The 144,179-nt window shown below is 37.9% G+C and overlaps 1 protein-coding gene across 2 annotated transcripts; it reads left to right on the top strand.

The window, feature by feature from the left end:
* The first annotated feature begins 26,952 nt into the window (after nt 1–26,952).
* On the top strand, nt 26,953–105,325 carry LOC149184632 (phytolongin Phyl1.1-like). 2 transcript variants are annotated; one of them, XM_089417634.1, is made up of 3 exons: nt 26,953–27,327; nt 27,428–29,242; nt 104,595–105,325. In XM_089417634.1, exon 2 carries the CDS (start codon nt 27,751–27,753, stop codon nt 28,579–28,581), a length of 831 nt encoding a protein of 276 aa, XP_089273760.1. In that variant the 5' UTR covers nt 26,953–27,327; nt 27,428–27,750; the 3' UTR covers nt 28,582–29,242; nt 104,595–105,325. The 2 variants fall into 2 exon arrangements, with proteins under 2 accessions (XP_089273760.1, XP_089273759.1); XM_089417633.1 differs by having other exon boundaries at nt 26,953–29,137.
* The last annotated feature ends 38,854 nt before the right edge of the window (nt 105,326–144,179 follow it).

Raw genomic sequence — 144,179 nt, 5'->3', positions numbered from 1 at the left:
ACACACTGCTGACTTAAGAAGGGAAAGGACCTCAAAATCGGCCTTAGCAGAACATGTTCACTCCTCCTCTCATTACATCTGCTTGGAGGAAGCCAAACTAGTTAGAAAAGAAGACCACTATCTTAAAAAGAAAATCAAAGAAGCCATTGAAATAGAAAAAAGGAAAAACAACTTGAACCAAGATGATGGATTAAAACTAAGCAACACCTGGAAACCTTTATTTGAGATCTTAAAGAACCAATAATTAACTCATATTCTTTTAATAATTTAATCCCTCATCTATCATTAAAAGATTAATAAAATATAAATCAACTCAACAAGAAAACATTACATAACATCCTCCTCAAACAATAAAACAAAAACATAATAAACATATAAATCGAATAATTGGTTATTTCATAACTAATCATTTGATAATATTAAAATAAATTAAAATCATAACTTATTAATTATAATAGTAACACATGTATTTAAATTAAACATATAGTCGTTTTAACTCATATTAAAACAGTTAGAAAATAAATAATAGGAACCACATAGAAAATTATAAGGAATTAATTAAACAAGTTAGTTAATTAAGTAAACAAATTAATTAGTTAATTTGTTCAATTAATTTATTACACAAACATATTAGTTAATTAATTAGAGAATTAATTAGGGCATTGATTAAAACAAATTAATAAATTAAACATATAAATCAAATAATGGGTTATTTCATAACTAAGCCTTTGATAATATTAAAATAAATTTAAAATCATAACTTATTAATTATGATAGCATGGTAACACGTGTATTAAAATAAACATATAGTTCTTATAACTCACATTAAACAGTTAGAAAATAAACAATAGGAATCATATATAAAATTATAGGGAATTAATTAAACAAGTTAGTTAATTAATTAAACAAATTAATTAATTAGCAAATTAATTAATTAGTTAAACAAATTAATTGGTTATTTTGTTTAATTAATTAATTACTTAAACAAATTAATTGATTAATTAAACATATTAATTAATTTAAGTAAACAAATTAATTAAAAAATAAATAAATAAATAAATCTGAATATTAACAACTAAGTGGAGATTGACCGACCTAATTTCTTAGATTAACTCCTTCATAACCTGTTAGGCCCCTATACTACTAGTGTAACCCCTTATTGTTATTAGTACAACCCACTTATTATATTGATGTACCCATGTAGTGCCCATATTGTTACTATTGTGCCCCATAGAAGCCCACTATTGTTATTATTGTGCCCTTACATTATTATTGTTATGTCGGCTCTGATTATGTTATGACCCCTTAGACTCCTATATATAGAAAGGAAGTCTTTTCATTTGTATCATCCAAGAATTACTCATTTGTGTAATGTAAAGGAGGTTGCCCCCTCGAAGAGGCTGAATTCTAAGGCATTGATCTCTCTTTTCTATCTTTTTGTGAGCTGGTTTCATAACATTTGGTATCAGAGCTTTGGATTCTAGGGTTTCGCTGCTCCAAATAGGTCATCGTGGCATTTCTGCTATAAGTTTTTTTCTGTGACGTTTCAGAAGCTAACAAAAAAACCCATTTGAGAAGAAATCGCACTGAACCTCGGATCCGAATTTCAGAGCTTTTCGCGCTATATTTTGCGGAGATATGATCTGAGGAAGTTGGTCTTTTTGCAAACTCCTGAATTACTTTCCAAACAGGTGACCTGGGGAAAATCGTCATAACTTTCTCTCTGAGCATCGGATTGAAATTTTGTAAGAAGGTAGAAAAAGAGGACGAACTATAATTTCTTGTATATATTTTTCAGAGCCAAAGGTTGAAACAGTGACTCGTGGCACATCATACAAGTTCGCTCTACTGAACTAGTCTATAATTAGGTCATCTTGGGAGATTGTGCATAACTATTTCTTGGAGAATCCAATTTGGATCAGACTGGTGGCATTGGAAAGAGGACACAGAGGGCTACTACAGATCGCAAGTTCAGAACTGAATGATCCGAAATCGCAGAGATACATTAGATTCAATATCAAGCTTCTACAAAGTGAAAAAATGTGTGTAGTTTTTTTTAAATTTTTGCATAAGCTTGGTTTGAAAAATTAGTTTGAATCGGTAATTGATGCCCCGAGGAAAGAAAATGCAAACACCTAGTAAGCAACCTGAAAGCTCTAGCATGACTCATGAAGAAGAGGAAGAAATGCAACATGATATATCAAAATTACGAGACCAAGTGCAACAAGTGTCACTTGCACAAAAAGCAACAGAATCTAAGATGGATGGTTTAAGGAAAGATGTAGAAGCTAAGATGGATGGTTTAAAGAAAAGTGTAGAAGCTAAGATGGATTGTTTAAAAAAAGGCGTAGAAGCTAAGATGGATGGCATGGAAGCTAAGATGAATGGAATGGATGCTAAAATTGATGGCATGGATGATAAGATGGAAGAATTGAAGAATTGTTCATTTATGTAATGTAAAGGAGGTTGCCCCCTCGAAGAGGCTGAATTATAAGGCGTTGATCTATCTTTTCTATATTTTCTTGAGCTAGTTTCATAACATTTCGAAGCAAGGGATGAATGGAAGAAGGACGAAGAAGCATGGCCACTTATTCAAAAGTTGCAAAAGATCCCAATTCAAACAATATTGCCAGAAATTGAAGAGGAAGGAAAAATCATATTGGAACTTGGAGCAGTCACAGAAACAAGAACCCGACAGCTACGAAATCGATCAATTTCAGAGTATCTCATCAAGTGGAAGAACTTACCCGCTGAAGATTCCACACGGGAGGACAATAATTTTATACAGAAACATCAAGAATTATTCAAGCGTTGAGGACAACTCTTTTTGAAGGAGAGGGGCATGTTAGGCCCCTATACTACTAGTGTAACCCCTTATTGTTATTAGTACAACCCACTTATTATATTGATGTACCCATGTAATGCCCATATTGTTACTATTGTGCCCCATAGAAGCCCATTATTGTTATTATTGTGCCCTTACATTATTATTGTTATGTCGACTCTGATTATGTTATGACCCCTTAGACTCCTATATATAGAAAGGAGGTCTTTTCATTTGTATCATCCAAGAATTGCTCATTTGTGTAATGTAAAGGAGGTTTCCCCCTCGAAGAGGCTGAATTCTAAGGCATTGATCTCTCTTTTCTATCTTTTTGTGAGCTGGTTTCATAACATAACCTATATATATAACTTAAAATATAGCTCATGGGTACATCATGAATATCTCTAGAATATCTAATGGACTCACTTGGTAGTCCGAAACGTTGGGTTCATAAAACTGTATAACAGGTCATTCCTCCTCTATTTAGAACTATCTTCACCTGTATGGATTCATTATTTAACAACCTCCCTTTGTATCTGTTGGGACGCTTGATTCCCATTCATTCTTTCGGAGTTCACATGCAAAATCCAAACTCTCGTTTAGTTCTCGCCCTTCACCTTTCGCCAAACTGTAGAGCCCTCCTCTTAGATATAATGTTGGCGTAATTTCCAGTTAGATTGGTCCTTAACTCTTATATATTCAATGCAAAGAACAATTTCTTCCACAACGTGTCGTAAGCCTTCTTCCCTAAATCGATGTTCCCGCACCTTGGGTCACTGTTGTAGGGTCTACCTAAATGAGGTTGGGAGGTTGATCTTTCTTTACCTCTGACCTTTCTCTTACAGCCTGACCTTCACTTGAAGTCGGGTCGGGGTTTATTTTTCCCTTCAGCGCAGTCAACAGAGCTAGAGGCCCGACCTCCAACTAGTCGAGGTCGGGTTTCTTACGTCTTCGCTTAATAATGGACACGACTTTATTGAGCCCGACTTGTCCAATCAAGTCGACATCTTGCAACTTCTCTGGAACACATGAAGTATACATATAATATCAATCATGTTTTTACAATAATAAAGAACGTGGATCCACCTTGAGCATTGTAGCCAAATACTATTTTTATTTTTTTTATGTAAGTCTGGCCTATATGTATCTGACTTACCATCACTAAATTTAAAAAAATAAAAAATAAACGTTCTCCATTTATAAATAAAGTGGTATGATATTTTTTTTAGATTTAGTTAAGATCATTTTATTAAAGAGTTCCTCAAAATCCATGAGTTTTGTTATTTTCAATTCAATGAAGGAGTGTGATAAAGTACAATTGAAGTTTTATTAGCAAAAATAGTTTTGAAAATAATAAATTATTTAGTTTCTAATGAATACAAAGTCTACTTCTCATGAATAATGATATTTTATAAATATGTTTTATTAAGTGTTAAATGAATTATATTCTAATTTTTATATTTTCCAATTTAATTATATTATAAATGGTTTAATTTATTATTATTATTATTATTAGCTAATTAATATATAAAGTATATATATATATTTTAATAAATAAATAAAGAATAAAATAATAATTAGACTTTGGTACAAACTATGGGACAATACCATAATTTTTTAATAGCACATGCTCCAAAATCCTTAGCTCATGTTCATATGAGATATGTTTTTTTAATTAACCAATTTAATTAAAAGAAGAAAGGGCTTAACTACTTTTAAAATAGATCTCTCTCTTTCATTTGGCATCTAGCACTTTGAATGTTCTAGAATATTTTGTGACACCATCTACCTAATAATTATTGATAATTAAATTCAGATTATGGACGCTCTATGTTACTACTATAATCATATAAACAAAACGGTTGGTAAATGCCTATAGCCATCAATTTATGATAAACATCAAAATATTTACTTCATGATTCTTAACCATGGAGATTCATGCCCACTTTACCATATTTACATATAGGCTTTGTTACAATACCATTAATTAATATTATGACTTGTCAATACCACATGCTTAAGAAACCTATAACTCATTTCATATGACATTTGTTCAAATGACATTTCTTTAATTAATTAAATTAAAAGGGAAAAAAATGTTATAACTATTTGGAGATAAACCTTAAATATCTTAATTTTTTTATTTTACATGTTAAATATCTAAAACATTTAATTGTTAAATTTTTCTACAGTATTTCCCACAAAATATGTGTGGAATGATACCATAAAATGACAATTTCGTTGATTAGTTAAATAAAGCCAAATTTGTTGCCACCGACTCGCTGAATTTTGGTAGCATGTATTCTATAAAGTGAATCGACCATATACCATCTATAACATCAATAACCCTTGTTCGAAGGTAAGAACCAATTCATACCTTTCAAAGCTCAATAATTAAACTACGCGGCATGGAACACTAGCTATTCGGCCTTGTTTTGGCGTAGCAACCTCGAACCTAAATGATATTCATGCATATATTAAAGCAAAACCTAAGATCAAATTGTATGTCAATTTCATGATTTCGTACAAAGGAAGTACGACCTCACATGAATTTAAATTTATTAGACTAACTCTTGGTTCAAGCAGTACTCAAAGAAAGTACAAACTTCAAAACTTTTATTTAACTGAAATAGAAAATGTTTTTTTTAATAATTTAAATAAAAATTTGGTATTTAATTAGAATAGAAAATGAAAATAATTTAAATAGAAATTTAGAAATTTTGACATGGAGAGGGAATTGATTTATTATATAATTTCTTTTTATAAACAAGAATCAAGACTAATGAAATGAAATGATACAGATACAAGTCATCCACAACATGTCATATTCAAATCTAGGATCTCGTGGTATCAAAGATAGTAGAGTCAGATGTGAAATGCATGGGCTAGCAAAGTTCACTCAAAATGAAATTCCAAGATGTGAAATGCGTGGAGTAGCAAAGTCCACTCAAAATGAAATTCCATAATTTATAAAAGACTACAATAACATGAAACTCATAATTCCTGGATGCGGATGTACACAACGAATGACATGACAGCAAAAGAACGGGCTGGCAAGTGGCATCGCCACATAGCCACCCGTAGGCTCGCACACAGAGTATTAAACTCGTCTTACAGCAATAGTAAAGGCCATTCAATGCGGCACTCGAACCAATTCACCAGCGCCATCCCGCCTCGGCTCTGCATCATGGAAACCTCAGGTAATATTCGGCCCACCTCCTCTGTTTTTGCCCCTCTGCCTGTGAATTGCAATTGCCCTCTGGCCGTAGTGGAGCCAAGCACACGCACTGCAACAGGCAGGTGTTGCCATATTCTCTGCTGCATAGAATTTGGAATAGGCAACCATTACTCTCAGAGTCTGATATGCAACCTGACTCTCGCTTTTGAGCCCTCTGAGCCTTCTGCCTCTCACTTCCGCTCAGTACCGACTTCTCACAGGCAGTCCCTTCCACCCCACACCAATATGCCTTGACTGCGCCAGCGAATGCGTAGCAGGAGGGGCAGCAGCAGAGGCAGATTGCTCTGTCCTCCACCATCAACGGTCTCTGACTCCTCTTCCCCCTCGTCTAACTACATCTCAGCTCGTTATCCTGGTACACGCAGCGGCAGAGGCCGCACTCGCGTTGTTCGCACCCAGCCCACACAAACCGGTCCATCAGCTTCAGCTCCCCCTCCCAGCTCTCAGCATTCCAACCATTCGGCCCAATTCACTTACCATTGCTCTCTGAATCGACCTACTATCACGGCCACCATTACAGTCATGTTTCAGGAGGAGCCTTCCAGCGATGAAGGACGTCCCACCTACGCTTCGGAGAAGAGTGACACTGCTTAGGGTGAGCCACTTGCAGCAGAGCCAAATCGTGACACTCTGGTGAAGGAAAACACGGGTGAGCAGCCAAAAGACGAGGAGGACCTCGACGCCTACAGATGTCTGATTATTGAAGAACACCCGTCAGCTTCAAATGACACCTAAAACAACACGCGTCTTCAGGATTCAGGTTCCCGGATACCAAGTCTATGGATTTACTTTTGCATTTTTGAGCAAAATAGCTAGTTTTGCAATTGAATTCAATAGAATATCACTTTCTGTTCATATGCTGGTTTCCCCTGCGAGGGCAGCGAATTTATTTTGGATTGGACTGGTTTCCCACTTCTGGGCAGTCTTCATTTTGTTTCTGTTGCAATATGCCATGAACCTTGGCTAAGTACTGCAGAGGCCTAAGCCTCCTTGTATCATTTTGTTACAGTAATAGATTTTAGACTTAAAAAAAAAAAAACAAAAAAAAACAAAAACAAAAACAAAAAAAACAAAAACAAAAACAAAACAAAACAAAAAAACAAAAAAAAAACATGATACTCATAATGATAAAATGAAAGTGTGAAACTCAATTGTTAAGTTCAATTTGAAAAAAATAGAAACAAAATATAAAGATAATAATGAGTATGAAGCACTATATACAAGGGGTAATCCTAGAATTAAAATAGAAATTAGAAATATGTTGCAAAAATTTGCAATTTATCTCAATTTTTTTTTTTTGAATAATTTTAATAATGTTCAATAAATGAGTAATAAGAAAAATAAGTACAATCAATTATACCAATTAGTGGGGGCTAGACTGTAGTTATAATTAATCTCTTTTTCTATTTTCTTGAAAACTTGATTTTTATTTTTCAGTGTTGTTATAAAAACTTTTTCAGTTTAATTTTCTTTAATTAAATATTTTTATCCAGTAAACGTAAAAATACAAATACTTATTTAATATTCACTTTTAAGGAAAATTAAAATTAGTATGTTTTTTTATAACAATTTTCACATAAGCCCCAGGGGATAGCTTAGTTGGTCAAGTCCCTGTTGCTAAGTACCTTGCCAATTGGGAGGTCATGTGGTCAAATCTCTTTGATGCCATTGGGGTTAAAGCCGACATATTAGGTTGACAAATCTATCCAGATTGTTGCTTGTGGATGTAGCACAATTTGCACATGCATTATAAATAAACAATACATTTATTGATTCAACTTGAGTTTTTTAACAAAATATTTCAAAATTATGTTTCTTATTGTTTTTGCTCCTTTAGCAGGGCGTATACACTATTGGTTTTTAAGCATGTGTTGCAAAGTATAATGGAAATACGAACATCATGTGAACATGTATTTGTAAAAGATGGTATATTAAAAAATAATAGTCATATTTAAATATATATATATATATATGATTAAATTTAAGAGATAATATTTTATTATGAAAAAAAAACTTTAATTTCATCCTATCTTATTTTATTTTATGAATCAACATGTTATTCTAAATATTTATTAATGCAATTTTCAATTTATTTATATATTTTTATTTCAAAAATGTTTATATATTATATTGTTGAAAAGCAACATAAATATTTTCAATATTATTTTTAAAGATTAATAACAAAACTATATGATGATGATGATGATGATGGTTAACATCCACTGAGACCAAACTTTGGTCTATCAGACCTAAAGAAACGAATTATTTAGTTTGATTTAAGATTTTATTCCTATGCTCAAAAAGCTTGGAGAGAAGCCTACCGAGCTCACTGTAGTTTTGACAACGTAAAATGCTAGGAAGGTCAGTGTTGCAACAAAGATTTTGAAATTGAGATCTAATGTGGTTGCACACGGAGCACTCTAAGAGGAAGTGATTTTCATCCTCGATGTTTGTATTCTCACAGAGATGGTAGAACCTTTCCATCCATGGTGTTTTAGGAACTGCCCAACAACCCGATTCACTATGGAGCTCATGAGAGTTCGTTCTAATCTTGGCTATATTAATTTTCTTCTTTGAGCTAGTTAAAACAGAGAGATACTTTTGATCTTCTAGGGTGGGGTTGATGACCTACTTATAATATCTTAAGTTTCTTTTAGCTGCTAAATCTTTCTCACACCACATTTTTTCTTTGAACTTAGAAGTAACAATATTTTTAATGTTATTAATGTTTTGCAATGCAACATTCTCGTCGATCTCCCAATGGTTTAACCAAGCTCCTGTGTCTTTATACCAACCTCATTTGAGTCTTAGGTGGTTTTCGCTGGAATTTAAAGCTAGCTTAGGAAGTCTATGGTCTCCTATGTTATTGAGTTTGTGCTTGTACAACAGAAGCCTAGTCATAGCTAGGCTCTCCATAGGCCTATATATATATATATATATATATATATATATATATATATATATAACTTAAAAATCAATTAATATATATGAATTCCAAATTAATTTTGTAGTTATGTAAAGTAAATTATATCTTTTTTATTGGGGGATTTGAATCGGTGACCTATTGCAAGGAGTGCCTTAACAATGCACTCATTCACTGTCAATCCAAAGTCCCGTAGGCTATTCATTTCAAGTTAAATAAAAATGTAATTTAAATTTGAAATATAAAAATATTCTAATAAATTTTTTTTTTATTTAAATAAAGATGTAATCTTAATTTTAAATATAAAATATTTAGTTAACAATATAGTTAACTAGTCAAATTATATAAATTTAATTACTTAGTCATTTAAAATCATTTTCAAATATCAACATTTCTAACTCAATTATAGCTAAAAACTTGTTTGAATTATATCAATTCATTTTAATATAAAAATATAACTGAAATTTTAAATATATAAGTTTTTAATAAAGTTTTTTTTCAAATTATTTTATTTTCACACATATCATTTTACCTAAATAAACTAAAAACTATATTCAAAAAGTTCATGTATACAAATGACCAGTGACATGTCACCACGTGGCTCTTGTTTTAAACCAATTTAGATTTATTTTAACTCTGGATCTACTAGTGTGGAGAGGGATCAAATCTCTTTTCAATCTAAAAGAAGTTTGCATCTCAAGAGATTTGATCCCTCTTGGCCCTTGATAGATTTGAAGTGAAAATAGATCTAGGCTGATTTAATTCCCCCCTTTAAATAGGCTATATTCAACTTGAATACCATGAGTCATTCTATTTTTATAGGGTTATTTTTCTTTTATTTTTTATTTGATTTTGATTGAGTTAAAATGTTTACATTACATTACATTAATTATTATTATTATTATTATTATTATGTAATTTGACTTGGTCAAAATGTTAAACAAGACAATAGATTATAACATCTCTACTGTACTAGGTTAGAGAACGCTCTCAGCATATGATCCAGGTGGATGTTGGTGGCCACCCACCTATCCCATTTGGACCCCCACAACTGTCTCTTTCAATTTTTCACTTTCCTTAATTATAGCGCAGTTTACTATTTTTAGCAGTTTTTCGGGTCCTAAACTTCCGGAGCCGTTTTGAGGCCCTAAACGACATTTTTTGAGAAATCTACCGCCAGTGATTTTTCTGATTAAAATCGTCTTTTCCGTCGTAGTCCTCAGAGAGATCTTTCCAACGGGCTATCATGCGCGTCAAACGGAGATAATACGACCAATTCGCGACCCCAGGAAGTTGGCTGTCCAACTCACCCCAAAACGGGGCCCACAATTTGGCGTTTCATCTTCTAGGGTTAGGTTTTGGAATGTGAAGGGTTTTCCATTGTTTCTCAATAATAAATAGGCCTTCGAGCCTCATTGTAAAGACAATTCGAAACAGTTCAGAGGCATGTAGCCAACACATCTCTTCTCAGAGATAAGCTACCATCGCCCTAGCTGGGTTATTTCTATTTGTAAGCATATTTCAGTATTCTCCATTAATGAAATGAAGTATTATTTCCGCTGCATCTCTGTTTTTATGGTTATCGTGTCTCTGTATTTATGGTTATCTCTGTAATCTATTGTGTTCCTGCTTAAATCCGGATCAGCATATTAATGTTAATTGTAACATATAAATATTTTCTTATGACTAAAAGATATTTTTTAATTTTAAATATTAAAAAAACTATGCTTTTCGTATTTATTTGTAAATTTATGATTGAATTTAATGTTATGTATTTTGTGTGTGTGTGTGTGTATTAAAAGAAGCGATTATGAGGTTTATATTAATGCAACATGGTTTGAAGGCCAATTTTTTTTACATAGTGGACTTTATCTTCTACATCTGCATTCTAGATAATCTAAAAAAGACAGACTCTCATACTCCTTTCTATACATGCCATTGTTCTAAACAAACTATCCTTATATGTTCTCCAAAAAACTCCTAAAGCTATTATGAATTTACAAAGCATAGTTTATAACAACAAAAGGAACTACTCGTCAGGGTTCACCCCTAAATCAGGTGTGTCTTCAGGTCCATGAATTGCAAGTCCTGACAGTGAGGAAGAGCACCCTTCTCCAAATATCATCATCTACAAGTCCAAGTTCAACTCCTGTTACACCCCAAAGTCTTCAAATTCTTCATTGCTTTGCCTAGATGATTATAAATTAGATAGAAGGGCCAAATTACCCATCTCGGCGTTCAACAAGTCAGTTGCCACTTGCAACCTTGCCATTTAACCCTCCAACAAATTAAGCTTCTCATTGAGCAAGTCAAAATGTGTGTAACAACCTTGGTTAAAAATCTATGTAAAAATATTTAAGACCATGGTCATGGGACATGTATTCCAAGTTGAATGGTGGGAAAAAAATCCTAGTGGGTCTTCATTTTGGTTATTATGGCTAAAGGAAATTGGAAAAGGCAATGGCAAAGGCTTTGGAGAGGCATTAGGCATTTATCGACATTTTATTTATGAAAATAAAGGAAATTGGGAGAAAGAAAGGTGAAAGGTCACAGATTGCATGTGAGGAGGAAATTGAAGGAAAAGAATGGAAAATGAAGAAAATAGATGCCTCATCAATAAAAAGGCTTCCAAAGATTAGTTGGCAAGCTTTTTGACAGGTTTTGGTGGAGATCTCTTCTATTCTCTCTCTCTCTCATACTCTTGGACACTTAGAGTTTCTTGGAGCACTCTTGGAGGAGTGTGGCATACTTGGAATTCAGAACAAGAAGGCAAAGGAAAAGCAGGAATGTGCAAGAGGACATCGGTATCAGAAACTACAACAGGTTTTTCTTGCAGGTACCGAGTTGCATGTATGTTTTCCTCACTAGTTTTGGCATGCATGGCATATACATGTGGTTTATTGGTCATGATCTGTCATTGGCATGGAGGATTTCCTAGATTGACAGTGGATTTGCCTATCCTTTCCATTTCTTGGATAGCCATGGTGTTGTGGGTTCATTTCCTTATGTTTTCTTGTTGGTTTTCATGCTCCTTTAGATGTGGGTTGAATTACTAGTTCCTAGATCCTTGGTTGGACAAACACTTTGGAGCCCTGTAACAACTTGGGTTGAGTTACTAGTTCTGGAGCCTTGGTTGGACAAACGCTCTGGAGCCCTTGGTGGGTTGAGGTATTAGTCCTATTGGTTGGACAAACACTCTAGAGCCCGATGGGAGTTGTGGGTTGAGTTACTAGTCTTGGAAGCCTTGGTTGGAACAAATGCTCTAGAGCCCTGGAAGGCTTGGGAAGAGACAAATCTGGTGATGGTTTGTGATGTCCGACTGTGAGATGGAATCACTGTTTGATGGGTTGAGGTGGTTTGGCCTATGGAAGCCTTGGTTTGGTTTTGATGGATTGTTCCATGAGATCCCATATTCATTCTTGGAATATGGCACGGGGATGACTAGCTGAAGAGAGATTTGGCTCAGCCATGTCTATGGTAAGGTGGTACGTGGAATTCCCAAACCTGGTTGGCCATTGCATTCATTAATATGAGGTTATTTTTCCTTGTTAATTCATGAGTATTATATTGGTTTATATATGGATTATATGGTTGTTGTTTCCTTAGTATTTCTGTTGTGATTATGCTAGTTATGAACATGTATTATGAAAATGGCTATGTATGGATCTCAACATGTTTTTACTTGTAAATGAATGAACAATATATCTATGGCCTAATAAATGAAATAACAACTAATGTGATAAGGAAACAATGTCTCATGGGGAATCTCAGATAAGTATGAGACCCCTATGCTCAGCTCTGCTGTTAAGACCTGTAGATTTAAAATTTGTGATATGTTTTACGAAATGTCTGTCATGGATAGTAGGGGTCCAACCTAGTCCTTATCAATGTTTTTGCAAATGTATCTTTGCTCCACTGTGAAATTTTACTTCTGAAGGTGCCATTAAGTTTTGGACAGTGACCTAGGCTCTGGGCCTGAAAAGTGGCACAAATCCCGGAGTCACGGGCACAACACTGGGGAAAAAAATCCCTGGAAGCTCCCTTGTCCTTGCTGTGGAAGATTCTAGAGCCTCACAGACACACCCTTATCCATATCAAGGGAGCGTCCAGGGGTTTGATGCACTAAAACTTCATTTGGTCTCAAGGGTTGGTTACCTGAGTGTTTGGGATGGCTCTTGGGAGTTTTGTTGCTGATGTGGAAGGTCTGTGTGATGTGTTCCTCCAGTTACACTTCCTTAACTAATACATAGGGATTCAAATCATATCATAGTAACTTCTCGTCACATGTTTACCCCAGTTGGTCAGTTACTTGGGTAGATGTGGGAGGAGGGTGTTACAGAGTAGTATAAGAGCGGGTTGCACTCTCTTTTGGTCATATCTGATACTACAGAGTGATATCAGAGTGGGTTGCGCTCTCTTTGGGTCATATTTGATACCACAAAGTGGGTGGTATCAAAGCGGGTTCCATTATCTTTGGGGAATGTCTGGTTTATGTTCTCTTTGGGTGTTATCTGATACCACAAAGTGGTATCAAAGCATGTTTCAACCCTTGGACTGGATGGGCAGAATGTGTTTGTCATGCATGCATGTCAGTTGCATACATGTTCTTTATGTTTGTGGACTATGTACTTGTTGCATTGCATGGTGTTGATCATGGTTGTAGTGATGTCGCCATGTAGGAGTTGATGATGTTGTTGGGATGCGTTAGTCATGAATGCATGTTGGTTGTATATGCATTTGTTATGCATGTCAGTGTCTATATATTATTATGCATGCATTGTCATGGTTATGGTTATGCATGTATGGTAGGTTAGACATGCATTGTGAGGTCATTGTATGCAATTAGGTCATCATGATGATATTGGTATGTTATGATGCTAATGTGTTGGCTAAGATAGAGCAGGAGATGCAGATCATTAAAGTGAAGCTGCAACAATGGACTTCAGGGTAAGAGTAGATCATCATACAAGTTTGTATGGTGGACATGCAGGTATGTATGTTAATGTTTGTTATAAGCATTAGGGTAATTGATACGTTTGTCATTCTATTATTATTATGGTTACATGTATGGTAAATGCTAGTTGATTAGTGTAGTCATATGCATATGTGTCGAATAGTCATGAGTGATAGTTTCCCGTGGTTGCATGCATTGCTATTGTTGTTTTATGGTAGTTAACTTGATGAGCATGTTATATGTTAACTTCTTCTTGTTATATGTTAGTTAATGATTAGGGTTATTGCATTAAGATCTTGATGTTATATGTATCATGTTAAATTGGATTGGCCTATGCAGATGGTTAGGGTTATGACATTAAGGTACGAGTTTAACTATGTCATCTATTTGATGTTTGAGTGTTCGATGATGTCATCTAGTTGATTTATTCAACATGGTATGTTTGCAAATTGGTTGAATTTTTGATGAATTGCATAATATGACTATGTGTAAGTAAGATTTCTCTAAGGAATGATATTGTTTTAAGATGGTTTTACTCACACATATATGTTGAGATGGTTGATATGTACTTGAGTGTAAGTAGGTGATAGTTGTATTATTATGTCTAATGACTACGAGTTGATTATGAATTATGACATGATTGTTAGTCTTGGTAAAGGTTGATTTCAAATTAGTATATGTGTTGTATTGATCTTTGGAACATGTGGCTTACATGTGTGTTTAGTTACAAGGCATCGTTCGTGATTAGCACAACAAGGTAATATAATTGGTATATTGTTACATTTATTTATGCACTGACAGTTATGTGTTATGGCAGTATGATACAAAGAATTGCATGGCAAAGAAATTGCCATGGAATCTTGAAGAAGGCTCAGGTTGAGCTTTCCCTTGGAAGCACTGGGAACCCATGGGGATTGAGTCATGGTGTCTGTTGAGAGTCTTGTGCTTTCGGTACCTTGTCATTTTCTTGCGCTTGATTTGTAGTTTTGTTATGTCTAGTGCATGATCATGCCACTTTGTTTGCGGTGTCGTATTGTTATTGGTTTTCATGATTTTCTTCTTGTTTGTTTCTTGTTCTTGCCTTTTATGTTTTGAGGGTCTTGGGAATTGGTTGGGAAAGAAGAAAGTTGATGGAACTCTAGGAGAGTTGTGTGGAACCCAAACATGTAATGAAAGACTTAGATGAAGCTGGTGCATGTGTAAGGCCAGCTAAAGGTAAGAGTATGATAGTCGGCTAAGTTGGATGGGTCTGTTAGTGTAAATGGATGGTGGTAAGACAATCATGAGAAAACTAACATGAAAGGTAAAGTGAATGGATGTGAGGCATCTGATTCCTTGGCTATGTTGGGAACGACTGTTCTCAATGTTGTGCATGGATAAAAGATATTTGGTAATTATGTTGTGATCATGATTGTGCTAATGTCTATATATGTATATATGTATGTATGTATGTATGTATGTCATGTCTCGCAGGGTCATCATGGATCGTGATTGTTTTTATGCTAATGTTTATATGTATATATATATATGTATGTATGCATACCATTGTCTGACACAGTCATGATTGTTATATATATATATATATATATATATACATATACCATTATCTAGTAGGGTCATCACGAATTGTTCTTGTGGAGGAATGATTGCTTATGCATGTGAATGGCATGAAGAGATTCTTGGTTCATAAGGAATCAAGTGGGAAGAGAAGTCTGCCAGATCTCTGAGGTATGTATCATGTGGATATGAATTGATATTATGTGATTATACTATGTCTATGTTTATTTTATGGACATGCTAATGCTGAGAGAGACATTAGTAGAATGTAAACAACGTGATACTAGAAGCAAGATTGCTTGGTATAGGTAGCGTGGTCTTGGATGTGCAGTGCTATTGTTGTGCATATTTTATATTCAATGATTTTACCTATGGTGTTGTGTGCATGTTGCATATGCAATGCTGGGTATAGATGGTGCTATGTACATGTTGGATATGCGGTGTTGTGTACATATTGTACTGTGCACATGATGGATATGCAACGTTGTGTGCATATGGTGTTGTGTGCATGTTGGATATGTAGTGTTGTGTATATATGATGTTATGTACATGTTGTATATGCAGTGTTATGTACATATGGTACAAGTAGTACTATGTACATATGGTGTTGTGTGCATGATTGTACATGTGGTGTTGTGTGCATGATTGTACATGTGGTCTTGTGTGCACGTGGTGATGTGTACATGTGGTGTTGTGTGCAGAGGGTGTTGTGTACATGTCGTGCATGTGATGTTGTGTACATGTGGTGTTGTGTACATGTCGTGTATGTGGTAATGTGTACATGTGGTATTGTGTACACATTGTATAGGTGGTGTAGTGTACATGTGGTGTTGTGTACGTGTTGTGCAGGTTGTGTCACGTACATGTGATGTTGTGCACATGTTGTTTAGGTGGCGCTATGTACAGGTGGTACTGTGTACATGTTGTACATATTGTATTGGTGTACATGTGGTATTGTGCGCGTGTCGTACATGTTGTGCTGCGGGCATGCAATATTATGTATGTGCTTTGTGTAGTCGTGGTGTTGTGACATATGTATTCATTGTTGTTGTACTCTGTGTACATATTTGTGTTGTGTTGTACACCAGATGTAGGTGTATGTTATTTGTTGTGGTTTACACCGAATGTAGGAGTCTATATTATGTTGTGTTGTACATTGAGTGTAGGTGTATGTGTGGTATGTCAGGTGTAGGTGCATGTATTGCATGGTGTTGTATGTCGTGTGTGGTTGAATGTGTGTGATGCACACTATGTGTACGTGCACATGGTTTAGGAGAAGGAACTAGGTGTTTTTCGGGTGTCGCAACCAATCCGGTGCGCATACGAAATAAGGACAAAGGTAGAAGTTAAGGATTAATTAAAGGATGGGTATCAGTATTTTGTTTCAGTTTTATTATGCATGTGATTTATGATTCTAACCTATGATGATTACATCTGATCTATGATTCTGGTTTATGATGGTTACATGTGGTTTATGATTTTGATCTATGATGGTTGTATTTTGAGCTAACATGATGTGATATGTTTATACATGATGATTTGGTCAAAGATGCTAGTTTGACTTGTTGTGACAAGAAGCGAACAGAATTGCAGTGTACCTTGTTGACGGGCCACCAATGAAATATGATTTGAAGTTATTTCAATTTATTTTGAATCTAATGGAATTATGTGCTTGGTACAGGAAAGCATGAAATGCCCAGTTGGGTGGTCAAAACTGACGGTAAGCATTAGCAGCAACAACAAAAAGGCATTAGAACATGCAGCAGTATGCTCGTAAGCACTTCAAGAGCAGGGAAATTGTGGGACAATGATACCCAATAGTGTCCATTGATTTCCATGAGCATGCTATGATCAATATGATGGTTTGAGGCAGAGATATGCCTTGGTTTTTGGACCTCCCGATGTGAGGAATCCTTGTTGAGGGTTGGACTACCTGCGATGAGGGTGCCAACGAAACTTGCAAGGTGTGTGACTACACGAAAGGGGGTGACCAGATTGCCCGAGGGACTATGTAGCAGAGAAGGGAAGGCTGAGGATATATTTTTTTTGGTCATTAGCACTGCCAGATGGAATCAAATGCACATTGGGAGTGTGCCCTGGAACAATGAGCCAATAACTATTCACTGAGAGGACAAGTGGAGCAGGATTATAGCGTTGGACATTGGAACAGGATAATAGCATTGAAACTGACGGTAAGCATTAGCAGCAACAACAAAAAGGTATTAGAACATGCAGCAATATGCTCGTAAGCACTTCAGGAGCAGGGAAATTGTGGGACAATGATACCCAATAGTGTCCATTGATTTCCATGAGCATGCTATGATCGATATGATGGTTTGAGGCAGAGATATGCCTTGGTTTTTGGACCTCCTGATGCGAGGAATCCTTGCCGAGGGTTGGACTACCCGCGATGGGGGTGCCAACGAAACTTGGAAGGTGTGTAAATACACGAAAGGGGGTGACCAGATTGCCCGAGGGATTATGTAGCAGAGAAGGGAAGGTCAAGGATATATTTGTTTTGGTTATTAGCTGCCAAATGGAATCAAATGCACATTGGGAGTTTGCCCTGGAACAATGAGCCAATAACTATTCACTGAGAGGACAAGTGGAGCAGGATTATAATGTTGGACCTTGCAGTGGATTCTGGACTTCCTAGGAAGGAGGTGAATCCTGGTATTACTTTGAGGGTGGAGGTGTGAGCCTCTAGATTCCCTTGTTGCGGATGTAAGCATCATATCCTTTTATTTGTTGGTTGAGAAAATGTGTATATGTGTGTATTATTATAAATACTGTATCAAGCTGGATTTATAAAGCTCCATAGACAATATGGTTATTTGTTGGTTGAAGCAAATGTGTATAACCATATGTGGTTGTTGTTGTAAATATTGTAATGAGTTGTGTTATAAAGCTCTAATAAACGGCATGATTGTTATATCTTCATTAGTGATCATTGTAAATATTATAACGAGATGTGTTATAAAGCTTCATGGCCAGTATGTTTTGTTTTCAACGGTCTTGCTAGTTATATGTGTCATTGAACACCGAGGACGGTGTTCCCCCAAGGGGGAGGGTTTTGTAATAGCCTTGGTTAAAAATCCATGTAAAAATATATAAAACCACGGTCATGGGAAACATATTCCAAGCTGAATGGTGGGAAAAACATCCTAGTGGGTGTTCATTTAGGTTATTATGGATAAAGGAAATTGGCAAAGGCAATGGAAAAGGATTTGGAAAGGCATGAGGCATTTATTGGCATTTTATTTATCAAAATAAAGGAAATTAGGAGAAAAGGAAGGTGAAAGGTCACAAGTTGCACGTGAGGAGGAAATTGAAGGAAAATAATGGAAAATGAAGAAAATAGAGGCCTCTTTAATAAAAAGGATCATGAGGATCAATTGGAAAACTTTTTGACAGGTTTTGGTGGAGCTCTCTTCTATTGTCTCTCTCTCTCATACTCTTGAACACTTACAGTTTCTTGGATCACTATTGGAGGAGTATGAAATACTTGGAATTTGGAGCAAGAAGGTGAAGGAAAAGCAGGAATGTGCAAGAGGACATCAGGATCAACAACTACAGTGGATTTTTCTTGCAGCGACCGAGTTGCATGTATGTTTTCCTCACTAGTTTTGGCATGCATGGAAAATGCATGTGGTTTATTGGTCATGATCTGTCATTGACATGGAGGATTGTCTGGATTGACAATGGATTTGCCTAGCCTTTCCATTTCTTGGATAACCATGGTGTTGTGGGTTCATTTCCTTTTGTTTTCTAGTTGGTTCTCATGTTCCTTTAGTTGTGGGTTGAGTTACTAGTTCCTGGAGCCTTGGTTGGACAAATGATTCGGAGCCCTGTAACAACTTGGCTCGAGTTACTAGTCTTGGAGCCTTGATTGGACAAATGCTTTGGAGCCTGATGGGAGTTGTGGGTTAAGTTACTAGTCTTTGAAGCCTTGGTTGGAACAAACGCTCTAGAGCCCTGGAAGGCTTGGGTAGAGACCAATTTGGTGATGGTTTGTGATGTCCGACTGTGAGATGGAACCATTGTTTTATGGGTTGAGGTGGTTTGGCCTATGGAAGCCTTGGTTCAGTTTTGATGGATTGTTCCATGAGATCCCACATTCATGCTTGGAATATGGCATAGGGGTGACTAGATGAAGAGAGGTTTGGCTCAGCCATGTTTATGGTCGAGTGGTACGTGGAAGTCTCAAACCTGGTTGGCTGTTACATTCATTAATATGAGGTTATTTCTCGTTGTTAATTCATGAGTATTATATTAGTTTATATGTGGATTATACAGTTGCTGTTTGCTTGGCATTTCTGTTGTTATTATGCTAGTTATGAACATGTATTATGACAGTGGCTATGTATGACTCTCATCATGTTTTTACTTGTAAATGAATGAAAATTGTATCTATGGCCTAATAGATGAAATCACAACTAATGTGATAAGGAAACAATGCCTCATGGGGAATCTCAGATAAGTATGAGACCCCTATGCTCAGCTCTGCTGTTAAGACATGTAGATTTCATATTTGTGATATGTTTGAAGAAATGTCTGTCATGGCTAGTAGGGGTCCAATGTAGTCCTTGTCAATGATTTTGCAAATGTATATTCTTTCTGCTGTGAAATTTCACTTCTGAAGGTGTCTTTGAGTTCTGGGTAGTGACCTGGGCTCTAGGCCTAAAAGGTGGCACAAATCCCAGAGTCGCAAGCACAACACTGGGGGAAAAAGTCCCTGGAAGCTCCATTTCTCTTGATGTGGGAGCTTCTGGAGCCTCCCAAATGCACCCTTGTCCATATCAAGGGAGCATCAAGGGGTTTGATGCACTAAAACTTCAGTGGGTCTCAGGGACTGGTTACTTGAGTGGTTGGGATGGCTCTTGGGAGTTATGTTCCTGATGTGGAAGGTCTGTGTGACGTGTTTTGCCAGTTCCACTTCCTTAACTGACACATAGGGAGTCAAATCATATCATAGCAACTCTTTGTCACATGTTTATCCCGGTTGGCTGGTTACTTGGGTAGATGTGGGAGGAGGGCGTTACAATGTGCTCACGATTCGGTCAAAATCATTTCTCCCTACATGGAAATTAAACTGATAATAAATCCCTTGGAAGCCAACCATTGGGTTAAATAGTAATTATTGTTCTTGCTCTCGGAACTGTGGTGATTCTCCATTAGAAAGGCCACGACACTGTCTTTCGAATCACCTAGATGGAATGAAAACCAAACATGCCACTTTGCTATAGTGATATCATGCCCCCTCCCCTTATAACCATGCAATGTTTTCTTTCCCAAATCAATTGTCCTCCATTCGCCTTCAATGTTGTATTGGTTACATGCAAAGTCAAGCATAGAAATCCAAAACCATAATTTTCTTCTTGCAAATTGTGCTTGGATTCATTAATGTCTACAAGTGTCCTGAATATCAATTACAAAGTTGCTAATTCTACACCTCCACTCAAATTTATTACCATTTAGAATCGTCATACATTTGTCCACTGAAATATCTTGAAACACTTGGGCACTCCAGATGAGAACAGAGATCCAATTCTCTGCATATAAGATGGGATGCTAAAACATTACGGATGTGAGGGTATATATCACTACATCTGCGTATGCTCTGACATTGGGAGAACATACTTCCCATCACTTAATTCGATTTGTGACTTCAACGATGAACTCCGATCATGCTTATCATGACAAGGTTTTATGAATGGGAGTTCCCTCGTCCAAGACCATCTCTCCTTGATCTAATGTGACACCTTTGTTTGCTAACAAATCTGCCACTCAATTAAGGTTTCTTTTAATATGATAAAATTCCACACTATTAAATTTAGCAATTTCTCCCGATCGGGATGCGGAAAAAGGTAAGTGAGGGTGGCAGGCGAGATTATGAACATGGCAGGACAGAGGGATGAAACCATAGGTACGACGCAACCCTTCCAGCTAAAACAATGAGGAGCATGTTAGAGCAATTCTCAAAAAATCAGAGTGGGGGAGGTGGAATGAAGGAGAGTAGAAGTAGTGGCGACGGTAGTGGAAGAATGAGAAGGACGGTGAAGATGCATTATATGAAGGTGGCGAAGTGTAGAAGAAAGGGTAAACTAAGCGGGGTGAAAGAGGAGCAGAGCGCAGCGCAACAAGAAGGAGCTATCAAGGAGGTTAGCGATTCCGAGTATGTTAAACCTGAGACCCCTTCACTCCTTTTCTCAGTCATAATAGGTAGAATGGACAAATTTAATACATGTGAAGCCCCTGAGGAAGAAAAGGGCTGGTGTGAGTTCGCCCTCCACTCAGCAATACATTGTGAGGGTCAATCGGGCCAGAATGGGAGGGGGGGATTCTTGATGAATGGAGGAATTGTGGCCATGAGCACAGTCCGGGAAGAAACTTGGGAGACTGTATCAATCAATCCACTGCAAAAGCAGAGGGGAAGTCTGAAAGAGGGGATACGAAAATCCTGCCCCTAGCCCAACAATTGATTTGCATGACAGAGGGTCTTCTTCGCTTCTTGTATCCTGAAAATGACGAGCAGCGTAACACCCAAATAAATGGTGGGGATTGTAGCAGGAGTAGAGGAATAACCACAGAGAAAATTGTGGTGGCAGATAGTGATGAGAAACTTCAAAAACTGACCCCTGTGAATGATAATTGTCAACAGGATAAGGTAGAAAGCAGGATGGCGCGCCCGGGTCGTGGCAGAGGACGTGGAAGCCGAGGACGACCGAGGCAGGGGAATCAAGAGGGTCAGCCAACAAATGCTCCAAGTAACCAGGGCAGAGGGAGAAGATCGACTGTGACAGCAGTCCAGGAAGCTGCCAGAGCTTATAGGGAAGGCACGAGTGAAGACATTCGCCGAATCATTCAAGACATGGAAGCCAACGTGAGGGAGGAACAATCTGACTCCGAGACGGAAGAATGGGCTGAAATGATTAGAGATCCGGGGAATACGCGGGGAAGGTTGACTCTGTATAGGCAGTCTCTACATATCTACTGGGTACTAAAACGCCTCCTTGCAAAGGCTCTGGAGCAGGTGGCGAAGGAAATGGCGGAAATTGCAAATGGCATGCCAAATTTGCAAAAAGAAATGAAAAATTTCCAGGTTATCATGATCAGGCAGAACAACAAACTGGAGGAGATGTATCAGCTGCTGTCTCGGATGGATCGTACAGCCCCAAGTCAGGATGAACCAATGGATACTCCCATGGACATGGACCAGAATACCGGCATCAGAAAGGAATGATCCTCTTGAGTCTCTTATGTGTTTCAGTGAACCTTTTTATTTTCACAGTTTTATGCATGTTAGTAGATTAATAGGTAGTTTCAGTTGTATAGTGCATATAGCCAGAATGGAAAGACTCGTTAAATTTTGTTTTTGGAATGCTTATAGCAAACTAAGGTGGCCAACAGACCTGGTTTCCCTTCGGGGCAGGTTGAGGCCACCACAACGATGTACCTGGTTTCTTTGGTTGTTATAAATAGAAAAGAAAGGCACTACCTATACTTACAAAAAAAAAAGAAAAAAAAATTAGCAATTTGAAGGTTTGTCTTATGCAAAATGGGGACTTGAATCTGCTCTTGGTTCTTGTTTAGCTTGACCACTTGCTAGATTACAATCATCGATTCATCGAATATAGAAAGATGACAAATTTCCCTTGAAATTGCCAAGTCTAATCCTTGCCATAATTCTAAATATTTAACCTGGTTATTGGTTGAAGTTCCTATACCTCAAGCATACTAGATCTCTCTTTCTTCGTCGAGACAAAAATAACCCCTCCCGCTCCAGCCTCCCCAATATATATATATATATATATATAATTGCATTCACGAATTTTGAGCATTCATGAACATTTTTGTGTGTTTAGAGGAATGGGAAACCAGACTGGACTCATACTCATGTAATATAATGTCGATTCTCACTATAACAACTATAGCCTCTAGGTGCACCACACACCCCCTAAGCATGGCATATATGCTAGGCGAGGTTTGAATCAACAATGTCGTAAGCAATGCCTTAACAATACGCTCTATCACGAATTGGTTTACACCCATAAGGATAAGCACTCATTTTTTAGTTGAACAAGTTGATAAATAATAAAATGGATGTTAGCCCACAGGGCATAGAATAGTCGGTGAATGGGTGTATTGTTTAGACATTCCTTGCATAATGATCACTAATTCAAAACCCTGTGGGTGTCCCACCTACCCAACCCTCATCTAGAAGTTATAGGGATGTTTGAAGGAATCAATCCCATGTCATGCAAGTACAAGATCCATGTATTATTTGTTCACAAATTTTAATTATTTGAATCTTAATACCATTGTTAAAAATGAATGGAAAAAGGTAAAAAACCCATTAATTTAAGAATAGAAGGCAAACCTTAACACAACACAAATCGTCCATTCTATATCCTTTGAATATTTAAATATAGTAACACAATTTTCTATGTAATTTGAAAATGCACTCAATCTAGATCTATGTTAATTCTAAATGAAAGGGATCCAAATGTTTTTCTACTTTAAAATATTCAAATTATATATATGAAGTTTATTTTTCATATATGATACATTTTTTTATTTTGTTGTTACTCATTTGTAACATGTCTATCTTACTTGTGGAATGGGCTTTTTGATAAATCAATGAAATATTAGTTTTTATTGACTTATTTATATGGTAAAATATTTTTTTCATTGTTGAAATGGTTGTAAGTAGTGTTTTAGTCTTGTTATCAAAAAATCAAAATCATTGTTTATATCTCATTCTACAAGTCTATAAAATATGTTCTTCTCTTACTAGTTAATAATATTTGGAGATATCCTTTAATAAAATAAATAAATTAAAAATTAAAAATTTCCTTTACATTTTTTAGGTATGATTAAATACATTAAACTTATTTTCAATCATTATATATTTATTCATAAATTTTTTAATAACAATTTTAATTATTTGAATTTTTTTTTCAAATTACCCTTTTTCCAAATAAACTTAATAAGATTGAAATTTCAAATTACCTTTTTGCCAGAAAAAAAAAAAAAACATACTTAATAAATTTGTTAAAAATAAAAAAGGAAAAAATAAAAACTTTATTAATCTATCATCACTTGCATAGAATAGAAGGTGAACCTTAACATAACACACATCAATGCACTAGTCCATTCTATGGTTAATATTTAAATATAATAACACAATTTTCTATGTATTTTGAAAATGTATTCAATTTATATATAAATGTTTTTCTATTTTAAAATATTCAAATTATATATATGAATTTTATTTTTTATATATAACATATTTTCATTTTGTTGTTATTTATTTGCAAAGCATCTACCTTATTTGTGTAAATAGTTTTGGATAAATCAAGGAAATATTAGTCTTTATTCTCTTGTTTATATGATAAAATATATTTTTCCATTATCAAAATAGTTGTAAGTTATAAGAAGTGTTTTAGTTTTATTCTCAAGAAATCAAGATTACTATTTATATTTTTTTCTAGAAACTTATGAAATATGTTCTTCTCTTACTCGTCAATAATATTTGGAGATATCTTATTATGATATTGTTGATTTACACATTTGAGTCCTTTGAGGTAATAATCTAGAGGAGGGATGCAACGATTATTGACCATACTTTTTATTAAGAGATATTTTAATTAACATTTATCCTTATTTTTTTTGGATTGGAGTGGAATCAATGTTGTCTTGTTACTTGGGGGATTCTCCAATAGAATTCAAATAAGGCGTATTAAGAATCAAATATGAACTACTTGTAGTAAACCTCCACTAATTTGTCCTTAGCCACAACCCAACTAACCAAAGTTTTGATGGGCCTTAAGGAGAACATGTGGTGGAATTTGGTCCATAATATGTACATGTGAGTCAACATCTCTCAATGTCATAAGTTTCAGTGTTACATGCCCTATCATTATGAAAATCATGGAAATGGAATAGGGTTAATTTGTTCTACCTTAACAGGAATGTGGAGGTAAGCCTAAGTTTTTGATATCTACACAAAGGATTTCACCTCTCGGGGAAAAAATTCAAGCCCTACATCTACCATAGTTACCTCAAGGTATTAAGGAATGTTAGTGCGAAGGGAACTTGGTCCATGGTGTCTGCCTTAAGGAGGATGTGAGTATGGCTATGGCTTTGTGATTTATACACACAAATCACCATGCTCGACATTATCAGTTCAATGCCTACCTTCTAGTGTCTTAATGATTATTGCAAGTTACTTGACAAAACTTATGTGAATATAAACTTACTAATGGTGTCAAAACTCCTCACTCCTCACTATATATATATATATATATATATATATATATATTTTGTCCGCGTAACGCCTTTAGATGGGCCTAACACCCACCCAATAGACTCTATGCTTGAACGTGATGGACCCAAGGAGAATTGAACTTGTGCCTACCCATTTGAGCTTCCTCACTCCTCACTATTAGTTTAAAAACCCATTTATTTGAGAGAAGATTAAAATTTAACAAGTTACCAAAATATAAGAATTGACTATTAATTATTGTAGAATCGACTAATATTTGACCATTCTATCATACTCCTCTATATGTTTCCCATGGTGCATCCCTTCACTTCTTTAACCTAAGTTTTCTAACTATGAATTTCTCCCATAACACCATTCATTCATTGTAGTTTAAATTTTCTTAAAATACATTTCTCATAATGCTATCTTTTCACTTATACCTTCTACAATTTGAAATTCATGTTCCCATTTTAAATATATTGAGTGATTGAGTTTCTCCTACGTCACCACTATTTCACAACCCTTTTACCATTGCTCTCTATCACAACCATCAGTGTTAGAGTAACTGCTATGAATTTCTCCCATAACACCATTCATTCATTGTAATTTAAATTTTCTTAAAATACATTTCTCATAATACTATCTTTTCACTTATACCTTCTACAATTTGAAATTCATGTTCCCATTTTAAATATATTGAGTGACTGAGTTTCTCCTAAGTCACTACTTTTTCACAACCTTTTACCATTGCTCTCTATCACAACCATCAGTTTTAGAGTAACTGAATTTCTCTCCTATCACCACCCTTTCGCAGTCTTTTCGCCAATGCTCTCTATCACGACCATCATTTTACTCCGTTTCTCCATGTCACCACCCTTTCACTAGTGATCTCTCTCACGACCATAATTTTTTCTCCCATCTCACCACCCTTTCACTAGTGCTCTCTATCACGACCATAAGTTTTTCTCACATGACACTATCGTTATCCTCTCAATTGTGGTTTTAGTGCAATCTCTTTACTCTCGTGCATCAAATTTCCTCACATGGCACTATCACTATCCCTTTCATTGTGGATTTCAGTTCAATCCCTTCGTTTCTCCTTTCCACGAGATAACCTTCCCCTCCGTGGCATTAATTTCTCTGCTAAAACTTGGGCCACTTACGACAGGACCTTCCCTATATATGGACATGGTATTTATCATCATTTCTGCTATTTCTTCGTTTTTGTGAGATCCACAATGCCGCGTTGACTACATCAGAGCTTCTAAAATAAGAGAATAAAATTGCCTTGGTGAGGCACACGTTTTCAAGGATAATTTAGAAACCTGACAATCATGCAAGGCCTTTATAGGATGTATTGATCCGTGATCACCAGTTATGCATTTAAACTTTCCAAGGCCCAACCAACCTGCAAATTGGGGAGGATGGCGCCTTGGGAGGATTGTGATGGGATGGCTAAAGTTTAGCAGATCTCGCAATTATCAAAGCTGTGTCAATTTTTCGGAGAAGGCCCCGCATAGTGTTCCAAAAACTGAAGAGCTTTCAAAAATTTACAGTTTCCACGGTACCTCGTCAAAATAAATCCCAGTAAAATATTATATATCGTTTTTGCCACTGATTTTTTTTTTCGAATTTAATGGATGGATCCCCCATATCGCCGACAGGAAATGTCAGAAAATGGATATTTTAATTGCACGAAATAGAAGGGCAGCTCTGAAGGCCTTATAATGTTGGCAGCCCACTTCGTATGGATGGAGATCATACGTTATTTCGTCGAATTTATTCATCAAAATTTCAGATATACATCGACTGCAGAGCCCATGAGTTTGAATTCAAATGACATTTTCAGATTCGTGGTGGTGATGTAACAAACCCCAAACTTCAAAATCTTCAGTGCTGAATACAACTTTTTTCAGGATCGAGCAGAACACCCATTTCAGATCCACCAGCCTGCAATCGTCCAAGGCTTTGGATCCTGCTAAATCTGATGGCGTCCCAGTCTGTGCTAAATTTGGTGTACTTTTCATGCGTTTCGAAGGCCGCCATGATTCTGGCAGAGCACAGCGAAGGCGATGCAGAGCTGGAGGAAGTAGCAGCGGAATGTTTAGAGAGGGTTCCGCCTTTACACAGCCGATTCACGCATACCACAAAAAGAAAAATGTACAGTTTTCTAATGGACGGCCCATTTATTTACTGTGCCATAGTGGATGAAGCGCTCGGGAAACCGCAGGTCTTTGTATTTCTCGAGCATGTCAGAGATGAGTTCAAGAAGTTGTTGAAGAACAGAGGTTGTGAAGGGCTCAGTTCGTGCTGTTTTGATAAAGAATTCGGTCCTGTTTACAAGCGCCTTGTGGCTCCTCTTGTGGGTGTTCCTCAAATAGAAAAGGATCGCTTGACGGAGGAAGAATCGAAATCCCAACCTGCTAAAACGCATCCAGTCCAGGTAAATAATTCTCCCAAAGATTCTCTACCTGTGTATGATAATACCCAAATTCAGGATTTGAATCACGAGCCCCTGTTGGGCCATGGAAAGAAGAAAAAGAAGGATCAGGCCACTGAGGTCATGGATATTATCCGGGAGAATGGCAGCAAAGCATTGGATACGAGTAATGGGCTCGAGGTAATTGTCGATGGTAACTGCCCAGGTGGGTTGTCATTGCAGAAGAGTGCTAGCTTCAGGAATAAAGGGCAGCAGCTTGCTCAGAGAATGTGGTGGCGTAATGTGAGGCTGGTGTTGATTATAGATGTGGTAGTTTGCACAATTCTATTTGGGGTTTGGCTAGGCGTCTGCAGTGGATTTCAATGCATTTCCCGATGAGGGGTTATTGAAGTTGAGCCGAGGAAATCAGAATGGTGAAGGCTTGCTTATGAAGAACCAAGAGCTTGAAGATGAGAGAAAAATGCCCCTTCCCCCACCTTCTCAAATTTAGCCCGCTTTAGCCAAACTCTTTTTGAAATACCTATGATGGAGTTTGATGTCCTAAGATTATAGGGCTGCTTTGATTCTCTTTCAAGCTCTGAGGCCTTCTGGTGCTGTCTTCATACAAAATTAGACGGGCTTCTATTCAAATTTTCTTTCTAGTTTACTACAGGAGCATTTTATGTATACATAGACATGTTGTGGTATAACGCCAATGCAATGCGTTCTGTGTGATTTTTATTGGAGAAAGCAATGTATCTGACAATTTAGATCGCTTCTAAGACATAAGTTTCAACCATAGTAAAATAATACAGTGGAAATCGCTGGCTTTAGAGGGAGTGCCGATGAACTTATCAGATAATTCGACGGGGATTGACGTCTTTGGATATTTTAAAAAGCAAGTTTCAAAGAGAAAAGGATCCCTCCTCTTCTATTGGCTGGTTCAGCATTTCAGGTGCATGAAATATAATGTATTTCCAGTTTCTGTGAGTTACAGTACTCTGGGGTTGTACATCCTTTCTTTGTGCTCAAATGCTGGACTTTTTCCTGTAGTGAAAAGGTATTTTGTTTTCTTGTACATTGCTTGGCATGGCTAATTCAATGCTTGGTTATTAGAGACATTTCATAGTTTAGATGGAACTAACAATTCTTTTGGCACTAATTCCCATGTTGCTGTTTCGGGGAAATTGTAATTTGGTTTGATACTGAGGCTAACGCCAATGTTAATTCTTTGAGATTCCATTCACTCCCTTTGATAAAAGGTAATTGTTCGTTTGCCCACATATCCTAACTTCATGGCTTTTGCATTTTTATGCTTTATTAATTAAGCTTCTTTTCACCCGATCAAGTACCTTGAATTTGGTTATTGTTTAAATTGCATCTATTATATGACACAGTTTTTCAATTCCTGAGTGTCTTGAAATGGTGATGATCTTATCCAGTGACCAGTCTCTGCAAAGTGAAACACTTGGCAGTTTCCTTACTGTAAAAGATGATTTATATCTCAGTCAATAACGACTAAGGCAAGACCATGTCGATCCTTTTGTTACGCCATGGAAGTGAAAATCACTTTAATAAAAAGGTACAACTTTATATAAATGCCCTTCTTTCTCAACTACAAAAAATTGAAGGGTTTTATCTCTTTTAGTTGAGCTCCAAATTAGCACCGCATGAACATGAAAAACTTTCACATGAAGATATAATTTATTTGCGATCAGCAAGAGTATAAAATAACAGTTAAAAATCGCTTAAATTACTAGCTTCTCAAAATTCAAAAATAAATCCCCAGAGCCTGTTGGCTACTGTAAATTATTTATATCTCACTTTAGCATCCATCTTGAATTCTTACAAGTGGAACACTGCCAATTGGTCTGTGTGCCACATCAAAGAGATACATGAATCTGCCACATCAAAGATATACATGAATCAACTAAACAAGACATTGTGGTCATGTCATTGTCGAAAACTTTGGACACCTTGTTGAAAGTTTATGATTTTTTATTTTGAGTTGATGATGCTCAAAGCTCGAGCATAACTCCATGGCATCCACATTCTCAATGTGGCTAGAAAGATCGACACTTGGCCACTCACAAATTTTGAATATTCATGGTCTATCCACTCATGATTTCACTCAGAATTTATCTTTGCATCCCTTGAAGAGAGGGTGGGCCCTAACCCTACAAGTGTGAGCTCATTGGTCCATTCCTGTTGAGATGAATCCATAAAATGCTAATGCAGATCTAGATATGATTTTCAAGTGTAGTGAAAGGGAACTTGTGTCCTCTGTTTACTTGCTGACATGCTGATATATAATAAGTCATCTTTTAATCTTGTTAGCTAGGAATCAAGTATAATACCTTCAATTTCTGCAAGCACATGAAATATTTTCCTCGCCATTAAGACAAGTTTAGATAACTAGATGTGATGCTGTTGATTTGTGTGTCTGAGTTTCTTAAATAATAATCTATAGAAGGGAAACATAGATTATTGACCTTTTACAGGGAGATGTTTTTTTATTTTTAATGATAACCTTATCTTTTGGTTGAAGTGGGGTCGAGAACCCTTGGAGTTTCACTTCATAGGTTATTAGGTAGAGCTTCAAGAGGTCGCATTAAGAATTGAACATAGGCTAGTTGTGGTAAACCTCCACTAATTTACTGCTAAAGCACAACACAATTGACAAAAAAATTGGTGGGCCTTAAAGAAAAACACAAAGTGGGCTTGGGTCTATAATATCTACTTGTGGGTCATCACCTACCAATGTCATAAGTTCATGTTGTGCCTCCCCTATGCCTATCTCAAGGTGCATGGTAAAGCTTGTGGGAGTCGAATCTAATTGATTATGTTCACCTTAAGGATCTTAAGGCAAGCATGGGGGTGGGCTTGAGTTTGTAATATTTACAAGCAAGGCAACACTTGCTTGTATCATAAGTTGAAGCCCTAACCCCTCTGCCCCCCTCTCCCATAACTACCTCAAGATGTTAGGTAAAATTTGTGATAAGGGAACCTATTCAATGGTGTTTTCCTTAAGGAGAATGCAAGGATGGGCTTGCATCTATATACATACATAGTCATTATCTCCTGGTGTCATAAATTCAATACCTACCTCCAAGTGCCTCCACTGTTATCGTAAGATATTGGGAAAAGCTTATGTAAATAAAACCATAACCAATGGGGTGAAACTCCTTGTTCCTCATCCCTAGTCCTAGACCCTTGATCCAAAATTGGATTCCAAAAAGGTCAAGTCCCATGGTACACTGAGTTAGAGATAGATAGAAGTGAAAGATTCATCTAAGTTTAGTTTTGCTAAGCATAAGACAAGTGTGTTAGATTTCGTTAAACCTAGCACCCGCTAAATCATTAACCTAGTAGATTGCAGATCTACTAAATAACTTACACAAATAGGTTCTTAATTGAATTAGCAGAAGAAAAAATAAAATAACCAATTTTGTAAAAAAACGACACATAGATTCTACCCAATCAAAGTTTTTAATTAATAATCCAAACTTACTTGAGATCCTGTCTTGGGATAATGGTCCAATTGAGGAATTATTTACAACCCTAGATCTAATTCAGTGATCAACTCCCCTTGGCTGGTCCGAATCTACTTGCTACCCTTCCTCAGAGCTAACACTCACTGAGAAGCCTCTCTCAATCTTGTGCTGTTGTAGTGTGTCTTTCCCATCTCCCTAGCCTTGCTTTAATAACTTTACATTGAGCTAAATCTTAACCCTAATCTCCAATGCGATTGATAGTTGAGATTAAATATCACCTCACTTGAGATCAATGATTGAGGTTAAAACATTTCCACTAAAGTCATTTACTCTACTTTTCCTAAGTTTTTTTAGCTCAATAAGCCAACATAATAATATGTGTTTTTCCTAAGTTAGACTTATGCTAAGTTACATTAGCAACTTGCTCACAATTGAGTAGGTGTTCTGACTTCTACATGCTTAGACACTTAGTCCGTGCAACATTACTTGCCCGAGCTACAAACATCACGCTCCTTCTTAGCAAAGGAGGTACTTCTACCACCTAGAATTAGCTCTGATCTTGGACTTGCATCCACTACCATGGCTACACTTCCTTGCCATCATCCTCGAATACCCGCTCCCTGTGAACTTGTTCCTAGAGGCCTCTTGATCCTGAACATCCTGTAAGGTCATCTCATACGAAGAGACCTTCTTGACTAATTTGGAGGAATCTGTTGACTGCTCCTTCTCACTTTAACCTGAATGCTAACTCCCTATTAACTGTTCAACTGTCGAAGCTACTTGCTTCTTATTGTTTGTCTCTACTTTGCTTCTTGTTGTGGCTTGAATAGGTTGGCTGTTCATTTAGCCTATAAATGTTACTCTCTCTACCTCCAAAATATGGCCACTGGTTGAGCTAGATCCTCTGGGCTTGATAAGTGTCTGTCCATCCTGGAATGTTACACCAAACCCCTTCTTCTCGATCATCGAGACTGAGAGCAAACTTCACTTGAGTTTCAACACCCATAACACGTCCTTCACTTTTGTCCTGCCTCCTGACTCAAGTTGGAATACCACTGTTCCAACCCCCTTTACTGCATGCTTTGTATCAACTTTACATCCAATTCTGAGTCCCACTCGGTTAGGGTGGGGGTCTGCTTTCGTGCTCGTGTCATACATCTTGTGGCTCTACTATTTAGCCGCCATGTGCTCACTGGTAATGTGCTTGAGGTAAGGTAGGAAACATGTGTGAATTCCGCCTTGAACTTCCTGACAAACTCCTCCTAAGCTTTTGCCGATGTAGCTATAGCTAGCTGCATGCCCTTCCCCCTTTCTTCCTATTTGGACACTGTGAAGCATAATGTCCCATATTATGATGGGAGAAACACTTGACCTTAGTCAAGTCCTTCTTCTTCCTTGGCTATGAGGTTGACTCCTCACTGCTACTCGAGCTCTTTCCGTTTCCTTTTGCATTCAGAGCCATGTTCTCATCATTTCCTTGTTTGATGATTTTGCCCTTTGATTGTAACTTGATTTCCTCTAGTATGCAGTCATCCCCAAGCCTATCAAATGTGGGTTGTTAATTTTAGTTAACAATGGTATGTTTATGCTTAGCACAATTACTTCAATGTTCCTTTAGCAACCCAATGACAATTTCCAATTTAGTTTTCCAATAGCAATCACATTAACCATAAATCACATTGACAGTAACTATAGATAGAACATGAATAACAAAAATGCAGAAGACAAGCCAAGACAAGAGGACACCAAATTTGGCGGATGCCAGGGAAAACCCCAATGTGGGGAAAACCCTTTGATCAATTCTTCTTATTATTATATCAAATGTTCAGTAGAGAGAAAGTACAAAAAGTAAAATTAGACTTGCCAAATCAAAGTCAAAACAACCTTGTCAATCTGCAGTCAACTGCAGTCAAACTCAGCCCTAACCAAAAAGTCAAAGATGGTCAATGCAACAGTCAAACTTGCCTCCTTGAGCTCGGTCAACTTTTGTCAAACTCGACCTTCCTTGTTGGTCAAAGTCAACCCAAAATAGTCCTTCAAAGTCCAATCAAATTCAGTCAAAAGAGAGAGAAAGTCTACTCTAATTTTTTGCGATCAAAGTTGCAGTCAACCCTGGTCAAAGTGCCCAAATTTTCTCGATTTCTTTGCCCAACAACTCGGCCTTCCAAGATCGAGCTTCTGACCCAAAAATCAATGCACCCCTGGTCAATGCTGGTCAAACCTGCAACAAAATTATGAAATTTCGACTTGCAATTTGTACTCCTTCTTGCCACACATGTGAGAGAAAATAGCTGCCCAATGGCTGTACGACCCAATCAAATGAGGAGAGAGAAGAATGTGTGAATGATGATGATAAATGAGGTGAGAGGTCACTTATATTTATACAAGTTGTTGAGGGTGAAGTGACATGTCTCTTGGGCTTCATGAGCTTATATGATGATGTGGCCGACCTGAACAAATTACACATGTGTGGGCATAAATTCAAAAAAATTTTTTTGGTTGTCCAAATTAGATGATCTTTAGATCAATTTTGGTCCTCTCGAAAAGAGGAATTCAATGCAATCATCATTTCCATCAAATGAGCTATCTAAAGTGGAGTTTGGCCCTAGTTGCCAATTTTAACATGGGTAGTTTATCTTGAGCACAGACTCCTCTGGTGAACAGATCCCATGCCTCCGAGAACCTGTTCAACGCCACATTTACTAGTTTTGAGTCTTCTACCTTTTCTCCCACTACCGCAAGTTGATCATTAATTTGTGTGATCTTCACTGAAAACTCATCATTGAGTCAGATTTGGTCATTTGCGCAGTCCAAAGCATATCTTTCAATATCATCTTCCTATTTATTGTCTTGCTTTGCTATAATCCTACTAAGGCTTTGAACATATCCTTGGCTGTTTTCTTCTGGTTAAGTGAGGGATCAAATGTTCCTATATGGCATCCATAAGTACCCTTAGTGCCTTTATCTCCTTCTTTGCTAGGAGGGCTTTTCCTAAGGATTTGACAACTCTGTGATTCGGTCTTAACAATCTCCCAAAGATTGTTTTCCTTGAGTACCAAGGTGATGCTAGCCTTCCAAGGTAGGAAGTTTGACTCTCTGTCTAATATGTCTTCATCAGTGTTTTTAAAACCGGAACCGGTGACCGGACCGGTCCACCTAATGAACTGGTTTACCGACCGGAACCGGTCTAATCGGGACTGGTTTGGTCTAAACGAACCGGTTTTAAAAAAATACATTAAATAATTAATTTTTAATGAAACAAAACTATTTTTAAGATGTAAAACCATGATTCCAAGCCAATAGAGACAAAATATGCAAAGTTTGCTCATTTATATACCATGCAAAGGTGATTATATCAAAATGGCACCGAGTGCAATACATATCATCGACAAAATAACAAAATACATAAGAAATGAGGCTCTAAATGGCCTATAAAGTCCAAAAACAATGCTGCAAGCTATGAGGCCATTGGCCTACTACAAGTCTACAGTGTACACATGATCAATCATCAAGTCCATCACCACTACTAGACACAGGGTCATCATCAGGAGCTACATAGACATCATCTGGTTCAGAGTCTGAGGATGCCTCAGCCTGATCTGCAACCTCAGTATCAATGCCACCAATGACATCAAGGAGAGTACACAAGAATTTGCTCAACAATAAGCTCAGTTATGTATGATGTACATCCAACATTTAGCAGGTAAACTTGGAAGGTAGTACAAGACTCCCCAAGTCTAAAGATATGCAGACTAAGTCTGCAGGGGTCTTCAGTTTCCTTTACAATCAATCAATTCACACATTCATTGCTGCTCTATGACTGTTGCCTACTGCTATTCTCACTGCATCTTCCTTTTGCACTTCCTGCTCCCTCTATGCAACTTTTCACTGCTCCCACTGATCCAACTGTCCACTAACACTGCTGTCACTTGCTTACTCGTAATACCAGGTTACTGCCATCAAGAGGATTACTGTGTCATTGCCACTTTCACTGTCCATAGATCATAGCCATACCTCTTTGTCATGCTGCAGTCATCACTGTTGCACTGTTTGTGAAGTCACTGTCATGAGTCAAGCCATACAATCCTGTCATGACTCACTTGTGCTCATCACATTTTGTAATATTATAATATTTCTTTGTGACTTTGTCTTGTTGTGACATTGTAAGTTGTAACTTCTAGTACAATTTGTCGTCTAGTATAGTGTTTATCATTTAGATTCTCCAGCTGTATGCATGACTCCTATTTATATATTAAATTGGTATGTTGGGGAGTTACATAAGGTGTCAAATTTATGATAGGGTTCCTTTTCTATCTAAGGACCCTCGCTTCACTTTTAATGGATAAGCTATGTTCTCCAAGTTAATAAAATTGAAGTGCTTTTGCTTCCCATCTTGCTCCCACCTTTAGCTTATACCTATTTTGGCATCAGAGCCTAAAGATTAGGTCTCTTTCACTCCAGTTGGTCTATGTTTAGAATCTAGATAAGTGCTACAGTTTACTATATCCACATTTCTCATCCTGTCACTTGTTTTGTAGAACTTGGGTATTTGTTGGTGCCACATATCTGTGTATTTATCTACCATATTTGTAAATTTTCATCATGGGCATGAGCACACTGAATGTAGTACCGACTCTGATCACAGGTCACAAGTTGTGCCTAAAACCGGCCGGTTTAGGACAAAACCGGCCGGTTTGTTACAAACCGGCCGGTTTGTTACAAACCGGCCGGTTTTGTCCTAAACCGCCGGTTTTTACCGGTTAGGTCAAAAAATCGGGCAAGTGATGGGTTAAACCGGGTTTTTAGGCCGGTTCCGACCGGCCAGCTAGCTAACCGGCCGGTTTGACCGGTTACCGGTTTTTCAAAACGGTTTTTAAAACTATGGTCTTCATACTGACGACCCATTATAGCCATTCCGCCAAATCTTGTTGACTTTGCTTAGCCGTTGACTACGCTAACTTGTCATGCGTGTCATCACCTTCCTTGACAAACTCAACACTGGGGTATGTACCTGCTGTTTCAGTTGCCTCTCAACCTATGATGGCGGCTTTGTCTTTGACTGCTTGTAGCCGCCCCTACTGACACTTTGTCAAGCAACTCGACTGTACTCAACCTTTGTTGGACTAGTTAGCTCGCAACTTTGTTTATCCCTAAGGTTTCCCTTGCAGTGCCACGCCTTTGCTACTTGCTGTGATTCTCCTTCCCCGTGCTAACGTGCTCTACCATCGCTGCCTGCTGAACTTTCTCTCCGCCATGTGCAACTTTTTTTCCAACGAATCGACCCCATAGTTGGCGGCTAGTGTTATGCACTTGACCTGCGAGAAAACCAAAATACTAGAAATACGGAACAATATAGCCAGAAACACAGAAATATCGCATCAAATGAGACAAGTTGCAAAGATATTTTTATTATTCAGAAGCAAAATACAATGTTCACTTGCTTCTTCAAGGGGGCAACCTCCAACAAGGCAAAGCTCAATTACAATAAGACTCGATCATTTGTCCCTTACTATCTAAGACTATTTATAACTTAATAACTTCCAAAACCCTAACTACTAGTGGTCCCTTGCATGACATGGGTTAACCACTTTATTTATTAACTATGGCCTATTTATAACTAATTGTGGTCCCTTTTCTATAATGTGAGTCAACCACTTACAATTATTATTAATGCGGATAACTGCTTATGGGCTTTATTGACTCAACTAACTAACTATGACTCTGACTAGGCCTCTTGGGCTTATTACATAAATAAGGTGTTAGGGTTGGACCCTAACATGCTCTCCCCCATCAAAAGCAGCCTTGTCCTGCCTTGTCCTCAAGGCTGAAGCTGCGGAAACTGTTGAAGAATAATGGCTGGTTTGCATGTCACATCTTCTGGAAAGGTGTCTTTCCACTTGATGAGAACTTCGTTGATCTTGCGGCCGTGAAGATGTCTTTCACGAGTATTGAGGACCTGTTCTGGTCGGAGCCAAAGTGAACCTTCCTCATCCAATTCTGGCATACTTGTTTGAACCCTGCAATTGTTCCCCACAACTTTCTTGAGGCACAATACATGGAAGACCGGGTGAATTTTTGAAGTAGTTGGCAAGGCTAGTTTGTAAGCGAATGCTCCTATACGTTGAAATACCTAATAAGGCCCATAGAATTTTGGTGCTAGTTTCTGGCAGTCCTTTTCTTTGAGATACGTCTTCTTATATGGTTGGAGTCGTAGGGACACTTGGTCACCTACTTGAAATGACTGCCTGGAACGATGTTAGTTGGCCTGTTGCTTCATTATGTTCTGAGCTTGATGTAGATTATCTTTGAGATGAGCGATCATGGTGACATGGTTCTGTAGGAGCTGATCAACTGCTTGTACTTTGGAACATTCGGGGATATAAGAAGCTGGTGAAGGTGGGAGTTGGCCATACACTGCCTCATATGGCATCATCTTGGTGGCTTCATGATAGTTAGTATTATACCACCATTCAACTAAAGGCAACCATTGTACCCATTGATGTTGCTTGTCTGAAGTGAAGCATCGCAAATAGGTCTCCAAACATTTGTTGATTGCTTCTATTTGGGGATGATAACCTGTATTCAGTTGGAGCTGCATGCCCTGGAGCTTGAAAAGTTCTTGCCAAAATTTGCTGGTGAAAGTGGGGTCTCGATCAGACACAATGGAAGTCGGCATGCCATGCAGTTTGAAGATTTGGTCCATGAAAACTTGAGCCATAATGTTGGGGTAAATGGTTGAGGTAGAGCGCAGAAATGAGCGTATTTGGAAAGTTTGTCAACAACCACCATGATGACTGATTTGTTGTCGGACTTTGGGAGACCTGTAATGAAATCCATGGAAATATCCGTCCAGACGGAAGCAGGGAGTGGCAATGGTTGTAAGATTCCTAGTAGCTTGATTGTTTCCCCTTTGTTGTGCTGGCATACATCGCATTCAGCTACAAAAGTAAGAATGTCGTTCTTTGTGCCGGTCCAAAAGAAAGAGCGATGTGCTTGTGCATAAGTCTTCTGTAAGCCTGAATGTCCTGTAATCAGAGGGGAGTGCAGCTCTTCCAAGATGCGGTTTTTGAGGGTGGAGGTCGGGGATAGCACTACTCGATCCTTGTAGCGAAGAACCTCATCCTTCCAAGAGTAGTCTTTTGAGGCATTAGGATCTGCTCTTAAGTTATTAATGAGCTGGGACAAAGAGGGGTGGAAGAACCATTCATGACGAGCTTCTTCAATCCAACATGGTATGGGTAGAGAGAGTGATAAAAGGGTGCCCTCATCCTCAAATTGGTGCGACAAGGCATCAATCATTACATTGTCACACCCCTTCTTGTAAATTATCTTATAATCATATCGCAACATTTTTGCAAGCCATTTTTTTTGCTGTGGCGACGATAAATGCTGCTGTAGAAAATATTTTAGGCTATGATGGTCAGTGCGGATTTGGAAACGTTGCCCCAATAAGTATGGTTGCCAAGTGTCTACTACATGTAAGATGGCCATCATTTATTTCTCATATGTAGATTGACCTAGATGTTTGCCACTGAGTTGTTGACTGGTGAAAGCCAATGGTCTACCTTCTTGCATTAATACTGCGCCAATGCCCGTACCTGAAGCATCACATTCAATCACAAAAGATTTGGTGAAGTCTGGTAAGGCCAATACTGGAGTGGAGCACATGGCTTGTTTGAGAGCCAAGAAGGTTTGTTGAGCTGCGCCAGTGCAGAGAAATGAATTTTTCTTGAGAAGATTAGTGAGGGGTCTAGCAATGCGTCCATAATTGCGGACAAATTTGCGATAGTAGCTCGTGAGACCCAAGAATCCCTGCAAACTCTTCAAGATTTTTGGTTGGGGCCAATCTTGCATTGCCTGAATCTTTTTCGGATCAACCCTCACTCCGTCACGACCCACAATGTGTCCCAAATACTCTACTTCTTCCATGCCAAAGGAGCACTTGGATAATTTGACAAATAATTTGTGATCTTGGAGCAATTGCAATATCTGGTCAACATGCTGAAGGTGTTTGTCCCATGTTATGTTGTAGATGAGAATGTCATCAAAAAATACTAGGACAAATTTTCTGAGATATGGTTTCAAAAGGTGGTTCATGAGGCTCTGAAAAGTGGATGGAGCATTACAGAGACCAAATGGCATGACTAGGAATTCATAATGGCCTTCATGAGTTCGAAAGACTGCCTTGGGAATGTCAACTTCCTTCATGCGTATTTGGTGATAGCCCGAGCGGAGGTCTAGCTTGGTAAAAAATTTAGCACCCTGCAATTCATCAAACAGATCATCAACTACTGGAATAGGAAATTTGTCCTTGATAGTGAGCTTGTTAAGGGCCCTAAAGTTGGGACATATGCGCTATTCTCCATCTTTCTTTAAAACCATGACCACTGGAGATGAATAAGGGTTGGTGTTGGGACGAATAACATTGGTTTTGAGGAGTTCCTTGATGATTTTTTCAATTTCATTCTTTTGTGCAAAAGGATATCGATATCGGTGAACATTTGGCGGCTGGGCACTCGAGATCAAAGGCATGCTATGATCATGTTTGACCCTTAGAGGGTGGGAGCTCCTTAGGTCTGTCAAAGACCCGCTAGTAGTGATCTAATACCTGTTGCATATCAGGATGAATATGAGGAGTAGTGGATGGCCTGGATGGCATTAAATTGGGCTACTACCCCATGGTTGCCCTTTCTTAAAAGCTTCTCCATTTGATGTGGGTTGATGATACTAGAGCACTTGCTTGGAGTCCCCTCAAGGTATGGTTGTTCCGCTTAAAGCTCATATATAACTCCTGGAAATCCATTGTGACAGGGCCCAATGTGCGGAGCCATTCAACACCAAGGACAATGTCGCAACCACCCATTTCAATGGCAAACATGTGGGTTTTGAGGTGATAATCCCCTATCTGAACTTTAATATTTTCACAACGTCCTTCACATTTCATGGTCACCCCATCAATGATAAGGATTTGGAAATTAGATATGGCATGTACAAAACAACAAACAACTTCTGCTACTCTCTTATGGATAAAGTTATGAGTGTTGCCACTATCAATCAACACCACAACCGAGCAATGCTTAATAAAACCTCAGTTTTTGAGAGTTTGGGGCGAAGAAATTCCATCCAAGGCATAGAGTGATATAATCGGCTCATCTGGCATCCCTGTGAGATCATCGACTGAGCTGTTTTCAGTAGCATCAATTTGAAAGAATTTTGGTTCCTTGCATTTATGTCTTGGGGAGTACTTGTCATCACAATAGTAGCAGAGTCCTTGTTTCCTTCTTTCGGCCATTTTTGTCGGCGACACCTTTTGAACCTTAAGTGTTTGGGTGGGGCCCATAGCCTGGGTGGGACGTGCCTTTGTGACGAAATTTGGACGATTGGACTGGGCATTTAAGGTGACTTCTACATCTAAGGTCTTATGACATGCGTTCAACCAAATAGTTGGGTGATGCATTTAGACATGGGCTTGAATGGCTTCCTTTAGGCCACTGATGAAACATTCCAAGTAAAAGTCCTAAAGTTGCATGAAATTCAATTGTTTTTTTGTATAATGGATTGATTCCTCCTTCCACTCACCAGCTAGATATTTTGAAAGTCTAAAGTGGACATTGTCTTATGCCTTCGATCCCTATATAACTTGCCACCAATTTTCGGAAATTTCATTGAGATCAACCTTATGACTCCATGCCCAATGGTCCAATTTCCCATTCTCCAATCAATTTGTTATTAATCATACTTGATTTGGCCACTGAGGATATTTAAGACCTGTTACCGTTGTGACCTAGAGTAGCAGAGTCAAAGAGAGATCCCTCTCTAGATTGGAAGGGCCAACTTCCTATCCTAAAGTGGTTAGAGGTTAACTTAGGGGTTTTCTCCCATAACCAGGAAATTTTTAAGTGATAACAATAATGATGAGCATGATGGAAAGAGGGAGCTTCAGAAACCATGATAATATTGAAGCTTTCATCTAATGAGCATATTGATGATTGAAGGATGAAGTTGAATATGTTGGTGCTTGTGAGATTAGAAAGGAAGTTGTTTGGTTCAGGAAGCTTCTATTTGATTTATTTGGAGGACTGATGGATCCCACTGTTATATATTGTGATAACCAAAGCAGCATAAGGTTGACAGAGGACCCCGTGTTTCATGCTAGGACTAAGCATATTAATAATAAGTACCATTATATTAGAAGTTTGGTACAAGATGGGGTCGTGAAGCTATAGTATATTCTGACAGATGAACAGGTAGTTGATATTTTGACTAAATCTCTCCCCAATAAGAAGCTTGAGTATTTGAGAAGCATGCTTGGATTGGTTGATATCTCCTATTTGATTGAGAGGGAGAAATGATGAGTTGTTGTACCTTAGGCTGATTAGCCCGTATGATGGTACTTTGAGTTGGTATCTTGGCAGGTAGCCTAGATGATACCTAGAACCCTGTTAGGGTTGGTGTCTTGGCAGGTAGCCTAGATGACACCTGGATCCTTGTTGGGATGGTACCTTGGCAGGTAGCCTAGATGGTACCTAGATGGGTTGATACCTTGGCAGTTAGCCTAGATGGTATCTAGATCCCTAGCATTGTGCATGTTGTTTATGATACTCTTCTTATGAGAACTCTTTAGAGAATCCTTGTACCGGTTGTACAATTATGAATACCTCTCTAGTTAAGAGGGAGTGTTGAAAATGTAACTATGTTCGGTCTTCATAATTGTCATTGTACTCATGTCATTATGTATATCTTATGTATCTATCAAAAGAAGAAAGAATTTTTTTTTTTTTTTCAAGCATGGGTTTCATGCTCCATTTAAGTGGTCATCTAGGTCAAGCATGCATTTCATGCTCTTGTTACTGCTCAAACTAGCGGGGGTCCTAGAAGGGGATCCTATACAGCGACTACTAGGTCAAGGGGGAACAATGGAGCAATAGACCACTGTCACCCTAGCTAAGGCTCCCTACTCTTTATGGACTTTCACCGATGGGAGGAGACCCGGTATAAGAGGAATCACACGGATGAGTAGATCAATGAATGGATAAAGGGTGATTCCTAAAGCCTATTCGCAAGAGAGACTCAATGATGTGGTTTACTTGCTTAAGAAGCAAGGTGATGGGCTCTCTAAGAAGGGCTAAGAGGATACTTAAGGCTAGGGTTTGAGAATCTCTTGACAAAAGGCTTCCTAGGTCTAAGGATCCTTGTGGAGAAATGGATTCTATGTAATCCTTGTAGAATATGAGTTACAAAGTCGTGGGACGAAGCCAAGTGGATGAAAACTAGGTTGAGGGTATGGAGTTGATCAATCAAGGAGGGGCTTGACCTAATTGGGTAGGAGAATAGGATCAAAGGCCTAATTTTCTTGATATTTTAATGCAATGATCCCAATGCGGACACTAACCCAAAATCAATCTAGGGCAAGAGTTGGTCTTGCTGCTAGGGCTTGCTATATCTCAGGATTCCATCGCTGCAATTGCTTGAAATTTGGAGGACCTATAGAGAAAAACCCAATGCAGTAGTGGACCAAAAATTAAGGAGTTTGGATGGCTACAATGAAAGTTATGTGATGCCCTGGGTAACCTACTAGGGTTAGGCCTAGAATTTGGAGAGGTGAAGGAAAGAGAAGTAAATTTGACTACCAAAGGGATACGAGGATCATTGCCTTATTGCTTGGGCTTGATGGAGTCAAGATACACATAGATCGAGAATTTTCGTGAGCTAAGGAGTCCTAATTAACCTTCGCTAGATTACTCAAGGGAAACAACTAGATAATTAGAGATTTATACTTCAAATTTGCCAAAGAGATGAAGTTTCGAGGCTTAAAACCTAAGAGGTGCCACTAGGAACATTCACCCACTCTCTTCAAGTACAATGAATGCATTAAATCACTTATTCAAGGCTCCTAGAAGAATTTCACATTTACTTTAGCCCATACAAGCTATGTCACAAGGTTCGTTGAACTTTAACCTTGAGGTTCGAATTTTGGCGAACCTTAAAAAAAATTGAGGTTTGGCGAGCCTCATCGAACCTCATAGCCATTGATTAAGTCCATAGATCAAAACTCATAACTTCCTGTCGCAACTCAAGCTTGTAATTTATCCTTGCAATTTCCATGTCTGTGATAGCATTTTTGATGTTTACTGATGTTGATTTCTTACTATTTTATCGTATAATTCATTTTAAATTAATATATATAGATGAACCTAATGACGAACCTCATCAAAACATTCGAACTCAAACTGAACCCAATCATTGTCGAACCTGAAGTCGAACCCGAACCATGTGACATTGCATACAAGAATAATGATAACCATAACATGCAATAAACCAGTAAAATAACAAGAATAACAACAAATTTTGGCTTACATGAGAGAGAGAGTATATCCATTCATCAACTTCGCATTGAAAAGAAGCTCCAAAGACAATAGCGAAAATCCACACATCATAGTGCATCAAGAATACTCTGAAAAGTTTACCCAACAAAAGGTGCGAAAATCTCTCAAGAGATACTAATCCAATCCAAGTGATGATGAATGAGAGAGAATGCCTCTTTTCTATTTATACAATCCTTTAAGGGATTCAAATGGCCTAATTTGGACTAATAATGTGCATAATAACAATACTTTTGGTGATAAGCTCACCAAATAGCTCCATAATAAGAATAATTAGCCTCTCAAGAGGGCCGAAATGATGAACATGATGAGTTGTTAAACCATTGAAAAGGCCTATTGGAGTCCAAATGTGCCAAAATGAGAGAAGAGGCTCCAAAACATAGTGGACAAGGGGGTGGCCCCATGTTTTCCAAGTGTGTCACATGTGGTGCTCCCAAGTGGGTGTGGGGCACAATGACATCCTCATGCGTCTCCAAGTGGATCGATACTACCTGTAAATGATCTGTAAGGGCTAGGATGATGACATAAGCCTTGACAAATCCTCATATGGACCCTGGATCATTTGCTTGCTAGGCATGGTGAACTAGGTTCATCATCCTCATCCAAAAGGTGGAACACGAGCAATCTCTGAAGGGTGCTGGGAATCCATGAAGTGCTATCTGCTATGGTGGAGGCCCATGGCTCTCTACGCTCACCCTACAAATGCCATTGTGACCCTTTGGAGCGCTTAGACCCTATATAGGGAGACCAAACCTTAAATGGAGACCCATCTGCAATCCTGCATAGGATCCAATGCATCCCCTCGCCTTCCAGTACAACAAATCATTAGGGTGATCAAGTAAAAGAGCTTACAAATCATGGAAACCAAGTGGGCACTTCATAGTGGCATGCCCTTCCATAATGGGCTTTGGCATGGACAAGTGTCTCCAAGCTCTAAAAGGAGGTTAACCAAGGACCTTATTAGGTGGTTTCAGCCTCTAACGGGGGTGATATGTTTGTGGTATATTCTTCAAATGGTAGGTGGCATGTGATAGAGTGATGGAATGGAATGGGGCATGAAGGGGAAGCTCTAGGCCAGATGCCATGGTACAAGGGTAGCTAAAATAAGGGAAGCCCACACTTGGGTATATGAGTGTAGGAGGGAGCAATCTTAGTACATGAGTCACCCTGGCCTTTGTTTTTCCACCCTTCTTCATGTGCCTTTTTTCTTTTATTGGTTTTTCTTTTTGTTAACTGCTTGGGGCTCAAGGGAATGAGAGCATGATGTGTAGTATGTAGCAGTGGATACCTCCTTCAGGTGGGGCATTTCATTGCCCACTAGGGTTTGGGACAATCATGGGTTCCTTAATGATGGAGGGGGCTCATTTAGGGCCCATAGGAACCTTGGTGATGGCCATAGATAGGGGTAGAGCTCATGTTATGGATTTTTCCCATGTGCTAAATGTGTAAGTCCCGACCATCTTTTGCATTTTATGGTACAATTTCCTGTTAAGAGGGGCCAAATATGCTTTTTCTTTTCTTTTTAGCCTCATCAACCTCTGTGGCATCGTTCCAGTCTCGACCCAAGGTGTGGGCAAGGGGAGGGGGTGGCTAACCCCTTATGGACCCAGTGGACACATGTGGACCCAGATGGGAGAAGTGATGAATGGGGTGGTAATGAGTAGAAGGGGAGTGATATATGTAAGTCAGGAAGCGGGACCACGCAACCAAAATCAGGGTTTCCCATGTAATACCACCCCTAAAGCCTAAAGGCCAGTAAAAGAGATCCCATGGGACTAGAATCCAAGGTTAACCACCAAAAGGGACATAAGGGACAAGAGTACAAACCTAACCAATCTTTCTATTGAATCCCCCTACTAGTCCATGCCGAAGAGTGTCCATGATACGTAAACAAGAATACTCAATTATGAAATGATAAGCCATACCTTTGGGGTTGGGGGGCCCACCTTCAAACATACGATCATAATACATGGGTGAGGGACCACATGGTTGGCTTAGGTGGCATATAAATGGCACATCGAGCTATCTGATGGCTGCAAGGGGCTGCTAGTTGTCGGCTGAGGACCATCTTGGAGAAAAAAATTCTCCCAGGGATATCACCCACAAAGTGTTGGGTAATAGCTCCTAGGGTTTGTCAAGTCAATAAGAGATGTGTCATGAATCAAGAGTCTTTGTCATATATATAAGACCCTATTAGGCAATTTGTAACAAGAAAGAAGAACTATTTTTTGAGTCAAAATTGTCAATATTGACCTCCAAGACCAAGTCGGCCTAGAAGAGGTTATTCGACCCCTTGAAAAGGGTATAAATACAAGTGATTTTGACCTCATTAGAAACCCTTATCACAAGAAGTTTGATCTACAATAGAAGAGTGTGAAATTCAAGGAAGAAGCCAAGAAAGTCAAAGGAGAGAGAAGTTGAAGCAAGGAGGAAGGAAAATCGAAGTTTTGACCTAGTTTCTGGACTATTTTCTATCACACGTGCGAAATTTTGAGATGCTGCAGTGGGCCGAAGTTGCGAACCTATTGCAGGTCCGAAATTTAGATGCCGGGGGTTGAAATTCTGAGTTTGCAGCAGTTTTGGAAGGGTTTGACCCTTGTTGACTTGGTTTGACTTTGACTAGTTGGAAGGGATTTTGTTGGAGGGATGACTTGGTGCTTGGAGGAGGTCTTGATCTAGGGTTTTTGGTTTTGGATTTCTCATTTGAAGCTGTTTCTATAATAAGAGAAGAATTTTGACTGGATTTTTCCCTAAGAGGGGTTTTGCATTGGTTTAGAGCTTACGTCTTGTGTTCATTGTTTTATTGTTTTGGTAATTGTTTGATGGAAGATAACATAATAAGAATGAGAGGAAGAAGTTAATATAATATCACAAGCAATTATCAAGAAAGAGAAATCACCCTAAGTGCTGCCATATAGATTTCTCAACATTGGAGAGAGATCCAGGTGGACGAGATTCTTTAAGAAGCACCTTCCTTGCTAAGAGGGAGTGTTGAAAATAGTAGCAAAGAAGGTGTTGAGAAATCAATGCATGTAGATATTAGGGTTTGATTCCTCTTTTTCTTGATAATCACTTGTGTATGTTGGCTTCTTTTACTTCTTAATTATGTTATCTTTCATCAAGCAATTACCAAATCAAAATGTATGAAGATCACAAGAACAAGGAACACAAGATATAGGCACTTAGCCAGGGCAAAACCCCTATCTAGGGGAAAACCTAGTCCAACTCTTCCACTAGTAGATTAAATCAAAATGAGACAATCCAAGACCCTTTTGACCTAAACAATGACTTCCTCCAGTCACCAAATCAACCCTTCCTTTATGTAGACAAACTCTACCAAATCCTCCAAGTGTCAGCTCCTAAAAAACTGCTTTAATCCAGAATTTTTGCCTCCCAACTACAAAATTTTGTACTTGTAGCTACTTCAGAAATTTCGGCCCCTGCAACTTGCCTAGAAACCCTAGAAAACTCGCACGTGTGAGAGAGAGATGCTCCAAACTTCGATTTTTTTTCTTCCTTGAATTAGGTCTTCTTTCCTGCAATTCACTCTTCTTTTTGTCCTGTTTCTCTTGTAGATTGAACTTGTTGAGTGTGTGCTCTAAATGAGTCAAACTATCTCTATATATACTGCTTCCACAGGATCAAATTCCCTTTAACTCGACCAACTTCTCCAGGACAGGGTCGACTTGGTGAGGAGGGACAAAATGACTATTTTAGACTCAAAATAAAATTCTTTACATGATACAAATGCCCAAGAAGGGTCCAATAAATGTGACTCAGACTCTTTTGACTCGACAAAACCTAGAAGCCTTCAATGGAGGTTATGACCTAGAAAATAAATAAAAGAGCATGAAACCCATGCTTCAAATATATTTTTCTTTTACAATAAATTTTCTTTTTCTTTTCTTTTGACAAGTAAAATTATGAAGACTGACACTAGTTACATTCTTCAACACTCCCTCTTAACTAGGGAGGTATTCATAATTACATATATACATAGGTACATGGATGAACTCAAAATGACATAATCTATGAAGAGTTATAGCACACACAGTGCTACAGATTAGATACTTGACCAGGGTATCTAACCAGGTGGGACTAAGGTGTGTTCCAAGCTTTAGCCTCTATAGGTACCATCGGGCTTTAGCTCTTAACACGAACCTAGTGATTTAGGTGTGTATCCAAGGTTGGAGCTCCAAGACCAACCCCACCCTCCCTACTTCAGGATCTAGACATCATCACAAGCCGACCAAATGTCCTCCCAAGCATCTTGTCACCCCAAGATGCTTCATCTCTCCCTATCTACTAAATTTGTAATATCAACCAATCCAAGCATGCTTTTGAAATATTCAAACTTCTTATTTGGAAGAGACTTCGTCAACACATCAACTACCTGCTCATCTATCAAAATATATTGTAGCTTCACGACTCCATCCTGCACTAAACTTCTAATGTAATGGTACTTGTTGTTAATATGCTTCATCCTGGCATGAAACACGAGGTCTTCAGACATCTTGATGCTGCTTTGATTATCACAATTTATCACTGTAGGATCCAGTGGCCCTCTAAACAAATTTGATAAGAGTTTTCTTAACGAAATTGCTGCTTTTCCTACTTCTCATGCAACAACATATTCAGCTTCAACGCTACTTAAAGCAATCGGAAATTGTTTACTACTCATCCATGAAATCATTGTGGATCCCACACTGAAACAACCATTGGTAGTACTTCTTCCATCTCTTTCACTGCCACCCCAGTCGGAATCAGTAAAACCTGTTAATCTAACTTCCTTCCCATCATACTTTAGGTAGTGATGAATAGTTCCACATAAGTATCTTAAAATGTGCTTGGCAACTATCTAATGGTCATGAGATGGTTGAACTGAAATTGACTAAGAACGTTTACAACAAAACATATATGAGGTCTAGTATTCACTAAGTACATCGAAGAGCCCACCAACTTATGATAACTTGTAGGATCAACGGGACTAGAGTCAGAGCTTCTCAACTTCTTTAGATTTGTGATCATGGGAGTATTCATAGGCTTGGAATTCATTATACTGAACTTTTATAACATCTTGATTATGTACTTTCCTTGACCAAGATATATGTCTCACCGAGTTTCTACCAAACTTCCAAGCCCAATCAGTGATGCACGAGTCCTTGATCTTTCATTACAAATTCTGTTGCCAACATCTTCTTACATTCTAGAATTTTTCACTTCACACCTGTAACAAATAAATCGTCCACATATAACAGTATAATAACTGGTTCATTCTTCACTATCTTGATGTAGAGGTTTGCATCGACAGAACTTTTGACAAAGCCAATCCTTAGAAGATAAGCATCCATTCTTTTGTACCAAGCCCTAGGATCTTGTTTCAAGCCATACAGGGCTTTCTTTAATCTGCAAACGTGAGTTTCCCTACTATTTATCTCAAAGCCTTCTGGTTGTTCAATATATACTTCTTCATTTATGGTTCCATTTAGAAAGGTTGTTTTGACATCCATTTGATGGATATTCCATCCCATAGTGGCTGCTAAAGAAACCAAAGATCTAATAGTAGTGTACCTGGCAGTAGGAGCAAACGTTTCTTCATAGTCTATTCCTTCCTTTTGAGAGAAACCCCTTGCAAAAAATCTTGCTTTGTATTTGTCTATGCTTCCATCAACGACATGTTTGATCTTGTAAATCCATTTTGAAGTGACAATAGATTTGTCACTAGGTCTAGGAATGATTTCCCAAATCCCATTCTTCATGATAGATTGATAATCTAAGTCACATGACACGAGGACACGAGACACGGAGGACATGTATATACGAGTATTCAATACGAAATGCAACGACCTGGAAACAGGACACGGGGGACACGTTTTATATATATTTAATAATATATATATATACCGAAATATAGTTTTTTATCCATATTAATTTGTGAAGTGAAATATTATGTGTTGTTTTGTGATGCAAATTAATATTTCATATCAACCCCAAGGCTGAAAGTTCATAGGAATCAGATCAGGGAAACATCTAGTAACTTGGTAAGAGATGAAATTTTGGTTTTGCATTAATTGTCATAGACTGAAATTTCAACGGGATAGAGGTGAATTAACTTTCCCAAGGCCATTTTGTTTCTTCCTGAGAACATTGTTGATGTAATGGGTAATAAGAAAAACCCAGGATAGAGCTAAATCAGCCCAACGCTTGGGTGTCATTTCTGTTACAAGTTAGAATGAAGGTTTTTTTTGTTTGTAAATCAGGTTATAGCTATGCTGCACTGTTAAAATAAAAGCTCCCAACTATTGTTGTTGCATTTATTGTGTTGATTTGCATCATGGGTGTTCAATGAGATTCATTGGATCTAGTTTAAATGGCCAATAAATCTACTTCCTGGAGTTTGCAGTTATGGGAAAAAGCTTATAAACAACACTCCCTTAGTGGCAAATCCATTTTCCCTGAGTTGTTTATCATGCAGAATTAAATAATGGTGCTTGTGGTTTAAAATATCACTTCTATGGCTAAAATCTATTGAATCCCCATGTTGTTTTGGCCTGTTGGTCACTCCCAAGCCTTTTTTAGTTTTTTGAAGCTACCATGATGCATCTTCTTGAACCTGCCTTTGCATTCCAAGACGATATCCGATTCGTTGAGTGTGTAGCCCCCAAGACCTGAGAGCTGGCCTGAATGTCTAAAGCAGTGTCGGAGGATTTCCTAAATCCTGACATTTGTCCTTGTTAGAGTAGGTACATCTCAGGGGACAATAGTTGGCATGTGACTTGTTAGTACCCTGAGGCATTCACTGTTGGTGGTTGAGGTATTACGTTTTCTGTGGAAGTTGGGCCTTATTTACCTATGATTTGGGCAGCTAGGCTTTAAATTACATTTTTTTGTGGGGTACGTATTCAACCTGTCGAAAAACGTTAGGGCCATGTTTTCTACCAACGAAATACGCGTTTTCCAAATGCAGGACACGATGAAAACCGACGAATACGTTTTCCATTTTCCAGGAGACGATAAAAATTGTATTCGACACGTATTAGGGCCGCTTTCGTGTCCAGTATGTAAAATATGGGACACGGGACCCTGGAGGACGTGTCCTGTGACTTAGTTGATAATCTTCTTGCATTGCTTTCTTCCATTCTTCTTGATGAGCGACTTTTTCAAAGCTAGTTGGTTCTGCTTCAATTAACATTGTCATGTACGCTGCATATTCCGAGTATCTTTTCAGTCTTTTGCTTTCTTTCAAAGTTCCTTTTGCTGCTTCATGTCCTTCGGCATCTTCAAGTGTAGCTTTTAACCAATTTGGCCTCTTCTTTGTTTTGGGAATGATTGTAGGTTGAATAAGTTCACTTGGTCCTTCTTCTTCTTGAGTTGTAGGAGAGTTGTCATGCTGCTTTGCTTCTTCAAATAGTGGTGCATCTTCTTCATTAGATTCAATAGGTATATCCTTGGATTTTTTGTAGGCATGATTTTCATCAAATATAACATCTTTGCTAACTTTAATTCATCTGCCTTCTTTGATGTAGATTCTATAAGCTTTTGATGAAAGGCTATAACCAACTTTTGATGAAAGACTATAACCCATGAATATACCTTTTATACTTGTAGAGTCTAACTTCTTTCGCTTGTCTTTTGGAACATGAATGTATTCAGGACATCCAAAGATTCGAAGATGGTTGAAGCATAAAAACTATGTTGAAACACGAACACTGATAGCTTGTAGACTTGAACGTAAAAATACACACAGGTATTCAATAATAATAATTTATTATTTATATAAAATTGTATAAGATGATATAAAATGCTTTGAATGTTACAATGAGGCCCTGCTTTTATACCTCAGCAGGTGACCTTTCGTGAATGGGCATGTCTTTTAGACATGCCTTAACTTAATGGCTATTTAACCTAATTAATATTTGATTATTTAATATTTATATTTATTTTATTTATTAACTTGTTATGAATTATATTCATAACATAGCCCCTTCCTTCAGAAGCTTTGTCCTCAAAGCTATATCGCTGGCAATTGTCTTTGCTGTTATCGTCTCGGCATATGGAAGGTGGAAGGTCTCCATCATTGGTGGCTCGCTAGTAACTCTATTTTTAGTCCAAGTTTTTTTTTTTTTTTTAAATAATTTTTTTTTTTTTTTTTTTTACTATATATATATATATATTTTTTTTTTTAATAATGTTTTTTAACTCTATTTTTTTAAATTTAATATATATATATATATATATATATATATATATATTTTAATAGCTCTATATATATATATATATATATATATATATATATTATAACTTTAATTAATAATTTTTTTTTGTTTAATATTTATTTAACACACACACATATATATACGTATAATTTAATATATATATACACGCATATGTTACCACTGGAATAATGCTCGTTGTTACCATGGGAATACCATATATATATATAATAATTTAATATATGTACATATATGTTACCACGGGAATACCGCCCATCCACACTCTGTATCAAATTGTGGAACTCTGATTGTTGATTAAAAAAAAAGAGATGTGAATATATATATACACACCGAGCCCACCACGCACCGCTCTAGGTCGAATCGATGTTGAACCCGTTGACCCTTGACGCTTGACCAGCGGTCACGATGCTTGATTGTGTGGACAGATTCCTGTAAGTTGGTTGTTGAGATTGCATGGACAGATTCTTGTAAGTTGGTTGTCGACCGTTAGACAGCGAAGCGCATGTAGTATAGTGGGGTTTAGAAAGAATGAACGTGGGTTTTATCGGGCAATGGGGCACATTCTGTGATTTGCGAGGGCTGTCGGGAAGGTGAGAAGGTAGAGTGATGAGACATAGGAGTCGGACTGTTGGGGAAAGGGTCGACCGATGTATGGATTTAGCCACAGATGCTACGTTGGGCACGAACTTGACGGGGTTTGTTGGCCTATCGGAAGGGTGAGAAGGTAGAGTAGTTGGATAGAGGAATTGGATGATATGTTGCCAATGAAAAACACAGTGTAATGCGTGGAAGATGAACACACAGAGGGTGGACGTGGATGCGTTCAGTGGAAAGAGGGCTTTATCTATCCAGCATACCAGAGCAACTGTCTTTCCGCTAGCATTTACTTCCCTTTCAACCATATTCCCAATCCACGTTCGTGCTTGTTCACTGAAGAGACAATCTATCAAGAATTTTGACATTGATCGTTATTACTAGAATTTGACAAAACTCTCCCAGAGCCACTGAAGCTGACCCTTTCGATTTAATTGTAGAATGCGTTCTCTAAAACAATTTAAGACTGTAGTAGACCAGGCTTCGTCAATCTCCCACCTGTGTTACCATTTGGAAGGAAATTTATAACGTCCTATATCCATCGTTACTCTCTTAAGTTGATTAACAAGATATTGGAAACGACCTCTCAACTCCATTGATGGATATTTCTTGCACAAGTGACCCCAAAATGATACCAGTGATTGTAACCAGTCTGACAAGTTAAGACCGTCTTCTTTCAGTTTTTCACGCCCTCCTTGAGCAAGGCTCTCTATTACAACATATTCTACTACATCATATTCAAGTTGTGTCAAATACTTAAAGGCATCCACAACAAGAGTAATCATATCCTTATAAGCTTCAATTTGATGCACTATGGTACACAATACAATCATTAGGTTGGCATCATACTTTTGGTACCCCAGGCCATCCACAACAACCTTGCCTTCACTTGTCTCTGGACAATTATACGCTGGACCTGGAATGTTTGTGTGGACCAAGGAGTAAGTGTCTGGTGTAGTGTTAGATACATATGTAGGCATCTCCAATGTAATTTCTCTATTTCCTTCTGACTTAGAAGATTTGTCATCTAATTAAGCTTGCTTTAAACTTTCAATCATCTTAGATTCCCACAGAAATTCAGCCTCACATCTTTCTTGTTTCTCAAGATAGTCCTCATCCACATCATCTTCATCTGGATCATCATCTTGATCTACATAATCTTCTTCTTCATCATTATCAATGCCTTCTTTCTTATTATTGATTCCTTTTCGACATTCTTTAACTTCTGCAATTGTTATTTCTAATCGCTAAAATGTTTCTTGAATACAAAACTGCCCGACGCAATCAGGATGTGAACATAATGGCACATTGTGCGGTGAACTGCGTTGAAAGTCCCGCATGATTATATCGTGTCCATGGCCCTGATACCACCGAAGCATAAAAACTACGCTGAAACACGAAGACTGATAGCTTGTAGACTTGAATGTAAAAATACACATAGGTATTCAATAATAATAATTTATTATCTATATAAAATTGTGTAAGATGATATAAGATGCTTTGAATGTTACAATGAGGCCCTACTTTTATACCTCAGCAGGTGACCTTTCGTGAATGGGCATGTCTTTTAGACATGCCTTTTCACTTAACTTAATGGCTATTTAACCTAATTAATATTTGATTATTTAATATTTATATTTATTTTATTTATTAACTTGTTATGAATTATATTAATAACAATGGTCTACACATGGCTTCCTTCCTGAGAATGCTTCCTCTGATCTTATATTATCAAGGATTCTATGGAGACTTCTATTTTATATGTATAGCGCTGTCATGGCTGCTTCTCCCCATAGAAATTTTGATAGGTCTTGATCAAATGTCATAGTTCTTATGCATTCTTCAATGGTTCTATTTTTCCTTTCTGCTACTCCATTTTGTTCGGGATTGTAGGGAACTATGAGCTCCCTCTTAATGCTAGCTTCTTTGCAATAAGCTATAAGTTCTTTAGAAGTATATTCATCCCCATTGTCGGATTTAATGGTCTTTATCTTTCTTTCGATTAGAGTTTTGACTTCAGATCTAAATTCCTTAAACTTTTCAAATACTTCATCCTTTGACTTGAGAAGATAGAGCCATGTCTTTCTAGAGTGATCATCAATGAAGGTCACATAGTATAGGTGGCCTCCAAGAGATTTAATAGACATAGGTCCACATACATCAGAATGAATGAGGTCTAGAATTTCTTTAGACCTTGTATCACTGCTTGTAAAAGGTTTCCTAGTATTCTTTCCCAAAGCACATCCCTTGCAAACTCCTTCATGGTCCTCCTTGATGTTGGGGATGCCCTTCACCATTTGACTTAGAGAGGGTATTATCTTGTAGTGAATGTGTCCATATCTTCTATGCCAAAGTTCGATGGGACTAATCTCCATGTGAACAAGGGCTTGAGGAGATGGTGTTATAACCCTATATAATCTTCCTTCATGAACCCCAATGATTCTTGCCTTTAAGTATTGAGGGGTTTTCACAATGCATTATATTAAATATCATTTTTTGGGATTCCACTGCATTAAGTAAGTCATTCACCTATGACCATTTCCATGAAAGGTATTCGTAATTGACTAATTTCTCATGATTTTTGAATGGCCCACTTAGCTCTCATTGCATCGGGTGATGCTCACAGGGGTGAAGAGGCGTTCTGGGATGGGTGACCTCCCGGGAAGTCCTGGTTACTGGGTGCAAGCCCCGAAAGTGATGATTGACACTATGTGATTCATTTCACTAGTTTCAATCCCACTTCTTCAACCCTGTGAGCATCACCCGATGCAATGAGTGCTAAGTGGACTATTCAAAAATCATGAGAAATTAGTTAGTTATGACTACCTCTCATGGAAATGGTCATTGATGAATGACTTACTTAACGCAGTTGAATCCCAAAAAATGATATCTAATATAATGCACTGCGAAAACCTCTTAAATACTTAAATTCTTGCCTTTTCAAAATTAGAATCCTTTCCCCAAACCAAAACTTTACAATCTACAAAAGCAATTCTATCTCCTTTATCTTCTAAACAAGAAATGGAAAGTAAATTCTTTTTCAAACCTAGGACATAGAGAATGTTGTTGAGATGCAGCTTTCCTCCACTTTCTAGCTCCAATGATGTAGATCCAAGGCCTTTCATTGCATAATTGTTGTTGTCTCCAAGCTCCACTGCATGTGATGATGATCCTTTTGATAGAGTATGAAGTTGTCCACTTTCTCCTGTCATGTGTCTTGAGGCTCCACTATCAATAATCCATGCATTGTCATCATCAAGTGTACTTGTAAGTGTAGCCAAGTATCCTCTGCTCTTGAATCTCCTAGATGGATTGTAGATGATCCTTCCAACAAACCTTCTTGCAATTTTTAAGAAATTGAGTCCCATCTTCAAATACCTTGCGATTGAGAGAGTGATATTTTCTTCCAAGATTACTTTCCTTCCTTCCAACAAAGTGATCTTCAAGTAGTCTTTCCTTCACCTTAGCTCTGATACCATGTTGAGAAATCAATGCATGTAGATATTAGGGTTTGATTTCTCTTTTTCTTGATAATTACTTGTGATGTATGTTGGCTTCTTTTACTTCTTAATTATGTTATCATTCATCAAGCAATTACCAAATCAAAAAGTATGAATATCACAAGAACAAGGAACACAAGATATAGACACTTAGCTAGGGCAAAACCCCTATCTAGGGGAAAAATTGGACCAACTTGTCCACTAGTAGATTAAATCAAAATGAGACAATCCAAGACCCTTTTGACCTAGATAAAGACTTCCTCCAATCACCAAGTCAACCCTTCCTTTTATGTAGACAAACTCTGCCAAATCCTCTAAGTGTTAGCTCCCCAAAAACTGCTTCGATCCAGAATTTTGGCCTCCCAGCGACAAAATTTTGACCTGCAGCTACTTCAGAAATTTTGGCCCCCGCAACTTGCTTAGAAACCCTAGAAAACTCGCACATGTGAGAGAGGGAGATGCTCCAAACTTCGATTTTTTTCTTCCTTGAATTAGGCCTTCCTTCGTGAAAATCACTCTTCTTTTTGTCCTCTTTCTGTTGTAGATCAAACTTGTTGAGTGTGTGCTCCAAATGAGTCTAACTGTCTCTATATATACTGCTTCCACAGGGTCGAATTCCCTTTAACTGGGTTGACTTCTCTAGGACAGGGCTGACTGGGTGAGGAGGGATAAAATGACTATTTTGACTCAAAATAGATTTCTTTACATGACACAAATGCCCTAGAAGGGTCTAATAAATGTGACAAAGACTCTTTTGATTCTTGACAAAACCTAAAAGCTTTCAATGGTGGTTATGACCTAGAAAATAAATAAAAGAGCATGAAACCCATGCTTCAAAAATTCTTTTCCAATAAATTTTCTTTTTCTTTTCTTTTGACAAATATAGTTATGAAGACCGACACTAGTTACATTCTTCAACAGAAGGTCTTCTTGACTTGTGCCTTAGTCAAGAAAGACTTCAATTTGTTTTCCTTTTGTCAAGTACAAGTTCATGAAGTGGATGAGTTAGTTTGTTCATGCGCAGATATGGAGGCTCAATTATGTAGCTATCCAAGTGCAAGTTCATATTTAGAAAAAGACGAGTTGATGAGCTTCAGTCTTGATTGAAGCAAGGATGTGTTGAACTAGGAGTTGACTTAGTTAACAAGTCAAACTCAACTTGTGGTTCTATAACTGTATTTGTGTTGATTTATGGTATGTTCTATGCTTATAGCAGTTTACTTATCTTTCTTATTATTATCCACAGATTAACAATCACATGTACATAAAGTAAAGTGCAGATAGAACATTAAACGATCGACAGAAAACAAGCCGAGACAAGAAACACAAGATGTGGCGGCTAGCCAGGGAAAAACCCCAATGTGGGGAAACCCTTTGATCAAATCTTCCTTTATCTTCAATAATTCAGCAGAGAGAAATAGTACATAAATCTGATTTACATCAACAGTAGCAAACCCTAGATCAACGGCATCAGCATCACAACGTTTTCGGCATCACCGACATCATTGGCATCACCGACATCAGCATCATCGGCATCACCAGCAACATCGGCATCACCGACATCAGCATCATTGGCATCAGCATCATCGGCATCACCGGCATCATCGGCATCACCAACATCAGCACTAAACTAGGGCAGACAATATCTTGCAAACTGACTGTCGGATCGACTTGATTCCTTCACCAAAAAATGTGGCTTTCTGAGGAGAGTCAGATACACCTACAATGCAGTTCAGAGAGGGAGAAATATGGTCAACGTTGGTCAAACTTCCGATTTGCAGTTGCAGCCTTAAATCTGCGTCCTTCCTTCCACACATGTGAGAGAAGAGTCTCTTTTTGCGCAGTAGGAGAAGAGCCTCTTTTTTGTGCAGGAGAGAGAGAGAGATGTGATGAGTTGAGTGAGTCCAAATGAGGAAAAGGCCTCCTGTATTTATACACAACTGTTGATGATTGAATAGATGCGACTGTTGGGCTTCTGAGCCTACATGAGTTGCTGGTCAGCTTGATAATTATTCCATAATCAAAATAAATTCATATCTCCATAAATACTTATTGAAATCGGATGATCTTTAGATCAATCCTACACCTCTTGACGAGAGGAATCTAATAAAAATATTATGAACCATGAATAAAATGACCCACATGGAGTTTGGCCCTAGTTGCCAATTTTAACAATTTGCCACTTATAGCATGATCGAATTGCATAAAAGGACTATGAAGGCACAACTTGGATCATTCTTGTATGCACAAGGTTGTGTGTGTGAGAGAGGTTGTTTCTAGGACAACGTATTAAGGAGGAGCCTGTACACAAATTAGAGGAGAGAATTTCCTTGTTGGTTTGCGCTAGGATTTAGGAGTAAATTCCTAAAAGATAGGAGCCTATTCTGTGCTAGGAAATAGGAGATTTCCAGTGCTAGGAAATAAGGTAGAAACTGCGCAAGCAAGGAGGAGTTGGTTCAGGGTTATTATTAGGGTGTTTCAAACTTAATCTAAGTAGTAAGAACAATTGTGTTTTTTGTGAAACAATATTTCCTTGTAAAGAAATCTGATTGCTCAAAATTTTCTCAATAAAATCTACAGCAAGGAGAGGGTTTTCCTAGTTGGGTTCCCTAGAAAAATTATTGTGTTGAATTTGTGTGATTGTGTCTTTATCTCTGTGCTTTATTTCGCTACATATCTATTGTTGAGAAATTCTATATCTTGGTGATAAGTCAACTAGTTCAGTTTTCAGAAATCATTTAATTAGTTGCATAATTTCAAGGAAATTAAACATCACTAATCACTTCTTTATGTGTGTCGCTACTGGCCTATGGTTGCTACAATGTGTTCGATTTCCTTGTCGGCTATGGCTCTTTCCCATTGGTTACTTGTGGCGGTTGGGTGGGCTATTAGACCTATCGACCACTCAGTTGGCCCCCACTTGCTCAATTTTTTTTAGCTAAAAAAAGCCCCCACCCCTCCCCCCACGCTACAAACTTGTATGACCTGTTGTCCCCTCGGAGTTTACAGGGACCACGACAACGCTTAGGATGGCGCTGTCACTCTGATCCCCGCCCACTCTGTTCTAGCTGTCTCCCAACAACAAACTATGGGGGGTAGTCCCTATGGAATGAGATTGGGAGACACGGATCAATGGCCTATCCAATTGGTTAAATTCGAGTAAGATTTTTGATTAAATTTTAAGGTATAAGACCAGTGCCTTAATGGAGTCACAAAGTCTTGCTTATAATAAAATGGAACCAAATGACCAGATGGACACTCGCTGCTTAAGATGATTGACTAACCTGAATGATATGAAAACTTATGACCTATGTGCGATGCAAAGTTCTTGGTTATTTTTAGTTAAGTGCCTAATCTAGATGTAACCTTCCTTTTAACTATTTTGAAGCTGGGCTCCAAGGTAGGTTGTGGGAAGGAGGCCAATAGGAAGCAGGCTAGAGCCTGATTAACAATACTTTTTGTTGTGCTCCTATCACTCAATGCCTCTGGCGCGACAGAGACTATGGCTTTGACGACTGCAAGGTCACCGTGTTAACCATCGAAGAGTTGCCGAGGCCCCTCAAGCTAAGTGAGAAGGGTTGCCCTATGTTTCTATCAACCTAGCTTATGCTAGGAGGTCAATTATTAATGCAATATAAATCTAGTATGCTTATGCACGAGATTATGGGTGAGATTATCTTGAGTTAAGATTGCTTAAGTTACTTAAGTACTTATGTGAGATTTATCTTAATGCAAGAGTACTTAACAATGTTGTGATGCAATCTTAAACAAGATAAGTGCTAAGAGATACAAGTGTAAATTTCAAGTAACCAACTTTATCCACCAATGATTATTAACACAAAATATTATGCCAATCAACAAAATCAATGTCAATTATAAATCTATGACAATTTATATCCGCAGTAAATATTCAGAAAATTCAGACTTAATAAATATTCAGAAAATTCAGACTTAGTTATAACAATAGTGAGGAAACCACTTCAAATCATGAAATTTGCCTTAGATATAAAACACAAAAATTCTCAATGACCAGCAAATGTAAATTAACTTATTTAGCCCACTTTATAATGATGTATTCAGTGAAATTTCAGGTTTGATTTGTTAGTTTACAACAGTAAACAACCACAGATCAACAAGCTAAAGATGCCAAAAATAGATGGTCAATATGCCCAAAAATAGTAAAAATGCACTAGAACTCAAAATTTTCAATTTTTAGGGCTTTTAGGATGTGTGATTCAGAAATTTCAGAACTGATAAATTTATTACAACAGTAAATTAGTCACAGATCAACAAGCTAAAAATACTGAATATGCTGCCCAAAATGTCTAAAAATAATAAGTTTTTGCCAAAAACTGAAAATTCAATTTTAATTTTTTTTGATCCTTATCAAGTATATGCTTTAGAAATATTTCAGACTTGAATTTCACAATTATGCAGTAAATTCCAACAAGCTAAAATGTTAGATCTAGGTCAAATTAGAGATGCCCAAGTGGCCAAAACTTGTGAAAATTTAGATTTTGCAATTCTAATCGATTTTGACCAATTAAAATGTGATTTTAGGGCTTAGATATTAGTGATTTGACTGCTGTAATAAAACTGAAGCAAAACAAGGGTTTAGAGGTCAAACCCTAGGCCCAAGGCCTTGAAGATCCCACAATTGAAATTTGTTGAAATTTTGGGATCACATTGCCGCTTGAAAAATATGAATTTTGAGACCTTAAGTTTGCAAAATCGCCAAGTATTTAGCCTTAAAACTTTAGATTAGGGTTTCAAGTCAATTTAGGGCAAAAGAGGCCAAGAAAATGGAGAATTGGCTAAGGAAGACAAATTTGCGGGGATAAAAGGGCTAGGATGATAGGTTGGGGCCCAAGGATGAAGAATAAGGCCTATGCCCAATGAGGCTAGCATTAAGGTATGGAGGGTTTAGAGGCCTAGGAAGAGCCCTAAGGCCTATGGCCTATGGCCTAAAGGCTAAGGAAAGGGAACCGCAAACCCTTAGAGGGATGCAGCCTAGGGTGGATAGGGAGAAGAGGGCCGAGGAGGAAGGCTGAGAGAGGATAGAGAAGGGAGGAAGGCCGAGGGAGGTGGGTCGAGAGGGAAGGAGGTTGAGCGAGGGGAGGCCGAGAGGAAAAGAGGAGGCCGCAAGGTCTTTTGGGCCTGCGACTAGGGTAAAGAAGGGAGGCTGCAACCCTTAAGGGTCACGACTAGCCTTGGGAGGGCTAGAAACCAAAACACTGGAGGGAGAAAGGCTGACACTAAGGCCTAGGAAGGCAAAACCGAGATTAGAAGCCCTGAAAAGCTTTAAACCCTTGCTCCAAATTTTTTTATCCTTCAGCTCTATGATTTTCTGAAAATTCTTCCGTGGACACCCTGCAAAAAATTTCCAAGAGACTAGATCATACCCTCAAGGGCTTAGATCTAGCTCTTCTTCCACTTGACTCCTTCATCTAACCTGCAAAACTAAAATATACAACACCCAAACCCCAAATATATACAAAATGAATCTAAAAAACTCAACCCAAGTTAAAAAAAATTAATTTACAATTTAATTTACAAAATATACATGGGTTTTTAAAATAGATTTTGAGAGAATAATTTTATGATATTTTTTTTTCTTGAAAGAATGGCTAAAAGTTAAAACGCTTCAGAAAAATTTAATGCTCACTATAGCCCAAGTGAAGATTCAATCCACCATATAAAAACTAGAAATTCGAGCAAAGTGACCGCTGTCCACAGTCTGTGAACTTGGAGACCAAGGATTGAGTACCTGCACACACTGTGTATTATCTCAAAATAATAATATAAAGCACCACATAAGAAGCCCGTAGTTAATACATACCATAGATCAACGACAAGAACACCTCGAGTTGCACCCCAAAGTCTTTTATTATAGTAGAAAAAATAATTCTTAGCGGGACAATAATTTACAAAATGATTTAGCAACAGTTCTAGCTAGAGATCAAGATGACTAGAGACTCAAATGACTCTCTAATTTATAGATAAATCCTTCAAATGGAAAAATAACGACTAGTTTCTTTGATCATTGTCAAAATAATCTTGGCTTTTGATAAACACTTGAAGATCTTTGAATCTTGGCCCTTGACTTTTTATTTTTGAATTTTTTTCGAATTTATCATTTAATTCATTTTTAATTAATTTTGAGCTAATTTCCTAAAAAAATTGACTTTGACTTAACCACCAAGGTCCAAGGGTCCAAATTTTCTTGAAATATACAATATTCCCTTGGTATATGACCTTCAAAAATTTACTCTTTTAAGACCCACGAATTTTTCCATTTGGAGAATTTATTTTCCAAAGACAATTTAATTTGACTTTAATTAATTAATTTTTTAGCTTAGGATTTAATTTTATTTTGCTAGAAAAATTAATTAATTTACACGAGGGGATTTAATTATTTTTCCAACCCTCTAATACATAAGATTTTTTATTTACAAGACTCAAAGAGAGAATACACATTTGGCTTAGACCCTCAAGACACATAACCCATCTGCGACACAATATGATCTAGTAAACCAAGTGATTTGTAATAAAATAATTAAGCCAATTAACTTAAATTATTCCCAAACCACTTTTACATTAGACTCGACTAAAAACACTAGGACTCACCTAATATTTCGACAATAAATTTCATCCTAGCTTTGGGGTTTAAGCTAGAGGGAATTTTTTTTTTGATTAGCCGTATCTAAAAACACAGGTAATCAACGAGGTTAAAAAACCTCCTAGGATGGAATTTGTCATCAAATTATATGCTTACCTAGGTTGTTACATAGACTCAAGGTTTTACTAAGATCATTTACATTATATGATTTGCAGAATGGGATGACCATGACACATGGACTGCTGATATGTGATCTGATTCTTGTTTAAAAAGTTGGTACTTCCGCTTCCCCGAAACTTTGACAATTTGAGTGCCAAACGACCCAATTTTTTTTTCAAATTCAACATTATACGGTTGATTTCTTCGACCCTAAAAAAAATTCCACTATACGATCGTGGCCAAACCTGCCCTCAATGATCCCCTTACGAACTTGGCACCTTGAGATCGGTTCTCAGAGATCTAGCTGTGATACGATCTTAGATCCATTAGACCTGGCACTTGATAAATCATTAACTTAACAGATTATAGATCTACTAAATATCTTACACAACTAGGTTCTTAACTTGGCAGAAGAAAAGATAAAATAACCAATCTCATAAAAAAACGACACGCAGATTTTGCCCAATGAAAGTTTTTCATTAATAATCCAAACTTGGGCTCCTGTCTTGGGATAATGGCCCAACTGAGGAATTACTTACAACTCTGGATTGGATATGGCTGATCAACCTTCCTTGGTTGATCTGAATCTCCTTGTTGCCCTTCTTAGGACCCACCACTCATTGGGAAGCCTCTCTCAATCTTGTGCTGTTGTACTATGTCTTTCCAATCTCCCTAGCCTTGCTTTTACAACTTTACATTTGAGCTAAATTTTAGCTCTAATCTCCAAAGAGATTGACGACCGAGATTAAATCTCGCCTCGTTGGAGATCAACAATTGAGATTAAAACCTATTCACTAAAGTAATTTATTTTACTTTTCCTAAGTTTCTTTAGCTCAATAAGTCAACATAATAATATGTAATTTTTCCTAACACTTAGGCTAAGTTACATTAGCAACTTGCTCATACTTGAGCGAGTGTTCTAAGGAGATCTTAGGAAACTTTTGCATGCCTAGACACTTAGGTGTGAAAATTCGGAAAACCTTGAATCCTACTACAACAACTGATTGAGTTTTTTCTATTTTTTAATAAACTGAACAAATTATTTACTGTGTTCTATAGCCAATATCAAAACTAATACACTGCAGCCTTCACAAAATAAATACAGTGGAAGAAAAATAACATTGGAATAATAGATGCACACACAAGTACACAGTTATTTTTGGACCAATGTCCCTGGAAAAACTTAACTTGGGAAAACCGGTGCAACTGCTGAGGGTTTTATTATTATGCAGTAGTAAATCTGAGTACAAATCTATGGATGCTCAAATCTAGCAGTCCATATAGAGAAATGATTGACAAAAAGTCTAGTGAGAAAAATCTCACTCCCACTAGCGATTTGACATTGGCCTTGGCTCAAGATGAGTTTCTCTTTGCTGCCTCTACACAGTCCATGCATCAACCGATGTAGTATTGCGTCCCACAACTCGGACCAACGTCTCTCTCGCTAATTGATCAACTGCTATTTGGAAGATTGATTCTCCTGGCTTCCAGACTCCCACTCCGGCTTCTTGCACTGAATCACTGCTTCTCCCCAGCAAAATACAGATTCCCTTCTGAAGCACTGCGTTGCCTCTCTGTGGCACTCACTGCCTCTCTGCTATGCACTCACCGGATTGGAAAATCTCCCTCCAGCCTTACTATCCTTGCCCCTCTCTCACTGCTTTGATCTCACTGAATCACCTTCGACAACTGAATGCTGCTACTTTGGAGATTGATTTCCCAGCAAAATCGAATTTTTGGTGTCTCAAGTGTGTTCTCCAACCCCCATCAAATTTCTTCTTATAATCTCTCGTTGAGACATCAACGACCAAGATTAAAACATAATTGATGGCTAAGATTAACTAGAACTCGATCCATGTCTTATTCTAGAAGATTCTCACCAGGACTTAAATAATACCTTTTAATTAATCAGATTTCCTAAGTTTAGACGTAGGAAACATTAAAAAAACGATTAATTATTTTAATTAAGTCGTCTTTAGGTGGAATTTCCAGAAACAATTTCTGGGTTTTGGAGAATACATGTATTCTAGACTCTCCACCAAATTTCGTGGCTAGAACACATACGATGCTACAAAAACTAACATTAGCCCTGTGCAGAAGTACCTGCATGAGCTACAAACATCAACAAAATGTGGTTATTGAGCAAAGATCTAGGTCATAAGAGAAGAATTGCCTAAGGAACTAGTTGTTGTGCAAAGAGATAAGCATGTTATGTTGTGCTCGATAGGGATGCAAGGAGCCCTAATTTTCCAACATTGAGTAAGGCGTTCATGAATGATGAAACAAAGGGCAAAGTTGCGTGAATGGATAAATAGGCATTTGTTGTGCATAGGGGAAACTGTGCTCTGTTAAAATATCCTAAAGCCAACTATCAAAGCAAACAAATCAGACCTAGTTAATTGTTGGAATTATTGATTTTTGCATGCAGTGGAAAACAAGAAAAGAAATCACATAAAACACACAAATATTTCTTCCCTTCTACATCAATTTATCGTTCAAAATTATCTTTAAAACTTACAAGAATTCCCTTACAAGGAAAAATGGCTCTAAGAAATTAATCAAATGAACAACAAACCTAAAAGTTATAGTTTGCACGAAAATCGAGGCAGTGTGCTCTCCATTACATACCACCATAAAAAATATGTACGACGATGCTGAATCTGTATGAATGGTTGTACGACCTGCTATGTTGGGTTGTATGGTTGCTCTTTTCCTTGTTGCTGACTGGTTGCTTGTCCTTGCTAAACAATCGCTGCCTTCTCCTTGTTGAACCACTGTTGAAATCCTCACCAATGGCTGAAAATTAGATCTCTGATTTTCTCCTTCACTCATGTGACTTGTGAAATGAATGCTCTGTGTGTCTTTGTCCTTTGCCCTCTCTTTCTTTTATAACTTTGACATGAGCCAAAAACCTAATCTTCAATGGTTGAGATCTAACTGTGAGATCAATGGCTCTCTTTTAATTAAATTATTAAGTGACCCACTTTAGTCACTTTATTAATTAAAAGTCACTTTAATAAAAAAACATGTTCACTTTATTAATTAATTAATAAAGTGAACTTCTGAAAAAGCATATGATACTTTTAATGATGATTTCCATAAGTAGGCACTCATGGAAATACCTGTTGGAGCTACAAACACTAACACTCTCTCTTAGCAAGGAAGGTATTCTCCACCATTCCCGGCTTGTCTCAAAATTAGATGAACTTGCCCTTCACCAAGGGCTTTGTGAAAAATGTCAGCCAACAGCTCCTTTGTAGAAATATGTTGGATTTTGGCTGCTCCCTTCAACACCCTATCTCTGATGAAGTGGTATTTGATCTCAATGTGCTTTGACTGGTCGTGAATCATTGGACGCTCCGAGAGCTTGATACAAATCTGGTTATTGTAATGAATCACTATTAGCTCAAGCTTCTAACCAAACAATCTTGTGAGTAGCTTGTGAAGCCAAATGGCTTCACAACTAGCTAGACTGGTCGCCATGTACTCTGCCTTAGTTGAACTTAGTGCTACTGAGGTCTGCTTCCTGCTAAACCAGGAAATAACTGTTGACCCCAGACTAAAGGAACACCCAGAGGTGTTCTTCCAATTTGTATCACCACCTGGCCAGTTTGAATTTGAGTACCCTTGCAACCTCACACCATCTCCACCAAGGTACTGCAATCCATATCCTATTGTGCCTTGAAAATATCTGAGCACGTGCTTTGCTGCAATCTAGTGAACCTCTCTCGGTTCCACCATGAACTGGCTCAGGTTGTTAAAAGCAAATCTGACGTTTTGTTGAGTGTTGACCCGATACATCAATAAGCCAATCAACCGTGTGGACTGTCTAGAGTTTGCCAACTCTGAAACTGAAGAATCAATCTTCTTCAGATTGGTCACCATTGGAGTGGCCATCGGTTTGCTATCCTCCATCCTAAATCTCTTCAGGATCTCTAGAGTGTACTTCCCCTGTCCGAGGAAGATCTCACCTGGTTGCTACCAAACCTCAAGTCCCAAAAAGTAATGCATTGACTCGATATTCTTCATCTCAAATTCTAATGCTAGATCTGACTTGCAACCTGTAATCAATCTCTCTGCACCTGTCAAAATGAGATCATCCACATATAACACCAAAATGAGGGGCTTAGATCCAACCAACAAGAAGTATAGGTTGGGATCTGCCTCACTCTTGGTGAAGCATATGCCCTGTAGATAGCTGTCAATCCTGGCATACCAGGCCCTGGGTGCCTGTTTGAGTCCATACAGGGCTTTCTTAAGCCTGCATACATGTGTCTCTTTGTCATGGACCTCAAACCCTTGTGGCTGCTCGATGTAGACTTCTTCCTCAATGATGTTGTTGAGGAAGGTAGTCTTCACATCCATCTAATGGATGCTTCATCCCATCTCAAAAGTTATCAAAAGAATTGCTTGAATAGAGGAGTATCTAGCTACAGGGGAAAAAGTCTTTTCGTAGTATACTCTCTCTTTTTGAGAAAACCTGTGAGCCACAAATCCAACTTTATATTTCTCCACATTGTCATCTGCTGCATGCTTTACCTTGTAAATCCATTTGGAAGTCACAACTAACTTCCCCTTTGGCTTCGACACAGTGTTGCAGATATCATTTTTCATGATGGAGTTGTGCTCCTCCATCATGGCATCTCTCCACACTCGTTGGCTAGTTGCTTCCACAAAGCTAGAAGGCTATGAGTTTATGATGTTGGTCATCAAAGCCATGTATGTCATAAACTTCCTTGGAGGAACTCTCCTAGAAAGTGGTCTTGGGAGGCTCAATATGCTGTTGAGCATCCTGCAAGGTTTGGTCAGCCTACCTAAGTTGATTGCTCCTCCTGCACTGAAGGCTGGCCATCTCTGCTATTGAAAGTCTCTGCTCTCGGATCTTCCTTTAGTTTTGTTACCCACCAAAAGTGGGTGACCCCATAGGAGAATTTTTCTCCTAGATTTGTCTTCAGCCAACAACCAACAACCCTTGACAACCACTAGTGTAGTTGATATATTGTGCCATTTGATCTCCGCTCCCTGAGCCAGTCATATGTCCCCTCACCCATCTGTCGAGAGCATATGTTTGAAGGTGGGCAATCCAATCCTAAAGGTATGTTTTTCATTGTGCAATCGGGTGCTTATGCTTGTTTTTCCTTGGGCACTTTGGGCATGGATTATTGGGTGACTTGGAAGAAGGAAGGGTTTTGACTGTAGTTTTGTTCCCTCACCTTAAATGGGGGGTTAATCCTCAACCCTAGTCCCATGGGATCTCCCTTATTGGCCTATGGCTTCAAGAAGGGCACTACTTGGGAAACCTCGATTTTGGTAGCGCAATCTCGTTTTCCCATTTCACATTTTTCACTCCCCTCTACACATTACAAGCCCTATTTCATCATCTTCCCTCTTTGGGTCCACATGACCACTGGGTCCACAAGGCACTGGTACACCCCCTCCCCTTGTCCACATGTTTGGGTTGGGCCTGGAAATGTTGCCCCAGAGGTTGATGCAGCTAAAATAACGTTAAAAACATATCATGGCCACAAGCAAGAAACAAAAGAAAAGAATATCATAAAATGCAAAAGATGGTCGAGACATTAAAATAGCGCGTGGGCAAAATCCAAACATGAGCTCTACCCCCTATCATTATGGCCATCACCCTAGTTCCTAGGGTCCCATTAGTGCCGCTACATCATTAAGGAACCCATGCACGTCCAACTCCTGGTGGGCGATGGACTGCCCCACCTTAAGGGGGTAATAACTGCGTATATCATACACAACATGCTCTCATCTCCTGGAGCCCTGAGCGGTAATACAAAGAAAAATCAAGAAAAAACAAAAGGAAAATGAAGAAGTGTGGAAAAACAAAGGCCGAGGTAACTCATGTATCCACGATTGCTCCCTTCTACATCTATACATCTAAATAAGTGGGCATCCCTCATCACTACCATCCTTGAACCTGTGACATTTGGCTTTGAGACCCTTGCGACCCTCTTCATCTCATCATTATTCAGATGACCCCTACAATTGAAGGATGTACCTTGGACCTGTCTTTCCTCTTAGGGGCTAGGAACACCTAATAGGGTTGTTTATTAGCCGCTCCTACCTAGGGAGGTAACACTATTACAAGCTTAAAGCCCAAATTTTGGAAGGGAAGCCCATAATGAAGTCTCAATGTGCCCTTGATTAACAAGCTTGGTTCTTAGATGCATTAATGGATTATTGTACTTGATGGTGAGGAAGCGCATTAGATCTTATATGTAATTAGCAAGTGGCTTCATCACGGGCTAGGCAACTTAACTGGGGCCCAAGCCCACCAAAGGATCATATTGGCAACCTTAGGGGGTGCGTTGAGAGCCATGGGACTCCATCATGTGTTAGAGGCTAGAGCACCATTTCATGCCATGAGCACCCTCAACACCTTCATTTTGTTCATTGCCCCACATTATTCGCAAGATGATGCACTTGAACTAGCGTGCCCCCTTTGGCTTAGCGTGATCATGGCAGTTGATCCAAGGCCCAAAGGAAGTTTGTCTCACCCTTGAGACATGGGAGGGTAGGTACCATCATCAGAGCCCTCATTTGGAGCTTTGTACAGATTTTTCTTTCATCTGGAGACCCATGAGACCAACAGTTGTGCCCCAAACCCACTTTGGGGCCCCACATGATGAATTGCATGGACAATTAGGGGCCATACCCTGATTCATCTTTATTGGATCCCTCTCTCTCATCATGGCACTTAGAGGACTCAACGTGGCCCTCCAACGACCCTGCATCATCATGACGTCATCAACTCAACTTGCATATGGATGGCTAATTCATAACTTGTGATAGCTACTTGGTCGGCTTGTGACCAAGACTTGTTTTTAGCACATTATTTTATAATTTTGGGGGCTCATTAGGCTAATTTGATTTAGAGAGACTCATATAAATAGAAGTGAGTCTCATTTGTGAGAACTCATCATCATCACTTGGATTCTTCTCTTGTAAAAGAACTCACACTTTTTCTTTGGAAGCTATTGGAGTATCTTGGATGCACTATGATATTTGGAGCTGATTTTTGATCTTGTCTTGGAGCTACTTCTTGAATATGGATGGATATATTGCATGATTATCTTGTAAGTTCTTTTGTTGATGAAATCTTTCTCTTGAAAATGTCTAATGTATGTAATTGCTGCAACTAATGTAAATGCTATTGTGCCCTAATTTTGTTGAAGAAATTTTTGGAAGCTATTTGGTTGGCTCTTGCATATGTTACTCATGATATAACATGCAATGAATGTTCCTAGTGATGAAATGTTATTTTTCTTCATGAAACTCCATATTCTAATAGTAGGTAATTGTTGAAGGTTGGTAGCTAGGGCATCAACTTTTGACCTCCTTGAGGACAAATTTGGCCAATCTAACGCATCTAGGACTCCATAGCCCAAAGGACTAGGCACTAGTCCAAGAATTTTGGTGATCAAACTCCTCTTTCTCCATATTTTCTCCTAAATTTTGGTCCCCTAAAGGTAGGGCAGAAATCTAGGGCTTGCAGTGAAATTTTAGGGAGGTGATTTTTTGGGAATCCGAGGGTCCAAACATCAAGCTCAGGGTCTAGGCTACCTATGCTCCAAGTTTGGTGGGCATTCGCCCGAGTTTCATCCATAAAATTTCTTGCCCTAGGTGCTACTCTAAGAGGGAAAACCTAGATCTTTATCTCTCACCTTGGGAACTTCTTTAAGGGTTGTATGAGCTTAATATTCATTAGAATAAATCATAAGAAGCCCTTTCTTCTCTCGGGCCTTGACCTTGTGAATACCTATTACCATTGAGAAACCTCAAAACCCTAAGTATTTTGCATTCTTTTATGCTTTTTCTTAGAGAGCGATTTGGTCCTTTGAAGCCTCGTACCTTTATTGAGCCTCCCTTTGAATGAGCTCTAGCTCCATCACCTTGAACCTTCAAACCCAGAATATCTACTATAGGTGATCACAATCATACCGAGACTCCTCCCATCAGTGAAATTCCATAAAGGCTATGGTGACAGTAAACCATTGTCCCATTGTTGTGACTTAGTCTAGTGGTTGTCCCATAGGTTTTCTCCCATTAAGGCTCTGCTAGATTTTGTGGTAATGAGTTCCGCCTTCTGAGGCCCCTCTAAAATTGTTGGTAGGTCTTGAAATTTCCTAGATGCCAAATTCTCCTCAAAATTGACATGTCGTCTCAACACTGTCTTTCAATGATTTGTTAGGAAGACCCTATAAGCCTTCAAATCCTTGCAGTATCCCACCAGGATGCCCCTCTCACCTGAGGGCTGCAACTTTGTCCTCTTTTCCATAGGTATGTGGATGTAGACTGGACAACCAAATATCCTGAGATGTCCTATCTCAAGCTTCTTGTTTGTGAATGCTTCCTTCGGTGTCTTATCCTCTAAAATCTAGTGTGGGCTCCTATTCTGCAAATAGACAATTGTGTTGCATGCCTCGGTCCACAGAAACATCGACAAAATTTGATCATGGATCATGGCCTTCACTGCATTGATGACAGACCGGTTCTTCCTCTCTGCAATCCCATTCTGTTGCGGGTTGTAGGCCACTATCTTCTCCCTCTTGATCCCTGCCTCCTTGCAGAAATCAATGAACTCATTAGAGGTGTAGTCAACCCCATTTCCTGTTTTCAACACCTTAACCTTCCTTCCTGTCATGTTCTCCACTTGAGCTTTGAAAGCTCTAAAATGACTGAGGACCTCACCCTTGGTCTTCATGAAGTAGATCTAGGTGTTCCCGGAGAAGTCATCAATGAAAGTCACATAGTAAGATGCGCCCTTGACTGAAGACGCTGACATAGGCCTTGCTAAATTAGAATGGATTAGATCTAAAATGCCTTTGGATCGAGTCTTGTTGCTAGGGAAAGATGCCTTGATATTCTTGCCAAGTGCACACCCTTTGCACGCCCCTTGCTAGTCCAGACTGAAGTCTGGAAGCCCAATGACCATCCATCTTAGTAATGTTAGAGCTCTATGATGGAGATGCCTCATCTTCCTGTGCCAAATTTGGCACATGCTCTCACTGGTGTGCACTAGTTTTCTCCTAAATTTCGGTCCCCTAAAGGTAGGGCAGAAATCTAGGGCTTGCAGTGAAATTTTAGGGAGGTGATTTTTCGGGAATTCGAGGGTCCAAACATCAAGATCAGGGTCTAGGCTACCTATGCTCCAAGTTTGGTGGGCATTCGCCCTAATTTCATCCATAAAATTTCTTGCCCTAGGTGCTACTCTAATAGGGAAAACCTAGATCTTTCTCTCTCACCATGGGGACTTCTTTAAGGGTTGTATGAGCTTAGTATTCATTAGAATAAACCATAAGAAGCCCTTTCTTCTCACGGGCCACCATTGAGAAACCTCAAAGAGTCAAAACCCTAGGTATTGTGCATTATTTTATGCTTTTTCTTAGAGAGTGATTTGGTTCTTTGAAGCTTCATACCTTTATTCAGCCTCTCTTTGAATGAGCTCTAGCTCCATCACCTTGAACCTTCAAACCTAGAATATCTATTATAGGTGATCAAAATCATACCGAGACTCCTCCCATCGGTGAAATAATTCCGTAAAGGCTATGGTAACAGTAAACCATTGTCCCATTGTTGTGACTTAGTCTAGTGGTTGCCCCATAGGTTTTCTCCCCTTAAGGCTCTGCTAGATTTTGTGGTAACAAGTTCCTCCTTCTGAGGCCCCTCTGAAATTGTTGGTAGGTCTTGAAATTTCCTAGATGCCATTTGACATGCCGTCTCAACACTGTCTTTCGCTGATTTGTTAGGAAGACTCTATAAGCCTTCAAATCCTTGTTGTATCCCATTAGGATGCCCCTCTCACTTGAGGGCGACAACTTTGTCCTCTTTTCCATGGGGATGTGTATGTAGACTGGACAACCAAATATCCTAAGATGTCCTATCACAGGCGTCTTGTTTGTGAATGCTTCCTTCGGTGTCTTATCCTCTAGAATCTAGTGTGGGCTCCTATTTTGCAAATACACAATTGTGTTGCATGCCTCGGTCCACAGAAACATCGACAAACTTTGATCATGGATCATGGCCTTCACTGCATTGATGATAGACCGATTCTTCCTCTTTGCAACCCCATTCTGTTGCGGGTTGTAGGCCACTATCTTCTCCCTCTTAATCCCTGCCTCCTTGCAGAAATCAATGAACTCATTAGAGGTGTAGTCAACCCCATTGTTTGTTTTCAACACCTTTACCTTCCTTCCTGTCATGTTCTACACCTGAGCTTTGAAAGCTCTGAACTGACTGAAGACCTCACCCTCTGTCTTCATGAAGTAGACCTAGGTGTTCCGGAGAAGTCATCAATGAAGGTCACATAGTAAGATGTGCCCTTTACTGAAGACACTGACATAGGCCTTGCTAAATTAGAATGGATTAGATCCAAAATGCCTTTGGATCGAGTCTTGTTGCTAGGGAAAGATGCCTTGACATTCTTGCCAAGTGCACACCCTTTGCACACCCGTTGCTAGTTCAGACTGAAGTCTGGAAGCCCAATGACCATCCATCTTAGTAATGGTAGAGCTCTGTGATGGAGATGTCCCATCTTCCTGTGCCAAAGTTCGCACATGCTCTCACTGGTGTGCACTAGTTCTTGAGTAGGTTGACCCTGAAGTCTATATAGGTTCCCCTCCCGGATTCCAATCTTCACTGCAATCTTTGAATTGGATCTGTCTACCTAGATGAACACTTGCCCCCTTCGAGAGTTAAACTCATAACCTTTGTCTTCCATGAGTGAGATGGAAAAAAGGTTCTTCTTTAGACCAGGTACATAGAGTACCTCCTGCACATCAAAGGACCCTCCTGACTCAAGTTGGCACTGAATTGTCCCTTGTCCCATCACTGCATACTTGGCGTCATCTCCAAGCTTAGTATGGATCCCTGAGTCGTCCTCTATAAAACTACTGATAGCTCTCTAGCCTCTGTCATGTGGTGGGAGGCGCCACTATCCAAGTACCAGGCACTTCCAGCAATAGTGCTGGTAGAAAGGAAAGACACGAGTGAAAAGTCATTCTAAAACTTGGAAGCAATCTTACTTAAATGTGTCTTTGTTGTCGCTGTCAGGCCAGGCAGTAACTCTCCAAAGGCAGAAAAACGGATTGATGTATTATTCCATAGGTAACCCATTTTTATATACAATAGGGAGTGATTGTTCAGTTCATCTCCCGATGACTGTTCACCTTCCCAATTTATTTAGTTACATAAAATTCCCAATCATGAAGATTAGGTGTCAACATTCCCCCCCTTAATCTGAAGGGATGTTGGTGAGTCCAAGCATCATTCTGAATCGTTCAAGCTTTTCCTTTCCAAGTGCTTTGGTGAAGATGTCTGCAATTTGCTCATTTGTGGAACAATGACGGAGATGGATTGTTTTGGCCTCAACATGATGTCGAATCAGATGATATTTAGTATTGATATGCTTTGTTCGATCATGGAACTTTGGGTTCTTGGCCAGTTTTATTGCAGAGGTGTTATCAATCATGAGTGGAGTTGATTGTACTTGTTTTACCTGCAAATCTTCAAGAATTTTCCTAAGCCACACAATTTCTTTCGTTGCTTCAGCTGCTGCCACGTATTTTGCTTCTGTTGTGGAATCTGCTGGAACTGATTGTTTGCGTGATCTCCAGGAGACAGCTCCTGATCCAAGACTCATAGCATATCCTGAGGTAGATACCCCAGTTTCTTTGTCTCCATCGAAGTCTGAATCAGAGTATCCAATCAAGTTGAAGTCGTCCACCTGTGTATACTTGATTCCAAGGTCTTGAGTTCCCTTCAAGTACCTTAGAACTCTTTTTGCAGCAGACCAATGTCCCTCACAAGGGTTTTGCATGAACCTGGAGAGGATTCCAACAGTAAATGAAATGTCTGGTCTGGTAGTAGTGAGGTAGATGAGACTTCCTACAAGCTGTCTATACTTTGTTGCATCCTCAAATTCCTTTCCTTCAATAGATGTGAGCTTTAAGTTTTGTTCCATTGGAGTAGAAAGAGGATTGCACTCTGTCATGCCAAATCTGTTCAACAAATCTCCAATGTATTTCTTTTGAGAAAGAAATATGGATTTTGGATGTTGGGTTACTTCAATGCCAAGATAGTAATGAACATAGCCCAAATCAGTCATTTCAAAACATTTCCCCAATTCCTTCTTTATGGATGCAAGGTAGCTTTCATTGTTCCTTGTCATTAAAAGATCATCTACATATACCACAAGATACACAACTGTTTTGCCAACTTTCTTGACAAATAAAGTTGCATCATCAAGATCAAAATGATTGAAGTTGAGTTTCAGAAGATGCTCAGTTAGTTTTTCATACCAGGCTCGCGGTGCTTGTTTGAGGCCATACAAGGATTTCACAAGTTTGCATACTTTATGTTCATGTCCTTTCACAGCAAATCCTTCAGGCTGGGACATAAAAACATTCTCTTTTAGATCTCCATTCAAGAAGGCAGTTTTTACATCCATTTGATGGACTTTCCAACCGTTCTGAGCTGCTAGTGCAAAGAGTGTCCGGATGGTGGCCCATTTTGCTGTGGGGGCAAAAGTTTCCTCATAATCGACCCCTTCCTTCTGTGCAAAACCTTTTGCCACAAGCCTAGCTTTGTGCTTGTCAAGTGAGCCATCAGTGTTGTACTTGTTCTTGTAGACCCACTTGCAGCCAATTGGTTTGGTTCCAAATGGAGGATCAACCAGCTTCCAAGTGCCATTCTTTATGAGAGCATCATACTCCTTTTGCATCGCTTCTTTCCATTCATCATGAGAAGCAGGTTCTTTGAAGGAAGTTGGTTCAAAATCTGTAGACAAGTTCAATTCACAATCATAAGTAATATCCATATCAACAGGTGAATTAGAGTCATCTACATCACCTCCATTTTGTCGGTTTGAATTTCTGGTTCCTGTTTTTCCAATTTCATCAGGATGAACACTTTCAAGTGTCTTTGTCAGCCACTTTGGGGGACCTTTCTGAGATGGTCCAAGCTGCTCTGTTGATTGAGTTGGGACTGAATCAAGATTGAATCTCCTAATTCTATCAATTACATCACTTAAAGCATCATCCGTTGTTGGAGTTTCATGCAGGGGAGATTGTTCTTCAGAAGAAGATTCCACATGTTGATCTAGTATAGGAATCCCCCTTCAAGATGTGGAATCTGATTATCAAATTCTTGAAATGATTTCGTTTTTGCGAATCTATCCAAGCGATCAAGTTGCCGCTCAACAACATTGTCAGATTTGGATGATTAAAGAAAAATGACATCTCTAGATACAACAAACTTTTTATTTACTTCATCATAGAGGCGGTATGCTTTAGAGGTGTTTGAATACCCCAGGAAGATACACTTACGACTTCTAGCACCAAGTTTGTTTCTATGTACCTTTGGTATCAAAGCATAACAGGTGGAACCAAAGATCCTGAGATGTTTTACCGAAGGAACATGTCCATACCACAATTCATAAGGAGTCTTGTTTCTTATAGCATTAGATGGACATCTATTCTTTATATATGCAGCACATAGAACAACATCAGCCCAAAACATTATCTTTACATTTTTGAAGAAAAGCATGGATCGTACCATATTCAAGATTGTTCTATTCATTCTTTCAGCTATGCCATTCTGTTGGGGATTATAAGGCACAGTTGTTTGATGTTTGATCCCATGTTGGCGAAGATAGTTTTCAAATTCATTTGATGTATATTCTTTTCCATTATCAGTGCGAATAGACCCAATATGAGATTGTGCATCATTTTCAATCCATTTATGAAAATTCTTAAATGTTTGAAAAACATCAGATTTGTTCTTCAATAAATAAACCCAACACATTCTGGTGTAATCATCAATAAATGTCATGATATATTTATTTCCATTTGCAGAAGGAACAGGCATTGGACCACATAAATCTGAATGAATGAGTTCAAGCTTCCTATGTGCTCTTGAATGTGAATCATGAAAAGACTATTTGCTATGCTTTCCTAGAATGCAAGCATCACATTGCTTATGTTTCCTAGGAATTGTAGGCAAACCAGCAACACCATTTTTCTTCAATAAGCGGAGACTGTCATAGTTTAAATGTCCAAATCTAGCATGCCATAATAAACTTGATGGAAGTGTACCTTCTTCATGATGAGAAATATATGAGAAATGTTGTGCATGAGCAGAGGTTCCTTGCAGTTTGAGAAGCCTTTCTTCTTCTATTCCCCTCATGACAAGTGAGTGGTCAGATGCTTTTCTTACCTCAAGCTTGCCATCAAACATATGAATGGAGTGACCTTGCTGGCGGATGTGGACCAAGGACAACAAGTTTCTCTTGAGCTGTGGGAGATATAGAACATGATCCAGAAGAAACTCTGGAAGACCAGGCAGTTTAAGCCTGATTGTGCCAAGCCCTGATGGCTTGATTTTTGACTGATCTGCAAAGTATACTGCTCCATCAACATTGTCAGTGAAATCTTCAAAAAAATCTTTCCTATGAGTCATATGACAGGTTGCTCCTGAATCAAGCAACCAATCATTTTTCGAAGAAGCAAGTGAAGCATTAAACAAATCTTCATTTACTCCAATGTTACATTGTGCCTCAATATAGTGAGCGGATTCAGGTGCTTTACCTTTGTCTGTATCATCAGTTTTACCTTTCTGCTGGTTTCTTTTCTGCTCAATTTTGTCCCATGGTAGCTTGCATGTAGAAGCATCATGTGATCCATTTCGTTTGCAGCGAATGCAATGCAGATCTGCTTTTTTTCCTTGAGAATGTCTGCCCCCCCTGCCTCTGAAGTATCTTCCTCTTCCTCTTCGTCCACCTCTTCCTCTTGTAGAATCTTGAGCAGGATGCTTTTCTTTATGAGCAAGGCAAACAGTCTCTTCAGAAGATTCAATGACTGTCTTCTTTCCAAAGGCTTTCTCTCTTTCAGCAAACTTTTTCACAAGAGAGTCAAAGGTTATATCTTTAAGATTTCCATTTGCTTGTAAAGACTCAAGATAATTGGAGTAAGTAGGATAGAGTGCCTTGAGAAAAGCAATAAGAGGGATATCCAGCTCAACCTTAGTGGATTTGATATCATGCATTATGGATTTTACTTCAGATGCAAGAGCAAGAGGATCATTATTTTTCAGTTCAAGAGTGAAGAGTTTAATCATGAGCTGAACAACTTCAAGTGCAGAATGTGAGTCTTAGAGTTCTTTGAGCTTTTGTAAAGCTTCAAAGGCAGTTGAATATGATGAAATATGGCGACTTACTTCTTCATTTACAGATGCTGCGATTAATGCATATGCTTTGCTGTTCTTGTTATCCCAAATGACGAGCTCTTTGTCTGACGTAGTTTGTATTGGGTCATTGTCTCCTTCTCCGACACACACTCCTTTCCACAACTCATTGAAGATGAGGGTGTGTTTTATCATCCGGGATCATTCAGGATAGTTCTCCTTGCCAGTGAGAACTATTCCTACCATAGAGATGATTGAATGCATTCTGTAAAAAAAATACTTCTGCTGATAAAAAATAACTTTTGCTGATAAAAAGAACTTCTGCTGATAAAAAACTTTTGCTGATAAAAAGGACTTCTGCTGATAAAAACTTCCGCTGATAAAAAACTTTCTGCTGATATACAATGAAGTTGTACTCAAAAGGGCAACTCAAAAGATTTCAAATCCATAATGTGACCCCTATAAATCCATCATTGTATAAATTCACCTTACATAAACTTCATATAAGTTTCATATAAGTCCATCATATAACCCTCATAAAACTTCACCTTATAAATCTTATATAAATCTCATAAAACTTCACCTATAAATATCATGGTCATGCGCATTCTTTGAACTGTAATTTACAGCGGTCAACTTCGGCAAAGCATTAAACCAAGTTATGGAGGCCAGCGCACAATTCGAACTATTCAAAATGTATTGAAACCATTCACCACACCTTTTGATCGTATACCATTCAGGCATGTCAAAAATACCATTGGAACTTATTTGAAACAGGCAGCAAGCGTATTTATTTGAAAAAATTCAAAATATATGTCAGCAGCATTCAAAACAGCACTTAAAAGGGCAACTCAACAGCAGCACTTATTTGAAAACAACAACATTTGTTTGAAAGCACCACGAACAAGGGAAGAGAGAACAAGATTGGAGACAGCATAGCATGGCTGACCAGATAAATATGTATATTTTAAAACAGTTTTTTTTTTCTCACAAAAAAACATTGATTTTATTTTGATGAGGTGTTCTCACTGCTTCGTCTGAGGCAAGACTGCTTCCAGCGCCTTCCGCTGCTCAGGAGTAAAGGAATCTGGAAAATCTATAGAGAAATGAATATACAAATTACCTTTCATAGAAGGCCGATGGTAAACCGGCATTCCTTCATCTTTAATAACCTTGAACTGACCCGGCTTGACAACTTCAGCCGCACTTGATTTGATAAGCAGTTGCCTACCATCCAGATGGGTTAATACAAATTGGAACCCACACAGTGCCTCCCTCAATAATAAGGTATGCTCAACAACAAGATCATCTCCCTTTTCCCGCGGCAACGCAAATTTCTTCTCCTGCAGTTTCTCTGATGAGAATAAGTGCGCAGCTTCAGGCCTATGCAGGTCAGAGACAAGCGTTATGGACAAAGCGCAGTGGCAGAGGCAGATTATTTCAGAACAGAAGGGAATAAAGCAGAGGCAGAGGGAGAGGTCAGGATAGAGGAGTTACAAGGCGCATAATAGCTAAAACAAGGAGCTGGCTCTGATACCATGTCAGGCCAGGCAGTAACTCTCCAAAGGCAGAAAAACGGATTGATGTATTATTCCATAGGTAACCCATTTTTATATACAATAGGGAGTGATTGTTCAGTTCATCTCCCGATGACTGTTCACCTTCCCAATTTATTTAGTTACATAAAATTCCCAATCATGAAGATTAGGTGTCAACAGTCGCTGCAATTGTTTGCAACTTCCCCTTGCCCTTCTTCCTCTGTGGACACTGAGAAGCAAAGTGGCCATTCTTATGGCAGATATAACATTTGATCTTGCTCATATCTATCTTCTGCCCAAATTGTTGTCCCTCTCCCTGTTTGTCACCCTTCTCGATGAAAACTTTCTCTTTGTTCATCTTCGTCTTGTTGACCAGGGCTAATTTTTCATCTGCTACTCCTCCCTGCTTGCTGGTCCTGGACTCTTTATGAGTCTCCTCTTGGATGCAGTCATCCCAAAGTCTCTCTTAGTTGGGAAGATGCTCCCGGACACAGATGCCCATGATGAATGGTTCCCAAGCCTTGGTGAACCCATTTAGAGCAAAATTCACTAGCTCTGCATCTAATACAACGTCTCCAATAGCTGCAAGCGAGTCACAGATTTGTGTGATCCTCATAAGGTAGCTGGTCACATTGTTGAAGGGGTTCATTCTGCATTCTCTAAGCTTAGTTTTGAGAATCATTTTCCAATTCATGTTTTCACTTTGAAAAAGTGATACTAAGGCATCAAACATCTCCCCAGATCTGGTCTTTGATGCAACATGCTGAATCAAGATCACTAAGATTCTTGCCTTCCATGGCAAGAAATTCGAAACCCCATCAAGTCAATCCTCAACTTTCACACTGGTTACTGACATGGCTGTCCTGAGCTTTATCTCTCAAGCTCGCTGAAGTAACCTGAAAATTATAGATCTGCTTTTCTCTTAGAGCTGGAGCTCTGATACCATGTTAAAATATCCTAAAACTAGCTATCTAAGCAAACATATCAAATCTAGTTACTTATTGGAATTATTAACTTTTGCATGTAGCAGAAAATGAGAAAAGCAATCACACATAGTGCACAATTATTTCTGCCCTTCTCGATCAATTCATCATTCAAAATTATCTTTAGAACTTATAAGAGTTCCCTTGTAGTAAAAAATGGCTCTGAGAAATTAATCAAATGAACAACAAACCTGAAAATTATAGTTGCACAGAAATCGAGGCAGCCTACCGTCCAATCCATACCACTGTACAAAATCTGTATGGTGGTACAAAATCCGAATGGATGACTTGCTCTGCTGGGCTGTATGGCTGTTCTTTTCCTTGCTGCTAACTGGCTGCTTGTCCTTGCTGAAGAGTGGCTGCCTTTACCTTGTTGAACAACTGTCGAAATCCTCACCAATTGCTGAAAATCAGATCTTAGACTTTTTCCTTCACTCACATGATTTGTGAAATGAATGCTCTGTGTGTCTTTGTCTTTTGCCCTCTCTTTCTTTTATAACTTTGACATGAGCCAAAATCCTAATCTTCAACAGTTGAGATCTAACTGTGAAATCAATGGCTCTCTTTTCATTAAAATACTAAGTGACCCACTTTACCACTTTAGTTCACTTTATTAATTGATTAATAAAGTAAACTTTTGAAAAAGAAGATACTTTAATGATGGTTTCCATAAGTAGACACATTCATGGAAATCCCTGTCAGAGCTACATAGTACAAACACTAACATGCTCAGTAAAGAGAAAGTAACAATTGCTTAATAGATGAGGTTGTAGTTGAACTTGCTAAGTGTTGAGAAAAGGGGTTTGCATCCTCTATCAAGCCAATGCAAGAATAATTTGCAAAGCAAAGGAAACCAAATTCCTAGGAAAAAAATGGTGCACTTTTCAAACAATATTTAAGTTTGAGAAGACTTGATGGTGAAACAACTTTGTCATCACACCAAATTTTGGTTGGATTTTTCATGGTAGATTTTTCATGTGCATGATAGAGTTTGGAAAACCCAAGAAATAAAGCTTAGTAAGAAGGAGAATTCTAATAATTGGCGGAACCTCAATGAGGTAGGAAACATGGTGGTAGGAAAGGGCAATTGAACTTTTGAGTCGGGTTTTTGGAGTTCATGCAAGGACCCATAAAACTTGGTCTAGGAACCTAGAAAAGAAAGAGGAAACTTGTTTGGGATTTTGGTAAGCTAATGAAGCCTAAGTTATCCATATCGACAACTATAGGCTAGAAATTGAGGGCCATGTGTGCATCATGAAGGTACCCTGTTAGCATGCTAGGTCAACACACATGCATGTTGTGTCAGCATAACTACCAAGAACCCAAGAAAGTAAACTGTAACAACCAAGATTATCCTATATTTGCCAATCTATTGAAATATTTAAGGTACCAGTGCCAGAGGAGTTGGGAAGATGTCATAAAGCCTTGGAAGGAAGTTGGGAATGGGGAAGGTCAAGGAAGCCTAAAAACTTCTTGGTGTAGCATAAACAAGTCTTTGAGGATTACAAAAGGGAAATTGTCTATAAGGAGGGGGTTTCAACTCCTTGATGATGAGAGTACTTCTTTTCTAGACCCCATCAAGAGTTGGAGAGAGTGTGAAGCTTCAAGAAGTGAATGGACATCAATTGATAGCCCAAAGAGTAGAAAGGTGATGTATTGGAAGACTAAAAGCTTTCAAGAGGATTACAACAAACTCATGGTCAAACATTGTAAGGGGATGTGTGAAAGATAGCTTGGATGACCTTGTTTAGGAAAGCCCCAAACCATTAAATCAATGCCAAATCCAATGAAGATGATACTAGAGCTTGTAAGATGAATGCAAGAGTAAAGGTAGATGAATAGCCTATAATTGTAAAAGTAGTCTTATTAATGACCATTTTGGTGTTTCTTCCCGTAGAAGGTTCTCTAGTAAAAGATTGTTTGTATTATGTAATTTTGAATAATGTGTGTATGCTTGTTACTATGTTTCCATTTTTTATTATTAAAAGTATTGAAACAATAGTGGTGACACATAACTTGCATAGATAAAGGAAGCTGTTGGACACCTAATCCTCAATGGGTTAGTGTGGAAGTCGAATGGACAAAAGCAGTCCAAGAGACCTTGGGATGTGAATTCCAACGGTCACATAATGTACTATAAATGTATATCTCTTGTTAATAAAAAAATGTACTCACATGTTTTATCTTTCACATTGTCTTTGTTGTCCATGTGTGTTTAACATGGTATCAGAGCGGGCGTATTCCTGCCCTGCATAATTAATGTGAGCCATTTGTCTTATGGCCTTTCTGTGTAGTCATTTCTACCATCAATTCTGCATCTCAGGAATATTTTTTCAGCTAAATGTTAGCTACTCCTGACACTGCCAACGCTGTCCAGCGCTGTCCAAGCGGTTCTGAGATGTCTGTCTGTCATTTTTATTGACTGCGCCCTTTGTCATATGCGTTTTTAAGTAAACTCTGAACGCTGTGGTAGGAACGCTGGTATAACAGCACTGTGATTATTCTCTGACATGGTATCTGACATGATATTATTTTATTCAGAAGAATGTCAGTTTGTCATGGATTTTCTGCCAATTTTATAACCGCCCTCGCTCCTCTGACATAGTCCTACTAAGTTGCTCTGCTACGCTGCTCGAATTGTGCTAAGACTCTGAATTTGGACTGTTGGGCTTCCATATACAACGCTGGCCTCCATACGCTGCCCTCTCCACGCTGCTGGCCTCATAGACGTTTTATATTCTCTGTAACTCCTGTTTTCCTGCCACATATTCTGTGCTGAATCTTCTGGCTGCATTACTTCTCTGCGCTGAATTGAAGGCTGTGCATTCTTGTATCGCTCCAAATATTGTATGCTGGTGCACTTCCGGGATATTCCATACCACGCCTTTTTTGTGATACGCTGCCATTGTTTGAATCCACTCCCGGTTATTAGCACTGTATATCAGCTCTCGGTTGGCATTATCCAAACCACCTAATCCTGTGTTCAATGTTGTTTTAAACAATGCAAGCACCGGTCATATGTTGACCCTCCTCCACACTCAATCTCCCTGCTATTTCACTCTCGCTCGCCGGTTCTGTTAGCTACCTTTTTCATATTCAATATATTCTCTGCTCCAATCTCGCAGTCCTCTTCTCTTCAATATAGTCCGCCTCAACCGACGCCATGGACCGGATTGGAACCTCAGTTGCAGCGGGCGCCTTTAACAGGCCTTTTGTTTCTCCACTCATTCGACAAATAGATGAAGTATAACTATGGCTAGAAACCGTGGGGTTCTACGATTTGCAATGGCAGTATGAAGATTTAAGTGTATGAAGATTCTTTTACAAGATATTTGCAATGGCTTTCAATATCAGTAGAAAACGCTGCCCGAGTCTATCCGACATTGCTTGGAGAGCACGCGTGATGCGATTAAGAGCCGAAAAGCCTGATCTATAGGTCTGAGCTGCAGTGACGGTGTCTGGATTGCATCTTCTGCAAGCCCAGAATTTCCAGACAAATTAGAGAGTGGGACTCGAGATTTGATCAGCTCCGTTATGAGTTTCTAACTCTCTTTTCAATATTTGCTAGTGCTGGACAAATTGGTTCATCCTGCACATAATTAAGTTGACTAAGGCGCCATAGCTTTCATGGAAACTGAGAGAGAAGGCATTCAGATCTGTGGGTTAAAGTGAAATGGAAATACTCAATTGCATGCTTTAACCTTCTGCTCGTCAATATATACCATCCTTTGTACACTCAGGATATGATCTTTCAAGTACTTTTCATCTATTTCCATCCGTTGCTCAAACATACTACAATACTTCTCATGGCGTTTTAAATGCCCTTGCTCAGCCAGCTTAAGATTAGAAATTATTTTCTTATTGTTTTCAACCAAAGTTGATTTGATCCCTGATGTCATGGATGCTACTTTCCGCTTTTTCCCTGTAAAATGGTTGTCTCTATCAATGGAAGTATCCCCTTGACCCTCTAGCGGCATCTCCAACTTCATATCCTTATGCAGTGGGGTATTTTCTGAAGCAGCATTGTGTTCAAATGCTCCATAATTGGACGCTGATGTATCAATAACCATGTCTCCAGGATGAATAGTTCGATTCTGACCAAAGTGCTTTTCCATTGCATCATTTGCTGGTAATGTCTTATCTATGCGCATTGTGTTCAAATTTGCTGGTACTTTCCAAACTGATCAAATTTGCGCCCCTGAAAGAGCAAGGACACAAGAAGAGTGAAGGCATGTCATGGTTCTGAGAGCAAACATAATTCTGGAGCAATTTCATGTAGCAGAGATCTAATGTGTTGGGAGTGACCATAAACAGAGCATGTGGACTAATTATGTGTTCTAACAAAGTGTTATAGGGATATATTGCTAAGTGTTTGTTACGCCTTTGAGTTAGCTGGATTAATGATACAATATAACTTAATGATGGAATGCTTTGGTGAGAATTAATGTATGCTGACATTTGCGAGCAAAGGTTGATATATGAATGGGCAGGTACTTGATGTACTAATGCTACTAACCAGATATGTATGGCACAGACCTTGTAAGAAGCTTGTTATAAGATAACATTTGTTGCTAGCGTATGTGTGAATGAAAAATCATGCAGCTGCGAGTGATTCATGTATAAAAAAAAAAAAAAACGAAGGTAGTGCAGATGAGTAACCTTGTGTGGCTAAGCCTGAGTTTGCATGCTTGATTGTTGGCTACTAGGGATTTTCAGGGTGATGAGCTTATAGCTGAGCAGAAAGCGAGGTTGATAAGTTTAAGGTTTCCAAGCAGAGAGTGATTTAATAAGTGGAGTTCGGTTGTTGCTGATTGAGTCTGTCAGAAAGCATATATATATATATATATCCAAGTTGTTGTGCTGCTGCTAGGGTCTGGACAGTTTGTTCTACAGGATGAGATCAGAATTATGTGCTGGTGTTGAGCAGAAGTTATGTTTGGTTTGGTAATCAGATTGATGTTGTGATCCTTCTGATTGATGAGAGGAATATATATGCCACTGACATGATTTGACAGAGATGTATTTGGCAGTTTTATTTATGTAGGGTTTTCTAGTAAGAATATGAAGATACTATTGTTAATGTTGCTAATGTGCTGAGTGAATGTGTACCAATCAAATAATGCCTGGTCATTATGACTGACCTAGTGATTGGATATTAATGATGTTGCTAAGAGTTTGTGATACAGAAGTAAATTTGGCTTGATTCATTTGCTGCACATTTACAAAGGATTTTTCTGTGTCTTTGTACTGTGAGTGGGTGTTACTTTTACTCATTGGGTCATAGTTGTAATCAGTCTTTTAAAGGGTTGTAATTCTGACAATGAAGAATATGCCTCGAATTACTGAAATATTAGAGTTCTTAAAAACTCTGATATATTCCTCTAATCATGAAACATTCCAAGTCAGCAAAGGCTCTCTCTCAAAAATTCAGACATGTCTACAATATGCACAAGAGAAAATTGATTTTTTGCAGCTTGAAACACAGCTACAGCAAGAAGAATTAAAACGAAGGAGTCATTCTGAACCTGTTTCTGTTCAGAACAATGAAGTAGACTCCCATAAACAGCAAGTCAATATTGTTCAAGTTCATTCAGATTCAGTACCCAATAAAGCAGCAATTGTACATACAGATGCAGAAACTCAGTCTGCACTTCCCAAGCCCATCATCAGACCTTGGGAACAGCTTGTCCAAAACAAGCACAAAACTGGTCTTGGATATGACAAGGACTTGTCCTTTCATATTCCAGACTACGCCAAGCCCATTCAATTTCAGAGTGCTGGATTTATTCATGACAGTTCACCTGCTTCTCATGACAGTTCAGCTTCAGCTGTTCCAGATTCTGCCCCTCTTCTACAGCAACAACAACAACAACAACAACAACAACAAAAACAACAGATCGTGAAATGCCAACACTGTGATCGAGTTGGCCATTTGAAAGATCACTGTTTTGATCTTCAACCATGTAAGCACTGTCATAAAACCAGTCATTCTTCACACAGATGCTTCAGAAACAAACGTCCTGCAAGAACAAAGATTCATCTTGGATGGATCGCTTCTTGGCAATGGGCATCAACAGCCAAGAAGATATTCCAAACACATGTCAGAACTTGTTCCAGAATATTGAACAGTGTTGCAGTCGAGTTTCCTCCATCATCTCACCTTGTATCTGACAGGGGGGGAAATGATGGTCATCTACAAGCTTCAAAGTCACATCAAGCAAGCCTGAGCCACAACCTGCCACACCAGTTTCAGAGTTGTAGCCAGAGACAAAGATGCCCGTGAACATGCCTTCAGTTGGCAATCTGGGACACTTCCTCTAGCAGAAGACTTCAGCTTCTTGCCAGCTTTGGAAGAGTTCCGGGAACAAAATTGAGAACACTTCCTCTAGCAGAAGACTCCAGCTTCTTGCTAGTTTTGGAAGAGTTCCAGGAATTGCATTAAGCATTCCAGAGTTGTTGGTTATCCTTAAACCATCACAGGTTGAGACTTACCTTTTCAGGTTGAAGTTTTACCTTTTATGCGGGGTGAGACCTCCCTTTTATGGTTGAAGGTTTCCCTCTTTAAAACAATAGGATCACTTCCTCTAGCAGAAAACTTCAGTTTCTTGCCAATTCTGGAAGAGTTCCGGGAACTGCATTAAGCGTTCCAGTGTTGGTGGTCATCCTTAAACCACTGCCCTTTATACCAACATTTCATAGAGCACATTCAGCCTAGTGCTGCCATGCATTTTTTGCACATTTTGTATTACAGCTCTCTTCTTGGACTCATACATAACCCTTCGGATTAAGGGGGGGAATGTTGGACACCTAATCCTCAATGGGTTAGTGTGGAAGTCGAATGGACAAAAGCAGTCCAAGAGACCTTGGGATGTGAATCCCAACGGTCACATAATGTACTATAAATGTATATCTCTTGTTAATAAAAAAATGTACTCACATGATTTATCTTTCCTATTCTATGTTTCCCATGTGTGTTTAACAGAAGCAAATTCAAGATATTTCAAGTTTGAGTTTCTCATTCAAAAAACTCTATTTTGAGTGCCATTGGGAGATTTCAACTATCCCATCGGATATAGATTATCCCATTGGGATATGCATAGATTATAATTCAACAAGCTAAGGGATTCATAATAATTAGTTGTTAATCATTGTAAGATCAACTACCTTTTCCTATTCCATCATATTCCTGCCATGAATTCTCACATGGTGCCATCCCTTCACTGGGTCCAATACTTTGTGCAACTTGTCCTTCCTTGCCATATATTTCTCTTATAACACCATACCTTGTACTCTTTATGACTTGGTGTTCTCCACAATGAATTTTTCCCATAGTGTCATCATTTCACTTGTGTTGTCTACAACCCAACATTCCCTTCCTTATGATGAGTTTCTCTCATGGTGGCATCCTTCACTTAGGCTCTTCTTGATATGGCTTTCTATATGGGGAGATCATATTTTTTTTAATGACCCCATCTTTTCTCATCGTTTATTTTGTTCTCTCTTTGACTTGCTTGTAGATTGTAGTGATCACAAGTGAGTGGAGAGTTGATTTCATTTTGTTTGTGAAGGGATTTTAAGAAGATGGATGGTTGACTTATCTTTGTTATTTGTGTGTTGTATTACAAGGAAATTGTACAATGACATATCCCTATGGTGAGATTTTGTTCCACAATATTATGTTCTTTAAGGCAATGCCATCAAAACCAAAATCGATCAAGGATCACCTCAGGAAATTGATCAAAAAATTGATGAGATATGCAACAATAGTTGTTTTCTTTTGTAGATGGCTTATACCTTGAGTTCTTTAGTCCAATTCAATCTAGCAAGCAAGTTTCTGCCACCACCCTAGATGTGAGGTTGATCTACTAGTGATATGGTTGTAACCTTTGGCAATGCTACCACCAACATTGTTGGGTTTGCACCACCACATTTTGGGTCCAACATAAGTATATGGCAAATTTGGGATGCATGTGTCATAAGCACAATTGATCAAAGGGTGAATCCATTATCACTCACTGTTTGGCATAATACAACCTTTCAAAATGGAGACAAAGGTGGAGATTAAGTTGTTCAATGGGTTTCTTAATCATGAAAAGTTGGATGATTAGTTAAGACAAATGAAGTGTGCTTTCCATGCCATGAATTTTTAGACATGTAGAAGGTTAGAGGTGCTTAGTTGAAAATGTTGGCAGACGTGTAGCTATGGTGGGAGAGTTTCTCCTAGAGATAATGTTGATAAGGAAGGTTGCTATGCTATAACATCGTCCTTGGAGTTCATGACCTTGATGTGTAAGAAGTTCTATCTAGTGTTTTATGAACAAGATATAAAAGTCAAGTGGCAGTACCTTACACAAAAGCAAGGACAAAAGGTAGAGGAATACACAACAAAGTTCCATCAATTGTGAAATCAATCAAATTGTAGATGATAGAAGACAAGGATATGACAATGTTTAAGAATGTTAGTGGTTTGCAATTAGTTTCTCTAAGCCCAACGAAACGATTAATGTGGCAGTAAATTTTTACTGCCATAAATTTATTTTTACTGAGAACTCAAAAAAAAAGATTTGAAATCTACACACAATTAAAAAAACTGAGCTTCTAACAAATTATACACAACAGAAACAAGAAATCCAAGCACAAACTTTTACATAACTTTTACCCCGGAAAACCCTAGTTTGGGGAAAATCTAGCGAAGAGGGATTTTATTAGGCTTTAGAGAATGCATCAGGAAAATATTACAACAGTAGTTCCAGAGAATTTACAACCAAGAACAACCCTAGAAAATGACCCCTCTCCTCTGCACAATACAACCCAACAAACAACCTCTCCCTCTGTAGCGTACGACCCCTTTCTCATTAGCGAACTTGGCCTAGGACACGGTCTTTCCTGTTGAAATATGTAACTAGGTTCGGTCTTCATAATGACGTGTAATCGTGATTTGATGTAATTAATGTAAATAAGAAAAATAAAATTATTTTTGTTATGCTTGAGACATGGGTTTCATGCTCAAGGAATTTTATTTTTATAGATCAAGCTCTTATGTGAGCTCTTAGGATTGGTCATTGAGTCATAAAGTCAATTGAGTCTTTGTCATTTATTGAAGACCCAATTGGGCATGTTACATATTGTAAGAAATTTATTTGAGTTAAAAGGATTGTCAAAGAACCCTGCCAAGACCAAATATTCAAGCTCCAAGTCAAGCTGGCCTATTTGCATCATCAAGTCGGCTTGCCTGTGAATTCAGCCTATTTTGAAGCCCAACAACGCCTATATAAAGAAGCATTCGACATCTCTCAAAGACACACATGGAAGATACATAGAAGTTCGATATTGAGACAAGGAAGAGCTTAATATCCAACGAAGGAGGGAGGAAGAGTGAAGATATTTCTGATTTGTTTTAGGGCAAAATTCCTTCACACGTGCGAACTTTAGGGCATCTCACTGCAACAAGAAGACCGAAAATTACAGTCACTCTAAGAGGACCGAATTTGGGTGACAAAGAGTTGATATTGCAGGCCGAATTACTAAAGAGGAAGTATCTTTCCAAGCGAAGAGGAAAAGAGCACATTCTCCATACTCTCCCTCACATGTGTGGCCTAGGGTTTCTGCAGTAAGGCTGAGGTACAGTCAAAAGGTTGCAGGTCCAAGAGGAAGGTTGAAGGAGCAATTGTTGCCATTAGAAAGCAAGTTTGACCAAAGTTGACATTGCAAAAGGAAAGCACATCTTGGAGAAAGCTTTGACTTGGTCTTGGAGGGGTTGTTGGTCAAGGGTCTAGGTCTTGAAACTCATCAATTAAAGATTCTATAAGAATAAGAATTTTGTGGGTTTTCCTCTCAAGTTGGAGAGGTTTTGGCCCTGATTGATAGCCTACATCTTGTGTCCTTTGTCTCATTGTTATTTATGATTTGATAGTTGTTTGATGACATAAAACATTAATATAATCAAGTGGAAGAAAGAAGCTAATAAAGATTAAGTAAAATTGCATCACAAACAATTATCATTGCTAGAGAAATCCCCTATACTACTGCCTCTAGATTTCTCAACATGGTATCAGAGCTAAGGTGTCAAGTCAAGTAAGGGCAACTCAACAAAGGACATTCAAGAACTGAAGTTTTAGAAGATTATCAAAGGCATCAATCATCAAGAAGGACCACTCAAGGATCACATCATCATCTTGAAGGAAGTCTATAAAGAAGTCTTCAAAACCCTAGCTCGCTCAAAGAAGGATTCTACACTTGAAGTATTCATGGTAACCTCACTCCATCATCATCAAAAAGAAGAGAGTCCAAAGAAATCAAGATTAATTTTTTTTGGGCTATGATTCCTCTCACTTGTGGAGAAGCTAGGGCATCCACCACAGAAGTAGCACCGAATTATAGTCAAGATCTAGAACCAAAATTTGGAAGTTGCAGACCGAGATCTTGAGGAAGGGAAGTTGACCATCAAGATCTGTTGAAGTTCGAATTCATTGCAAGGAAAAGTGAAAGTCTGATTTGTTTTCACCATTCCATAAGTAGATCCGAGATTCTGAGGTAATACATAGTTTTGGAAGTCTCCATTCAAAAGCTAAGATCTCCTTACAAAAAATTGATAAGGGAAACTCCAAAAGGAAGTCATAATTAAAATTCATTGTGGATCCCAAGATCTGATCCTATTCTGGGCATACAAAGATCTGATATTCATCTTAGTAAAATTCAGATTCAAAGACCATATCTCATTCCGAACATTCATATGGTTGATCTCTATCAAGAATTAAAATTTGTTAAAAGTTTGAAGTATAGATCTCTCAATCTCTGTGATAGCACAAATCTCATCTTCAAAGATGTGTTCTTGTGACATAGCTACTATACTCTTCTTACAAGTTCAAATCTGGTGGCGACCGAGTTCATGCAATGAAGTCATTCTCTGAAATGGATTTTTTCACTGTCAAGAAATTGGAAAGAGCTGAGGAAACAATCCTGAAGCAACTAGTCGTCAAGCAAACAGAGAGAAACATTGATATACCTATAGCTGTCAGTTTTGCGTAAGGACATCAATTCAAGGTCTATGGCAAACATATACTTGGAAGAAGTACCAAATGAGTATAGTGAAGAGTATCTCACACCTGAAATTAGATCAATGAAGATGGCATCCGAAATTGCAAATCACCTCAGGTAAGTAACCATAAGGTATGTATGGTATTTTTTTTAAAGATATTTTGGGTTGAAGCTATGATTCTAGGGTCTGTTAGTATTATAGGGAAAAGAATAAACCCTAGCATGACATAAATAGGGAATAGAATCTGATCTAGGGTTTGAACTTTAGAAGCCCTAGGATGACCTCTTGATTGCATGAAAACTCTAGAAATCTTGGCATCATGTTTTAGCATCGTATACTTTGTTTGGGGTGCTTGTCAATAGATATTGCAGTTGCAAGAAGTAAAGATGGATGGGCTGATCTTTGTTCTAAGAAACATAATGGAAGAAGGATTTGAACAGATGTTTGGATCTCTACAATATGGAGAGGAGGGTGAAGAAGGCCTCCACCTGGGCAGTCAAGACAAAATACATTATGACAGGATGCATTGTTTAAGGGATGGCATCATAAATTCATACGATAGGAGCAAGAGCTCATGGCATCATCATAAGAAGCTTCAAAGACAATTGAAATAAAAGTCTATGGCAGTCATCAATAGAAGGAAGTAGCTCTTAAGTAGTACCTATGGGAAGAGAGAGTCATCTAGTATGGAGCTCATCATACATCATTAGGAAGGAGCATATGCAAGATGAGGATAATCGAGATCCTCTATTGGAATCTTAATTAGAAGGTTCATCCCCTGAAAGATGTCTCGCTAAGAATTCCACTTTGGATGGGATTCATTGTTTCGAAGAATGATGGTATGATGTCAAAGAAATGCAGCATGTCAAAGATGATTGAAGCTCTCTCAATTAAGGACAGGAAGTTGCTGAAGGAAGTCTAGATGACCAAAGAAGAAAAGAGGTATGCATATATTTGTTTATTAAGTTAAGTCATGTCATTGCAAATAGTAAGGATGCATGTTCTACTCAATGAGCATGATTAAGGAAAAAGATCCCTTTCATTAAAAGGATGCATGAAGGCATGGTTCACATATTAATTAGATGAAATCAACATAATATGACCTCATATGGAATATGAGGTGGTTGACAAAGATGAAGGAATTACGATTGGAAGTTCCGGGAAGCAACATGTGAATAAAGAAAAAGAGATCATGAAAGGTGTAACTATGGAAAAGGCAATCAATATCCAAAAGATTTGACTATGATATCTCCATGGGAAAGATATGAAGACCCTGATGAAGTCTTGAAAAGAAAAAAAAAGAGACCCTTGACATTGTATATCATTTTGGAGATGTGTCAATATGTATGAAGGATGTTGATGCAAACAAGGAGATGTCATGATGAAAGACCATCACAAAGGTAATTTTTGATTTAATGTTCATTTTCTATTTTTGAACAATATTTGGATGGGCTAATGCAGGGATACCAAGGGAAGAGCTGTAGATGTCATCTACAACTGATATTCATGTGGTAGGATGAAAGATCCTGAAGGAAAACATGACATGAAGAAGGTAGCAAGGTATGAAGGAAGGCCATATATGGACTAATGGATCACTTTCCAATGAAAGAAGGATGACATGACTGACATGATTCATGAATGAAAGTGATGGATAGCCTGTGCCCTACGAAGAAGTCCCAAAAGATATAGGCTCCATATCAAAGAAGAAATTCATGACATCGAAAGAGGAAGACCTACAAGCAGATGGTTGTCCCATGTCCCATGAACTCCACCTAGAGAGCTATTGGAAGCAAGTCCTTGGTCAGGAGGGAGCTTGGTCAAGTCCCTGGTTAAGAGGGAGTGACAAATATGCTTCTCTACTTCATGTGTGATGCAGTAGACCAGGACTAACAACCATAAGTCTTAGTGAAGGCCATGAGGAGAAATGGACACATCATTCTTGTCTTCACTTTGGAAGAAGGAATGGAGGATTGGGTAAGCATCTAGCATCCGATACTCTTTGAGGATATGGTAGGGCATCCAAGATAAGAGTAGTCGTAGAGGACCGATACTCTTCGAGGACTGAGAATCCAAGATAAGAATAGTCCTGGTGGAACATACTCTAAGCGAACCTGGGTGGGGTATGTTCCGAGAGAGACAATGATGATGGTGTCTATAAATCATTGATCTCGCTAGCATTGTGCTTTGATATTATGGAGAGATAGAGCTGTTAGTCAAGGCCTTGCTATGTGACAATGCTGGATGATATGATGCTAAACAGATGGGTTACCGATCCGACTCTTCTTATGAGAATTCTTCAGATTGAGAATGTCCAAATATCTTGTATGGATTATGAATACCTACCTAGTTAAGAGGGAGTGTTGAAATATGTAACTAGGTTCGGTCTTCATAATGACGTGTAATCATGATTTTATGTAATTAATGTAAAGAAGAAAAATAAAATTATTTTTGCTATGCTTGAGACATGGATTTCATGCTCAAGGACTTTTATTTTTATAGATCAAGCTCCCATTGTGAGCTCTTAGGATTGGTAATTGAGTCATAAATTCAATTGGGTCTTTGTCATGTATTGAAGACCCATTTGGGCATGTTACATATTGTAAGAAATTTGTTTGAGTCAAAAGGATTGTGAAAGAAACCCCTCCAAGACCAAATATTCAAGCTCAAAGTCAAGTTGGCCTGCCAGTGAAGTCAACCTATTTTGAAGCCCAACAACGCCTATATAAAGGACTTGGCCTCTCTCAAAGATACACATGGAAGCCACATAGAAGTTTGATCTTGAGACAAGGAAGAGCCTAATATCCAACAAAGGAGGAGGGAGGAAGAGCAAAGATATTTATGATCTGTTTTAGGGAAAAATTCCTTCACATGTGCGAAGTCTAGGGCATCTCACTGTAGCAAGAAGACCGAAAATTACAGTCACTCTAAGAGGACCGAATTTGTGGGACAAAGAGTTGATATTGTAGGCCGAATTACTAAAGGTGAAATATCTTTCCAAGCGAAGAGGAAAATAGGACAAATTCTCCATACTCTCCCTCACGTGTTGCCTAGGGTTATTGTAGTAAGGTCAAGGTAAAGTCAAAAGGTTGTAGGTCCAAGAGGAAGGTTGAAGGAGCCTCTGTTGCCAATAGAAAGCAAGTTTGACCAAAGTTGACATTGTGAAAGGAAAGCATATCTTGGAGAAAGATTTGACTTGGTTTTGGAGGGGTAGTTGGTCAAAGGTCTAGGTCTTGGAACTCATCAATTGAAGATTCTATAAGAAGAAGAATTCTGTGGGTTTTCCTCTCAAGTTGGAGAGATTTTGGCCCTAGCTGATAGCCTACATCTTGTGTCCTTTGTATCATTGTTATTTATGATTTGGTCATTGTTTGATGACATAAAACATTAATATAATCAAGTGGAAGAAAGAAGCTAATAAAGATTAAGTAAAATTGCATCACAAGCAGTTATCATTGTAAGAGAAATCACCTATACTGCTGCCTCTATATTTCTCAACATTTCCTTTAGTAGAGAATTCAGCCCTAAAGACTCGACCTCTCTCTCCTACGAATTGGGCTTGGGAACAACCCCTCTCTTCAACAGATGATGACCTGAACATGGTCCCTTCGCTTTGCGAACTCGGTTTGTTCTCCTCAGATGCTCAACCTTCCTTCTCACCCAAATCGACCCTCTTCTTTCTTACTTGATGTGGTCTCCAAATCGTGTCCTTCGCCCACTCATTCTAGCAATTTATAATTTCTCTCATAACCTTATTTCCTCCTTTAGATCTTCAAAGAAAAGATCAAAGGCCAAAATTTGATCTTATCACTTTCTTTTGATCTGGTCAAAAAAGAAATATTAATTTCGAAAGTTTTCAACTTTAGAAATATGAGTTACAAAGCCAGTAAAACTAATTAAGTTAATTATCACGCTTTTCCTAAGTTTAAACTTAGAAAAAAATTGCTGAAATAAGTAATTATTAAGTTATCTTCTGCATTCTTGGACACAAGGCTTATGCAGATACACCTATCCAAACTACAATTTTAACATTTGCATTGCCATTTTGGAAAAGAATAGGCTTTTTTTGACGTCAACACATTGGATGATGTATATGTTGAGGCAAGGTGTGGAGGAAAAAGCAAGTTGGCGAAAGTACCTTAAAGGAGGGTGCATCTGACAACTCCTTTAGACATAAGGGAGGAAAAAAGTATGAAGTTCCAAAAATAACTTCTAATATTGCCAAGAAGGGCAATGGAAAGAAAGGAAAGGAGTAGGATAGCTACAATATGCAAGCTTTGTGGAAAAGTTGGTCTTAATGAAAATCAATGTTGGAAATTTTATTCAAGTAAAGCCCCCAAGAAAGTGAGGAAGTTCCTACTCGCTAAGGATGAGGAAGAAGAATGGGTGGATGGAGATAATGAAGTAGATGAAAAACTTTTATTGTTGGTAAAGCTGCATGCTAAACTTGAGGTAAAAGTGAGAGAACAATTGTTTTATGCGAAGATGCAATCAACAAGAGGTTGGCTTAGTCCATCTTTTACATAGGGTGCCAGGAGAATATTGTTTCGGAGGCATTGGTGAAGAAGTTGGGTTTTCCCACTTAAAATCACCTTGAACCTTATCCCCAAGGTTCATCATAGGGTTTTTCAAGATAGTAGCCCTATTGCAATGGTTGACTAGATTTAATAAGGTATTTGTTTGCCTTTCTAGATGTAATGAGGTATTTTTGTGGTGGAAAAGACAAGAGAGGTGTTTGAAGCTTTAAAGGAGAAGGTGTCAAAATTGAAATTGATGCCTTAGGTTATGCCATGGGAATAGTGTCATTATAGCAAGGTAATGCAATCGCTGATCATGCATAGAATTTCATGGGAACAACAAGTAATAACTACCTTGCTTGTGATAAAGCACTCTATGCCATTGTCTAGGTAGTTAAATAGTGGCGACATTATTTACTCGACAAGAAATAATGCTACATTCATATCTTCAACTGTTGATTATTTTACAAACTTAAGGTAGTTAAGCTTTGGAGATTTTATTTACTCAAAAAGAAAACAATGCTACATTCACATCATCAACTCTTGCAATGGCTACAAACTTACTTTGAGTTGTAGTAGAACAAATGGATGGCCTATTGACAACAATTGAATTTGGTCATTCATTGCATGAAACATCTTCATAATAAGATTGTAGATTTTTTGTTGAGACCCCCAATGGTGTCAGCCATAGTTGTATTGCAACTTGACACATTTGAACTATATGTTTCATGTGTTTATGCTACTTACTATGCATTATGTCCATTTATGGAAGCAAAAGAGGGTGTTGATGTAGATGAGTTTTACAATGAGATAAAGATTCTATGTGGAAGGTGCTATTATTTACCACTATGCAAAGGTTTTTGTTCCTAAGGGGGAGCATTGATTGTTGTTAACGGGGGAAGTGCATAGTTCAAGCCTCAAGGGTTGTAGGTCATTTCAGTGGGCATAAGACATTGATGTCAATATCCAAAGACTAGTTAAGGTTGTGTATTGTGTAGCATCTCTAAACTTGCAAAGAGTAAATTGGGTGTGTATACACCTCTTCTTGTACCCTTCAACTCATGAGAGAGTATGTCAATGGATTCTATTGGAAGATTGCCAAAATCTAGTGACAATTGTACTTTTGTGATTGTTGGTAGATTTTGTAAGATGCTTATATTTACCCCTTACAAAACTTTGAGGACAAGGAAAGATGTAGAGAATCTGTTTTTTATATGTGGGCGCATTTTGGGTTGTTGACATGTATTGTGTTAGATACAAACCCTCGAATGTAAGGGAAATTTTGTGGTTTACGATGGATGCCAAGTTAAAGAGGAGTATTGCATTTCATCTACAAAATAATGATCATCTAGAATGGTTCATTTGGTACTCTTTGGAGTGAAGATTAAGGTTTTGTAATTGCAGAAGCCATTTTCAATGTTGCTCCTAAATTTCACTAAGGAGGGTCAATTTTGAAAAATTCCTCTTTGAGGGCTTAATTAGTGTTCTTTAGGGTAAATTTTTTAGTAAAATGGTATAGTGTGTTTGACACACTATTTGTCTTGCCAAGAGTTTTCCTACATCACATTAAGCATAAAAAACTAGGTCTAAAACACAAAATTATGTCCTTTGGAATTTGATGGTTGATTGGACAACTACAATGCCAAGTGGTAGTCACTTTAGCACAATATCTCACCAATGTTGGGGTAGATTTTTTTTTTTTTCCAAAGAGAAACTTTATTAGGAATGTAATAAACCTTGATAGATAAACTCTAAACCAAAGAATAATTCCTTAACGTCAATAATATAAAATGCATTGGCACCTGAAAGAACACATGTAGCCATAACCCTTAAGGGAGGGTAACACCATCAAATAATTCTTATGGAAGGAATCACCCCACAAGCCATGCTTACAAGCATACAATACTTATTCTCCAACATAACTTCATGTAGTGATACTTATGGGTATTTACTATTTATAATTTCTCTTGAGTATTCCAAGAGGTCTATGTAAACTATCCCTTATTATTATATTATTTTGTCTAGCTATGTAATGTGTCCTTTCAATGATTATGGTCACGTTACATTCATTACCCCCCATGGGTACTGTTGCCGCAAAATCTAGCAAGCCTTGGAGAGGAGCACCCTACAAGGCTAATACTAGACTAAGTGACAACAATGGGATAGTGGCCCATTGTCACCACAACCAAAACCCCCTGCTCTATGGATTTTCATTGATGGGAGGAGTCCCGATATGTGAGAAGGTCACTTAATGGGTATTTTAAGGTTAGGGTACAAGGTGACATGCCTTCTACAAGAAAGTTGCAATTTAGGCTCAAGGCTCCAATAGGAGGCAATTCACTTTCTTGTTAGGGGCCTATTAGATAAGGCACATGACCTAGGGCTTGATTGGTAAGTTGAGTGTCGGGATGGTCAAAGGTCGAGGCAAGCAAATAGGGTTTCTAATAATGATTTTCAATAAGAACAAAGCACATGAAACCCACAAAAAGTCCCCCAAGTTGAAGCTAAATCCAAACTAGGGCTAGGTTAGGGCTAGTAACTAGGGCAAAGAAATTTATGGATGAAATTGAAGTGAATGCCTTCCAAAAGGAAGGATTTTGTGGCAACCACTATTCTCTTGGCATTTAGACTCTCCAACTTCGGAACATCATTCATGTGTAGGCTTGCTTAGGGCAAGCATTGAGGGTTCAGGGTGCCATGATGTGAATAGAGGCTCTCTAAAATCATCTCCTAGGGCTCACAAGTGTGGGCTAATTTGAGTTTTGTTCATTGGCTAGTAGATCAGCTTGTGATGTAGACATTATTTTATGATTTTAGGGGCTAGTAGGCTAAAATAGGAGTTCAAATTCCTCATATAAGTAGAGGAATCATTCATTGTAACATTCATCATCACACACTTGAGAATTTCAGCCTACTTGAGTAATTCAACCTTCTTTTCTTTGGAGAATTCGGATCTATTGATGCATTTTGATATTTGGAGCTAAAACGTTTGTCTTTGGAGCTATTCTTTGGATCAATGGATGGAATCTTTTGCATGTTATCTTGTAAGTGTACTTGTTGAATATTTACTTTTCTACATGTCTAATGTATGGAATAATGTTGATTCTAGGTTATGCTAATTGTGCCCTAATTTGTTGAAGATATATTGAATGCTATCTAGATGATCTATTGCATGCATTACTCATACATAACATGTGAATTGAATGTCCTAATGGTGAACTTTGATTAAGCTCTCCCATGAAAAGTCCATTTTCCATTGCATAGATAATTGTTTGAAGTCTTGTTGCTAGGGCATCAAGATTTCAGCCTCCTTAGAAAACCTTTGGCTAATCTAATGCATCATAGACTCCATAATCCCAAGGAATAAGGAATTGGCCCACTTTGTTGCTGATCAAAGGCTTTCTTACTCCATAAATTCTTCTCTCTTCCATTTTGGCCTCTTCAAGGACAAGCTCATAATCTCTAGGACTTAGTGCGAATCCCTAGGTAGAGGACGTTGTGGGGATTGGAGAGCTTAAACATCAAGGGAGGGTATTTGCCACAATATCACTCGCTTTGGTGGGCATCCACTTCAATCTTATCCATAAATTCCTTTGCCCTAGCTTGTAGCCCTAGGATAAAACCCTAGTTTGTGTTGCTTCAACATAAAGGCTTGCTTGAGGGTTTCATGCTCCTTTGTTTCATCGAAAATCACTTTTGGAATCCTTTCCTTGCACCTTGGCCTTAGGTCTCTCCAACACTCAACCAAATGATCAAACCCTAGGCCATAGATCACCCTCCCTAGGTCTCTATATACAAAGCGAATTGTCTCCAATTGGAGCCTTGAGCCATTGTTGTGTCTTTCTTTTAGAGGGCCTAGTTAAGTCACCTTGTGCCTTAACACTTGAACATATATCTTAGGTGGTCTTATCACATACCGAGACTCCTCCCATCGCTGAAAATTCGTAAAGAGCAAGGCGTTTTGGCTGTGGTGACATTGTGCCATCACCCCATTGTTTTCACTTGGTCTAGTGTTAGTCTTGTAGGGTGCACCTCTCAAAAGCTTGGTAGATTTTGCGACAACAGGTACTTCCCTAAGCACCCATTATTGTCCTTAGGTACATTATGGGGAAACCTAACGGATGCCTCTATATATTTGTGGATATCATCCTTAGTAAACTTGTTGGTGTAGACTAGTGCACTTTGCCCAAGAGGGTTTGAAACAAGCACTTGGTGGCTTGAAACTAGATGGATAGCCAACGAAATTGGTGATAATTGGTTGAACTACCACGTTGAGCTGCATGTTGAACTAACTATGTGTGGTATTTCTAGAGGGTCACAAACCCTACCCTAATTGTTAGTCGGGGATTTTAGAAACCTTAATCTTAACCCTTGCGATGATCAAGGCATTTTAAACATTGAGTTGCAAAGAAAAAAGGGGTTCCATATCATTTATAATGATTTTTGCAATGTTCCACCAAGTTTCCGGAATGGAGGGATGTGGGAAATAGGGAGATACATAGGGGGACATGTGGGAGCACCCCCAAATTTTAGGGAAATTCAATGGGGACATCGAGACGTCGGGTATATTATAAACATGATTCAAATTCAATAATGAAATACATTGATTCATATATCATAAATGATTCAAAAAAATAGAAATAGTAAAATATTGTATACAGTGATTCAAATTCATCATTAATTATTGTAGAATCTAATTAGTACTAAGCAAAATAGTAGATATTAAAGTCTAAAGACAGGTATAGTAAATTAAAATTACTCAAACTCAGAAATAGTAAAATGTGATGAGTCAAAGACTTGGTTTAAGGTCATCAATATCTACGACCAAGACCCAAAAGTTAAAACTAAAAATGAACAATGGACAATGAACCAATGTTTTGAGAACCGGATCAGTGATCAAACTAGTCGACCCCAAAACTAAGAATTGGAAAAAAAATGGACGAAAAAATCGATCGATCGAAAAATACATAAATATTCAAATTTTTGAAAAAAATACATAAATATTCATTTGCATCCATATGAATCCAAACCATTATACATAAATATGCAAAGTTTCTCATATATATAGCAAGGGTGCATATAATTAAAATAGCACTGAGCGGAATCCATATTTGAACCAAAAATACATCAACAAAGAGGCTCTAGATGGCCTCTATAGTCCAAAACAATTCATGCTACAACAAATACCTACATATCATCAAAATTATTGTGTATATTGGGATCCTCATCATCAATATCACCCTCTAAGCATTAAAATATGATATACAAAGCTTAACATGTCAAGTCAAGATTTTGTTTGAGTGATAAGTACAATTTTACTAGGGTCATGACAAAGGAGTTCAATAATCAATGCCACCAACATCGAGGTACATAGAGGGCTTGGTGCTCTTGATTAAATGTTAGTTCCATACCCTCATACATGATAGAATCCAATAGAAATATTATAATCCCCCAAACCTTGAAATCTTGAAAATTGTTAAGTCTGTTGGATTTTGAGTGGGATCAAAAATTCTACTTTCTCCATATGATCCAATGAGGTTAGAACCACTCTCAAACATCCTGAGTTAATTAATGGTAATGCTAAAAATTGACTTTAAGAATTTAACATTACCATTAATTATGTAGCATTAGTAGGGCCATAGGGTTGAATATTAGGCTTCTTGACTTATAAATTATTGTTTTCAAATAAAATTTAGGGGGGACGCCCAACCCTTTTTTAGTGGGGGCGCCCACAAGCACCTATTTTGGGAAACGCATCCCCCACTTTGGGGAAATGTTTACCCCTCTGTCTCTCCAAGTTTCCCCCAAAGGGGGACATCTGGAAACATTTCCCCAAGCGTCCCCTAGTACCCAGTGCATGGGAATTGTGGAGAGCGTGCACCCCACCCTAGGGGACGCGTCACCATTTAACACTGGATTTTTGTTCCATAACTTACCAATGTAGAGGAGTGGGTGCTAGAGTAGAATAGGAGTAGATCGTGACCTTGTAGTAGCCTATTATAGGTCACAATGTATGTTTACTCCATGGTGAGACACTTTTTCTTTGTATTTTGCATTGTAAATTTGAGAAATAAAACAAAGAAGGCACGACCTTGTTTATTGTTGGAGTTTTTCTCTCATGGATTTCTTTAGGATAACTCTTGGTATTAAATTATTAATGCTGTTTTCTATCTATTACTATAGTCTATTATGATTTTCTTAGTTACTTGTCATAATGAGAGAAGTGTGTTTCTCACAGTAAAGCAGCAAGCTTAATCATAAGCAACAACTATATAGTGGAGCATAATCTCACTATATTTGTAGTAGAACATGAGGTTTGTTGTGATGAGTTGTCCATTGGAATATCCAAGGTTGTTTACAAATCAAACAATTTGACTCAAGTTGTTAACCACACTTTGGTATAGTTTCTTTGCTTATACAACCATAAACACCTAAAGACTTGGGATGGAAAACTTCCCTACATTTAGCATGCTTACCATATGGCAATTTGGGGATCAAGAAGGCTTTCACCTATCAAGGTTTGTCTTAGATTTCTATCATAAACCCCTTTTGATTTAATTATCCATTAGCAGGTACAAACAATAGACATCAACAAGATGAACATGCAAAGGTTGTTCAAATTATTGTACTTCTTTAAATGTTTCCTCTCTATAGAGGTTCAAGATTATATAATGTGGGTTTTCCATGCTCATGAACATATTGTGCATAATATTTGGGCTGATTTCATATTGAATTTTTTATGCACAATTTTTCCAAACCCATCAAATATGGATCTTTCAAGATTTTGGAGCGATGGATAGCAATGTATTCGACTTGAGTTGATGCTTTGCATGGGTATTTACCTCATGGTCAAAGTTGACTTATTGAAGCTGTTTGAATTGTCAATGCTAGGGGAAGATGTAGGGGCTGAATAAGTTATACTTAGCATGGATGAATTGATTCCAAACCAACAGTTAGTGTTAGTCTTTAGAGACTATTTGACTGCTGGACAACAAGCTTTGAAGAAATAGACAAGGGGAGATGAGATTGTGAAGGGTGAGCCTACCCCAAGCAACAAAATGGTATAGTGTGCAACAAATATAGCTACTTTTTCTGGATTTGCAAGTATCAAAAGGGTGGGGAACATCAATCTCCCAGTAGGGAGGTCTGATCCACCAACGAGTTGAACCTTCCTTGGGAAATTGGCTAAGTTCCAGGGTGGTTAAGAGGGTCTGATCCTACAAAGGTGTATGTAAGGCTATAAGGGTTGGCTGATGATGTTGTGATTGATGGAAAGATGGCCAACAGGAAGGTGATTGATGAGGAGTTGGCCAACAAAAGGTATTGCTGATGCTACAGTCACTAAGGAAGCACTAAATGATGTCAAGTTCATTGATGTAACTCCCATCCTTTAAGCTTGTTGAAGTACCTTCTATAGACTTTAGGCTCATTGATGTGCCTCCCATCAATTATAGGCTCATCAATGTACCTCCGATAGACAAGGGCCTTGTTGACATACCTCCCATTGACACGCGGCTAGTTGACGTGACTTTCATTATATGACAGCATACTACTGATAATTGATGTTAATGACAATTGCAGTCATTGTTAACCACGATGTAGCATGTCGACCACTAATGTGCAGGCTTGTTGATGACAGTTAGGCAACTGTTGTAGAAAGTTCAACTGTCTATAAAAATCTCTTGGATGGCAAGCTAGGCCCTATTTAAAGTGGTAGAAGGGGATTTCTAGGGGTTCTTTGGGTTGGATTTAACAATGCATAGAGAGATCAACAAGCTGCTTCAGTATGGTAACCATATGGTATGTACTATGGTCCAGTTGTGCAGCTCACAACTGGTTTTTATTCACTGTAATAGTAGCTATCATAAGGTGTATTGATTCAGCTGTAAGTCAGCTGTGCAGATCTGTCTAGTTTGATGCTCAACATCATCTTATTGCTTAGCTTTGTTGTAACTCTTTGCTAAATGATAAATCTGGAGTTTTTAGTCCCTTAGGGTTTTCTGTAGTTATAAACTCTTTCTTCATATCTTTTGTGAATGGTGTGTTTTCTGTTGATAATTAACAGATAAATGATACATTCTGTTTATTATGTTAAATTTCTCTTTCTATAACTTGTTTGGATAAAGGGAACTCTCTTCTGCCGGTGCTGCAGGGTTTGCTCCACAATGGGATTCTGTAGGGAAATCAGGTAGATTGCCTATCTGGTCTGAAATGAGCTGGCATAATAGCTAAGTTCCGGCTTGACCACAGAGCTTGGTGCTGATTATAGGTGTGGTGTTTTGCACAATTCTATTTGGGGTTTGACTAGGCATCTGCTATATGAATGGATTTTTGAAAGAGGGTTGTTGGGCTTGGGCTGAGGAAAGCAGAATGGTGAAACCTTTCCCTTGAGAGCACAAGTGATTGAAGATAAGACAACAGTCCTCCACTTTGAAAGGCCCACCAAAATGAGCCTACTTCAGCCAGACTGCTTTTGAGGTGCATATGATGGAATTGATGTTTTTTGAACTTAGGGATGCATTGATTAGTTTCAACCATAGTAAAATGATGCTGTGGGTATTTGCTTGCTTTAGAGAAGTGTTTATGAACTTGTCACATAATTGGATGGGGACTGATGTCTTTAGATATTTGCTGAAAAGCAAGATTCAAAGAGCAAGGGATCCTTCCTGTCATATTGACTGTTTCAGGCACATGATTTATTTTGTATTTGCAGTTTCTGAGTTTTAGTACTCTAGCGGTGTTCATCTTTTCTTTATGCACAGTTGAACATGCTGTGCTTCTGTCTCAAGTTAAACGTATTTTGTTTTCTTAAACATTTCCTGGCATCATAGGTCTGTTGTTTCATGGAAAGTTGCTTGTCATAGCTAATTCAATGCTTGGTTACTAGAGATGTTTCATAGTTTAGATGGAACTAACAGCAATCCTTTTGACATGAAGAAATTCCCATATTGCTGTTTTGGGGAAATTTATATTTTGGATTGCTGCTAAAGCTAACCCTGATGCTAAGCCTCTGAGATTTCATTCATTGCCTTACATTAATAAAAGGTGTTTGTGTATTTTCCTCGTATCCCAACTTCATGGTTTTGCGTTTTTTTTGCTTTTATTGGTTGAGCTTCTTTCTACCCAATTAAGCAACTTCAATATGGTCATTGTTGAAAATGACATCTATTATAATATCATTTGGCATTAACTCCAAAGTGTCTTGAAATGGTAATGAATCTTATCCAGTCTGATATTGGAACACTCAGTAGTTTCCTTGCAATCAATGACAATTGATAATGGATATCGCAGTCAATATTGACAGAAATGACAAGAAACAATGAAGGTTGGTTTGGCCATAAAAACATATGCATATTCATTGCAAGGCAAATATTTCGTTCCATTCCCTAAATGTGTTGTATGGTGTTGAACATAAATATTTTATTTTGTCAAGAAACATGTGCAAAATGGTTTCTTTCGAAAGTAGCAATTTTTATTGTAACTATGATCTACAGATTCTGCTTTTGAGCTGGCAAATCTCAGGGCTCAATCATATCTCCGTGCTTATTAGGCATCTGCATTCTCAACATGGCTTTGATCGTATGCACCAGGTGCTTAACAAATGTGTGATGATCATAGTCTATGGGCTTACGATTTTCTCATTAGCTGTTAATAGCTATCCTCTATTCTTTCTTCTGCATTCTAGCTGTTGACAGCTTTTAGTTAATTTCATGGTTAGCTCTGCTGGCTTTTTAATGCAAGAGTGAAATCGTTTGAAGTTCGATCCTTCTTCAATCGATTGATTATAATTTAGTTTTTCCCCAGACAGTCTAATTTGATATTAAGTTACGGTCAAGGAAAACAAGTACCTATCCATTCTATCTCTGTTATAAAAATTTCCATTACATTGTTCTCCAATTTTTGACATTATGCTTGGGTCTGTTTCTTTGGTTGTTTAGTTGCTATTACACTAGATAACTTTAATATTGGATTACTATTTTCAAGCAGATTCATTCATCATATAGTCCTTAATATGGCACACTTTTATTTAGCAGTTTGAGTGCTTTCCAAGTCTATCCTGGTGACCATTTGTTTACAGTTTTATCCCCCTTTGTTGAATCTGTATAATACCCATACGCAATGATATCATGACATGTTACAGGTATCTCATAGAAGGGCACTGGCTACTATATTATGTTAAAGTTTCTAGAGTTTTCACAGAATAGCCTCAGCTTAATGTGTACAAGACCATAGTACTTTTTAAAGCATTGTTTTTAAAATGGGAACTGGACTCAGAACCGAGGCTTTGACCAGACTGGAACCGGAAACTGCTCTGAACTGACAGGTGAACTGGTTTACCAAAAATACATTAAATATGAAAAGTTTAATTAAAAAAATGCATATATATGTAGGCCAATATAAATTCAAACCATTGGACACCAAACATGCAATGTTTCCTCATGTATATATCATGTAAGGGTGAATATAATAAAATAGCAAATTCACCAAAAACATCCCACAAACATTGCAAAATCAGTTCTGAGCGCACTCCAAATCACCACAGCTTTGCAAATGCCAAATGCTTAAGGAGATAGAGCTGTGAGTGAAATAGAATGTGGGGCTGTCCTTTTATAAAACTGTTTTAGGGTTTCTCTGTTGTGGGGGTTGTGTTAGGTGGTAGGGGTTTCAGGGTTTCTTAACTGTTTTATTGTTTATTTTTCTCCATTTTTAAGTCAAAAAGCAGGTGGGCCCAGAATGGTTCAGATTGGAACTGGTTGAACTGGCCGATCTGACGAGTTCCATACTGAGCTGGTCAGTTTGGTACGAAACTGGCCATCAAAGCAGTTCAAATGGTAGTCTGTTGGAAATGATCATTGAACCAGTCAAACTGGTTGAACTGACTGGTATCAGTTCCTGTTCCGTCGGTTTTTAAAACACTACGAATCTAAAGTATAATGTTATTGCAGATGTTTAGACCTGACTTTGTTAAAGAACTTTTGCAGTTAGGATATTCTGCATCAGTTTTCATAAAATTGAGAATCATATTATGTTTGTTTCTACTCGAGCTTTGTTTGGCATGGTCTTGGATTCTTGGTTGCAATGCAGCTATTGGCTACTTGAGAGCTGCGCCTGTTCATATTTCATTTTGAGGGAGATCTCTAACATAAAATTCTGAAAGCATGTGTGAGCCCACTGTGATGACACTTTTGGATTATAAACCTTTTTTTTTACAAGTACCAAGAAATATGAAACTATGTTCTCTGGCAGCTAGAAACTAATCATGTTATTGACCTGTAATTTTTAAAAATTTCCTTCAGAATTAATACGTAACATCTAATGTCACATATGTGGGATAAACATTATGGACCTGAAATAAATTTACTGAATGAAGACCTTAAAATATTAAAAATGTGTTTCCATTTGTTTACATCTATATCAATGTTACTAGACTTGGAATCGGCAATAAATCGGCGAGGCAAAAGAGCGAGGAGTTTTAATCGGATCGGGAAAAAATCGGCAAAAAATCGTTGAATTCATTAAATAAAAATATACACATATATTGAATTAAAAAAACCATTTGTCATCAATATTGGCTAAAGGCATGTCCAAAAAATGCATAATATCAATAGATGTCAAAAATATCATGAATAAATAAGTATCTCATATATCTTATGAGTCCAAAGTTCCAAACATGATCCAAAGCACTGAGTCTTGAGTCTTTAGAAGCATATGCTTCTAAAAGTTTACAAAAAACTGCAGACTAATCAGAAAAAAATCAGCAACTAAGAGACTAAGAGTCTAAGACGCTTAAGAGTGAGAACTAGAAGCGATTCCTTCCACTCCTTTGCTTGCTTGTCTCTCAAAGTTCTCCAAGTCATGAAGGCTTAAAAGAGGAGGCTCATCTGATTGAACCCAGTGTGCCACATTTGTAGCTTGCAAATCTATCTCTTCAAGGTCGATTGGTGAATGATCCATACCTGTCATTATCATGAGACATTGAAATGTGAATTAAAGTTTCACTTTGAAGTTTGAAGTTTGAACTTTAAAATAGGAACTAGATTATGAAACCTTCAAATTCAAGCTCTCGAGTCCCACCTAGTATTTGTTTGTTGCCAAGTCGTAGATTGTAATGACAAATACAAGGTCATTCAAGCGTTTTTGTGTCAATCGGTTGTGCTTCTTAGAATGTATTTTCTCAAACATGCTCCAGTTGCGTTCACAACCTGAAGCATTGCATGCTTGGTTTAAGATTCGAATGGCAAATCTCTTCAAATCTGGCGTATCACTACCAAAGTTTTTCCACCAAAGACCTAGCAAGTGGTAAGGGTTTGTGAGTAGAAGTACTAAATAGTAAAAACTTAAAAAGAAAAGAAAATTTAATAAAACATTTAACATACAAAATAAAGTTTAAAACAAATTTAATGAATTAATGAAGCCGATACCTGGCAACATCTTAGACCTTTGTCTTATAGCATTGGTATTGGCAAACAATTTAGATGGTGCCCTATAATCTTGTAGTTGGGAAAAGACATGACTTTGTTGTTCTGGATCAGGGAAGCACCTTTCCACGCATGTCATAAGTCCTCTGCCAACCTCCCCATCCTCATTAAATTTGCTCTTATCATAAAAATATTGTGGGTTTAAGAAGTACTTAGCAGCATGTAAGGCGGAATGCAATTGCCTATCCCAACGTGCATCTATAATGTCCCAAAGAGGCATATACTTTGTCTCATCATCCCCATATCTTCTTTTGATGGCCTCCTTTGCGAGATCCATCGCCTCATAAATGTAGCCCATAGCGGGTTTGTCACCATCAACCATCCTAAAAGTTCAAGCATTCAAATTTAAAGAAATATGAAACATTGTAAATAAAAAGAAGCTTGAAATGAAATTTAAAAAATGAAAAGTTAAAAGACCTGAAGTACCTGAGAACTCTAACAAGGGACTCCGTCACAGCGATATTCTCTTCGGCATCTTTCCAGAAACCATCATTAAACACAAGTGCAACAATTTCGATGCCTTCAAGGGTCTTGGAATGTTTAGATCCCATCCACTCAGGTCCCAAGAACATCCTCTTCAGATTTATCTTTTGCTCAACCATAGATTGCAAAGATATGAAATTTGTTGCAAATCTAGTCACTGCAGGTCGAACAATTTCTTTACCTTCAGTGTATTTTCTCATAGCGTTTAGGACAATAGTGTGGTTGTATAGGTATTTGGTTATGGATTTTGCCTTCTCCACAACCTCATGTATCCAATGAAGCTTACCAATGTCCTCAAGCATTAAATCTATGCAATGGGCAGCACAAGAGGTTCAAAAAATAGTGGGGTGCCTAATCTCAAAAAGTAATTAACTGCATTATCGGCGACAATTTGTACAACATGTTCTTCTACCACTTCTTGAACGACTTCCTCCATTATTTCATAGATAAGTTGGGCAGTCTTAACCTTGTCTGAAGCATCCACTGATTTGAGAAACATTGTGCTTGCGAGACAAGATACAAGGAAATTTATTAAAGTTCTATTCCTCTGATCTGTCGATCCATCACTCATGATGGTGCACCCTGTTTCTACCCATGTTGAACGAAACTCAGCTAGCACAAGCATGACATCTTCAACACTCTCTAACAACATATCTGTCCTAAGGCTCTCTGATGTAGGGGCATTGAACCCTGGACCTGCAATAGCAATTGCATCAATCATAGTTTGCCAATAAGGACTTTTGGCACAGTGGAAAGGTATGTCAGAATAGTACCAAAAGTTAGCAATGGCCTTCCTTGCCTGACTATGGATATTTTTTTTCCAACCAGTGGCATCCAAGGTAGGTTGGGAACCGGGTTTTGTGCGGGGAGCAAAAAAGGTGTTTATGTTTCCACCTCCAGTGTTGAAGGAAGGAGTCGAAGGACTCGTATAGCTTTGAGTTTGACTTGGCTTGGAGGCATGTGTGAAAACTTGGGAACAACATTGAGGATTCAACAGAGTGAGGTGACATGGGGCTAGTGGTAGAAAAACTATCAACTCCAAGAGTTCCTATTTCAGTATTTTGCTTTGCTTTCTTGGCATTATGCTGATCTAACATCTCAAGGGCCAAGGCTGCTTGGTATTTGACATTATCGTCAACCTTGCTGCAAAGACCTATATCATGGCCAGGTATTTGTGCAAGGTGGAACTTGAATCTATAAATGCCTCCACTACATTCATTTTTGCAAAATTTACAAAGGAGCTTGGGGTCTCCGGGAATCTTGTCACAATAAGCCCAAGCAAAGTCCTTCTCTCTCGGCATTGTTGTTGCTTTGAACTTGTGTTTAATTTGTGGCTTCTGTTAAGATTTGGAGTCGTGGCTTCTATTTAATTTGTGGCTCCTGTGAAAGACAACAAAAAATCAAATTTAAAAATGATCCAAAAATTTAAAATATGCTAGAAATTTAAAAAATTAAATGAAGACAGATGTTAGTAAAAATATAGAAATGTTGCCTTTCAATAAAACCAGAAAACATGCAGAACCCGAGTTTTATTCAATGGAGCACAACATAGCTCTAAAAATTGGCACAAAAGCACACCAAGAAAGTGCCATCATTTGTCATCTATGCATATGAAGATTGCTGCAAGATCACTTAGATCTCTGCCATGTATCAAATATATGTGTCAAATCACTGTCAAGTCTATATGTTAAGTTTATATGTTAATAAGTCAAGTCACTGTCAATGGAATCTATAGGTCAGGTCAATCACCATCCACAAGCATCAGCTCTATCTTGTATCAAAGGGCTCACAATGTATCATAGTCAACTTGAAGATTGAATATGTCACTATTTTATGAATGCCTCTGAAGATATATCATGTTGTGCCATCGAAGCTTTCTACAACAAATGATAGTTTCTTTGTTTCTTGAGAAGGGTTAAACAAAGGCCATAGAACATTTAGTTTAGTCAATGATCAGAGTTACCAAGGAAAGCTCTGATTAAGGCTGAGACTAATCATAAATATTGTAGAATTTGATTCAGAGAACTATCTTAAAAATTGATGCTCTACTAGATGTTTGATGATCTAATGATGCCTGGAATATACACTGATGCTTTAAGGTAAGTGTGCTTGTTGCTCAAGTCAAAGTAAGATAAGGCTTCAAACAACCATTATTTCCTTTTGATACACAGAAAGTTTGTTTCAGTTCTATCTCTGTTTTGTTTTGTCTCAGCTCCAAGAATTGCGTTCAAACTTCAAACCTTGATTTCTGTTGTTCCACTGACACAAAAGAAACTGCCTTCGTCCTGGATCACAATATCAATATTAACAATATGACAAATTTCTGTGGTCACCATTCATTGCCCAACCTAGACCAATGTCAGTGGTCGGTCATTGACCAATATAGACCATTCATCACTCAAAGGATGGAAGAGGTTAAGACTCTGGCCTATGCTACTAGCCTTAATAAGTTAATATTCATCGAACTCAGATCTCGGTGGGACCTCCACTGGCTCTTCAACTGGAATCTGCTCTCTCGTTGTTCTCATTGTTGCTTTTTGGAGTACGTGGTGCTGACTCTAAGCTACTGTATGTGCTGCTAAAATCACAATGTCACTGCGTTAAGGCTGTTATATACATGTGACAGTGCTATATTTATACATGTGACAGTGCAGGCATTATTGTTGTATGCCATCGCAGTTATATGTATGGATGGAGTCGATGGACTAGCCGACTAGGCACTCGAGTATGACATCACAGTTATATATATGGCATTGCCGCATTAGCATCTCTGTTCTTCTCTGCTGTATCGCATCACAGTATCACGATTCACATCTATATCTCAGACATCATTATATATAAAGTTAAAATGAATACCGAATACGTCACCGTTCACGCAGGTTACCTCAAGGTTGAAGGCTCACGTAGGTATATGAATATCTCAGCAATCCGGATCTACGACGTCGAATGCAGCTCTTCGGCTTTGCAGCGGTGTCGACTGAGGACTCTGCGGACTCGAGACTATGAAACATTGAAACAACTCTTACGTAACTGATAAAGTTTTAAACGCGCCATAATTCGAAACCCAAAACCCGATAAACCTAAACGCAAAACTGGCAGGACTCGCAAAAAAAACGCAGAATCAGAATAATCGCCATACTCGCGAGTCAAAATCATGTTGACCACGAGTCAAACTCGGTCAACCCGATTTGACTCGCAAAGATTCAGTGCGGATCGTTTCATGGCCGAGCAGAGTTGGAATCGCGATTAATCGGCAAAATCGCCGATTCCTGTTTCACTGATCTATATATCTATTCATCCATGTGTGTGCATGCATCTGCCAATCATGTTCTTACATTTTTATGTTGCTTTTTGAGAGTGAACCCACTATAAGTGCATTGTGTTGTGAATAGTTTTTCTAATTTTTTTTACATATAGATAAAAAGGATTGAGGTTGTAATGCATAATCAAGGGTTATGGTAGTATGATCAAGGACTTTTTTGTGTACAACATCTGTTGTGGTTAAAATATCTTTTAATAACACCAATGCATAGTTGTTTTTCAGTTACTAGAACTTCTCTAATACGTTAACATAACAACTAATTAATCGTTGATAGTTTCATCCATAGTTATAGACAAGAGGTGCACGTTATTGATTAAAACTACTTATTAATCTAAAATTAAAACCCTTAGATATGAGAAAATATGGAAAAGTAAACAACGTCAAAATTGAAGATGATGCTTGAACTCTTTTGAAGGGAGACGACCATTATTTGAAGTTAAATTGCCCATTTTTTTCTTTGTTTTCTATGGGAAAAATATATTTCATTATGCCCTTAGTCTAGAGATTAATATCACATACAAAAATGTCATTCGATCTTCTAGACGATCTTTGTAAAGTAGGCCTAGCCTTTGTAAAAGAGTAAAACAACTATTATTTGTCATCACGAAGGGTTTTTCTTTATTATTTACATTCTTTTCTTTATCTAACAGGAAACTATTAAACATTATTATCTCTTTACTGCATTATCCAACAGAATTTCCAGCATACAATATCCACCAATCACTCTTTACCTTCGAACTTTGAGTTGTTGCCTCCAGAATCAAGAGTTTTGCTTCCGCTGGGTTGACTAGTTGCAGACCCTTGTTCATCTGTTGCTTGCTTGACAGTCTTTGACAACACCAATACATAGCTTGGGCTTCTTCTCAATTTTGAGTTACATAGAAGTGTGAAACCTTTTCTCCAAATCCCTATCCTTCTCTCAACCATTGCTCTTACCTTGCCAGTTTCTAGTGTGAACTCACCTCAAGAATAAGATCTCATTCTCCTTATTCTACATATATTTTTGAAAAGGGTTCCATTTCCTTTAATAAAGAAACTTCGGACCTTGAAACAATATCATTTAGTTCGAGACTCCTCTGTGACACTGAAATGTAGATGTTAGGCCTCACACACATGCTCTACATGTTTTATGCACTGTTTTATCCTGCCCTTGTATTATTTCTTATTGTCATTGCCCCCTTTCTGAATTCCTCCTCTTTCAGCTTGCAGGGGTTCATTTCATTTCACCATATGGATAGATCCATTTCTTGCTCCACTCTTTATTCCTCCCTTCCATAATGTCAGTAGGTGCTCCTCACAATTCCTTTGCCCATGACAGTTGAGTAAGTTCATCTATTGCTTAATCCACCCAAAACCTTCCAAAGATTGGTAATCCCTTTATTATTTCCCCATGCTTACCTCTACATCCTCGTCCCCTATTTTTGACTCTTTGACACACTCAATGTTCCGCATCAACCTACCTTTTATGTGTGAACTCTGTGTAAGTGATTATTACATCCACATCCTTTGTCCTCTTTTCTCACTCTTCCATACATTCAACAGTCTGCATCAACCTACCCAACGTATTCTTGTTGTGTGAATTTCCTTTGCCCATGATAGTTGAGTAAGTTCATCTATTGCTTAATCCACCCAAAACCTTCCAAAGATTGGTAATCCCTTTATTATTTCCCTATGCTTACCTCTACATCCTCGTCCCCTGTTTTTGACTCTTTGACACACTCAATGTTCCGCATCAACCTACCTTTTTTGTGTGAACTCTGTGTAAGTGATTATTACATCCACATCCTTTGTCCTCTTTTCTCACTCTTCCATACATTCAACAGTCTGCATCAACCTACCCAACGTATTCTTCTTGTGTGAATTCTAATTGAAGGTCAAAGTGAAAAGTGAATTTCAAAACATCTGCCCTTTTCTTTCACTCTGCTTGCCCTACTTATTCACGTCATGATTATGTAGCACCGAATATGAATTTATCCTATGCTTTACTATAATTACATCTTCATCTTGTACTCAAAATGATTGACATTTTCTTTTTTGAAAATTGGAATAAATCCCTCAGCATTTGACTCAAAAAGATTGACAATTTCTTCTTTACAATTGGAATAACTCCCTCATCCTTTGTTATTCTAAAGATAAAATCAGATTGGTCATAAATAAAATCCTATGTTGGAAGGTCAACCGTTAAATTGGCTAGTTGGTTAGATAATGTATTCCTTTTGTCCTAACATGTGGAGTTTAAACCCTTCATCAAACTTAAAATTTTTCTTTACCCCTGCTTTTAGAATCCAATGAATAAGACCATTTTTTCCTTTTATTTATTCCCATCACTTAGCAACTTTGAATCCCTTTAGATTTTTAGTGTCTTACAACTTAACTTGGGAGGCCCTTGTCCTTTGCTATACTGTTAGAAGAATGCCAAAAATTGTTGTATAAAAAAGTATTGACCCATTTTTGAATGACACTTCAATTCAATCCTTGCTAGATAGCTTTGAGAAGGCCCATTGATGACTGATTTTATTTCCCCACTTAGAGAGTTTCCATATCTCTTTAGTTTTTTTTTTTTTTTAAATTGTAATTGTGATCTAGGTGGCTCAAAAAACGCTGAGAATTTAGAAGTGGCTCAACGTAGCTCAAAAATCAAAGTCATCAGATTGACGTGAAACAAAGACCAGATCGTAGTGCTCGTCGTCTTGATTCCAACGGTGCGAACGACACTCAAATCAGAGTTCGTATGTTCAAGATATTCGCGGGCAAAGTTTTCGTCAAACTAAGCCAATTGATAGTCACTAACGAGACAACAATTTGGCAAAGGGTCGGCGCACGGAATCCGACAGCCGAAAATGGCGAATTTTTTGCCTCCTTAGTTTGTCTAGTAACCCTTAAAATTCGGTCAAAATGTTTGGAATAGTAGGTTTATGAAAAACAAAAAAATAATAAAATTGGGGTGGTGAGCTATACCCTCGCTACCTCCCAATGATCTTTATTAAATATTATTTATAAATGGGTCAGGGCCTGCGACTGACCCAGGACCCTGCCCACGGCCCACGACCGTTACAATCATACGCCACATATGAATCGGGGCCGGCGGGGTTTGAACCTGCTCGACCAGTTGGCCGGCCCGCCACATGGGTGGCCCCATACCATAACACTTATGACAATACACCATCGCTAACTAACAAACGTTAACCATTACATGTTACACATACCGCCAAAATATTCCAAATTGCGGAAACCTTTTTTAAACATGAAACAAAAAAAAATGTTATACAATGTGGTCGCGAGCAGGGTTTGACCTCGGGCCTCGCGTGCCGAACTTGGCCACTCCACCAACGACCCAAGTGGCCTCACATTGATTTATTCACCCACATAAACATATTTAAACCGAGATTATTCATTGCCCAGGGGGAGAGTGGATCAGAGGCTGAGCAACGGAACCAGGTGTAGAGCGGAACCAAGCCCAAATGTGGCACGTTTTTCGAGGAGAGAATATTCTAGGGGAACATTCCTTGGAATATTCCACAAAATATTCTCATGCAAGATCTTAGAGGAATCAAAAAGATTCCCTGGAAGGGAATTTTTCACAATGACGTAATAATGTCAACTTTGTACTCAAACAAACTAGAATTTCGCAGGGAACGTGATGGTGTGGTCCATTTTCTCATCCGAGCAACAAAATTTCAGGCAGTCAGCAGTGAGGAATCTTTACAGAATCTTGAAGAATCCAATAGATTCTCTTGGAGGTTGATTTTTGACAAAGGCAAAATGATGTCAAATTTGTAGTCATTTTTCTTAGAATTTCGCAGGGTGCGCAGTGGTGTGCTTAGAATTTTTATCGAGCAACAAAATTTTCGCTCATCTCCAAGAAAGAATCTTTGGGGGAATCTTCGAGATTCTCAAGGGTCTAGATTTTGACGCTGTCAGAAAGGGCCAAGTTTATAGTTGTTTGACACGATTTGGCACCACAAATTCAATGTTGTAGCGCATTTCGTCAGCAGAGCTTCGCATTTTCAAGCCATCCTTGGAAGTGGATGTATATGATGCAGCGATACCATGTTTTTCTTTTGATTTGCTGAGATGATGATTTTGTTGATTGAGATCCTTGCTACCCTTATGTTGAAGGATACTTGTATGCCATGTCATGTGAGAATTCATTATCTTGTCAGGCTGAAGGATGACCCATGTGAGTGAGAGTTCATATAGGAGAACATCTCGTGGAGAGACATGCCACTCTGGTTGAGAGAATTTATCCTTGTAATGACAAAGAGTATACCATGTACATCATCATCATTTTACAACATTTAATGAAGCAACCTCCCCACTCTTGACACCGGGCCTAGAGACATAACTTAAATTGGGTAAACTATGTTATCATTGTGTGTGTATTCTTTGATTTGATAGTCATCATTATGTTTCCTCTTCCTTAAAGTATGCACGTGGTTTTTCACTCTTTCACATGCAATTCTGCTAACATCACAGAAGTAAAGGATCTTGGTTAATTTTGGTAGCCGAAGAGATCTGGATCAAGTGAATTTTTTTTTTTTTTGGTTCGCTCATTGTCCTTTGTTATATTGTTAGAACAATACCAATTTTTTTTGTGTGCAGAAGAGTACTTTACTATTTACCCATTTCTAAATGACACTTCACATTCAGTCCTCCCTAGATTGCTCAGACAAGGCCCATTGATGCTTGATTTTATTGTTCCACTTCAAGAGAGTTTCGATATCTGCAGAAGAGTATGTTACTATTTACCCATTTCTAAATGACACTTCACATTCAGTCCTCCCTAGATTGTCGAGACAAGACCCATTGATGATTGATTTTATTGTTCTACTCCGAGAGAGTTTCCATATCTCTTAGAATTGCTGCTTTTTATTTTTTAAATTCTGATTGTAATAGCTTTATTTTTCAATGATAATGTTTACAAAATAATTTATCATCTCCATTTGCATAATCTTTCCTTGTCAAAGTCACCTTCTTCCTTATCAAAATTGTGACCCCAATCTGCATTTTTAGTGGTGAAACCCTCTGTAGATTTCGTGATAATGTACTTCATTGAAAACTACAAACTTTGCATCACATTTTCTTTACATGAAAAATAGAGTTTTGGGTCTTTTATATATATATAAAATTCAAATATAACAAAACATGTCTAACAACATGATTTCTTCATAGAACATTGAAAACTACAAGGTTTACATCAAATTTTTTTTGTTTAAAAAAATAATGAAAAATGGAGGTTTGGGTCATAATTTTTTTGGGAAAAAGGTTTTGAGGGTAACATTTGCAAGGAAAGATTATGTAAATGTCTCTTTGTTTTTTCTTAAGAAAAACCTTAAGAAAAATATAAGGGATAGTTCTCATATATGTGGTTAGCTTTCCTAATAAATTTGTTGTATTAGATTAGTGTAGGTAACCATGGCGATTTGAAATGAGTACTTGTTGCCACAAAACTAGTGAAATGCCAACAACTTTGGCAACAATTTATTGAGCTAATCCCTTGGGTTCCAAATGTTTGGAAACATCTTGTTCCACCCGTAAGCACTTGAGCAAGAGCGAGATTGTTGATACCTTGCCAACAAGTCACAAGTGAGATTTGAATATGGTGGGGAGGATAACAACTTTTCCTCTTAACCAACCAAGTTAGATCCATTTGGTTTAAATTGTTTGAAACATCTTGTCTTGTTCTCAAGCACTCAAGTAAGAGAAATAGATGTTGAGTGCATTGGTAGATTGCTGAGTGTGTGTTGTTATTGATGTCAAAGTTAGGAAGCATGATGTAGAGCATGCTGTCATCGATGTCACTAGTGTTCTTGTTATCATTAACATTGTCTAGTTTGTTGTCGAGGATGAAGTTGTGGTTTGGATAACCTATCTTTGAAGGCCATTCTTCTCTAGTTCCCTGGTCCAATTGAGAATGAAAGGTGTATGGTTGAATAGCTTGTTTTGAGGCCTTTCCAACAGTATATGGCACTTCTTCTAACTCCAAAGAAATGAGGAGAAAAACGTGTTTGAAGTGAGGCATATTAAGAAAAAAAATTCCAATAGGTAAAGGTTCTATGGAATTTAGATACATTTGGGTATTCGAGCCTTTGGCGAGCATCCAAACATCTGATATAGAGTGTTGAAGTTTGTAGCTCAAGAAGGTACTTCTGCACAAACTTTGTGTGTCCAGAAGTCACCCACATTTCACTATAGAATATTTGCTAATGTAACTTAGACTAAGTTAAACTTAGGAAAAAGCAAATAATTATATGTTGGCTTATTTAGCTAAAATAAAATTTAGATAAAGTAAAGTATTTACTTTAGTGATTAAGATTTAATCTTAGCCATTGATTTCAAGTGAGGCAATATCTACTCTCGATCGTCCATCACTATGAGATTAGGGTTAGGGTTATGATTAGGGTTTTGGCTAGATGTAAAGTTATAAATGTGAGGAGAAGACACAACAACAACACAAGATTAAGAGAGACCACTAAGTGTGTGGGGTCTAAGATAGTGCATTGATGTTGGTGATCAAATTTGTAGTTGTATTTTCTCTGTTGGGCCATTATCTCAGGACGAGAGGCCAAGTAAGTTTCATGATTAATTTACTAATGAAGAACTGTGATTTGGAAAAATTTGTTTGTGTATGTGATTCAGATCGAGTAATTTTGCTTCCGCTAATATTTTAATGTTAGGAATCTGGTTGTGTATTCGTTCAGTAATTAATTCTTGGGAACCAAATATCGAGTGTTGGGTTTGGCAAAGTCTAATATGGTATTAAACCACCAACTCTGAATCAATCTCAGAATTACAAGTGTCGGGTTTGTATCGGATTGTCGGAGCCAAGTTGGCTGGGATCATATGAACCATAATTTTTGTTAAGGCAACTAGATTTCTTTTTTGAAGGGCCTAGAGGATTTTCTTTATTAACTAGCATTTTTTTTGAGTCGGGAAAAAGAAAAAAATACGTTTCAAAAAAGTGGAAAAGAAAAAAGGGCGCCCATATTTTTTTCATAAAGAAAAAAAAAGGTTTGAAAAAAAAGTTTGGCTCGTCAACAAGTCAGGTCAACCAACCACCGACCGAGCCACTAGCTAATCCTAGTCAACCTTGTAGAGATTAGATGAGCGTGCAGATGGTCGTGCAATTTGAGCAAAGAGAGAATTAGTTGTCAGTCAAGATTAAGGTGCGACATTAGGAGTTGGAAGTGCGTAGCAAATCTTGCTTAGGCCATGCATGTTAAGCAGATGAACGAGCCATAAGCATAAAATGGTTGGCGCAAAGGCCGCGATTCTAGCAATGAACCATAGAAATCCAAAATAGGGTTTGGATCTAACTATCAACAGTGGTTAGGGCAGTAGCCAAAATCATTGTAGAGTGCAATGTAGGCATAGGACCCAGTGGCAGGGAGATTGATTGTTGGGAGAGTTTGAGATGGACAATGACATGGTACATGGCTTAGGTGGAGTTGTTAGGAAGCAAGGGTTGAGATGTAGGTCAAGGGGTCAACCAACAAAGGTTACTGCCGTGCAGTGAGTTAGAGCTTAGTGTGTAGAGGTCAGTCGCCAAGGGGTGTTGGGGCAGAAAAGATAGTGGTAAAAGAGCAACTGAGATGCAGAGGGAATGAGTTGCCGAAAGAAAATAACCAAAAAAAGAACAAATTTCCAAGAGAGGACTCACGTATGATGCCGACGCATGTTTGGTCAACAATGATAGGGAAATTCATTGAGCACGAAGAACACACTACCAATGAGCGCAAGTGATGGTGGCATCACATATGCTACAATAACATCCTGGAATAGACACTAGTCTGGCCTACACAAAGGCTGCAAACAAGCCGTGGATGGGCGCAAACAACGATTCAAAGCCACCAAGGTCTCGTGTCATACGGTGTTGTCACAACCAGCACTAAGAAGAGTGATGAAAAGAGAAATAGGGGTAAATCCAATTTCCCCTTTCATTTACATTTTCAATCCCGAGGCTTGTGGGTTATGGCCCACAAACCCTATTAGAAGCATTATTCATTCACTTAGGCCATAAGCCTTTAAACCCGCAGACCATACAACTATCGGAAATACACGGGAATGCACAGAAACAAAGGAAAACCCCGCTTTACCCTTGGGCTGGATCTCAAAATTTATATACCCTCATTCATATAAATCGTCGGGTCCGATCATTGGTCCATCACTTGTCGCTGCGCTCCTCTGATCTCTGATCGGACCGATCCCCGATCGCCGATCGACGCTTAATCGGCTATCGGTGATATCGCTTATTGTCCCATCGGCGTACCACGTTCACAGTTCACCGTCCCTTGACTTCCTTGATTTACGATTGGCGATTAGATCTCCATTGTTGATCCGCTTTTCGATCCAATAGTCCTCGCTTCATCGGCGATTGCTTATTGCAACTGTCCAAGACCTAGTCCCTTTCACTTCAATGCGCCGTCCGATATGCCTTCTGGACCCGATAAGGGTATAGGTTCCTCTATAAAGTTTCAGGGCCAGATTTGAATCCGGTTCTGTGTGTTTTCAATGGAATTATGATTTAAATCTAGTGCCTCTGCCATACTTGCATTCACACCACAAATCCATATATAACAACTTAATCAACAGTTGATCACCATCGATCCTTCTAGTGATCGATGGTCGATCAACATCGCAATACTAACACATTTAGATTATCGATAATAACACACAACACATGATTTCAACATTTAAACACACTTTTATATTATACACGGCATAGTTACATGTTAAGGCATTTCAGCCTTAGTAATGGGTTCTCCTTTGACTACATTATATCCCACACTCTGGTTACACAAATTCTATCTATTCGCTCTCTGTCCCTCTCTATCTTATTGAACACGCAGGCTCATAATATATATAAGGAAACATTGGATCGGATCACTGGAAGGATCCGATCAATCCTCTCCATGAATCACTCAACAACTCCCTAATCTCTCTACATGCATACATATGTGGCAGATTACATTTAATAAGTCTCCTCGAGACTTTTATCCATTCCATCATTTACTCTGTTTTGAACAGAATTGTCCCTTGTTTTTCTCGATGGTCCACATCTCCTCCTTCTCCGCTTTGGATTCCTCCTTTAATTAAGGGGGGGTCAGATGCTCCTGCATCAGACTCCCGAGGCACAAAAATTTATGACCTCCTGGTCATATGCTTCTCCTTGTCCTTAGCAATTCTACCCACTTCTCAGTGGAACTACCTTCATGATCTTCTGTGAGCTGCAACCAACCTCTGCAGTAACAGTCTTCCTCTGCTACACGATACCTCACCAAGCTCTCCTCACTCAGTCTTTTGGCATCCTTCTGGTTCTCTTCTCTGGAACCAATTGAGCACTCCTTGCTCTAGGTTGCTGCAAGTCTTCTCACCTTCCGTTGCCGCTATTTGCACGACAGTAAGACCACAAACTCTCCAGCTTTAAACAACTGTACCTTCTTCTCCTTTTGCTTGCACTCCTTCTTCCTCCCTGCAGGAAATCCTTTCCCTACTCTGATACCACTTGATGAAAAGAGAAATAGGGGTAAATCCAATTTCCCCTTTCATTTACATTTTCGATCCTGATCCTTGTGGGTTATGGCCCACAAACCCTATCGGAAGCGTTATTCATTCACTTAGGCCATAAGCCTTTAAACCCGCAGACCATACAACTATCAGAAATACACGGGAATGCACAGAAACGAAGGAAAACCTTGCTTTACCCTTGGGCCGGATCTCAAAATTTATATACCCTCATTCATATAAATCGTCGGGTCCGATCATCGGTCCATCGCTTGTCGCTGCACTCCTCTGATCTCCGATTGCCGATCGGCGCTTAATCGGCTATCGGTGATATCACTTATCGGCCCATCGGCGTATTGCGTTCACAGTGCACCGTCCCTTGACTTCCCCGATTTGCGATTGGCGATCAGATCTCCGCCATTGATCCCCTTTTCGATCCAATGGTCCTCGCCTCATCGGCGATCGCTCATCACAACCGTCCAAGGCCTGGTCCCTTTCACTTCAATGCACTGATCCGATATGCCTTCTGGACCTGATAGGGGTATAGGTTCCTTTATAAAGTTTTAGGTCCGGATTTGAATCCGGTTCTGTGTTTTTCAATGGAATTACACTTTAAAGCCAGTTCCTCTTCCATACCTGGGTTCACACCATGACTCCATATATAATAACTTAATCAATAGTTGATCGCCATCGATCCTTCTAGTGATTGATGGTCGATCAACACCGCAATACTAACACATTCAGCTCATCGATAATAACACACATCACACGATTTCAACATTTAAACACACTTTTATATTATACACGACATAGTTACATGCTAAGGAATTTTAGCCTTAGTAATGGGTTCTCCTTTGACTACATTATATACCACACTCTAGTTACACAAATTCTATCTATTCGCTCTCTGTCCCTCTCTATCTTATTGAACACGCAGGCTCATAATATATATAAGGAAACATTGGATCGGATCACTGGAAGGATCCGATCAATCCTCTCCATGAATCACTCAACAACTCCCTAATCTCTCTACATGCATACATATGTGGCAGATTACATTTAACATGTCTCATCGAGACTTTTATCCATTCCATCATTTACTCTGTTTTGAACAGAATTGTCCTCTGTTTTGCTCGATGGTCCACATCTCCTCCTTCTCCGCTTTGGATTCCTCCTTTGATTAAGGTGGGGTCAGATGCTCCTACATCAAAGAGCCACACACATTGTAGGAGAAATTAGCGAGGCATGTGGGTGCAACAACATACAACCATCAGACATTGGGGTCGGTTGAGAAAAAGCCGTGAGACAGAGGTGTTACGAACGGGCCGAGGATCAGGGAACAAATCAGTGGAACTAGCCAATAATAGAAGGGATGCACATTACAAAGTGTAGTTGGGCTATGGATGGGCCAATCATAGAGGGAGTGACAACATCTGATGCAAATGGTGGCAAAGAGTAGAGATAGATAGCACAAAAGATCATGTCGCAAAAAATGTCATATCAGGCATAATTGAGTAATTGCAAGATGCAATGGCCATCCAGAGTCTTTGGGTAGGGGGTTTGCTACGACAGGCATGGGCCAACAGTTGCTAACAAAGCTAGAAGTAGCTAGCAACAGGGACAAAGGATAAGACCGACAACCAATAGGATTGGCAGAGGTCAACCCTCAGAGGGAGACCATACTAGTTGGGGGATTGGCGACAAAATTTGTGGGTTTCTCAAAGGACCGAGATATACCCACAATTGTGCTAGAAGGACTTAGCTTAGGATCATGACTAGTGGATAATAGAGTGTCCAGTCACATGACGGGGAGATGAGGTCAGTGTGCCGAAGCATCTCAGAGAGAGGCTCAGACTAAAGTGTGTTTAGTAGGACTAGTATTATGCATGCAATGAAAAGGGTTGGATGTGTTAGATTCTAGCTAGAGTCAGGAGGATTTCTGGAGGTGATAGGGATGTTATTTGTTCCAGGGTTGATGGTACACGTGCTCTTGGTATCAACCTTGGAGGATGTTGGATACAATTTTTTGTTACAGGATGGACAAGTGCTTCTATATTTAGAGGAAGCGACCTTGGATATAGTTGTAGTGCTTGGCATTAGCTCAGGTTTTAGATCAGGTAGCAAGATAAACTTTAGTGTCATAGGGAGCAACTACAGATACTAAGATGGGTTTGGAGACAAACCTAGGTGGAGGAGGTTTTTCCAGAAGTACCTCCCTTGCTAAGAGGGAGTGTTGAAGTTTGTAGCTTGGGCAGGTACTTCTACATAAGCCTTGTGTCTAGGCATGCAAAAGTCACCCACATTTCACCTTAGAATATTTGCTGATGTAACTTAGCCTAAGTTAAACTTAGGAAAAAAACATAATAATATGTTGGCTTATTGAGCTAAAATAAAACTTAGATAAAGTAAGTATTTAATTTAGTGATTAAATTTTAATCTTAGTTGTTGATCTCAAGTGAGGCGAGATTACGATTAGGGTTAGGATTAGAGTTTTGGCTCAATGTAAAGTTATAAAGGTGAGGCTGAGGTGAGGAGAAGACACAACATCAACACAAGATTGAGAGAGGTTTTTTAGTGTGTTGGGTCCAAGATAGTGCAGTGAGGCCGGTGATCAACTTTGTAGTTGTATTTTCTCAGTTGGGCCATTATCCCAGGGCAGGAGCCCAAGTAAGTTCCGTGATTAATTCATTAACGAAGAACTGTTGATTGGGCATAAATTTTTTTATGTGTATGTGATTCAAGTCGAGTAATTTTGCTTTCGCTAAATGTTTTGTGTTAAGAATCTGGCCATGTATTCATTCAATAATTAATTGTTGGGAACCGAATATCGGGTGCTTCTTTCGGGAAAGTTCAACATAGAGTGGGGTCCACAATACACATGGCATGATATAGGTCATGGCTGCGGTTTAGTATATGGAGCAATTTGGTATGAAATGTTTGGCGTGGTCTAGTATATATAAGCTTGGTAGGCGGGGCCCACACTAATTGCCTAGTAAGTGGGTACAAGTATAAGTCCCGTGTGGCAAGGTCCGTTATGAACTCACCCCGTAGGTCGGGGATTGGTAGAAGGGCCCACAACGTGGTTCGATATGGAAAATTGAATAAGGCCATGATTTTTATAATGTGAAAATCACTTTTTATTACGACTTTGGTTTGCCTTAATCACAACCACTAATTTGTAATTAACACTTAATTAATTAGGCTTAGTGTATATTGGGATGAGATTACTCTAGCTTAATTATATCGAGGCGCTGGAACAATGTGGTGGCATAATGTGGCAAGTCCACATGGATGATAGGTGGCAAGCGTGATGATGTGGCAACTAAAATGTGTGAGACGTGGCATGAAAATTTGGTAATTTTGGCCACCCAAGTGGACATTTGGAAAGTGGCATGTGGCAGGTACATGTCAATGTTTGGACACGTGGCAAGATTTGATTGGTTGCAATAGATGATGTGGTGTATGACTTGGTAGGTAACAGAGCAACGATGTGTCCCGATCCGATGTATTAGGGCACTGGGCACTGGGCACTGTAGTGCAATTTTGGTTATGAAAGACAAGGGTAGTCCAGTATTACTTAGCAGTGTACACGTGGTAGTGATGGGGTGGCAGAAGGAACACGTGGCAGCTTGTGGTTGGTCCATGGTGGATTGATGTGGAATACCTAGAGGTCTTGGGATCTACGCTAGGACCATGTTTGATGAGGTTTTTGTGTGTATTTCATTTTGGTCAAAATGGTTGAAGGCTAAGGTTTAGTGCCAAAGACAACACATCCAAAAAATAGCTCATGTGGGGCCCTATACCAAGCTACCAAAGTGTTGTAATAAGTTGATGAAGGATCAACGCAGTATATGCTTGGGTCGGATAACATACAAATGATCGTCAAGCAACATAACTAGCAACTGGGTGTGAAAAGGTTGTGAAGTGACAAGTACTAAAGTATCGGGGTACCGAAAGGTGCAATTGTTGCACAAGTTGGTCTAGGAGCGATTCGATATAATGGAGAAATAACTGTCAATATTAATGCAAGATGGTGATTGGAATTATTTGATGTTTTATCTATTGGACCCCGAATAAATTAAGGAGGTTGTTTAAGCCCATGGTCCCAAACCCAAGTCTTAAGGATCATGATATTAAGCTCTCGATGTTGAAAGTTAAAGTGAAAATAAATCTGGCATTCAACATCCACTTCTGTTTGAGTGTTTGGTGCATGGTTATTATAAAAAGGCCCAAATGCCAGATTTAACAGCTGTAGCATGTTAAGCACTTGGTTACGATGCTGGATCATGTGGAAGGATGAAATAAAATAAAGTGACGACTAAGGAAAGGACCCTAAAGAAAAGTGCTTAAGTGCTCACATGCCATTTATAAATACAAAATATAGTTACAAGAATCTATACATGTACAAAACACAAAATTCATATCAAGTGTAATTATTAGAGGTGGTGTTCAACATTGAAATCTAAGAAGTGACAAAGCATTGGAGCGTTGTATGTAAGAACACGAGAATTATGATGATACTGCATATAAACAAAAGATGGCATGTTTATATGGTTAAGGAGACTGTGTGATTTAGTCACGCTGTAATTCCATGGGTCAATACCATGGATCGACACCCATGGTAAAAGGAGGACCAAAACTATAAAAGTAGAGGACAACACTCGAGGATGGGTACTATATGAGAAAGAAGCCGAATGTAGTAATTGAGCAGGTTGGCCAAAGGCAAATATGTTATGCAACCAACTCAAAAAATAGAAGAAAAGAGAGATCAACGACTTCAAAATCAACCTCTTCGAGGGGGCAACCTCCTTTACATTATACAAATGAACAATTCTTGGATGATTCAAATGACAAAACCTCCTTTCTATATACAAGAGTCTAAGGGGTCACAATATAATCAGAGCCAACATAACAATAATAATGTAAGGGCACAACAATAACAATAGTGGGCTTCTATGGGGCACAATAATAACAATATGGCACAACAATAACAATAAGGGGCTACTATGACAATAATAATAAGGGAATACACTAGTATTATAGGGACCTAACATGTCCCTCTGCTTCAAAAAAGTGTTGTCCTCAACACTTGAACAGTTCTGGATGCTTCTGTATAAAATTCTCATCCTGCCATGTGGAATCTTCAGCGAGTGAGTTCTTCCACTTGTTGAGATACTCTAAAATTGATCGATTTCATAGTTGTCGATTTCTTGTTTCTGTGACTGCTTTAGGTTCCAATATGATTTTTCCTTCCTCGTCAAGTTTGGCAATATTGTTTGAATTGGGAATTTGTCACCTATAAGCTTCTTTAAGCATGAAACATGAAAAACGAGGTGCACTTAAGAAGATGCATGAAGCTCCAATTTGTATGCCATAGTACCAATCTTTTGTAATAGATTGTACGAACCATAATTCTTTGGTGATAATTTATTGTCCTTCTTAACTTTCTTGGGGGACATTTGTTTGTATGGTTGTAGTCGTAAAAATACCCAGTCACCTACATCAAAACTTCTTTCGCTGCGATGTTGATTTGCCTATTGTTTCATTCTATTCTGCGCCAAAGTGAGGTTATCCTTTAAGAGTTGGAGAACTTGTTGTTGATGCTCGATGTGATCTTCCATTGCTTGAACCTTATAATTTATTTTAAAGATGATGTGATGGATGATGGATGATATCCATAAAGTGTCATAAATGGGGTCATTTTTGCTGCAGTATGGAAGGAAGTGTTATACCACCATTCAGCTAGAGGAAACCACTTGATCCATTGTGTCTGTTTATAAGATATAAAGCAACGACGATATCCTTCCAAACATTTGTTCACTATCTCAGTTTTCCCATCAGATTGAGGATGATAAGATGTGTTATGAACTAATTGAGTACCCAGACAAGAAAAAAAATTTGTACAAAAATTTTCAGTGAAAATGGGATCTTTGTCGCTTACAATAATCTTTGGGTTTCCATGTAGTTTTTGAATTGTTTCTATAAAAGCAGTAGCAACTGTATTGGATTTAAATGTATGAGATAATGCACAAAAGTGTGCATACTTGGTAAGTCTATCAACTACCACCATGATGACACTCTTTCCTTTGGACTTGGGTAAACCTGTGATAAAATCCATTGAAACCTCCCCGCAACGTTGACTTGGAATGGATAAAGGTTGTAACAGATCTGAGGTCTTAAGTGTTTCAACTTTATTTTGTTGGCAAACCAAACATTCTGTCACAAATTTTTGAATATCAGATTTAAGGCCATCCCCAAAAAATCCTTCTTAACCCTATGGTAAGTTTTTAAAAATCCCGAGTGCCCTCCTAAGAGAGGTGTGCAATTCCAAAAGAATCTTTTGTTTGAGTTGGGAATTCTTATAGAGGTATAAGCGATCTCTGTACCATAACGAATTATTTTTCCAGCTAAATGTATCAGATGTATTGGGATCTCGTTGTAACTTTTGAATGAGTGCCCACACTTCTTCATCATTCTTCCATTCATCCCTTGCTTCGTTTATCAAATCTAGTTGGATAATAGAAATTGCACAAAACAATGCTTCCACATCCTCATCCTTTCTTGAGAGTGCATCTACAACAACATTTTGTTTCCCTTTTTTTGTAGATGATTTCAAAGTCATAACCCAACATCTTTGTGACCCATTTTTGCTGCTCTTCTGAAGATAATCTTTGCTCTAAAAAGTATTTAAGACTATCATGATCCGTTTTTACCTTGAAGTGTCTTCCCATTAGGTAAGACTGCCATTTCTTAAGTGCATCTAGTATTGCCAACATTTCCTTCTCATAAAAAGCTTTGTGTAAATACTTTCCTTTGATTGGATGATTTTCGAAAGCAATGGGTTTTTCTTCTTGCATTAAAACAATGCCAACTCCATTTCCTGAGGCATCACATTCCACAATAAAGGTTTTGTGAAGTTTGGTGTAGCTAAGACCGGTGCTTGGGACATTGCCTCTTTAAGATGTTCAAAGGCCTTCGTTTCTTTTGGAGTCCAAGAAAATGCATCTTTCTTTAGTAATGTTGTTAGAGGTGTTGCTATTCTCCCATAATGTTTAACAAACTTGCAATAATACCCTGTCAACCCGAGAAATCTTCGCAGATGCTTTATGGATGTGGGGTTTTCCATTCCTTAATGGGTTTAATTTTGCTAGGGTCTACCTTAACACCTTCATGAGATACAATATGACACAGATATTCCACCTCTTGTACTCCAAAGACACATTTGGAGGTTTTTGCATATAATTGTTTCTCCTCCAATAGTTTGAGAACCCTGTCAACATGTTGAACATGATCCTTCCAAGACTTGTTGTAGACTAGTATCTTGTCAAAAAATAATAACACAAAATTTTGAATGAAGGGTTTGAAAATGGAATTCATCAAACCTTGAAATTTAGAAGCTGCATTGGTAAGGCCAAAAGGCATGACAAAAAATTCATAATGACCCTCATGATATCCTGAACGAAGATCCAACTTGGTGAAGTAAATTGCTCCATGTAATTCATCAAATAATTCATCAATGACAGGAATGGGAAATTTATCTTTAATAGTGAGCTTGTTGAACTCCCTATAATCTGGACACATGTGCCATGATCCATCCTTCTTGTGCACTAATACTACTAGAGCAGAGAAAGAACTTTGACTAGGTTGAATTATACCAACCTTTAGCATTTTTGCATCCATACGTTCAATTTCGCTCTTTTGGGATATGGATATCTGTAGGGCTTGATGTTTGGAGGAACGCTTCCTGAAATCAAATGAATAACATGATCATGATCGCGAATAGGTGGGAGGCCTTTGGGAGTCTCAAATACTTTGGAATGATTGTCCAAAACTTTTTGGAGATCCAGAAAAATAGATGATTTCGATGTGGGAACCTCTAGTGAACATAATCGTGCAATTACACCATGTTGTTCTTTATTTATAAGCTTTTTCATGCTGTTAGGGATGATTATCTTTCTCGGTTTCCCTGTGATACGCCTTAATTCAACTTCCTTTTCTTCCAAAAAAAATTTCAAGAAAAGTTCTTGAAAATTAAATGCTATTGTACACAAAGATTGTAGCCATTGGACTCCTAGTACAACATCAACACCACCCATTAGAATGGAAAGCATTGAACTATTCAATACATATTCTCCCATGGATAGCTTGATATTATGACACTTTCCAGAGCAATTTATGGTACTCCATCTACAACCATTATTTGACACTCTAGTGTTAGATATAGGAAGCAATTCAATTCCTTGGCTATCTTACAATGAATAAAATTATGGGTACTACCAAAATCAATCAACACTATTACCTTTTTCTTCTTCATATGTCCTTCTATCTTGAAAGTTTGAGGAGTGGTAATTCCTGCCAATGCATTACAAGATATGTCTAGATTCATTTCTTCTTTCTCTACGGTTGGTTCCTGGTGTATATCCTCTTCTTTTGACGTTTCTTGTTCCTTTTCTTCCTCTTCTTCGAAATCTATGTAAAATAATTTCTTCTGAGCACACTTATGACTTTTAGTGTATTTTCTATCACAACTGTAACAAAGCCCTTTTGCTCTTTTTTCTTCCAATTGTTGAGGTGTCAACCTTGTAGGTTGTGGAAGGCTAGCGGCAACAACACTTCCATCTTTATAGGATTCCTTGTTGCCATGATTTTGCTTTCAATTTTTCTTGCCAACCTGAATACCTTCTCCAATGAATGAGGTTCCCAAAGGCAAACCTCATGTTAGATGTTATCCTTTAAAGTCCATGTGAACATAACAATCCTACGCTCCTCTGAAATATCTTTTACCCTTATATTTAATTTTCGGAAGTCCTCAATGTACTCCACCATTGTACCCTTTTGTTTGAGATTTATCAATTGGCTAAAGAATATGTTGCTTTTTGTATCCTCACAATGTGCTATCATTTCCTCCATTAAAATTGACCAAGTGACAATTCGTTTATGAGAGCAAAGCCATCGATACCATACAAACTGATTGGGATCCAAAAATAAAGTTGCAAGGTGTATCTTTTGTGTGTTTTGCACATTATGGAGATCAAAGTATTGCTCCATCTGTAGTATCCAATTTACGGGATCCTTGTCATGAAACTTCCACATATCGATCTTTGGAACATGGTGGGTTTTCAATCCAACGTTAGATTCTATGAAATCATGATTAACATTTCTTTTGTTCTCATCATGAGTTTCCTCTACTACCTTTTCGCCATTAGGAAGCATTTCTTGTAGCAACTTTGCCAAACCTCCTTTCAAAACCTTCTATGTCTTTTTTCAAATCTTAAATGTTTACTTTTAAACCATCCATCTTAGCTTCCACGCCAGCCATATTAGCTTCCATGTCTTTCTTTAAACCATCAATCTTAGCTTTTGTTACTTTTTGTGAGAGTGAAATTTATTGCACTTGGTCTCGTAATTTTGATATGTTGTATTGTTTTCTCTTCTTCACGAGTCATGCTAGAGCTTTTAGGTCGCTTACTAGGTGTTTTCGTTTTCTTTTTTCAGGGCATCAATTAATGATACTTATGCTTCATTGTGCCCTTTGAATCACTTCAAGCTAATTTTTCAAACCAAACTTATGTAAAATTTAAAAAAAAACTACACACCTTTTTTCACTTTGTAGGAGTTCGATATTGAATTTGTTGTATCTCTAATTTTGGATCTCCAAGGTCTAAAAATTTGTCGTATAATAGCCCTCTGCGTCTTCTTTCCAACCCCACTAATATGATCAAGATTGGATTCTTCAAGAAAGAGTTATGTCAAATCTCCCACGATGACTTGATTATAGGCTGGTTCAGTGGAGCGAACTTGTACAAAGTGCCACGTGTCACCGTTTTGACATTCAAACCTGAAAACGATACACAAAAACTACAGTCCGTCTGATTTCTGTAACTATTTACGAAATTTCAATCTGATGCTCATAGAGAAAGTTATGATGGTTTTCCTAAGGTAGCCTGTTTGAAATGTAATTCAGGAGCCTGCAAAAACCCTAACTTCTTTGGATCATATCTCTAAAAATATAGCGAGACAAGATCTGAAATTGAGACCTGAGATTCATCAGATTTCAGCTCAAATGGGTTTTAATTTTAGCTTCTGAAACTTCGTAGAAAAACAATTATAGAGAAAATTTGATGATGACCTGTTTGAAGCAGAGAAACCCTAGAATCCAAAGCTATGATACCAAATGTTATGCAACCAGCTCACAAAATAGAAGAAAAGAGAGATCAACGACTTCAAAATCAGCCTCTTTGAGGGGAAATCTCTACATTACACAAATGAACAATTCTTGGATGATTCAAATGACAAAACCTCCTTTCTATATATAGGAGTATAAGGGGTCATAATATAATGAGAGCCAACATAACAATAATATTGTAAGGGCACAACAATAACAATAGTGAGATTTTATGGGGAACAACAATAATAATATGTGGACAACATAGCCACATAAATAACAATAAGGGGCTATTATGACAATAATAATAAGGGAATACACTAGTATTATAGGGACCTAACAAAATACCAGAGTAGATTTGATTACAAAAAAACATAATGTGTGAAAAAGAATGTTGAGATCAGATTTGCGTAGAGGAGAAGAGATGCAGAGCAAAGACTAGAGCATATCTGAATGTTGAGATCAGATCTGGGTAGAGAAGAAGAGATGTAGAGTAGATATAGAGGCTGAATGCAAAGGAGGCTAAAGAATTAGTGTGTGGAGTTTTTGTAGATGTCATTGAGTTCAGATTTAAAGTGTTGGCGTCTTGAGAAGGAGCAGAAAAGACCTTAAGGAATATAAGTTGGAGTAAAAATTAGAAGTTTGTATCTGCAATTTCGATTGGAAAGCTTGTGAATTTGAGTTTGAAAATGTATGAAAGAGGAATCTGATAGGGAGCGCAGGTTGGTGCCTGCAAGTAAGGGGATCAAAGTCTCCTTCATGTTGGTGCTTGTAAATATTAGGGGATCAATATCTCCTTCAAGTTGGCACCTATAAATCTCAGGGATCGGAGTATCTTTCAGATTGGTGCCTGCAAATATTAGGGAATCAATGTCTCTTTTAGGCTAGTCTTTGTAAATTTCAAGGGATCAAAGTCTTCTTCAGGTTAGTGCCTAAAAATCTTAGGGGATGGGCGTCTCCTTCTGGTTGTGTTATAGCTCCAAATATCACCCTTGGTATTTGTGATGCTTTGTTTATGGCCTAGGGCAACCCCTCCTTCCAGACTTGGTCCAAATATTTTAAAAACAGTGTTTTACTTCCTGTACGCTACTTTGCCCTATGATAAAAGCGTGTACACGCGGGTTCGTCAATATCCAACCTGCGTATATGTGTTAAAACACTTAAAAAAATTAAATTTCCTTAACTATGGGCGGAGTTCACAGGTTTTACCTGTTGATTACCTCCTAGTGCCCGTGGCCCAACTGTTTCCCAACTAAAAAACTAATTGGGAGAAGTATAAATAGACTTCTATGGGAAGGCCTTAAGGAGGAGAGAGGAGATAGAATTACTATACTGAGATTATCCCCTGACCAAGTCTGAAGTATCCCTGTGCTTCAAGCACTTCCCCAAGTTCAGGAAACCCTTGTTTCCTTGAGTGTTGATATTCTCCCACTTGCTTGAGATATCATGGTATTGGTTATGGAAGGAGGATGTATTAGTTATCTCAAGCAAGTGGGAGAATATCAACACTCAAGGAAACAAGGGTTTCCTGAACTTGGGGAAGTGCTTGAAGCACAGGGATACTTTAGACTTGGTCAGGGGATAATCCAGTATAGTAATTCTATCTCCTCTCTCCTCCGTAAGGCCTTCCCATAGAAGTATATTTATACTTCTCCCAATTAGTTTTTTAGTTGGGAAATAGTTGGGCCACGGGCACTAGGAGGTAATCAACAAGTAAAACCCGTGAACTCCACCCATAGTTAAGGAAATTTAATTTTTTAAAGTGTTTTAACACATATATGCGGGTTGGATATTGACGAACCCGCGTGTACACGCTTTTATCACAGGGCAAAGTAGCGTACAAGAAGTAAAATACTATTTTTAAAATATTTGGACCAAGTTTGGAAGGAGGGGTTTCCCTAGGCCATAAACAAAGCATCACAAATACCAAGGGTGATATTTGGAGCTATAACAGTTGGTGCTAGTAAATTGAATGTAACAGTGGGAGCCTATAACAATATTGGTTATTAGTGGTTTATGATTCTAACAAAATATATGTATGTGTATTTATATATATGTTTAATTTTTTAATTCTTTTTATTACCGAAAATGAATATTAATTTATGTTTTCATACCAATTTTTGATAGGCGCAATTTTGTTTTTTTTGGTTGGTTTGACCCATGGGGATTTGAATCTTGACTCTCATAGTTTACATAATACTTCATAACTTGAGATGGCCAATTGAGATGCACCCATGGGCCGATAGGTGTAGGTTAATTATTAAATGTTTTCATTTATTTTAATTAGATATGACAATAAAAATTTTGACAAGATTATAATTTTTCATTATTTAAAAATTTGAATGCATAAATGGATTAGACATCTTGGAAAACCTTTCAAGAACTCAGATTGTGTACATTACACAACTCAAACTTTTGATTTCAACAAATCTTTGTCGTATTTTGATAAAATTGATCGGAAAATATGTTTGGAAAGGAGCCAAAACATTTAATAGTTACACTGTTATTTTTTTGGATATGCATGTATAGAATGACACTACCATTTACCTATAGAGATAAATAAAAAAATATGAATAACAAAATAAGAAATATAGAAGCATATGAAATGGTGGGACCACTTGTAGAATTAATGTTAAATTGAATATACTAATGTTAATTATGGTGGAAGAATTCTCTTTAAAAAAATGTTGATTTAAAAATAAGACTAGCATAAATCCATCTTAACTCTAGATCTACGAAATACAGAGAGGATCAAAATTTTCAATATGCAACCTATGTTTGAGTGTAGTTTCTTGAAACGTTTGCACCTAGAGAGATTTGATTCCTTTCTACTCTTGAGAAATCTAAAATTAAGATGGATCTAAATTGATTCTTAATAATATTATTTATCTTTATATAAATTCCACATATCTAAATATTCATATTTTTAAATTTATTGAAACCTTAATAATACACATACTTATACATATACACAAAATTTTTATTTCACTTGTTATATATATATATATATATATATATAAATGGTGATACATATATACATTTTCATTTTTATTTGACATATTTTTATATGCTTATTAATTAAATTTAAATATAAAGCTATGAAATACAATGATTACAAATATGAATTATTATTTCAGATTTCATATTTTAATTTATATGATAAAACAGATCTTAGTTTATAGTTATTATTTATGTTTTTTAAATATTTCATATAATTAGAAACATTTCTATTATTTATTAATTAGTTTGATTAAATTTTTATAGTTTTCAAATACCATGCTTATAAATATTTCAATATTATATGTAGAAATTATGGTGTAGATTTGCAACTGCTCATGAAGTTTTAATTAAAATCACAAGACACAAACCTACTCTATTGCTCTGTAGAAGTTAATTCACAATTTAAAACAAAAATCTCAGACATGCAATAAGAAATAACACACATTCACCCAATATTTTCCTAGGGAAAACAATGTGCTAAAAACTCCAATGCCTGCTTGCATTAATTTGATGAATAAATATGTATTACAATTGCTTTGCTCAACTGGGCACAACCTGCAAGTGAATAACCTATCTCTCTACTCACTAAGAAGCTCCGAACCAAACTTAGTCAATTTCTGCTTATGCTTGAGCCCCTATTTCCTTGTGCATTTCCTTGAGAAATTAGGCCCCTATTGTTTAGGAATTTTTCCAAAATGAATTGTGCAATTCCCAAGGTTGATCATCTTACTGCATGCAACACATGTATACTCAAGAATAATCTACAATTGATGTTACACTGCCTTGGAATCTCCACCACAACTGGGGAACTTGAATTCTCTGCATGCACTAGCTATTTTGGGCTGATTGATCAGTTAACTGGATGATCACTGAGTTTTACTGTAGTCTCACTGAACAACTGACCTTCCACTAGTTCCTCCAACAGTTGGAACTAGTTTAACTGAAAATAACTTGAGATAACTAACCTTGATTGTTACAAATTAGCAATCACACAGGCTTAACTGAACTCTAACTCCTCGAACTAGAATTTATTGAGTAAACTGGGTGACACAAGCCATGTCACACAAGTTAACTGCATCCAAGCTGTCTGCTAATATGGAAATTCAATTTTTATCAATTTAATCAAGAAAAAATCGAATTGAGAATTTCTTGCTGCATTTTCAACATTATATGTTTATTATAATTTTTAAAAATTGTTTGTAAGTTTATTAATAAAAACAAAATTATAACATAACAAGTTGAATTAATTGGGCGCAGAGTATCCCCTAAAACTGCTTTTGGTTAGCTAAGAGCTCCCTAAAACTATTTTTCTTGACTAATAGCTTGTCTTCCTCAGACATATGTAAGAAAAAAGTTAACTACCCAAGACATAGAGGCATCTGGTAGGAGTGAAAGCCTACCCCATTATGGGCCACTAACGGGTCATTCTAGGATGCATGATTTTCCTTGAATAACGATGATTAGTCAGCTTGCATTCGTAAATAGTAACTAGAGATGGATGTACTCAATGCTAGTTTGACAATTGAATTATGATAGGTTTTCCACTGTGTAAAACAAGGTGGATTAATTAGTTAATTATTTTTTGATTTACTATACTTATTATTATTATTTGATCTAACCCTTCATATAACTTATGATTACGACATCTACTCTATCCCCAGCTATAGAGAACCTCTGGGCTTAATGATAAAACCAACACAGATCCATCTTAACTCAAAATCTACCAAATGTCGAGAGGAATGAAAGCGTTAAGATGCAAACCCATTTTTAAGTGCAAAGTTTAAGGAAATGTTTGTTGAGAAATCTAGGGCATTAGTATTAGTTGATTTCTTTTCCACTACTGACTACTTGTGAATGCTTTTTAACTTATTTAGATTAGGATCTACTTCTTCTTTAGATTATTAGTGTTCTTATTCATCAAATAGTAACCAATGCATGAACATAAATAGACAAGAGACACAAAATGTAGGCTATCAGCCAGGGCCAAAACCTCTCACTCTTTGAGAGGAAAACTTGCACAAATTCTTCTTATAGAGATTCCAATTGACGAATACCAAGACCAAGACCCTTGACCTAGTAGCCTCTCCAAGACCAAGACATAGTCCTCTTCCATATTCTCGTTCACTCTTTCTCGGTTCCTTCTACTTCAGATTTCACTCCATATGTGATGACACCCAATTTTGATTATTGCGGATATCAAACTTCTCCTCTAGCAATAACACCGAATCCCGAAGACATATTGCTGAACCATAGTTGTTGCGCTTTGAGATATCACCTCGATCTTCTTCCTTGTAACAACAATGAGATCTTGTCACACACATGTGACCTTTCTCTTGTGCAACATCGAACATAAGAAACCCTTGTCACTATAATCTGAACCTCTGTTCCTTTTCTTGTCATTGTAATATCCATCCAAAGTTAGATAGACATCCGAACTACTGTTGAATACGATCATCCCTAAATAGAACCTCGCAGTCCCTTCTCCTTCTTTTGATTGCATCGAACTTATCACTGCCACTGTTTATTCGAAATCACAAAGATATCCGAACTGTACTCTTCCATTGTCCATGCAAAATTCTGTCTCTATCATCCAAATGAATCAGAGAAATATATTCGAAATTCTGTCTCTGTGGACTGGGTCGAGGTTGCCATTTATAGTGGTTTGTCCATCATATTAAGCCAACATGAGTTCATCCATAATGAGAAGCCAACATGGGTTAGTTGCTTTGACTTGAAGCCAACATGAAGAGGAGGAATTTTTTCTTGTCGTTGGAGGGCTATTATAGACTCATATACATTTGAAATATCCCAAGAAGGGTTCTTCATACATGACATTGACTCTTTGAATCTAATGATAAATCTTAAGGCTCTCAAAGGGAGCCAACTAGATAAAAACCCTTGCTCGTGAAACTCATGAAGTAAGGCATTACAAAAATAAATTTTATTTTCCTCTTTTCATCATTTACAAAGATCATAATTACATGTCATTATGAAGACCGAACTTACTTACATTTTACAACACTCCCTGTTAACTAGGGAGGTATTCATAATGGTACTTGGTCATTCTCAATCTGAAGAATTTCTCATAAGAAGAGTCAGATTGATAACCCATCTGTATAGCATCATATCAACCAGCATTGTCACATAGCAAGGCCTTGACTAACAACTCTATCCACTTGATGAGAGCACAATGCTGGCAAGACCAATGATTCATATACACCATAATCATTGTCTCTCAAGGTACATACTCCACCCGGGCGTTCACAAAGTATGACCTATTTTAGACTATTATTATCTTGGATAGCTAGTCCTCAAAGAATATCGGTCCACAACTACTCTTATCTTGGATGCCCTATCTCATCCTCAAAGAGTATCAGATTCCACATGATTACCCAATCCTCCATTCTGTCTTCCCAGGTGAAGACCTGAATGATGTGTCTATCTCTCCCTCTCAGTTAGGGAGCAAATATCAATTCCAATAACAAAATGTACTCATTCCTACGGAAGGAATGTACCTAAGCTCCCACTTGGCTTAGGGATTTTTAGGCTCCATCTTAATTAGGGACCGACAGTAGCTCCCCAACCAACTGCTTGAAGAGCTCCTTCCTTCGATGTCATGAATTTCGTTGTCAAAGAGTCTTAATCTTTTGTGGCTTCTTCATAGGGCACATACCATCCATTGCTTTCATCCATGGGTCAATCATGTCATTATACCTTTCATCAGAAAGTGATCCATTAGTCTTCATATGGCCTTGCTTTATTTCATACTGCCTTCTTCATGCCATATTTTCCAGAAGGATCTTACATCCTTTTATATGGTCCTCTTGGAAGTCATCCACAGTTATTCCCTTGCGGTATTCCTGCATAAGCCCATCCATATATTTGTTCAAAAATAAGAAATGGACACTTAAATCAAAATTACCTTTGTGATTGTATTTCATCATGACATCTTCCAGTTTGCATCAACATCCTGCATACATGTTGACATATCTCCCAAAGATATTCATTGTCAAGGGTCTCCATATTTTTTCAGACTTTCATCAGAGTCTTCATATATTTTCGGGAGATTTCCTAGTCAAATATTCTAGTCCTCGGATGTTGATTGCCTTTTCAATGGTTTCATAGTCCACAATCTCTTCCTTCCTTTCTTCACACATTTCATTCCCAAGAACTTCCAATAAGAGTTCCTCTGAACTACTGTCAATCACCTCATATTCATATGAGGACATATTATGTTGATTTCATCTAGTGTGAGCTACGCCTTCTTGCATCTTTTAAGAGGAGGAGATCCTTTTCCTTTGATCATTCTTCTCAAGATAAAAGTAGCGATCCATGTTACCTGCAACCACGACATGACATTATAGTATTGAGTACAAGCACACATACCTCATTTACCTTCAGGTCATCTAAGATTCTTTCAACAACTTCCTTGATTCAAAATTTCTTCAACCTCTTGATCTACTTCATCTCTTATGTCATCATACCATCATCCCATGAATTCCACAAGTTGGAGTTCCTGATGAAACACTTGCTTCCACTCTAGATCGGTGAATCCTTCGATGAGGATTCCATCAAAGAATCTTGAGGATCTTTCATATCCCTATAGAACATATGTTTCCTTTTGACTTGATGTATGATGAGACTTGTCCTAGATGACTTCTTCCTTTCCTTCAATTTCCAATGAGGTTCCCAAGAGCTATAACCTTCACAGTTGACTGCCATAGATTTTGTTCTAGTTTTCCTTCATTTTTCCCTATGGTGATATCATGAGCTCTTGCTTCTAGTGCTTTTCCTCTTTAAAAATTTTCCACTTCTTTGGTGAAATGGATTTCTTCTTTATCTTCCTTGTTATTTCCCTTCTTGTACTTAGGACAATCTTTCCTCTAATGCCTATAACATTGAATCTTAGCTATGAAGACAAAATTTTACAAACTTCCCTTTCCTTCTTGCAAATGTTTGCATCCTTTCACTTTAAACTTTAACACTTTTTCCCTCAACCCGCCTTCTTCTATCTTTCATAGAAACCACAAGTTGTTGAATGGGATAACTTTCTTATCCTCATAGACATTGGTTACCTTGTTCATCAGTTGGTGCATTTAAAACAATGAGGATTATCTCTCCCAGATCTTGCATTTGAGATCTTATGAAGATAACCCTTTATCCTTTAATATCTTCAATTTATGTAGACCAGATCTAAGTGATGTGACCTTCTTTATTGCATCTTCAGAGAATAGTTCTACCAGCTTATCATATATTGGAGACAATGATGTCTCCAATGCTGCTATATGTGGGGACCTTTCATAAGAATCCCTTTCCATGTATTCAGAGGAGACATTTTCATTGATATGTTCATTGACTTCACTTTCTTTGAGGACTATGTCTATCCTCCTTTTCCATGCAAGTAATTTCGATGACCCGAACAACTTATATATCTCCTTGCAAAACAAAGTCATTTTACCAAATTTGATTATAAAATGAAAGATACTTACTTGACAAGTGAAGATGAAATATTCAACTTGATAACTTTGATGGTGATTGAAGAAGATGTATTAGTGCTCCTTTTGGATGATCTTCTTCCAAATGAAAATCCCTTCTTCAATAAAGGAGATTGCTCCTTTTATGATGTGAACGCCTTTAGATCTAGCTTCCTTTGTTGATGGTGCTTGATGAGGATGTTTTAATGCTTCCGCGGATGATCTTCTTCAAGGATAATGAGGGGGTCCTTGCTGCAATGGTAGGGAGCTTGCGTTATAGATTTTGAAGATGATGATAATGATTTCCCGCCTTCAAGATATTTCAACTTCTTTGGTGGTGAATGAGTGCAGATCAGAAATGCTTCTAGGGTTTCAAATTTCTCCAAGATGATGTGATATTCATCTTTAAAGTACTTCAAGATACCTTTCTTTGTAGATAACTTGATGAGGGTCTTTGTGGTCTTTTGATGATGACTCTAGGATCAAACACTTTTTGCTAGTATAAACTTCTAGCTGCTTTGATTTGTAGATCTATTTTTCTTGAGTAGAAATAAGGCCTTGGCCTTGATTATTTTGATTGATGATCCCAATACTTCTTTTGAAGTAGATCTTATTCTTTGATCTAGGGTTTGATTCTTCAATGTAGATATTTATACTTTCGTTTTGATATCCTTCAATTTGTTTTGATGCCATTCTTGAAACTTGATCCATGAGTGTCTCTTTGATTGCATGTCCTTTCCTTGACTTTGACACCTTATCTCTGAAACCAAGTTGAGAAATCTAGGGCATTAGTATTAGGTGATTTCTCTTCCACTAGTGATTGCTTGTGAATGCATTTTAACTTCTTTAGATTAGGATATACTTCTTCTTTAGATTATTATTGTTCTTCTTCATAAAACAGTAACCAATGCATGAACATAAATAGACAAGGGACACAAAATGTAGGCTATCAGCCAGGGCCAAAACCTCTCCCTTTGAGAGGAAAACCCACACAAATTATTCTTGTAGAGATTCCAATTGAAGAATACCAAGACCAAAACCCTTGACCTAGTAGCCTCTCCAAGATCAAGACACAAGTCCTCTTCTATCTTCTCGTTCACTTTTTCTCAGTTCCTTCTACTTCAGATTTTGCTCCATATGTGATGACACCCAATTGTGATTACTATGGATATCAAACTTCTCCTCCAGCAGTAACATCGAATCTTGAAGACATATTGTTGAACCATAGTTGCTTCCCTTTGAGATACCACCGAGATCTTCTTCCTTGTAACAACAACGAGATCTTGTCACACACATGTGACCTTTCTCTTGTGCAACACCGAACATAAGAAACCCTTGTCATTGTAATCTAAACTTTTGTTCCTTTTCTTGTCACTGTAATATCCATTCGAACTTAGACAGAGATCCGAACTACTGTTGACTATGATCATCCCTAAACAGAACCTCGCAATCCCTTCTCCTTCCTGTGATTGCATCGAACTTATCACTGCCACTGTTTATTCAAAATCATAGAGATATCCGAACTGTACTCTTCCACTGTCCATGCAAAATTATGTCTCTGTCATCAGAAAAACTCAGAGAAAGATGTCCGAAATTTTGTCTCTGTGGACTAGGCTGAGGTTGCCATTTATAGTGGTCTGTCCATCATATTAAGCCGACATGAGTTTATGAACATGCGTGTCTCCATTATGAGAAGTCAACATGAGTTAGTTGTTTTGACTTGAAGCTGGCATGAAGAGGAGGACTTTGTGCTTGTCGTTGGAGGGCTATTATAGACTCATATATATTTGACATATCCCAAGAAGGGTTCTTCATACATCACATTGACACTTTGACTCTAATGATAAATCCTAAGGCTCTCAATGGGCACCAACTAGATAAAACTCTTGCTCATGAAACTCATGAATCAAGGCATTACAAAAATAATTTTTATTCTCTTCTTTTCATCATTTACAAAGATCATAATTACATGTCATTAGGAAGGCCAAACCTAGTTACATTTTACAACAATGTTTACACCTCAAGAGATTTGATTCCTTTTGAGATTTGGTATATCTAGAGTTGAGAGAGAGATTTATGTTGGCTTTTAGTGATATTATTTATATTTCTATAAATTTTACCTCTATATACATAAATGTTTTTATTTTTATTGAGACTTAGATAATACATATGATTAGATACATTTTTTTTCAAAACATGCTTTATAGTTTTTTTTTAATGTTATATATATATATATATATATATAACTTAAATTTAAAACTTATAATAGTTATGAATATGAATTATTATTTCAATTTGTATAGTAAAATGAATATTAAATTAAAAATGATTATTTATATTTTATGTATATTTTACATTTTTAAATATAAAAATATTTTTATTTATAATTATATGTTTATTAATTATATAATGTGAAATATGATTGTTATAAATATAAATCATCATTAAATTTATTTTGATGTGATATATACACTATAATATATTTAATTTTATTAATAAAAACAAATTATAACACAATATATTGAATTTATTTATTGTTTTTATTACTTCAATGTTTTAATTGATTCAATGTTATATTTTATTATTATTAATTTTTAATTAACATTATGTTTACATTATAACATCTTTTCCATAATAAATTAGAAATACATAATTAAAAAAAACAAATAATTAAAAAATTAATGAAAGAGAATAAATTCTTAAATTTAATAAAAAAATCTATTTAATTCTAAATTGCGAAAAGAAAACATCATTTTTACATTAAAAATGTGTGTTTTTTAACAAATTTTAACCTGAGAACCTGATATTATAAAGATTTATGACCAAAATGTTATCATTAATGATATTATAAAGACTTATAAACAAAATGTTATGATAAAATTAAACTTTTTACCTGAGAACCTGATATTATAAAGATTTATGACCAAAATGTTGTTATTAATGATATTATAAAGACTTACAAACAAAATGTTATGATAAAATTAAACTTTTTACGTGAGAACCTGATATTATAAAGATTTATGACCAAAATGTTATCATTAATGATATTATAAAGACTTATAAACAAAATGTTATGATAAAATTAAACTTTTTATTAAAATAAAACTACTTTTATTAAAAAAATATTCGCACACAGATAGCCTACTCCTAAATACGAAGTTGGAATTAGGTACAACAAATTGTAAGGAGAAAGATGTTATTAGTCCCTGCCTGGGACTAATAATGATCGATCGATCGTTGACCATACATTAACCGGTCTTTTGACCAAAAAAATTTGTGCACTATCAAAGTTTAACCAAAGTTTATCTCT

Source organism: Pinus tabuliformis, chromosome 3_2 (assembly GCF_031772625.1).
Source record: "Pinus tabuliformis cultivar Carrire ecotype Pingquan chromosome 3_2, CPIR1, whole genome shotgun sequence".
Lineage (NCBI taxonomy): Eukaryota > Viridiplantae > Streptophyta > Pinopsida > Pinales > Pinaceae > Pinus > Pinus tabuliformis.
Note: the sequence above shows the minus strand (reverse complement) of the source record. Positions and strands in the feature narration are given on the sequence as shown.

Excerpts from the sequence above, each read along its gene's own strand:
- LOC149184632 (XM_089417634.1), top strand. The coding sequence starts at position 27,751 with ATGGCGTCCCAGTCTGTGCTAAATTTGGTGTACTTTTCATGCGTTTCG.